At 38.2% G+C, this 127,704-nt stretch overlaps 10 protein-coding genes and 1 long non-coding RNA gene across 13 annotated transcripts; 7 read left to right on the forward strand and 4 right to left on the reverse strand.

The window, feature by feature from the left end:
• Window positions 1-804: 804 nt before the first annotated feature.
• LOC108090603 (embryonic polarity protein dorsal) lies at window positions 805-13,615 on the forward strand. Its single transcript, XM_017189371.2, is given in 6 exon segments — window positions 805-1,305; window positions 8,766-8,813; window positions 9,828-10,412; window positions 10,707-11,095; window positions 11,623-12,630; window positions 12,632-13,615. Coding segments are annotated over 5 exon segments (2,982 nt in total). The 5' UTR covers window positions 805-1,305; window positions 8,766-8,785; the 3' UTR covers window positions 13,604-13,615.
• A 368-nt stretch (window positions 13,616-13,983) lies between these two features.
• Window positions 13,984-23,093, forward strand: LOC108090606 (dorsal-related immunity factor Dif-like). The gene is made up of 2 exons (XM_043209416.1): window positions 13,984-14,057; window positions 22,109-23,093. Exons 1-2 carry the CDS (start codon window positions 14,015-14,017, stop codon window positions 22,789-22,791), a joined length of 726 nt encoding a protein of 241 aa, XP_043065351.1. The 5' UTR covers window positions 13,984-14,014; the 3' UTR covers window positions 22,792-23,093.
• On the reverse strand, window positions 15,055-22,173 carry LOC122320865. The gene is made up of 2 exons (XM_043209415.1): window positions 21,471-22,173; window positions 15,055-16,118 (listed from the first exon to the last, which is right to left on the reverse strand). The coding sequence occupies exon 2, from the start codon at window positions 16,085-16,087 to the stop codon at window positions 15,308-15,310; it is 780 nt and encodes a 259-aa protein (XP_043065350.1). The 5' UTR covers window positions 16,088-16,118; window positions 21,471-22,173; the 3' UTR covers window positions 15,055-15,307.
• On the reverse strand, window positions 23,049-26,053 carry LOC108090604 (putative E3 ubiquitin-protein ligase UBR7). The gene is made up of 2 exons (XM_017189375.2): window positions 25,073-26,053; window positions 23,049-23,543 (listed from the first exon to the last, which is right to left on the reverse strand). The coding sequence occupies exons 1-2, from the start codon at window positions 25,911-25,913 to the stop codon at window positions 23,167-23,169; spliced, it is 1,218 nt and encodes a 405-aa protein (XP_017044864.2). The 5' UTR covers window positions 25,914-26,053; the 3' UTR covers window positions 23,049-23,166.
• Window positions 23,788-24,839, forward strand: LOC108090605 (radial spoke head protein 9 homolog). Its single transcript, XM_017189376.2, has 2 exons — window positions 23,788-24,240; window positions 24,299-24,839. Exons 1-2 carry the CDS (start codon window positions 23,893-23,895, stop codon window positions 24,794-24,796), a joined length of 846 nt encoding a protein of 281 aa, XP_017044865.1. The 5' UTR covers window positions 23,788-23,892; the 3' UTR covers window positions 24,797-24,839.
• Window positions 26,054-26,287: 234 nt separating the features above from the next.
• LOC108090609 (DNA-directed RNA polymerase II subunit RPB11) lies at window positions 26,288-27,009 on the forward strand. The gene is made up of 4 exons (XM_017189379.2): window positions 26,288-26,438; window positions 26,503-26,592; window positions 26,650-26,824; window positions 26,908-27,009. The coding sequence occupies exons 1-4, from the start codon at window positions 26,386-26,388 to the stop codon at window positions 26,941-26,943; spliced, it is 354 nt and encodes a 117-aa protein (XP_017044868.1). The 5' UTR covers window positions 26,288-26,385; the 3' UTR covers window positions 26,944-27,009.
• LOC108090601 (restin homolog) lies at window positions 26,992-52,718 on the reverse strand. Its single transcript, XM_043209414.1, is given in 19 exon segments — window positions 26,992-27,346; window positions 27,413-27,621; window positions 27,790-27,920; window positions 27,980-28,167; window positions 28,170-29,976; window positions 30,037-31,493; window positions 31,560-31,626; window positions 32,318-32,428; window positions 34,690-34,800; window positions 35,690-35,755; window positions 35,982-36,159; window positions 36,357-36,522; window positions 36,598-36,813; window positions 36,877-37,032; window positions 38,539-38,580; window positions 38,715-38,837; window positions 42,914-42,976; window positions 51,578-51,913; window positions 51,981-52,718. Coding segments are annotated over 18 exon segments (5,403 nt in total). The 5' UTR covers window positions 51,843-51,913; window positions 51,981-52,718; the 3' UTR covers window positions 26,992-27,299.
• Window positions 52,719-53,262: 544 nt separating this feature from the next.
• LOC108090613 (leucine-rich repeat and calponin homology domain-containing protein) lies at window positions 53,263-68,685 on the forward strand. Of its 3 annotated transcripts, XM_017189387.2 has the most exons (8): window positions 53,263-53,863; window positions 61,750-62,267; window positions 62,330-62,907; window positions 62,971-63,577; window positions 63,662-63,799; window positions 63,864-63,941; window positions 64,371-65,402; window positions 67,819-68,685. In XM_017189387.2, exons 1-8 carry the CDS (start codon window positions 53,557-53,559, stop codon window positions 68,008-68,010), a joined length of 3,450 nt encoding a protein of 1,149 aa, XP_017044876.1. In that variant the 5' UTR covers window positions 53,263-53,556; the 3' UTR covers window positions 68,011-68,685. The 3 variants fall into 3 exon arrangements, with proteins under 3 accessions (XP_017044876.1, XP_017044874.1, XP_017044875.1); XM_017189385.2 differs by lacking the exon at window positions 67,819-68,685 and having other exon boundaries at window positions 64,371-67,807; XM_017189386.2 differs by lacking the exon at window positions 64,371-65,402 and having other exon boundaries at window positions 53,264-53,863.
• Window positions 68,686-71,760: 3,075 nt separating this feature from the next.
• On the reverse strand, window positions 71,761-72,763 carry LOC122320871. The gene is made up of 2 exons (XM_043209451.1): window positions 72,107-72,763; window positions 71,761-72,021 (listed from the first exon to the last, which is right to left on the reverse strand). Exons 1-2 carry the CDS (start codon window positions 72,677-72,679, stop codon window positions 71,806-71,808), a joined length of 789 nt encoding a protein of 262 aa, XP_043065386.1. The 5' UTR covers window positions 72,680-72,763; the 3' UTR covers window positions 71,761-71,805.
• A 22,989-nt stretch (window positions 72,764-95,752) lies between these two features.
• Window positions 95,753-97,099, forward strand: LOC108090598. Its single transcript, XR_001771354.1, has 2 exons — window positions 95,753-96,002; window positions 96,610-97,099. It is a non-coding gene; the product is annotated as an uncharacterized LOC108090598 (long non-coding RNA).
• A 25,200-nt stretch (window positions 97,100-122,299) lies between these two features.
• LOC108090600 lies at window positions 122,300-122,645 on the forward strand. Its single transcript, XM_017189351.2, has one exon. It carries the CDS (start codon window positions 122,389-122,391, stop codon window positions 122,575-122,577), a length of 189 nt encoding a protein of 62 aa, XP_017044840.1. The 5' UTR covers window positions 122,300-122,388; the 3' UTR covers window positions 122,578-122,645.
• Window positions 122,646-127,704: the final 5,059 nt, after the last annotated feature.

Here is a 127,704-nt window from a genome sequence, read left to right on the forward strand (position 1 = left end):
TTTCTAATTTACATTTGTCGAAGGTCGCGCAAGTTTAAGGTCTGTCAATTCCGGGGAAAATCAATAAAAATATTCAGCTGTCTTACCTATGTTTAATAAATAGATCTTTTGTTATGCATTTTTCGAAAATCAGATGTGTAGTTTTCATACTTTTCGGCTTAGCAACATGAATGAATCATTTAGGAACAACAACGCTTCTTATTTTCACAATAAAATATATATATTGATTTAGAATATCTTTGAACTTGACTTGCCTAAAAACGTGTCCACTTCTTATATATATTTTTAACACCTTTTTAATGAGAATAGAGTTCATGTGAAATAACATTTCAGGATTCGGAATTTTTATGGTATTTCCGAACATTCATATCAATAAACTTTCATTCCCTGCAAATATACACATTTTTTAAAGGAATCAATGTTTATTTATAACCAAAAATTGAAAAAGGAACACCTGCCGGGCGTTTTAAAAATCTCATCACTTTTCCATACCCACTTAAAAATCTATAACTGTTTTTTGCGCACAATTACGTCATAAGAACGCAATCGAAAAAAAATAACATATAAATGAAAACAAAACATGGAATACGCACAACGGAAACAATAACAAACAAAGAAGAAGTGAAGCAGGGATGAAAACGAAATCGAAAACTCGAAGCAGCCCAAAGCACCGATCGATAGTTTATCAAGTATACGTATCAAGTATACGAACACAGTGCAGGCGATCGCAAAGAGCGGCGAGCCGAGATCGAAGCTCTCTTTCGACCGCGAATGTGCCGTACCGCTCAGTCCCAATCTGAACTTTCCCGCCGACGGACGTGAGTGAACCGCCGATTTGAACATCTACATATATGTAACGAATATTGTGCAAGGCGCACGCGACTATATATGTAAAGGCCTTTGTATTGGTTAATTATACGCAACACGACAACTACTAAGTGAAATACAGATGTGTGTATAAATCAATGTCCGCTCTAAACAGGCGGCTGCAGTGCCAATAAAAAAATAAAAATAAAATACAACCCAAAGCAACTACGGAGTTTGCTGGGGCAACTTTTGTTTTTGTTTTTAATTAATCTTCACATTTTTTTGGCGCGCCTTTTGCGAACAAACTGCGCGCGATAAGTGAGACAAACAACAATAAAAAAAAACGACGGATTCATAAAAAACGAATTTTAATCAATTACACGTGTCGGCAAACAAAGAGATAATCCCATTATTGTCTCGCCAAGTGCATTCGGATCAAAAAACAGAATTCAATCGGAGAGTAATAAAATTGTTTTGCAGAATACTATTCCATAGAAGGTTCGCTATAATAAATTAACTATAATAAACAAAGTCAGATAGTCTAAGTCGCAGTTTGTAAAAAGTCCCCTGTCCACTAGTCGTCTTAGGTACAGGCAGCTTCCCATATCAAGTAAGATTGCAATGACACTGCTAGAAATCAACAATAACGAGCTTAGCAGAGTTCATAATAAATAATTCGAGATATACATATTTCAATTTTTGTATGCGGGCAATTAATTCACAAAAAAATAAAAAATGGCGAATATATTATCAGTTCATTAGTTTTTATTAATTCTTCTTCCACTTTGTATACTTTTTTTAAATGAAATAAAATTTAAAAGAATTAAAGCTTTCTGGGTTTTGTGCACTTTTCTTTTAAGGAATAAATGCTTATTTCGAGTGTAATCAGCTCAACAGGCGTATAATATATGCAAATAAATCTGAAAACAAAAGGCGCTTGACTGCGATTTATTGAAAAGTATAATTCTTAGCAAGTATTTAGTAAACCATATCTTGCTTTCCTGTTTGATTTGTCGATTGCAAATAATTATTTACATACTGGTTCAGATTTAAAAGTTATATGTGCATAATATGCCGGAACTGCTCCCTAGAGTAGACATTTCCTCTTAAATGTCGCATTTGTAGCATGTATATACATATGCAGTTTTGAACTTCATGTGGCTTATCGCAAAAAATTTTTGCTAATTGCCTTCATATGTGTATAATATATATTTACAAGTGAATATATTATATTAAGCACTTGTGAGTGATCTGACGCTAGCAAACCAAATTGAGTTAAACGTTTAGCTCATTTATCTTTTAATTTGTATCACATTGGGTTTTTATGCTAAAGAATGAAATTTTTAAGGAGACAGGAAACGCAATGACCAAAATTTCAATTAGCGAAAAGAACTCAACCAAATCCAAATATTTATATTAACGAAATGTAAATATTTTTACAAGTGAAATCGGAACGGAAAAAAGTTTATAAAAACTTGCGGTGGCATCTGGAAGATTTCGTTTATTTCATTTGTAATCAAAGGCATATACAACCTGAACGGCCAACTGAAAATGCAATCGAAAGACCAGAAATGCCATAAAGTCCTAAAGACTTTTGCCTTATCCACACAGTCGGAAAGACGGAACCAATAAAAATAGAATGAAATGGAACAGTCATGGTCAAAACTTACTTAAATATCGATTTATTTGCGCGTAGCCAGAAGCTATCTTACTTGTATCCATGCCAATTGGCATGAACTGGGCGATGAACCGATGGCCGAAAGGCAGCGGAATTGTTTTCGGTAATTGTTGAAAGCAAAACACAAACAAAATCCACACTTTTCACACCTTTTGGTCCATGTGTGTGCGTTTGCTTACATACATTATATAGTCGCAGCCATGCATATAGCAATAACTTTGCCATTTGTATTAAGCAGACATGTTTCCAATTGAAAGTTATTGTAAATTAAATGCCAGCAGCAAGAGGAAGGTCACAGGTAGTATCATGTGTTTCTAGCAAGGAAGTGTAAACAAATGTGGATTAGAAATGGGACTGGTCTCTACATTAAATGTTTAGCAAGGAGCATTTTAAAGAAGTTTTACCTATTTTCAAAACACTTTGGATGTAATATAGAAGGAAAACTATACATTTTTTGTTATTAAATAAATAAATAATAAAATGTAAAGTTTAAAATCAATATCAAAGTAGAACTAATATTTTTATTAAGGCTATTAAATATTGTCTAATATTGAAATATTGACACCTCACCTATAATGCAGCTTGATTTGTACTTTCAACTGATAAAGCTACTTTTGTAATCAGCAAGTGAAAATTCCCAATCGTTTTTATATTTTACGAGACTTTTTGATAACCCAACCCAGGAATACATACTCGGTTTTCATTTTTATTTTTTTAATTTTTCCCTTTTTCCGCATGAACAACAATCAACTAAACTTTGCAACGATCTGTCATTCACATTTACACCCCCTCCATCAGAACAAGTTCTACAAACAATTCACACCACCCCGATTTTCACAAACAATGGAAAAGCAGAATCCCATTACGCATACGCCATGTTGTACCGAATCTAAATTGATTGAATCGTGAAAAGTTTTATAGCAAAATAATTAAATGCCGCGGTTTCTTCCAATTTTCGGTCTTCGCGTGTCGGCCGTTTTTCTTGGCTAAAAGCGAATGTGTGTGAGTGTGTGTGTGTGTGTGTGAGCGTTTTGTCTTGGCCATTAGAATGGAAATAGTTCTAACGCTTGGCTAAATGAGTTCTGGTGCGGTTTTCTGTGGTGTGGTGTGGTCTGGTCTGGTTTTCGGCATTTTGGGAATGCTTTGGGTTACCCAAGCATTATTTACTTGACTGCAAAAATGCTTCCTTTGATTTGCTTGAAAGGCAATGAAAATCGATTGGCTGTAGAAGTTAACTTTTGACTGTTGTAATGGCCGATGAGCGAAGCCAAGCCAAATGTAAACGAAATTAATTGCTTTTTAATTAGTTGGGCAAATTAACAGTGTTGAGGTGGCATGGTACACCATACAAAAACCCAAACAGTAATTGAGAAAATAGCCAACAATGCAAACGGCGTTTTACGATTGCCATGATAAAAATAAAAACACAGTCGAAAATTATATTTCGTGTTTATGGCTGCACTCATAACACTGACTCACAATTGAGGCCAAATATAGCAAAGGTTAACTAGAAGTGTCACAAAATGTTGCTTCTTGTCGCATCTACAGTGAAGTAATCTCTTCCTTTTTTTGCTTTTGCTTACCCTAATTTGTTTCATAATTAGCTGGGAAATCTTGGCGGGCTTACCCACTGATACGCGTGTGGAAAACCTTATCAAAAGCAGCTTAGCCAGCCTGGCACGTGCCCTCAGCACACATTATATAACATTTTTCTTCAGGAAAGGGTTCCGGCAATCAGCACAAAAATAATTTTATATTACTTGAGTTGCAGAGCCCATAGAACAAAAATAAATTCAAGTGGCAACAAAGGCTAAACATAAGAATCGGAAATTTGTACAAGTTTTTTAGGAAATAAGATACTCGGTTTCAGGAGCTCCCTTTTATTTTGCTATAAATAAGAAAAAACGAAGCACATAATGTACTTCCCTTATCATTTATTTACATGCATTATACCTATTTTAACACCTGAATAAGTATAGTAAAATGAGCAAACCCCACTAAGATTTCGTTTGTGCTAACAACAAATTCAATCGATTGTGACCTCAGCAAACTTGGGATCGAGGAGTAAACAAACATTAGTTATTTATATATGCAGTGCATATAGAAAGCCAAATGGATTTCCTGCAAATGACAGCGGGGGCATGGCCCGTTGAAGGACACTGTCAAAGAACTAGAGAAAATCATAATTTCCAACGCTTATTGATTTTCCCGTAACGGAACCAAGTTTTTCACATTGCCTGAGACGATTCCGATTTTTATTTTTTTTTTTCGGTCGACAGCGGGGCGATATTTGTTGTGGGAAACTTTTTATTTGAATTTAATTTTTTGTGCACATACCGAATATAATGCAAGGCACTCAGGATACTGAGGATACAGGACCAGGCACGCACACATGTTGGATGGAGCACTTGAGGTGCCAAATGGCGAGATGTGGGGATGGATTGGGGCCAGTTGTCTGTGTTTGATGTACAATTTTGTGTGTGCGACTGGGTGTGATTAGGCCATCAGTGGGTGAGTGAAATGTGTGTGTAAGAGAGTGTGTGTGTGTGTGTGTTTGAGTTTCGGGCTTCTAGCCATTCCATCTCATCATATTCCACCACCACTGCCCCATCGCATCCCTCTCCATTATTATTTTCTTCTATTTAGCTGTGTGTTTATTTTCGGTTCAGAACGCGATTTTCCAATCGATTGGGCACGTGACAAGGTTCTAGCTACTGAAATACGAGTATATGTATGTGAGTCACATGGCCAGGATTACTTACTCTCCAATATCGTAACGATTCCAGAGGCCCAGTGTAATTTAAAACCCACATCTTAATTCCCAATTCCGTCTATTTTTGACAATATTTAATTAACATTTTTCTTTTGCCTACCTAACTCGCTTTTTTATTCCGCCATCAACCTTCTTTTTGTTTGCTTTATTTATGCATCAATTTGTAGCGCTGATTTATGTCGCCAGAATTTTGGCTCCACCCAGCTAACTTAAGCCTAAATGCGAATTAAATTTGTGCGTGGTGTTTTTTTTTTGCCCTCCTGTTTGAGAGTTGGTAGCCGGGCCTGTCTTAAAGTATTACTCAGCTTAAGTTATGCCCGAATTGAGAGGCTCCGGCAAAGGAAGTAACTTGGGGCTATAAACGAAAAATGGTAGGAGTTGAATTTGATGAAGAGGAGGGGCAATGTAGATGAACCAAGCAATTACGCGCTCTAGAAAGCTCTTTGCGTTTGGGGAACCTAATGAAATCGAAAAAAATAAGCCGAAGAGCAATGCAAAACGCGTATAGAATATTGAAATTTGAAACGAATTATTTCAATTTCCGGAAATTAAATTGAGAATATATTAAATCATTAAGATTTTAATTCAGTAAATCGCTTGCATTTATTTCGCATTACAAATTCTAAGCGAAAGGGTTTGCAAAAGTTTCTATTGGATTAAATCTAAATTTATCCTCATTTTTGTGACAACAAACCGCTTTTCACAAAAATTTCGCTCAAAGGGCTAATAGACATACTTAGCGTTCTATATTTAAGCCAATTAGCTTCGCCATTAGTCTGGTTTGCTATTTTCAGAACGTTAGACCCTCAGGGCAATAAGGACTGTCAGGATGAAAAAAAGGGTAAGGGCTTAAATAAATGTGTGTGTTCCTTATGATTGTGACTTAAATAAAGCTGTTTGTGTTCAAAATATTTAAATGCATACTGTAGCCTGGCAACCGACTTAGTTAAGCAGTTTTTCGTTGATATTATGTGTGTGTGTGTTACACTTGAGTTGCTTTATTATTTATGCCCATGAGCAGGACAATCGATTGGGTTCAACTTTTTGCTACCCCTTTGCATAAAAATTTAAGCGGTGCCGCAGTAATGACCCTTTTATCCCCCCCCCGACAGGATATCCTTAATACCCGTCCTGTTGCCCAGTCTGTGTGTGTGTGTGTATGTGTGGGTGTGTGTTATTCTGTGTGTAAGAGAGATTAGCGAGTTAAGGGAAAGCGATGCGATGCTGCTGTCAAAGGCAGTTAAGTCGCAGCTAGCGCCACCTACTTAAAAGTTTCCTGATGTCATTGGGCCCCTGTTGCCTCCTACACTGAGAAAAACTATTTATTGAAAATATAAAAAATATATATTTGAGGAAATTAAGTGTATATATCCTAAACATTGTTTTAAAGACGATTAAAATGTTTATAGTAGTTTTGAGATCTTCAAAAAACAAAACCTTTTAAATTACATAAGACATTAGATCTAGAATTTTAGCTTTGTTATTCTGCCTGAATTTTACTATGAACGAATTAATATACTGATTAATGTACCACTATTTTTTCAATAAAAGTAAGTTTCTGAGAATATTTTATGCTGCCAACACAACGACCCACATTTGCTTATGGTGTTCGACATCGGTTTGGCGGGGTTCGGTCGCTTGGGGGGTAGGAAATGTGGGTTGCAAGGAGTTGGGGAGGTGGACACGTAAAGCGTCATGCGGTTCGTAAACATAACCGTAGGATCTGGCCAAGAAAGTGTGAGTGTAAGCGAGTGGTGTGAATTGCAAAAGAACCAACACGAGCAACAAAAAAAAAAAGAACACAATGAGAGCAACAAGAGCAGAAAATCCAGTGGCGGACAAATTGTTTTTGCAAGGCTATAAATGTAAACAAAATTAACATATGCAAATTTTACAAGCCCCAACGTGTGTGTGAACGTCTCTGAACAAGCGATTGTGTTGGTGTCTGCACAGAAAAAAAAAAAAAAAAAAAATATATATATATGACTTCGCATAGCAATGACTAACATACAGATATTCGTTTTAAATGCTCTTGTTTAACCTCTGATTATCATTAAACTTTTTTTTGAGTAAATAAGAAGCATAATATGACTATATATATACTTTAAAAGTATATATAAAACTTTAAGTATCTTTCCTCAAACTTATTTTATGAACATATTTTGGAGATATTTTTCACTGTTTTTTTTTGTACGTGTTGAAATGCTTGACGCCAACGTTTGGTATTTGGACAAATAGGCTGTCTGAGGCGAAAACTTCTTGCCAGATTTTATCTTTCAGTGCTCCGAAGTGTGTGTGCTCTCCTTTTGTTGAAAAGTTGAGTTATGTGCAGAAAATGCAAAATACTTTCGGCATGGCATATGTTGACTGCAGTTGCGGAAAAGAGAGGAAAATCGGAAAACCTTGGCTCGGGGAGTGACTTGTATGGCCTTTTTATGGCTGTGACTATTAAATACACATTATACAGACATTGTTATTATCTTTCACAAGCGACTAGCAATGATAACCTTGATCGATGTGGCAGTAACCGGGATTTGAGTACTGGTATAACGAGGGGAGGAAAAAGGAAATCGTTAGGAGCAAAGCAGTATGTTTGCCTTTATGTGGAAAGTGAGTTACGCAAGGACTTGAGCTTACAAGGATTGAACAAATATTTACGGGTGCTCATCAATTTAAAATAACACAAAACAAGATAAATAAACAGTACAATATTATAAAAGAAAAAGAAAAGGAAAAGATTTGCTGATAGTCAATACATTTCTATATAAATTATGCATATCATATTTGTCAATTAAATTGGAGACAAATCGGCTGTCTAAAACCAGACACAATATTCTACTAACATTGGTGGCTATTGATAACCTAATACCCTATATGGCTTTCAATCTCGTGCTAAGAGATTCCCCCTGGTAATACTTTTCGTAGTAATCAACAACCGGCTACTGATTTTGTTATCAGCTAAATTTTGGGAAAGAACAAACCACACAGATAGTGGAACACCGTAGTCGGGGATTTTTCGCCCAATAAAAATCAGATCACGATTTGGTTACGAATTTTCTTATGTACTTTAAGCTCTTATGAAATTTTTGGGAGTTTACCAATCGCAATAAACCTCAAGTGCATATTTGTTGAAGTGGACAAAACGGAACTTAGATTTCTGACCAAATCATGATAGCACCACTAGGGATTTTTCCCCTATTAAGGTGTTCGAATTAATTCAAGTGATTATAAAGATAATTTATTGATTTAATTGGCTTATTTAGCAGTGAGTAGGTAAATTTTTTCAATAATCAGTGTGGAATTTATGGAAAAGGAAACCTTTTAAGAAATAGAATCCATTTTAAAAACCAATAGATGATTGAAGACGTAAATGTTGCAAAATCCATCAAATTTGTTTTATCGAGAATTTCAAATTAAAAGGATACAGACAAATAGAATAATCCATCATTGCCTATATCAGCTCAACACGGAAAGTTAATGACAATCTATCATTGCTTTAATTTCCAGGCAATCAACAGTGTAATCCAATGACTGAGGAGGAGTTTGGCGATATACGTATGTATAAACAGCCATAAATTTATAGCACATACTAACCCCAATTAATATTACCATAGCCCCTAGAGCAAAAACACCTTAATATCCATGGCAGGGGGAAAAAAGAGCTCTAGAGCTCTGGTTAATGAATAATCTGTGGGCATAAGTCAATCGACAATGCGCCTAATTAGGCCAGGCAGAAGGCATCAGATTTGTGGGGAATTTTTAGTGGCTAATTGAACATTGTTATTGCTCTTGCCACGGCTATAGGCGTTGGTGTTTTGTAGTTGCCATCCGAACAAAACGCCGGGGGCAACAACAACAACAACAAAAACAAATACAGGAGCAAAGTGGCATAATAAGACTGGCAAATTGGTGCGCAACTTTTGACGTCAGAGCTCGTCATCGCATAGTCGACATCTGGCAATAACAAAGTTCAAACGGAACAGAAGGAGGAAGCCTTCCAGCCATCACCCTTTCGCAAAAAAACAATGGCAGCCTAATGCCCTCCATATATGCATGATAGTCAGTGCGTATCTGATGGATACAAAATTATCCGCACACACGCACTTTTCCATTTCCATTCGGCTGGGTAATTCGTATGGCATTGGATATGAATAGTTGCCAATCATTAGCTTCATAGTTCATGTTTTGGGAAACAAATCTGTGGTATTTCAGCTGTCTTATAAATTCTTAATGGTTATTTCAGATAATCTCAATTACTAAGTTAGAAATTCATAAAACAATCTGTAATAAATCTATAGCTTTGTTTGCCTTGTAAATCTCTTAGTGCCATTCTCTATTTCTTTTTGAACTATATACGTTTTCTATTTACTTCATAAACTTAACTTTCTTAAGGTGATGAGGGTGGATATACTCCCATAGCTGTCAGGGGAAATGGGTTCGCATGGGTACTCCATTTAATCTTGAAGGTATTTCGTGCTTTCTTTCCTAGTTGCCTTCCCTCTTTACCTAAGCCAAATTGTTTCTGACACTCTAACTTATTGATTTTTGTGTAATACGTATTTTCTCCAGAGGAAATTATCAATGCCAGCATGGAGTTGAACGGTGGCGCCACCGGAGGAGCCCCAGTGGGCGTGGTTGGAGGCAGAAGCGTGCAGCACATATTATCGCAGTCGGCTTCCTTGCCGGTCATGTCGTCCCACCTGCCGCTCCACCTGCTGAACCAGAACCAGAACGAGAATCGAACCCCGAAGCAGGGTGCCAAAGGTAGACCCTATCTGCGTATAGTGGAGGAGCCGACGAACAATATAATCCGCTTTCGCTACAAGTGCGAGGGTCGCACCGCCGGTTCGATTCCGGGCATGAACTCCACCACGGAGCACAAGACCTTCCCCACCGTCGAGGTGTGCAACTTCGACGGCCAGGTCACCATGGTGGTGTCCTGCGTGACCAGCGAGGAGCCCCACCGCCAGCATCCCCACTGGCTGGTCAGCAAGGAGGAGGCCGATGCCTGCAAATCGGGCATCTACCAAAAGCGACTGCCGCCCGGCGAGCGAAAGCTGGTCCTCCAGAAGGTGGGCATCCAGTGCGCCAAGAAGACCGAGATGCGGGACTCCCTGGTGGCCAGGGAAAAAATGGATGTCGATCCCTTCAACAGTGAGTTCTCCTTAGCAAAACAAACAAAAGAAAGAATCTCAAAAAAAAAAGAATTTATAGGGTGTATCCATTTAAATTTAGTTAAATTAAATTGTCAATAAAATAATTTATATAATCAATCTGATAAGTTGATTAAATCATGCTTTACCCTTCTCAAATGTCGAAATTATTTAATTTCTCTTTTCCTTTATGAAATTCCTTTCTCCTTTTTAAATTCCCAGTTTTTTAATATAAGGAGTACTCGAAATGAATTTTCCGAATTAAGCAATACATTTTCCGTCTTATTTTTTCCAGCAAAATTCGATCACAAAGACCAGGTCGATAAGATCAACCGATATGAGCTGCGGCTCTGCTACCAGGCGTTTATCAGAATCAAAGAAGGTGACCCCGTCGTGGCCCTGAAACCCATCGTATCTGCACCGATTTTCGGCAAGAGCAACGAGCTAACCATCTGCAAAATATGCAGCTGCTCGGCCCAAGTGACCGGTGGCAATACGATCATGATGCTGTGCGAGAAGATCCTCAAGGACGACATCGAGGTGCGATTCTACGAGACGGACAAGGATGGACAGGAGACGTGGTTCGCCAACGCGGAGTTTCAACCCACCGACGTATTCAAACAGACGGCCATCACCTTCAAGACGCCGCGCTACAAAAATACCGAGATCACTCATAGTGTTAATGTGAGTAAGGTTTTAATATTGAATTTAATTTTGTTGGTATTAAAAAAAAGGACCTAAAAACAAATTGAATACTTTTAAAGAGGGCATCTCATTTACCTACTTCAATCTTGACTTCGTAATGATTTAAAGAGCATTTATATTTTATCTACTTCAAGCTTGGCTAAGCAAGCATGTAAAGTGGCAAATTGTATTTGTGTTTATTTTTTTTATGGTAACTCATCAATCAATTATTCTATTAATCCATTAAGCCTACCACTTCAATAAGGCGTTTTTAAATAATTGATAGGTTTGCAATTTGTTTGCCTTAAGAACTTTTAGGGTTTCCATACAGTTATAAAACCTTTTACGAATTTATTGTCAAAGCGATGGATGCTTTAATTTTTTCAGATATTAATCTTAAAAGATATAGTAATATCTATATGTGGATATACTAATATCTATATCTTATCTTATTATATAAGTAATATTATTATATATTAGAATCTAAAATTTGTTATAATATTATTAACGTTTTTTTTAATCTTTAGGTGGAGCTGAAGCTGGTGCGACCTTCGGATGGAGCGACGAGTGCCCCGATCCCGTTCGAGTTCTACCCGAATCCAGGTACGGTAACCTTTGTCCGGCTGCAGCGAAAGCTGAAGCGCCGCCAGGAGCTGGATGTGTTCCAGCAGATCCTTTCCCTCGACAGCGAAACCACGGCCACCAAGTACTCGTGTCCACCGATGGACCTCGAGGAGGATAACAATACGGTTTCATCCGACGAACAGCAGAGTTCGGGAACTCTCAATGAATTCGAAATAGCGGTTAAGAAAATGCAGATGCGCCAACGGGGCGAATCACACGAATTGGACGGTGGCACGATCACCGAGTACACGGATAACGATAACGAACCCGACATGGAAATCGAACTGGAGGTGCCGCAACTGCTGCCCCAACTGGCCGACGACTGCACTCAGACATCCACGCCCATGGAGGAGATCCTCCAGCATCCCCAACTGCAATCGCGTCCTCTCACCAATGTGGATAAAATTACCGAGTGGATGAAGAGCAGCGAATTCGAGCGAACGGACAGTTTGACGGTGGAGAACGGGGATACCCAATCCCTGTCGAATAGCACGGCCCAAACGGCATTTACCAATGTCAGCAGCTTGACCGCCAATACGACCATAACGAACCAGTTGGAGGAGGAGGCCCAAGCGCTTTTGGCCAACGGTTCACGCAGGGATACCCTCGAGAATCCAGCAGTGAAAGAGCTGCCGGAAAACGAAAAGGAACAGGAACCGGAAATGGTTTCGGCCAGTGCCCAGGCCTCCGTCGATTTGGATGAGAATTTCGATGAGACCGCAACTTACACGAGTCTGCAGATAGCTTTTAACAATCCCATAGAAATAGGTGTTCCCAAAGAGAAAAAGCAGGGAGTTCAGGGCTATCTGCCCACCAATCCATTTGGTCAACTAGACGATGACGAGCTGGTGGTTCTAACCAATCCTCCAGCGCCCAGGATAAAAGTGAACGCTGCTCAGACCCCGGCCACGCCCCCCCGAATCCCCGCCCCTGCCGCTGCCACCTCGAACTCCTTCTCCGGTTTCGGATCAGAGATTACCTCCATTGCCACCGAAACCGCAGAGAAACTCGCAGGACTTGAGCATTGTTAGTGATTCTATCTCTGTGAGCCGCTCGAGAAACGGCAGTCTCAGTTCCAATAGGACTACTCCATCGCCCATTATTATAATGCGGACACCCGATCAAAGTCCCACCAAAAGGCAGCCAACGCCGAGTGCTTCGCCCAAGAAGCGTCAGGGATTCTTCTCGAGATTCTTCTCCCGCCGAAAGAGTCGTGCGGACGACGAGGAATCCCTGACAACTGGCGGCAGTCCCAATAAACAGATGCCTGGTGGTTCCAAGGCCACCACACCCACCGGAAGTAGAGAGCCAAGTGTGGCGCACTTTTCCTTGGGCGATCCCAATCGCAGCTCCACGCGATCCATGCAACCGCTGGGCAAAAGCGAGGGTAGAAACGGAAAACCCGTGGGTCGAAGTTCAAGTAGTGTTTCGGGAAAGAGACCCGCCCACCTGGATGCGGATGTGATCCACATACCACTCAAGGGAGGCGATAGCGAGAACAGTTTACTCCGTCCGGAGAGCTACTCGAATGCCAGTACCTTGAGTTACGGGCGACCGCTGGACAGGAAGACCCTGAGCACTCTGCAACTGGCGGATATTCCCATCAGCGATGGCAACATGGAGTTGATAGCCATTGCCGACAGGCAGAGCATCAAGAACCTGTGCGAGGGAGCCTACGGTGTTGTTTTGGATCCCAGTGTGGATCTCTCCGAGGCAGAGCATTTTGCCCTGTACACCACCAAAAGTCCGGAGCCACCGTTTGGCGGGGAGTTCGGCGAAGGTGGAGCAGCAGGCGATGGGGCGGCGGGCGGAGCGGATACCTCGGATTTTCTCAGTGCAGATGAAATAGCCAGAAGATTGGCGGAGGCCAATGGATTGGAGTAGAAATGAGGAGAAGAACAAGGGTTCAAGATAACTGATTTGAGGGAAAATCAAGGTTGTTCTTAAAATAATGTTTAGACAAAAAAGAAGTACTCATTTTTGTAATATCCATGTTTTTTACAATGTTTTCCCGTAGTGAAATCAAATCAGCTATCCAATACCCCTTCACTAGTTAGTCCAAAACAACAAAACACAACTGCATCAAAACGTTTTCTAGTCGTCTTCTCTTTCAGTATTAATTACAAATATATTATAATTTTGAACACCCTTTTTAGATAAGAGATATCTGACATTAGTCACCGAATTTCGAATACTTTCTAACCGACCAAACATAAAAATATCTTTGTAGAAACCCTTACCAAGCACACTCGACTGGTGGCCCAAAGAGCAGTTGAAAGCCTTAAGCGCGGTCCCATGAGTACCGAATTCTATCCATCCAAGCAGGTCAAAACGTCCAGTAAGTTCTCGAGTATATTCCGCATTCATTACTGGTGCTGGGAATGGGTTCCATCGTACAAACATTACATATATGTAGTTCCTAGAAAAATATTATACATCTATCACACACAAAAAACTCACGAGCTCATTTCTCGATTTTCATATCGAATAGAGGAAATATAGTGCAGGATTTAATACCTAGCGGACCAATGGATAAAGCTGTTGTCCTACCCGGAATTGTTGGAAAATGTTAAATTGTAGTAACAAATATTTCATTTACTTAGGTCGTTTATTTGGGAAAACCGTTGTTTTATCCATCCATAATGTATTACTATTTGATGAATAAAGGTTTTTGCTAAAAGTCGTTGGATTTAAATATTTGTCAAAAAGAATTTTATTTTTTTTTGTACACCCTTGCCTTTTAAGAAAAAAATGTTTGTAAAAATATTTGCATTAAAAATAATTTTTGTTTAGTTTTGTCCGATAGCTATTGAGTTAAACATAAACATTTTTTATAATTTATTTCTATGCATCATTTCAAAATAATATTATACAATTTTAAAGATTTAAGAAATTACGGCAAGGGTGTAGAATCTTTGGACCCCCAAGGATGTGTCTCCTCTTTCCATTGTTTTGTCTAGTTTTCCCCAAGCTTCATATTAACCACAAAAGTTGGACATCAAATAATGTAAGTTGATACTGGCTGCCCAGAGCAAATTTGATGTTGTGGCTTGCTGTTGTCCTTTTGAGTTTTTGCAAATTGCTTTAGTTTCACCTCAGTTTCGCCTCAATTATGTAAATGCTTTTTTTGTGGTTTCCTGTTGCTTTCATTAAACGCTTCGTTCGTTGTTAGTGTAAACACAAAGGCTAACAATCTTCTATTGTTTTTCTAGATCCCTTCTGTGAATCCGGGAGAGTTTTCCCGGAAAAAATTACGTTTAAATAATTAAACAAAAGAGACTGGCGACTAGCTGCTGGGGAATTTTTAAGAAGGCGAAAAACAAGACGAGAACGAATTTGGTTCCAATACGTTTATTGCTGCTGCCAGCTGCTTCGAGGTTCGATCGGTTTATATTCTCCCGAGAGCAGCATATCATTTCGCATAGCCACGAACAGAAAAGCTTATCAGCTAGATCGGCTATGCTCAAGCTTGAGTGCAACTGATAAGCTTTTGTACATTGGTTTAAGGTGATTTGTTTACATTCTGGCTGCATATATTCAATTCATTCTTTCTTTCAACTATCCTTAAAACTAACAATAAAACTAAATCTACTGCTCCAACATTCCGGCCCCGTTGAAGGCCTCCGGCGCTTTAACCTCCTCGTTAGGAGCGTTGCTTACTGGCAGCAATGCCAGCTTGTGGATGGCGCGCTTGATGACGCCTCCTGACGTCCGTACCTCCGCCACACGCACTCTTCCGTCCTCACCGCCTGTTGTTGCCACCACCCGGCCTGTGAGCCATCTTTGCGGGGGCATGTTGTCCTCGTGCACGAGCACCAGGCACCCGACCTCCAGATCGCGGCCCTCGACGCACCACTTGTTGCGATGCTGCAGGCTGGCGATGTAGTCCCTGGACCAGCTGGCCCAAAACTGCTGCTTGAGATCGGACAGCATTCGCCACCGCCTCAAATATCCGCAACTGGCCTTGCTGGAGATTCCGTCTGTGCCGGACTCTTGCGGCAGCGTGATCAGAGGCTGTCCGATAAGCAGATGTCCTGGAGTCAGGGCCTCTCCATCGTTGGGATCGTTGCCTGGCGACGCGATTGGTCGAGAATTGAGCAGCGCCTCTACCTCGACCAGATGGGTGCTGAGCTCGTCCGCTGTCAGCTTGGCGTTGCCGACTCCTCGCAGCAGCCGGTGTTTGGCGGCCTTGACTGCTGCCTCCCACAGTCCTCCGAAGTGTGGTGACCTCGGCGGTATGAAACACCACTCGACGCCTCTCTGAGCCGCGTATCCTCTCAACTGTTCCTGACTGCGGTGGAACGCTGCGCTCAGATCCTTGAGCACGTTGCTCGCTCCCACGAAGTTCGTGGCGTTGTCGCTGTACATCTTCTGAGGCAGCCCTCTCCTCCCGACGAACCTTTTAAAAACGGATAAGAAGCTGTCAGTTGATAAATCTACAACGAGCTCAAGGTGAACAGCCTTTGACGAAAAACACACGAAAACGGCAACATAAGTCTTGATAGGAGGTTTACCGCGGATCTTTAGTGACACATAAAATGGTCCGCAAAAGTCTACCCCGCAAACCAAAAAGGGGCGTGCTATCTTGACCCTATCGGCTGGCAAATTGCCCATTATCTGACCCATTAGCACTGGTTTGTATTTGAAACAGTGGACACAGCTACGGACAACTTTTGTGCACGCTTCTCGCGCATTGATAAGCCATATCTGCTGCCTCGAAAGTGATACCATCACTTTGACACCAGCATGGTAATGAGTACGATGCAGGTCTCGAAGAAACAGCGAAACAAATTCTGATTTTGAGGACAGTAACAGTGGAAATTTGGCATCATACGGTATTGGTGCATTTAACAACCTTCCCCCAACTCGGATTAATTGAAGTGTTACGCCTTCTAGTTCGCTTGTGTGTAAGAACGGATTTAGACGTTGGAGATGTGGGCTTAAAGTTTCAGATTTCTCTAACTTGACATATTCTAAACCAAAATCAGCTCTTTGATATATTTGGACCATTCTTAGAAACGATAACTTCAGTTCGTTGGCCGAAATAACAATATCGCGATTATTTTTCTTCCCTTGAACAAATCGATTCACATATGCCATAATCCGCAGGAGTTTATTGAATGACGAACATCTTCCAACAAGCTCAATGAAGACATTCGGTTGATTTGTTGTGACGGAACATACTGTCACGCTTTTCTTGTTCTCGGACAACTGTAACTCCGGTGAAACTTCAGTTTGATGAGAACGAGGCCACTCGTTAGGATGTCGGAGTAAAAATTCTGGTCCATTTTCCCATAGCGTACATTTTAAACCCTCTATATCTGTCCCTCGTGATACTAAATCGGCTGGATTATCTTCCGTGGGCACATGACGCCAGACAACATTCTCTGAGAGCTCTTGAACTTCAGAAACTCTATTCGCGACAAATGTACCTAGAGTGGACGGATCCCTCTTTAGCCAGTATAAAGTCACTTGGGAATCCGACCAGAAGTTGATGCTTTCAAACTCTAATTTGTTAAGCAAGGGAAATACTTGAGCCCATAATTTGGCAAGCAGATGCGCTGCACACAGCTCGAGCCTTGGAATCGATTTGGTTTTGAGGGGGAGACACTCTCGACTTGGCGGTCAGCAGTCTCGACAAACTTTTTGTCCCAGCCACGGTACGAATATAAATGCAACAGCCATAGGCGTGGCTTGATGCATCAGCAAATCCGTGGATTTGAACACTGTCATAGGAAGACAAACAAATGTATCGAGGAATGGATATCCGGTCAATTTCTAATAAATTTTGTTTGAATTCATTCCAACTGGTATGTAAATTCATAGGAACCGATTCGTCCCAATCCAGTTTTTGTCGCCACAGTTCCTGAAGCAAGATTTTAGCTCTCGTGATCAGCGGGCACAACAATCCCAAGGGATCAAACAAACGGGCTGTGACGGATAAAATGTTGCGTTTAGTTGGTGGTAGGGACTGAAACGAATCCTCCAAACTATAATGAAAGGCATCACTCTGAGGGTTCCATCTCATCCCAAGCGTTTTCACAGACTCGGAAGTGTTGAACATAAGCGATTTTTCCGATCCCTGGTTAGTCATCAAACTTGGGTGATTTGTTGCCCATTTGGCCAGCTGGAAGCCACCTAACTCTAACACCTTGATCACTTCTTTGCGAATGACTTCCAACTCTTCTAAACTGTTTGCTCCTGTGAGCATATCGTCTACATAGAAGTCGCTTGAAATTACCTCTGATGCGACAGGATGTGACTCAGAGTAAATTTTTGCCAATTCAAAGAGGCAACGAATGGCCAAAAACGGAGCAGAGGCTGTTCCATAAGTGACAGTGTTGAGGCGATAAGTTTGTAGAGCTTGCGTCGACTTTTCCCTCCACACGATAAGTTGGAAACTTCTGTCTTCATTGGCAATGTTAACTTGCCTATACATCTTCGAGATGTCAGCAGTCAAGGCATACTTGTGTAATCGAAATCTTGCCAAAATAGCGTAAAGCTCCCTCTGAATCGTTGCACCCACCATTAAAGTCTCATTTAATGAGATCGAGGTTGACGTTTTACTTGAAGCGTCAAAAACAACTCGCAACTTTGTGGTGCTACTATCAGGTCTCAGGACACATTGATGTGGAATGTAATAGTGTTGTCCTGGAGGAGGTGTTGGAAGCAGCGACATATGCCCAAGGTTAAGATACTCTTTCATAAACTCTTGATACATGTCATGTAACTCGCAATTATTTGCAAGCTTGCGCTCCAACGCAAGAAATCTGCGCCTTGCCGTTTCGAAGGATAAGCCTAAAACACTTGGATTTGTCTTAAATGGCAACTTTACCTCGAAACGACCTGACGAAAGCCTGTGTACTGTTTTCTCAAAGTGCTGCTCGCAAGCTGCTTGTTCAGCTGTATACACAGCCTTCGATCTCTCCGGGACGTGTTCCAATTCCCAAAAACGTTCTACAAGAGAGTCGAGAGAACTTATATTTTCACTACCAGTGACGCTGCATACTTGGGCATTATTCGATACGCGTTGAGTGTACTTTCCCGAAACAATCCATCCTAAGAGAGTTTTCTGGATTGAAGGATATTCTGAACCCAATTTTATTTGGCCTACGCTGAGAAGTTCGAAAAAGGATTCTGCCCCAATTAGTAAGTCTACTTTTGCGGGCTTGTGAAAACGAGGGTCCGCTAATTCAATATTTGCTGGAATTTTCCACTGTGCACAATTGACTTCATTATCTGGTTGATATGATGAAATGGAGCTTAATACCCAAAAATCAGTAGCGAAACTATGAGCATTGACGCGAGAATGAATCGACGTGTGGACTTTGTGCCGTACTACCGAGTCGTTCTTCCCTACAGTGGTGACATTCAAATAGGATTCTTTCCTGCGTAACCGCAAACGCTGTGCTAAGTCCTCGGCCATAAAGTTTATTTGAGACCCTGAGTCTAACAGAGCTCGTGCTAATTGAAACTGTCCAAATCTATCCCGTACCTTAACGACAGCCGTAGCAAGAATAACTTGGTCACTACTTGCAACATGACAAGAATGGGCTTGATTGGGATGATCAAATGCTACTGAAGATGCTTGGGCTTGCACTTGAGGAAGTGATCCCGAAGAAGTTGGTTGCTGCTCTACTCCGTATCTGTGAAGAAGTGTGTTATGAGGTTTGGAGCAAACGCGACACTTTACTGCTTTGCACTTCTTGACTGGATGACCTGGATTCAGACAATTAATACACAACCGATTGTGTTTTGTAAAATCGAACCGTTGGATCACTGACAAAGCCATGAAAGGTTGACAACTGCCTAAACTATGGTTTGTCGCTGAGCAATATCGACATTTTGATTCAGGTCTGCGATCTGTTTGTGTGCATGAGAAGGACGATTTGGAATATCCTCTATTGGAACCTTGGTTAGGCTTCCCTTTACTTTTGGTTGACTCTTCAGCAGCCAAATGTTGGTATCGCCGATTCAACAGAGTCGCACAATCAGACCACGTCGGCAACGTATTATAATCTAGCTGTTCCTCAAATCTGGATTTTGTTGTGTGATCTACTTTGGACATTGCTATGTGAATAAAAATTGCGTTGTTTATTTCTTTTTCACTACCCAGAGACTGTAACGATGCATAGAGGGCCGATATTTCATCTATAAGAGACCTCAAGCCTGATGCAGAGGGTTTTGATACTTGCGGGAGGTCAAACAGCTGAGAAATCGTGTCAAAAAAGATCAAACATTTATTGTCGTACACGTTTTTTAGACTAGCCAATGCCTTCTCATAATTTAGATCCGAAATTTGAAAAGCTTTCACAGTACCTAATGCATCATCTGTTAAACATGTTAGCAGATGGTTAAATTTCTCTATGTTTGTTAGAGATGGGTCGTTGTGAACTAAACTCTCAAAAAGACTTATAAAATTTTTGTAGTCGGAATGTTTTCCACTAAATTTCGGTAGATTCATTTTTGGTAACTGAGACGAATGACGATAACCACCTATATCACTTTGACTAAGTCTCTGAGGCTCGAATTCTCTCATTGCGGACCGATATAACGCTTTCGTAATTATGCACATCTCCTCAACAGACGCTCTTAAATCATTCACTGGATTTAGCACATCGATATCTCCTTGGATATCCATCAATTTCTCGCAATATGTTTCGAGAAGTTGCATTCGGTATTCCATTTGAAACCTATCGAATGAAATGGTTTTTTCCTCGAATGACGTTCTCATACGTTGAATATCACTCATCACCCTGCCGTGTTTTTGCATAGCCACTATTAATTTAGCACTAGGCTTTGACGATGCTTCCTTTTCTTTTTCAGACATTTTAGGTTAATTTAAATGAATAAAATATTCCAAGTAAAAACAGTCGGACACAAGGGTTAAATAAATTTATTTCCAAATGCTCGAAATGCTTCCTTAATAAATTTCCACCAATATCTAAATTTTAAATTTTAAAAATTAAAAAATTTAATTCCTCCAAAAAATTTTATTGGGTTGAATAAGGGTTAAATGTGCGCAGAAGCACCACCAAAATGCACAAAATATGTTTGTATGTGTGTTTGCCGTTTAACCAAAGCCGAAAAAAATGCACAAATGTTGAATTTTATTTGACAAATAAATTGTCCAAACTATTTAAGTGGATCCCGTACGGGTTAAAGATGCCCACAAACACCGACAAAAAAAACCAACAAATGTATTAAAGATTTTTCTCCAGGCCGAATCTCTGAGTATACACCGAATTAATATCCAGGCAAATATGTACATACATATAAACATAAACTGTAGGCAGGGCTTAAATTCACTGCCGAGTTTTGTAGGAACTGTTGGCTGTATACAGTTTGAAAGCCACTGCCGCTGAAACTGGCGCTAAAAATTAACTGATGCGTTGTTTTACATACATATGTACAGCATAGAAGCCACTGACACTTATATATAGCAGACAAATAACTGCTCTGCAACTGCACAAAAGGGAATCGAAAATTGGCGGCGAAACGCTGGTATGTTTGTACATATGTATGTAGATATAGCTGCACTTTTGCGGTTGCACCGTATGTATATAACGCACATAGAATTTTCAAATTTTCGTAGAATTTAAAACACCATAAGTTTTGTCAAAGGCAGTTCACTTTTTTATTAATCATTTGGAAGTTTGGGTATATTTGGGGGTTTAATAATATTTCCAATATAAGTAGGTGCCAAGAATTAATACCATGCTCACAAATTTTAATTTTTGGCACTGAATACCTGGTTGTTGTTAGGCATAATTTTCCAAGCACTTTCCTTTCAAGTCCAAACTGCGATCGCCAACAATTAAACCGAATTCCACCAGCTAGAATTTCCGCCAACAATTTACAAAAAACTAAACAAGTGCCGAGACGACGAGAGTGCACTGTTTTTTTGTTTAATTTTTCCGACGCGAAAATTAATGCAAAACTAGCCGTTGTCCCTGCTCGGGCGCCAATGTGAATCCGGGAGAGTTTTCCCGGAAAAAATTACGTTTAAATAATTAAACAAAAGAGACTGGCGACTAGCTGCTGGGGAATTTTTAAGAAGGCGAAAAACAAGACGAGAACGAATTTGGTTCCAATACGTTTATTGCTGCTGCCAGCTGCTTCGAGGTTCGATCGGTTTATATTCTCCCGAGAGCAGCATATCATTTCGCATAGCCACGAACAGAAAAGCTTATCAGCTAGATCGGCTATGCTCAAGCTTGAGTGCAACTGATAAGCTTTTGTACATTGGTTTAAGGTGATTTGTTTACATTCTGGCTGCATATATTCAATTCATTCTTTCTTTCAACTATCCTTAAAACTAACAATAAAACTAAATCTACTGCTCCAACACCTTCCACGAGGTTCAAGCTCCTCAAATTTTTGCACCAGCACGGCAGGCTCAGGTGTCGCCCGGAATGACAACAATGTATCCTGGTGGAAGCCCGAAATATGTCCAAAATATCAAACTGGAGAACGGATTCATGGATATGGACAGCCAAAGTAGCCACTGTCCATCCGTGGACTACAATTACCCTTCGCCTCGGTCAAACAGTACGGTGGACAGCATTCCCCCAATGCAATTTGGGCAAAATCATTTATATCCGCCAGAGACAACAAACATTCCAATTACTAGCTGCAGTCCAACGCATTTCAATGGTGGCTCCATGATTCCAATTAACAATAACAACAACAACAACAACATTATGGCGACTAATTACAATGATTATTTGAGTTCAAAAATGAGTTCCATAAGTTTACCGCAACAAGGGAACACGGACATCAAGCAGGGACTCCAGCAAACTCAACCGCAGCTTCCATATTTTCTGCAAACCCAACAAAAACAATCGCAGTTCCCGCTGCTAAATCAGCAATATCAACAGCAGCAACAACTGCAGCAACAACAGCAACCGCAACTGCAGCAACAACATCCGCAACAACAGCAACCACAGGTAGATGAACCGCTACCATCGTTAAGTGATCTAATCTCCAGCACATTGGAACTGCCGCACATCGACACCGCCGAACTTATCAAGGACATTAATGCAGAACTTGGATTGCAGAATTTCGAATAAAGAACAAACTTTGTAATTACTTATGTATATATATTCATAAAATATACCAGAAATTAACCGATTCAAGCTATGCAAAAAAGGTCTCAGGATAGGTTGTTACCATTTCGAAATTATCTTCAGCTGAAAACCTGTCTTACATAACTCTAGTTTACCACATTGTACATAAATATTTTGGCTAGATAGCATTAATAGAGGGAAATCTGAATCTTATTGCCCGATGCCTAGTTATGATTTTTTGTTAATTGAAAAGAAATGAATCCAAAATGAATATTTTTTATCATTAAAGATAACTTAAGAATTTACATGGTGTATGTATGATATTTTCTTCATGGGGGGAATGTGGGTAATACTATAATAATTTAGTGAGCTTAGCGTTTAGCGACAGAAATAGGGCTGACCCAGGTTAGCATTATTCTCATTGCGCATGCCGGCAAAGAACCGATTGATGTCCTCCTCGGTAACAACCTTCTTGCTGGCGGCGAATGCCTGCAGGTATTCCTTCAGCTTGTCCTTCATGCGATTGTACTCGGTAATCGCATCGATTTGCTGAGTCCGGTCAATGGAGGCCAATGCCCGGATTCCTTGCTCATAGCTGGAATTCTCCTCAGCCCGTTTCATGCCGCGCTCCTCGTACGTTTTTGCCGAGTCCTCGGCGTCCAGCAGAAACTCCACGGCGAGTTCCTTGTAGAGTGACAGGCATTCGGAGCACTGGCACAGCGATTTGCGCCAGTCATTAGTCCAGAAGGCAGCACCTTGAAAGAGGAGGAAAAGAAATAAATAAATAGGTGCTCAGTGTGGAATTGCGAAAGTTCGTTTCACTCAATTAACTTATTCTGTTTTACCAAAAACAAAGGTAAATGAATGCTAATGCATAAAATTCCATACATTTTAAATAGGTATTTAAAATTAAGAATGACTACATCTGCAAATAAAAATTAAATTTTGGAATACATTTAATTGATGTACTTCAGTTATTTATAAATAAATCAAAAATAAATCTTAGAGACCCAATCTACATTGTTTTCAGTTCTCTTTCAAAAAAACCAAACCATAAAAACGTAACCTTATTCACACTTCACATTTAAATTGCTCAAATCCGCCATGAATCTAGAGTACTTCACCGAGGGACTCGACTGCCTGATGTACTGCGGCATGAAGCTATCGCCAGAGCAGCGCATCCTAATCGAGAACTCGCTTATCGCTTTGCAGAACGACAACCGCTTCTCGGGAATGTATCTTTGGGGTCGCATTACTGCCACCAAGAATGACTACTACATCGCTTTTGGCTACACTAACGATTGCCTAAAGGATCGAAAGTATTTCTACAGTCTGGATCAGTTTCAGTGGCAGTTGTTGCCGTTTGTCCAGAGTCCCAAGATTTTTCAGGCCACCATACTGGCAAGAGAGCCATTTATTGGAGATCCCAGCTTGATGACCTACGTTAAGTTGGTGAGTTTGTAATAGGAAATACTTGAGTGAGTTATAAAGATCTCGGTTCTGCCATTAGGATCCCACTTTTGATATTGTGGGCAACCAGGTGGCTGGCATCAGTCCTCCCGAAACAGTCAAACTGAAGGAGGAGGAGAGACTTGCAGCCATTGTGTTCATTATTACCGAGGAGTGCGCCATTTGTCCCCGCGGAGCATTCTACAAGATGACCGATGGCCGGGTGATTCCCAACCAGATGTTTCGTGGTCTGAACGATCTGCAGATTGACAACCAATCCTATTATCAACTTTATCGTCTGCCTCGCAACGATCTTAAAGTGAACTTGGCCAAGAGGAGCGACTACAACTATGCTATTGACTTCCTGGACACCATTGACTGTGTAATACCGCTGGGTCAGTCTTTTGCCTTAAATATGCAACGAAATGAGCGTTTGGTCGTAATCAAGTCTTGCCTTTGGATGGGCATGACCTTCTTCCACAAAATCAACTCGCATAAACACGGTTTTCTCTACTTGGGCGATGGCAAGAAGAACTTTGACTTGCTTTTCATGTATTGAGTTTTTGTTTAAATAATAATTGTGGTTGTTCATGAAGCATATACTTAGTAATGGATTTTCTTTAGCTTTGAAATTGGTAAACATGTCTAAAGATTTAACATCAGTCTACCCTAAAGAACCTTATGTTCACGTGGGTTCAACGGAATGCCTAAATAAATAAACATTTTCTCAGGGTTTCCGTAAAAAAATAAAATGGAAATCAGCTACCTATCAAGGATTCTCTTGAAACGATATTCTCTTCTTAAAGATTTTTTTGTACTATTAAAAATTTCTTACCCTGGTGCTCCTTTTTTGGTGTTGGACGACGACAGTCCTCCAGCTTGGCACGCTTTTGGCTGGGCTCGCCCTCATCTTCCGCTGAAGTTTCGCCCTCTGCAACCTTCATAATATCGCAGATGCTGCGGTCCAACTCGTTCTTTAGCTGGCTATCCTCTACCTCCGGCTTGCCATCCTTGGAACCCTCCACCACCGGCTGCATGGCCAGACCAGTGTAGTCCTTTAGAAAAGGTTTGGCATCCATGCAGCCATCGCAGATCATTTCGCTGCAGGAATCCAGCCACTTCTCGCTGGAACCGGGCGCCTTCATGTGCGGCAAGTGGTACCAGTCCTCGCAGATGGCGCACTGCAGCATCACCTCTTCGACGGTGCGATCGGGATCGGGATACGGTCGCTTGCACTTGCAATACAGCCCCTGGAAGTTCTGGTTGTAGAGATTACCCTCGTTCTTCGGCTGGACGCCATCGAGCTGTGGGTTGAGACAGCACTTGCCCAACCTTTGGGTGGGGCAATCGCAGCGGAAGTTCCGCTTGGTGTAGAGCTCCACCAGTTCGTGGTGCTCGTGGCAACGATAAGAGCAGGCCAAACAGACTCCTGCGGCCTCTGAGAGATCCTCGCGAGCCTCGGGGCAGCAAGTGAGGCAGGAGTAGAGGGCCTGCCGGCCAATCGGCCCCTTTACATACGTGCAGGACTTCTCATCGGAGGCGCCCAGCACCGCGGCATACTCGTCCTCCAGTTCCTTTTCCTGCTCCAGGACATCCAGCATCGTAATCGTCGACTGCTCGAGAGGATTGCCCTCCTCGCCTTCTCCGCCGCCATTTGTAGCGTTTAACTCACTCATTTTAACAATTCAACTCAGTTGATTTGACTTCGCTTCGTGTCAATATCTCAAAAGTGGTGGAATGCGCAGCGTTTGGCGCGATTAGGGGAAAACTGCAAATAATTCAACCACCTAAAATTAGGGATGAGACGGAACAACTTGGCTCCGCGATATCTATCGGTTGCAGTGTTGCGAAGCCTTTGTTTGGGGTTACCAGCTGTTTACTTAGATTACAAAAATAGCTAGACGTACTCAAAATACAAATGGTGGAGTCTGGAAGTAAAGAACAATGAATGATGGGCAACAAAAATTTTTACTCACAAAATTCTCATTTCTTTATCCTAACTATATTTAGGGTAAAATAGCAACACTATCAACACTCCAACGTTTTTAGCCGTTTCCCAACACTACTCGAGCCAATTTTCTGAGCGTGCTGCTGATTTTAATAAACAATTTCCATTTTAGCTGAAATTTGCGCAAATACCCATACAAAATGAATGCGCCACCAACCTTTGAGTCATTTTTGCTGTACGAAGGCGAGAAAAAGTGAGTAAACTAATTAAAGTCTTGTAAATAACCACCTGTAACCTGTATTTTGGCGCGGTGGCAGAATCATTAAAGAATTGGACACAAAAGTTACAAATGCGGCTATATTCACGATAAATAAAGAGGATCACACTCTGGGTAACATGATCCGCAAGTATGATGCTTAAAATTAGTTGATAATAGCAAACTAAACCTATATTTAACTTCAAAGCCAATTGCTGAAGGACCCCAATGTTTTGTTTGCCGGCTACAAGGTTCCCCATCCCCTGGAACACAAGTTCGTCATCCGAATCCAAACTACGGCGGATTATTCACCTCAAGAAGCATTCATGAATGCAATTACTGATTTGTTGGCGGAATTGTCCCTCTTTGAAGAGAGATTTAAAGTAAGACATGAATCCTATTTCACATAACCAAATAAGGAGAAATCTCTTTATTACCGATTTTAATTTCCTTCCCTTTTTTCCAGGATGCAATTAAGGAGAAGAAGGAGGGCGGCGATTAGTTTTAACCTTCCCATTCTAGCAGTAGTCTTAAAGAAAAAACAAATAAATTCTGGACACTCTTTCCACATTCTTATCTTTTATTTTTACACTATGTTTACAATCAAAAATTACGAAAACAACCGATTGTGATTTGCCACGAATCGCATTAAATAAATAAAAACAATTTAAAATAGACTATTATCCATGAATGTGTGCATAACGCCAGATCACAATTTTAAGTAGAGAATGTTTTATGTGTGATTGAGTGAAGCTCTGCTGAGGTAAAAGTTATCTCATCTGATAGATCTCGCAATACGGTTATGCTTAAGACTCAAAACAAAGAAAAATTTATAAAAATAATTTAGAATTAATCTAGCTAATAGGTTTCATCATCGGCGCATTCGCTTGTATCGTGGCCAAAAGCTGAAATGGGAAAATAGTTTACTCATTTAGTTATATTTGTATATATATATGAATTCTTTTATTTACCTTCGCAAGAATCGCAGTATTTTCTTGGCGGAGGCAGCTTGCGCTCCTTTTCGTTGTTGTTGGCCTCGGATGGTGGAGGGGAATAATCCCGATCCTCACTAGCTTGGATGGGACAGTCCTCAGTTTCGTGCTGGTCAAACTCATCGCAAATGTCGCAGAAAAGTCTGGGAGCTGGTTTCCGCTTGGTCAGCACATCGAAGGCATGAGGCCTAGATAATTTTAAGCAAGATAAAAAATATTTAGTTCCTCAAAATTTTTTTTAATTTTATCCATTTTTTTTGAACTGAACAAAAAAGAAAGTAGAATTTTGGCACAAGGTTCGAACAAAGTAAAACAAAAATAAACTTCAGTTTCAGTCTTCAGGTAATCCAACTCACTTGGTAAAGTCCATTGGCAAGGTTTCTAGAGTTTGCACTTTGGCCTTCAGTGCATCGTTCTTTTGTTGCATATCTGCAATGATTGAGTTCAAGAAGTTGATCTTGGCTAGGCTGGTTTCGCTGTCCAATGACTATATAAATAAATAAATTAATCAATTATGTATTAGCTATTAAGGCAAGGGAAACCCACCTCAAGTTCGTCTCCTCTTCCTGACCGATTGGCCGCACCATTCATCTGAGTTTTGAGAGTTAAAATTTCTCTGGACTTCTCCAATTCTAGGGAATCCAACTGACGCCTTAGTTCCTTCGTCTCCAGATACGCAGTCTTTTGGGCTTCGTTGGCTTGATGGAGTGCGGCCTCCAGTTCCGCAACTCTTTTTGAAGCTGTTCCAGCAGCTTGGATTTGGCGGAGGATGAATCATCCATTTCATCAATGACTTTCTGGTATTCCGCAAGCTTTGTGTCGAATTCGTTGCCCTTTTCCAAAAGGGATTGCTTTTGCTGCAGGGACTTTTGAAGCTCCTCGTTAGCCGACTTTAGTTGGTTGAGTTGCTCAGCTATCTTGGAGGTTTCATCCTGCAGATCTCTCTCCTTTTGCTGGGCCTTTTCCAGCTTATTCTCAAGTTCACTGTGGCTCTTCTTTTGAACTTCGAGCAGGGAATTACTTTCCTCAATTTTCTCTTCATGACTTTTAAGGATTTCGTCTTTTTTAGAGAGTGTCTCCAGCAGTTCCTGATTGGCCTGCTCCAGTTGACGCAGTTTCTCGGTGGCTGCCAAAGATTCTCCTTGCAAATTACCCTCCAATTCTTGAGACTTTGCAAGCAACTCTTGCAGTTCTTTATTTGTGGCCTGTTGGCTTTCCAACTGAGCGGTTGCCGCTTGGAGTTTTTCCTCAAAAACTTTCACTAGTTCTTCTACTTTCACGAGGGAATCATTCACTTCGGTATTAGCCTGCTGCACTTGCTGAAGTTCACCGGATAATTTTTCAGCCTCTTCCTGCAGGACCTTTTCCCTTTGCTCAGCCTCCTCCAATTTAACTTGGATTTCCTTTGACGAAACGTTTTGAGTTTCTAATAGAGTATTGCTTTCCTTTAATTTATCTTCTAAGTTCTGTACAATTTCATCTTTTTTCTTGAGGGATTCGGAAAGTTCCAACTGGGTCTTTTGCAGCTCTTGTAGTTGTTCATTTAATTTTGCACCTTCTTCTTGTAAAGTCTTTTCATTTCTTTGAGCTTCTTCTAGTTTGACTTGAATTTCTTGGGAAGAAGATGTTTGACCCTCTAATACGGAACTAGTTTCCTTGAGTTTACCCTCCAAACTTTGAACAATTTCCTCTTTTTGCTTCAGAGAGTCTTTAAGTTCTACCAACGATTGTTGTAACTCTTGAAGTTGTTCCTTGCAAGTCAAAGATTCCTGTTGCAAACTCTGCTCACTTTGCTGGGATTGCTCCAATTTAATTTCCAGGTTCTGGGACTTTTTCTGCTGCTCATCCAGTTGAGAATGAGTTTCCTTGAGTTCCTCCTTCATTCCAGTCAGTTTTTCGATCAACCGCTCCGAGTTCATATCCGCTTCCATTTCGAAGAGCTCAAATATGTGATTGGTTTCACTTTTCTCCGCCTGAAGGACTTCCAAAACGGTGGAGAGCTCTGCATTGGTGGCCGATATGTTGGCATTAGCCACTTGAATGGCTTCAACAAGCGTCTTAAGATCAGCTATTTTTTGTGCATCTTCGGTGGCTAGTTTCTCCTTGTGCTGGATCTCGGCATTGGTTATTTCCAGCCGCTCTTGCAGATCCTTGATGGTCTCCTGGCTGCCAGAAGTGAGCTCCTGATTTTCCTCCTTAGCTTTACTGACTTGCTCCTGGAGATCCTTAATAGTTTCTTCCAGAGATTTCTCCTTCCTTTCGACTTCGGCCTTTAGTTTTGTTTGTGAGTCTTGACTATCTTGCAGCTGCTGTCTTAGCTCCTGTAGTTCCTTCTCCTTTTGTAGCATCTCTTGGCTCCATTCATCGGCTTTGCTTGTCAGCTCCTTTTGGCCCGTGGCTAATTCCTCAGAGAACTTGGAGAGTTTGGTGTGAAGATCGCTGGCAGAAGATCTTTCGGCAAGAAGCTCAGCATGTAAGGTATCGGTGATTTCCTTCACCTGATCTTGCAAACGGGAAGCTTCCGCTCGGGATTCTGCGTAGTCCTGTAAAGAAGTAAATATTTTAGTATAATTATATTAACTAAATTTTCTCATTTGACTTACTTTGTTCACCTTCTCCAAAGCCGCATTGGCTGCCTCAAGCTGCTTTGTTTTGGATTCCACATCAGTATTACTTGAGCTAAGAGCTGACTGCGTCTCATCCAATTGGGATTTAAGTTTGGTAATCTGTTCCTGCAGATTGACCAACTTTTTGCCTTCTTCATCCAGATTTGCATTGGCTGTCTCGAGTTGTTTGGACTTGGCTTCTACTTCCGATTGGCTGGATTTTAGTTCCGACTGAGTTTTTTCAGCCTGGGATTTCAGTTGACTAATCTCCTCTTGCAATTTAGCCAAGTTTTTGGCTCCCTCTTCTCCCGAAGCGTTTGCTTGCTTTTGGAGCTCTTCTAACTGGTTTTGGGTCGCTTTTAAAGATTCTTCGGTTTTGGATGACTTTGCTTCCAATTGCTTCAGTTCCTTATCCTTTTGGCTTATAATCGCTTCCTGGCTTTTCCTTAGCTCTTCCAATTCAGTTAAAAGTTTTTCATGAGCTTGAGTTTTCTCTTGCATTTCCTGTTTCAGTTTTTGAAGGGATTCATTGGACTCAACAAGTTGTTTATCTTTTTGGGTATTCAGATCCTTATTTTCTTGAAGATTAGTCTCCGTTTCGGACTGTTTCTTTTGGAAGTCATCAAGTTCGGCTTGCTTAGACTCTAAATGCTGTTCTAAGGATACTTTTTCTAATTTTATTTGACTGATTTCGTTTTCAGCCTTTTCCCTGACTAGTTTTTCTTGATCCGCTAATTGCTTAATTTCTGCTAATTGCTTTTCAAGTTGTTCCTTTTCCTGCTGTTTTTTCAAAGCCTCTTCTTTCAGTTGATTAAGTTCCTTGTCGGTTTTCTCCAAAAGATTCGACTTTTCTTCACTTCCCTCTTTTTGCACACGAAGCATATCATCCAAAGCTGAATTATCCGCTCTTTGTACGTTTAATTGAGTGGTAAGTTCATCGAGTTGTTGACTTAGCTCCTTGATTTGTTCATCACGCATTCGGACTTCGGTTTGAAGAATCTCGCATTCATCGGATTTGTTTACCCTTTCGCTTTCCAGGGAATCTGAAGCCGCTTTAAGACTTTGCAATTCCGAGGTGACTTTTTCCAGCGCTTCGGATTTTTCGGCCAGCTTACGAGAGAAATCAGCTTGCGTCTCTTCAGCTTGCTTTTCGTTTTCCTCCTTGAGAAGCGCCAGTTCGCGACGAAGATTTTCGATTCCACACTCCGACAGGGAGAATTTCTCCAGGGATTCATCCTTGGACACAAGTTCTGCCTGAAGAGTGGCGTTCTGTTCCTGCAGGTACTTAACATTCTCCCTCAACCGCTGCTCTTCCTCCAGCTGCTCGGCAATCTTTGCTTCGGTTTCCTTTTGCTGCGTGTCCAGCTTTTCCTGGAGCTTAGCAATCTCCTCCTTAAGGGCGCTGTCATCTGGCGGAGGAGCAGGTGGCGGTATGCTCTGCAAACTGGGCGTAGCTGAGGAGAATTCATAGATATTCAAATAAAGTATTTCACATATTTCAGTTCGAATTTGATCTTTACCCGAAACCAGTTGTGTAATCTTTGATTCCAGGTCGTGGATCTTTTCCTTGTAGACCTGGGACTGAGCCTATTGGGTAAAAATTCGAAATTAACAAACAAAATTCCCGTATTTAAATCTACATTGACTTGTTGTAATTCTATGGTGAAAAAATTCATTAGTTAAACGGCTATAAAGCCCAGCTTTCGTAAAACATATACATCTTGGGTTTAATTTTTTTAAATTTTTGTATACCAAAAATTAGTTTACAAAATTTGGTTTATATAATCGCACTGTACCGGAAGTTTTCATTCATACTGTTGAAATGCCTTTAAGAGCTAGTAAAACTATATTTTTAAGAAAACCATTATTAAATTACATTTAATAGTTAAGATCTTTTTTAAAGCGTGGAGATATATATGTATAAGAGGTACCTAGTGGACCCCAGTTTTCATTTATGGGTATTAATTTCCACTTAGATTAGCCAAGATTTCTATTGCATACTTTTGAGTTCTTGCAACCGCAAAAAAAATATTATATTGATGCAGCTCTGAAGAAGGGAATTTATTCTTCAAAAAAACAAGTTTAAAGAAAAACATTAGAATAAAATATTTTTAGAAATCGGCTAATGGGTAAAATAAATATTTGATCCAAGATCGTATAAAATGTAAATACAAAAACAAAAATCATCTAACTACTGATATTCAAATGAATTTTAAGCCTCAAATGTTCTTCAACAAGTCAATGCACATTGCCAACTACAATTTCAACTACTTCTTACATTCATTTCATCGCCACAAAATTGGGCCTCGTCTACGGAGAACTGCAACTCTTCTGTTTTCTTTCGCTCATCTCCCAACGCTGTCTCCAATTCAACTATTCTTGCCTTCAGCTGAGGATCAAGGAATCAGAGAGATGGGAAAACTGGATTAGAACTCAAATCAAAACCATAAATAAAACAACATTTGGAGATTGAAACATATTTCGCATATTGTTAATGTATTTATCTTCATATAGGGTATATCGTATGTATCGTATCAACTAAACCAACAGCAAGAAAAATTCGCTTTCGTACAAAATAATCAAAAATTGATAGACAACTTTTCCATTTTCCATATTTTTTTCTCTTTTAAATTTCGTTTTCAATTTTTTAAGCCTTTTAAACCATTTTAGTTAGCTTTATTCGTTTTGGTTTTTACGTTGGCTTTCGATATTTTTTTTATGGTTATCTCTTTTCATTATTTTTAAAGATCTTTAATGCTTTATTTGGTTGTATCAGCTTAAAACGCTGTGCAGACTTTAACATTGTCTTCAGTGTGGTTACTTTCTCGTAGCGAAGAAAGTTTATTCAAAAATCCTCCAATCGAATTGTTTTGAGCACTGTGGTCGCCCATCATCCATCATCATCTGTTCCAGATTTCTACTTGATGCGCAGCGGTGTAAGGACACTGTGCAGGATGCAGTGCCTCTCGTGTTTGCCCGACCAGCCGCGGAACTCGCGTCGCAGATCGGAAACCTTTATGCTGTGTCTCGCTATCAGGCGTCTCCAGCGATCCGCTTCGATCAGTATTTGCTATAAGAATCATACAAAAATAGTTTTGTGCAAACAGGATTTCTTTTCTAAGGCCAGCATAATTTTGTTCAAATTGGTTGTCTAATTATTCTTTTTTTGGTTTTGCGTTAAAAAGGATGGAAAGTTCAGTGGATGATAGAGATAGGAAATGAGGAGGTTGGGATTGGGGCTTTCGGGTGATAATTTTGTTGCTAATTTAACACTCAAACTCAAAGTGCGCTTGACAAATAGAAAAGTCTAACACGTATCCGCATATAATTAAAAACACAAACAATTTATTCAAAACGAAACCAAACAGAAAGCACAAAACTCAATCATCCCAAACAGTCATCGTCTAGAAAAGCCCCAAAAAGCAGAAAACATTTAAAAGTGTACAGTGCGTTTAAAAATTATATAGCTTTATATACCTCTAAAACGCACTGTAAAAAGTAAGCCAGCAGTGCAAAAGTGCTAACATTTAATGCAAATAATTTTGTTTATTTATAGTAGTGTTTTTAGCATTTTTCTTGCTGTAATTTCTAGATAGTGTACACAATAGCTGAAGCGAACAAATTTTTGTGTATTCTGAAGTGAGATGAACCCATGGAATTACTTTTGGGATGCAAAATAAAACAATATGTTAACAAAAACCCCTTTTAATCTAGGCATTTGCACGTTAGGTGTACATAACAATTTTGTGCCAGCACAAAATAAAAAAATACTAATATAGTCAATGTATGCAAGTTGATTTGAAATCAATTTGGTATTGTATACATTTCCATCGAAAACCTTAACCCATTGTTAGCAAAATTTTGACCGAGTTAAATGCTGTTGAACCCCCAAAACCTTTCATGCCTAGTTAAACTTATGAAATTTGTACTCTTCTCAGCGTTCAAAGTTAATTAGATGAATCATTTCGAGAAAATGACTGACAATTGGGAGATGACTTGTGGCTTAACTGTGGTTAAGGAACAAAACATTAAATAAAAATGTGTCAAAGTAAAGTAAAGTGAGTATGAGTTAAATCAACAACAGTAAACACAAGACAATGAGGAAAATAAAAACAGACATAACGGTGAGAAATAAAGAAATAATTGAACGAACAGAAATAATAATGGTGCAGTGTCTGCTGAATGTTGAATGTTTTTGTAAACAGCCAGCGCGGGTGCAATGCAAAAACAAAAACAAAAACAAAATCATAACAAAACACAATTAATCGAAACCGAAACTGCACAAATGACTGAGCAACCATTGACTTGGGCCCATGAAGTCCGTCAGCCAACTGGAAAGAGTTTCTTTTTATCGCAAAACCAAACTTTCTTCGGCTTGGCCTGCTGATGATGTTGCTGCTGTGTCTGCAATATCTGTTGCTGCTGTTGCTGCTGCTGCTGCAGCGGCTGTCTGTTGCATGTTGCTGCTGCTGCAGTGATTGTTGGTCTGCTGGTTGTGGTTATGCTGCTGCTCAGGGTGGTTGGAACCCAGATAGTTCGTTGTGGCTGTATTGTTGGACTCTTAACCCTCGACTTCTTGATGGGTCGATAGGGTCGCGATCTATCCGCGTAGGGCAGCGGTGCGTACATGGTATCGGTGAAGATAATTACCTCGTTGATGCTCTTCTGCAGCTGCAGCGCCTGATTCTGGGCATCCTCGCGGTCCAGGTCGCGCTCCACCATCAGCTGCTCCACATGTTGTTGCTTCTCGCGCAGCAGATCCTACAATATCGATCGACATCGACCAAAAATAAAAAGAGCACAGAGAGCACAAAGCAAGCTTTGATGAATTGCCTGAACACACACAGAGATCGATTACAATACAGGAGAGACAGGAGGATATATAGATACAGATTCGGATACATATAGTGTGGTGGGTGTATGTACAGAAACAGGGTGCAGCTGGTAGCAAAAGGAACACTCATTACTTTATTGTAGCTTTACCTTTTACCGGCGACAGCGAACACACATGCAAATAAATATATTATATATATATATAGCAATTAAACGAAAAACATCGAACAATAAACATTTAAACAGCGAAAGCGTGCAGGAAATATTTAAATACATTTTATTGTACATTGTGAAATAAACGTACCAACTCAAACACACGCAAAAAATGCATAAACACTTGGAGGGCATACATTTATTATTAATTTACATAGTTTGTTTTGGTGGGGTTTTCTTTTGTTTGAGGGGTGGGTGTTGGTGTGTCTTATGTGTTGTGTGGGTTAGTTTCTTATGTTAGTTGTACACTTAAAATCAAGGGGTTAAACCACAAATTTACAGAAGGATCCAAGTCCATTAACGTCGAAAACTTTGATAGATTTCGTTTGAAAAAAGATTTTACAAGCTGCTTTTCATTGCTTAATAGATCTTAAAGATGAAGAAATAATTGTTAAATTTTACCAAACGAATACATCTAATTTATTCTAGTTTTAGAAAGGTAGAAATATCTGTATTTTCAAAGTTAATGGATTGGGTAAACTAACAGCGATTATCGCCTAAACGCATACAGCTCTAAAAACTAATAGAGCTCTTAAAGCCGAAAAGGAAAACCAACAGCGAATACCATACAATTTATTTGTTGATCTTGTTGATGTTAGCATACCTGCATAGAAAATTGGCTTTTCGGCGTCGCTAAAATTGGCTTTACGGGCGTGATGGACTTGCGCTGCTAGGAACGGAACGGGATTGCGATTAGAATTGGTAACGCGTTAGTATCGGGGCTCAAAGTAAACTAACAAGTAGGTTAATAAGTAAAATAAAAATTAACAAAGAACAGAACCAGAACTTTGAATAGTAATTGTGTTTTTTTTTCTTTTTCTTGTTTTAGGGACTGTGGGTGTTCTGTGGGAGAACTGGGTGGTGAGGGGTGCTCTTCGCGAGGTCACCGCTTATACCTGAGCATTCATGCGCATACGCGACGTGGCCGTGGTGGCGATGCTGTTCATGGTGCCGATCGAGGTGAGGGACTCCCGCGATCCAGTCCTCGAGAGACGAGTCTTCTTCGACGAAGGCGACAGCGAAACCTTTGCAATAGGCACAAACACCCCGTATTTGGGCTTGCACTCGAAGTATCTGCAAAGGAAGTTGGTTAAGTATATGGGATTCTACTATTTATAAAAACCCTCAGATTTATTACAAATATAGGAAATATTAAATTACTAATTTGACCAAAAAAAGGTACTGCTTTCCATTTGATACTTCCCCATTCATTTACATTTGTATTATATCTCACCCCCTAGAATTTTTTGAACTTGATTTTTATTGTATACCTTATATCATCCACAGCACCATCATTTTTGCCGCTAGGCTCATCCAATTCCACGCCGCACCAATTGCCAGGAGCGAATTGTGTCTCGCCCAAATAGCGTAAAATACCCGGACGACTGCCAAATCCAGAGGAGACAATCACACGATCGCCCACAGCCATTCCATTTTCTGGATGAGGATTATTCGAAAATACAATTTAATACTTTTGAATATCTCTTCCCATTTGGGAAAGCCAAAACTTACTGCCTCCGATTCCGGGACTGCGTAGCATAGAGCTGCGAATGCTCGCAGTTGGGGAGACTGTGCGCGATCTGTCCGGTGAGTTTTTGGCCAACGGAGAAGTTGGCGTCTGGGCTCCGGACATCGGATATGTGGTAAGACGTGTGAGGCGTGAGAAAATGCCGCGCTTCGGCTCGCACTGGAAGTATCTTTTGCCTGACACACAGCCATCATTTTTGCCTAAAAAAAATGTTTAATTTAAATGGGGGTACTTAAAAAATAGAAAATAAAATGTATTCTTACCATTAGGTTCATCCAGGACAACACCGGCCCATTCGCCGGGTGCAAAGTGTGTTTCGCCAATATAGGCAATTTGTCCGGGTCGAAGGCCACCAAGCCAAACCCGCTGGCCAATGATGAACTGCTCTGTGTTTGCTGTCAGCACGGCGCTGTTGTGATCTGTTTGAAGGGGAAATCAATATCAAGTTGGGGGGTCCCATTAGTATCACCCGTTAAGTCATCAATCATAATACAACACACACAGTGCTAAAATTGGCTAGACTGCGTTTTCATTTATCTCTCCAATACAGTTCGTTTTTAATGTATTCCACTTTGGGTATGATGTCATTTGGAATATTTGCATATCCCCTGCTCAATGGAAAACCATTGAGAACGATCCTCCGCATAATGAATATATAGTCTATAAACGGATTTTAGCTGTGTAAACTTGACATTTGCAAGCTGTTCAATGTGTATTCCACTTTTAAGTTAAAAGTGGCAATGAATACTCTTCGATTTCACTTTTAGCTTCCCATTTATCTTCTCTAAGCCTGGGGGGAAAAACCATTAAGTGGAAAATTACAGGAAACAGGCAGATTAAAAAGCTGAATAAAAATTGCATGCAGCTCAATGAAGTCATAACAACATTTTGCCAAGTTTGGCTGTCGTGTCAGTTAATTTAATTTTGTTGTTGACTGCATCCACCCACAACTATTAGATATGGCAACTCGTTCATAATTTTCACGTTGCCGTTTGTTGAAAATGAAAAGCTTTCAAACTTGCAGTTAAGCGGCATTTCGAGCGGATTTTATAAGATATATAAAATATTTTTTCACAACGTTCAAAATTGGTAAGTTCCCTTCACTTAAATTAACATATTCCAAGAAAGTTTTAGCTACACAATCAGTCCTTTACCTCGTTCACCTATTACTTAATTCTATTTAATACTTATTCAGTTTTTCAGAGGTTTGCACCTCAATTTATTTACCATTAAACCCGTAACGATTTTGCCCCAAATTCATTAATCTACAGACTTGGCCAATTTAATTTGATTAAAAATGTACATAAAATGTGCATAGTTAACCCTAGAAAGACCTTGACTTGCCGCTACATTGTGTCAGCGCAAATATTGTCACAGCAATAGCTCATTAGAGACGCAATTACACCCACAGAGAGAGACAGGTAAATTTGAACACGTTTCCAGTGGCTCATTAGGCATTGTTAATTTGACAATCATTGGAGCTACCGAAGATGCAGAGATATATATTTATGTAGGTATGGTATGCCTTCTGCATGGAAAAATGCTTGACAGTTTGGCCATAAATTTGCGCTCTTAAAGTTTCTGCGGAATGACCATTTAAGGAGCGAGCAACTGGCCTAGATGCATAGATACATAAACGCCAACCACCTGCGCAAATGGTTAGAATCAGACAAGCTCCGCAAATAAAAGATACAGCGGGCAAAGGTATTTCTCTTGTGCACACAAAACAAATGCTAAAAATGAAGAATGTTTCCTGCTATAAAATACCCATTTACGTCAGGGCTTAAATTCAAGCTCTTTCCTTAGTATTATGTCAATAAATTGCAAACAATATTGGCTTCTGGCGTTATTTTATCGCTGATCATTTAAGATAATTTTCTTTTCTGTGTACCAGCCTCCTCCCACAATCGCTGCGAATTGCTTACCTGAGCTGCGACGTCGCCCAGTGGCCTCTAGATAATAATCATCTTTGGCGTTGGAAAACAAAAAACAGAAACGAAAACGAAAACAAAACAAACAGAAAAGATACAGATACAGGTACGAGACCAGATAAAGATACATGCGACTGGCATTATGGCGATGGCGGGCAAAAAGAACTTACAAGATGTGCGACTTCCAGCCTCCGATGATTTTAGCGAGCGTCGAGCGGGCGAAAAGCGGTCCCAATCGGATGTGGGTGAGAGCGAAGATCGCGTAAAGCGCCTGACAGTCTCTTGATAGAGATCTATAGACGAACAGTACGAGTACGGGTTTTATATATATACATGAACTCAAACTCAAGCCGATTTTCCATAAAATGCATTTGCAATTGTTTAACATTTTGGTTTCGTGGGTGTTAACTGGGCAAAAAGCTGTGCGGCAAGTTTTCCTGACATTTACCCCTTTTTTTGTTTTTATTTTAGTTATATAGTATATGCCTTATATACATATTGGTGTTGGTTAAAAATTAGCGCAGTCGTGTTAAGCCCAATTTGCTCTTTTGGGTTGTGAAAGTTTTTTGGCAGCTTGTGTGCTGCGTTTCTTGTCTTTAATAAGATCTTGGCCGCAAGCAGTTGTGGTAAAGGTTAGATGGCAACAAACCAGAAAAAAATTACGAACGGTAATCTGAGATGTTATTAAGACCGAAATATGCATGGCTTAAAAAAAGAGAGATTGGCGTGTGCTTGTTGTAATATGATTTCGATGAAATGCTTTATACAAATTCGCTTAATATAAAAAACCTCAAAATTAAAAAACTTCAATTACCACAAAAAAAACTACAATAACACCTGCAAATCAGATTAGAGAATTTTGTCTTTGTATCTTTCACTAAATTATGTGTGTTAAATTGTTTGTTGTCATTTCGAATTGCAACTTTCAAATTCAATTTACACTTTTGCGAAAACTTCACGAGAAAGATCAATAAAACCATAATTCAATTAAATTGTCGACAGTTTGGTAACGTTTTCAAAGCCATTGAATGGCAGACATGCGGAGATTTAAAAACACAATTGCAATGGACAAAAGAGATGCTGCCGAGAAGGAAGGAGATCGAGAAAAGATTTCAATTTTTCAATTGCACGATTTCGTCTTCCGTTAACTTTTCAGTACACAGAAAGAAATAATGGCTTAAAAATAATTACAAATTCAATAGTTGAATGAAGAGTTATTTCATTTTAAATCAATTGGAAATGGCAATTGTGAAAATAAAAGGAATTTACAATTTCTTTATTTATTTATTCCACATTTCAATAGGTGCTATCTTTTTTTTCTGTGTACTAGCTTCATCTTTAGTTGTGCGCTGTGAAAACCTCAGCGTGTATACGTCATGTAGTTAATTGTGTTTTTGTCAGTTGAAATTGCTTTTATTTTCCTCGTTTTTTTTTTTTTTAATTTTTGTTCATTTGTAATTTACGCCAGACATGCGCTCTGCTTGAGTGCGAGTGTGTTGAAGATGCTTTCGACCGGCTTTATGATGTCTTGTGGGCTACTGTTTTTGGCTAATCAACCGATTGCGTTGGCCCAGCCATGACATGACTCGAGTTGGCCAGCAGCTGGAGCCAGCTTCAAGGTTCAATTGTATCTAGCAAGTAGTAACTGGCATTCGCTACCGTTGCCGATCGTGCAAGACAATTTGTTATTATTTGCCATTATACATCATGACGGTAGCAATTTATATTGTGTATCTCATGTGGTCGTAAGTGTTTCTTTTTTTTAATTATCACAATTGGGCGTTGTAACAGTTTGTTTGTGTATCGCTGTGGGGTGTTCCCTTTTATTTTTTTGCGAACTTTCACTAATTGTAAAAAAGGGGAAACAGTTTCTCCGTCCTTTTCGTTCTGTTTTTCGTATCGGTGACGGGCTTTATGTAATGGCTAAAAAGCAGCCAATGTCAGGCAATAAATCAGACTAGACCTTCGCTTATTTAACCCGCTTTATGTCCCCCGGCTAACTTACAACATTTAACTGTGAAACGTCGTCATTCTAAAAATACGCACGCAGCTAGATGACAAACAATTTCCTTGCAGTTGACATTCATTGTCAGCGCTGCTAATGAACTCATGTATCTGACAGATACGCAGCGCACAGCTCTCGCCGGGTGAATCATCAAAGAGCACCGCTCACCCGGCCGAGCCAAGTGGAGTGTGGCGCCGCCAATAGTTGACTTGACTTGGCCAAAAGGCGGCCCGGCTGCGACCCACTTTGCTCACGATTCTGGCCAAAATGAAGCGGCCAGAGGAGATACGTCTAACGAAAACAAATATTTCGCCAGCCATTTATGGCGGCTCGATCGCGCGCTGCCCGGCGATAAATCAGCCAACAGTGTCGGCCATGTCGATAGCACATTATCTTCTGAGATGATTAACCAACATTTAATTAAACTAAACTGTGTGCAAGTCGCTAGTCCGCCTTCCCGATCTACTCCCTCTTTTGTCTTGTGTAGGCTGCAATTGCAGTTGCTATTCGTATGTGGCTGTAATGTGGGTTTCACACTGAGCGAAATGCTAAGGGTTTGTAAAAAATAAAAACATCTAAATATGGTTTGTCTATCAGCTTTGTAAGGAAGGTGGAAAAATGTATCCATAAATGTCCCTTTAAAACAAATAATTACCATTTGCATTTTAGTTTGATTGTAGTAGTTTGAATTCTCAGCTTTTCTTCGTATGTATTTTCCTACCTCGTAAAGCAATTTCTGTCCAGTTTTTACCACATCTTTGGCAACCCACATAGCGAGTAGTTTTTCACAACCCCAGACTCGGACTTACATGACTTTTCGGCATGTTAAATGCAAATCCATGTGCGAGTCTCTCAGGAAAATGCCGACAAAAACAGATTATTAGCTGCTGATTGCCGATCTGTAATTCCTGATCATTGTGGGCTGCTCCAACATTTCCACTGAAATGCACGAGTTGTTACAGTGAAGATTGTAATGAGGTGGCAGTCCAGGTAAATATATACCCAGGTTATAAATACAGCATTTACTTGGGGTGTGGCCAAAAGTAATTTAGTTACAAGCGGCGATATTATTTTTGTATCTCCTGACTTCATGTTGGAATTTCCCAACTGCTACAGTGCTCCCAGCTTAAATACTACCCACTGTACTCGTTCTGGCTAGCCATTTTTTTTATCTCAATTGATTTAATTTCTGCTCATTGTTCTGGGCGCACAATAATTGCATCGACAATGCATTCATATAAATATTTATTCGCCATTATTTTAAATGCTAAATGTTTTCAACAGGAATCTTTGTGCGGCAAACTAGAATTTTACCAAATAGAAAACTGGTTTCCCAGATGAAGATGCTTACGTGATAGCCGCTGATCGCTTAAAGGCGTGTCCCATATATTATTAATTATAGATGTATACTATACAGAGAATACCCAAAAAATCCGGTTGGGGCTTTGTTTGTGTCGTGATTTCGCATTACAATTAAAATTTGTTTAGAACGTGTTCCGAATGCTAAAACACTGCGGAACACATGTGCCAGAAGGGCAAACAGTTGAATGAACATGCCAATGAACACTCCGTCTATTAAGACGATTTTAGCCTAATGAAGTTGCCCTACGGCTAAGGTAAAAAGCGATTAAAGTTATGACTGATTACGAGTGAATTTGATAGGCCTTTGATTGGAATACATGAATGGGATATAGATACAATCTGTACGCAGTCGTAGATCGTGAGATTGTTTTGACATTTTGCCTATCCGAGGGAAGATGTTGCATACACAAGTAGATAAGGCAATGAAGTGTCTGTTTTTTTGTGTGAAGATCACTGAACTCAAAATTGAGGAACAGTGTCTTGTCCCAGGGTTAATTCAAATTGCATTGAGGTGTACATATGAAATGGAAATGATTACCAGGTCAATAAAAGTAAACAGCACAGATAAGGAACAGTTACTGTAGAATTTTATTTAATTCCTTGTATTTAAGTAACAATCCCGTGCTGTTAATAACTAACAATTTTTTGACCCCTCTCTTAGTAAACTCTGACTCATCGAGAAATAAACCTAGCTCAATTATATTAGTCAGTGAATTTATTATGGTGTAATAGACTGTTTTTTCATTAGCAGCATATTTATGACGCTTAAATATCTTGCAAATTGTTTCCTTTGAATCCCAGTTCAATTAATGTTAATCCCAAAATGATTTTCACACAAAAGTGTTAATTTCGCCCACATTAACAAGCAATTAATTGAAACTAAATTATAAATTAATATTGTCATGGGAAGAGATTAAATGAAACGCATTTAGCAGAAGCCAATTAAGAAATAAGTGTAAATGCAATAAATAAAGTATAAGTGAAACGTAAAAATATAATTACCTGTATAAGCCGAATTGATCGAACTTAAGTTGTCATCGCTTTCACGACTCATGCTGGCGGTGTCTAAAAATAAAAATTCAAACAAAAAAAGGGAACAAGCGCAAGAAAACGCAAAGTGAGCATAGCAAAATTAACAACGCATAAATATTAACTTCAAATTAAAATATAATTACAGCTAAGGGCTAGAGGCTAAGCCAAGCCAATTCAGGCCATGGTAACGGGCCAAGAAAGCTCAGGCAAGAAAATGTGGGTAAAATAAAAGGCAGAAAAGGTAAAGTGCAAAACTGGCAATTAGTTATGGGTCGCTCTGGCAGATCAACCTCCCCACCCCAAAAGAGTATTATTTCAGTTCAAAAAGATTAGATAACTGGGAAAGTGTTCGGTGAAGGTTTCTTCGAAATGCTTCGACGAAATTAAGATATACGTAGCTTAGCAAAATGTTTCCGCAGACTCACATGTCTGAAATAAAATGCAAAAAAAAAAAAATTCTGGAAAAAATGTCACAGACATTGCAGAAACAGAATAAAGCTTATTTTATTCCCTTGGGTAACAAAACCTAAAGACGCTAGACCAACATAAATTAGCATTATTGACTTAAGCAATCCATCAATATTATGCAAAAACCAAACAAACAAGTTCCACTCATAGAACGAAACTAGACACCATTTACTGACCTATAAAAAAAGAAATAAAAAAACACCGGCTTTAAATCAAGAAATCTAAATTGACATTTGACTTTTCCACCTGCAAATAATAATTATTTACCTTCCCCATAATTAACAACCGAAAAGAGGAGTTAAGCAAATAAGCAACTTGAGTGTTTTTATTATTTATTTGTGAATAATTAATATTCCGGCAGACGCGTGTGTTTTGATCTTGCGATAAACAGAAAAACAACTTAATTATTGTTTGTGTGCTGTCAAATTTGAAAAAGACTCTTCAGATACTTTTGGCTAAAAAGCGAAGAATGCTGAAAGTAATTTGGTTTATATTTGGTCAGTTGCCATTAAAGTTTCGGTTGTGCAACCCACTCACATTTGGAATCGGAATTTATTTCGATGGATCGGTTGATCGCAGACTTAAATGTGTGGGCGTGTCGCAACTTATAACTGTATTTAACGGTCAGAAATGGACATTAATGTCATTATTAAAGGAAAGCCCATCATCCATCATGTCAAGTGGAAGTCATTTAAGTTTTGTTTAAAGTTTTGACAAGTAAGCTAAAACTGATATTTAACAATTAAATTATTATTTTGTTTACTTTTAAAATTAATTATTTGGCAATTATTTTTTAAAAGCGATAAATTCTTTTTGGTTTGTTTAAAAGCACTGATAGTTTTTTTTTAACAAATATATTTAAGTACGCATTTCTGTTGAAGACTTAAACTTAGCACTCGAGGCTTTTTCAAGCGCGACTTAAGTGCTTTGGTCGGAGAATTGTGTAAGTGACGTGTTAATTTATTTGACTTTTGCTTTTGCTGTTCTTGCTTAGAGCTTTATTGCATGCGAAATAATTAAAGGCACTGAAGTGTAAGCCAAACAATGACCAAACAAAAGAGAACACAAAATGACCAAAAAGTGATTAAATTTGTATTTTAATTGTTAAGTGCTAAGCATTCGGACTGAACTTGGTTGGTTTTGGTTGCTGTATGAAACTGCAAAAAAAAAAAAAAACCAGAGGGAGAGGCTTTTAAAATACCCGGAACCCCTATCAATAAAGTAAGAGGAAGTATTGAATAAAATTCTTGAAAAACGATGTCACGAAAAATATATCGAAACGAAACACTATATATTTCATAAAATAATTATTCAACATTATATTTTGGTAACATTATTTAAGAAGTTTCCAGGAATCTTAAAATCTTTCTGTTTTGAGGGCCACCGACATTTCTTAATGAACTCCTCCATTAAGCTTATAAAAAACTTCAGAGGCCGATAATTCATTAGAAGCAGAAAAGTATATTAGTTAAGAAAACAAACAACAAATGCTGGCCAAAAGTCAGCAAACAGCAACAAAAAAAGAGCGGAAAAAATGAAGGCAGTAATGGGTTTGTTTACACGAAAAGCTAGAGAAAGACTCTGGTTCACTCAGTTGTGACAATAAATCATTTGAAAAGATTTTTGAGCAAAACAGGTGCAAACGAAAACATCATTTCATAATCGAAAAAGTAAGAAAACCAGGTGCGGACCATAAAAATTAATTAACCAAAGGTGGTTACACCTTTTTCAATTTTTCTCTTTTCATTACTGATTTGTGTCTAGTCAAAGAAACTGTAATTAAATTGCCGGGGAAGTCAGTGAAAAAAGTTAAAGGTGCCGCCGGCGGAAAAGCAAAGAAAAAAGGCGAACAATAAATACAAAATAAAAATCATTTTCGAGGCGTGTGAAACGCAATTAGGCAAAAGAAAAGCGCATTTACCGCAATTAAATGCCCATAACTGAGTGGCAAACAAAGCGCAACGTAAATTATTCGGTTGCAAAGGTGCGTATACGTGATCGTACAGCATCGCACATTACTCATACGCCACCGCCACCACCCACGATAAGCTGAACTGTCGATGTCAACAATTCTAGAACAAATACCAAGCTGAGCTCATTGGGGAGCTTCAAAAATATATAAATATAAATCAAATATAACGAACGCCAAAGGCAACAATAAAATTGTGTAAACAAACCGACTAAATTGAGTGGAATGACGACAGATCATTATTGCCGGTGGCGGGATCCACAGCAAATATATAAAAGTATATAGAATGTGCTCGGAAGTTAGTGTGAAATATATGGGTATATATCCCAGTTGGACAGATGGGATGAGCACTCTGTCAAGGTGATGCCTTCAAAAGGCTTTATGACAACGCTCCCACACGCCCACAAGTTTGAACAGGTGGATTGTGTAATCTTTATATATCTAGTTCTATATAAAATGTTTCCATATTTCAATTCCAGTTGTGTAAGCAGCCAAAGCCTTGAAACTTTTGTAATATTTTTTGCGATTCAAAATTAATGTTTTTTTCGCTTTATATTGAGCCAATAAATGAATAAGAAATTTGTTACATTTTTTTTCCTTATTATTTTTACGTTAATATTATTATTAGAGTGACAGATTAAATTTTTAAAAATATTTTTAGACTGTCAAAAATTTTAAAGTTCCTAGCTAAATCTGCTTGGTATCAAATCCAATTAAAATTTTTTTTTGGCATTCTTTCAGTAAAATAATCAGCATCCATGATAAGTACGAATTTCACTACCTAGCGAAAAAATGTGTGTAGATCTCACGCTCATTTCTAATTGAAAGATAACACGGCAACAGCAAAACTTTTACAGATTTTGTGTTGGCAATGTTGCTGCCTAAGAGAGAATCAGACCAAAACTAAAAATGTGTTTGCCTTATCAAAAAAACTGTTGTTGCGCCGGCTTCAAAAGCACGAAAATAATAAAAAAAAACAAAAATGTCGAGCTGATAAAATACCAGTTAACAATAACAATGCCAAGGCGAATAAAAAGACTTGGCCTGGTCCAAAATGTTTAGACAATTGACAGACAAAATGTGCGTTATGCGAACGGAACGTGGCAGTGAAAAGAAAGCCGCAAAACGGAAAGAAAGTTAGCCGCAGACAACTAAATACAAAATTGAAATTTGCATACTGTGTTAGCGGCCGGTGGAAGCCAACTTGATTTGGCAATAAGACGTCAACGCCGAGCCCCACAAAATATCACAAACAAATAAAAACAAAAAGCGAATTGCACTAAAAATCAAAGTCTTAGGCAATATGCAAATATTGCCACTGTGAAAGTCATTCCGTTTCGCATATATATGTACGTATTTTTAGACTGATCAGCATTTGTGTCTCTTTCAGTCAAAATACAAATCAGCAATAGCAAATTTGTATATCTAATTAGCGGTTAACCGCAAATTTTCAATACAATCCGCAACCGAACTTTGTTATTGCTGTTTCGGCAAATAAACTTTTGTTGTTGCCCAAAGTTTATTGTAGATATAGAATGCCTTAAGGTTATCGCAGCGAATTAGCCGATATTTCAATGAGCTAGAGGTTGGGGACACGTGCTTAGCCAATTACAATGTATTTTGTGCGTCAATTTACTTATGTAAGTACCTGCAAACAGGAAAACAGCGGATTTCAAACGGAAAATCCCTAATTAGCTACGTTCTCTGAGCATCGGTATTGGTTAATGGAAAGGGCCATAAGTATATACAAGCTAAAATGTCAAGAGCTAAACCCCGCCTTAAAAACGGCTTTATTTTTTATTAGTTTACATTTCTCGAAACTTCATTGGAAAATGTTTCAATGGGAAAATAAACTTGGTTTTGTTTTATTTTATTAACCAATAATGACATTGTTTGCATTGAATACGATTTACCTACAAAAACACATTTTTACTGCCATAAATCTAGTCCAAGTTCGATACAATATTAGTCACACGATAATAAAAGCTAGGGAAGTTCGGGAATTTTATTTATTGACCTTTTTCCGTTTGCCAAATTATCGAAACCATTGAATTGGGCAGACATAAACAAGCCAAGCCCTGATAAAAGCAACTTTAAATGTTATAATTTAAAGGAGAGATAGCAACTAAAGTATCTTATCGCTGAGAGCAATAAAACCAAATTAAACAAAAGAACTTGGAAAAACTTCAGGATTGGCAAAGACAAAAACTTTAATAAATATTTATGAGGCCTGGGTGTTGAAAACGAAATCACAATTTCACAGAGCAACAAAAGAATAAATTTGATTACCAAATGGTAATCAACCAGACGAATCAAGGTCAAAGGTTCTCACTTGAAATATGAAAAACAAAAGTTTCCAAAAATATCTCGCACCGAAATAAACACTCCTTTTAAGGAATCGCCAAGGATGGAAAAAAGGGTCGCCAAAACTTTTGCCTTAACAGTTCTTTTTCTAAGCCCGATATTTTTGATTTTTCGGGTTTATAAATAATTTTTGTAATTTTCCTGTCACTGGAAATCACCTTTTGTGAGTTTTATAACAATGATTTAGTCTCTGTTATAGCTAGCTTTTATTTTTGGATTTGTTCAATTTCGTTTGCGTGTTCACTATAAGCTATAGTATAGAGCCGATCAAGTTCAATTGGTTGCCATCTGAGCTGCAATTCCGCGTCCAACACGTCCGCTTCGCGAAAAGTCGTTCAAGTAACTGAACGGCGAGCGCCAATCGCGAAGCGAAGCAAAGCCAGCGCAAAACTTTGAGTTACTTGGGAGCGGGAGAGCGTCGAGCGATTGCCAATCCGGAACCGCAGCTTTGTTGGCCAGTGTTCAACAGCAGACACTGTGGCAATGCCTGCGCGCTTTCTGTGTTTTTATTGAATAAACGTCTACTCGCCTAAAATAAGAGCCGTAAAAAATTGTTTTTATTTTCGACTTTTGCACGGACGCGTAAAGTTAAGTAAATCTGGCAAACAAAGTTTTGCCACATGGCTTCGTTTATATTTTCCCTTTTTCGATTGAATATTGATCGATCGTCCAATGGCTTTAAGCACTTTATCCGTAAGTGCAGCGAAATCATAAAAAAATAATTGAGACGATAAGTCTACATTACTACATTTTGGTGTTTCGAAGAAGTATTGTTAAGATTTTTGAAATTATATTTACGACAACAAAAAAATATTTGTACTTATATTTCCACAAAAAAATATGAAATATTATTTGTTAAATAAATTATGACGATATTTTATTTTCCGTATGATTCTTAGAATTCAAAATTTTTGAGATTCTTGCTTAAGTGTCGTTTTAATGCGTTAAGTCCAATTTTATAAAACACAGCGTGACTAATTACTTTTAAAGTTTCCGCGAAGCAAAACAAATTAGCAAAAGTTGGAGAAATTAAACAACTAAATTCCGTTAGACTCTCCGCGCTTATCAGAAACAATTATATTTAGATTATTCTGTGAATCAGCTAAAAAGAAATGTGTTGCGAAGTGCACAAAAGGTGCATGTGAAATGCTTAATAGATTAAAATGCCGATAAAGGTGTTTCAATATGAAGTTTTAAAGAAAGAGAAAGAGTAAAAGTAACTACTGTAGAAACCAGATTATAATTTTTTATAAAGCTCGATTTCTTTTTGGATACTTTTCTTTTTTGGTTGAAATCTGAGCCTTTTGCTGTTTTAATATTCAACACGTGTCTTCAATTATAAAGATTTCAACGACTTAATGACGTGAAGTCAAATAAGTAAGACAAAAGTTGTTAATCATAACATCAATATTGACTCTCCCACACAGTCGGTGATGTAAACAAAATTGAGCTTAATCTAGAATCTAATGGAGTAATCCCCTGCCAGACGCTGCTCATCCATTAGACGTCAATCCCGGACCCGATTTCGATCCTATCTTAATGCGAAGACAAATGAGCTTTCTGTTTTATGGATGGGGAAAGAGGCTGGCTCCACTTTTTGTTTCCGATCACAGGCAATAAAAGTGACATAAGCTCATCCACGAGCGCCGACCACGGGGCGACCGCAATGATCATATCAGATCGGCTGAGAACGGAACCGGGCATCGAAATGCGCAGCGCAAAAACACCTCAAAATATCTGAACACATAGACACATACCAGAAGATACATTTCGTGTATGTTTTTCTGTGTCATCGCCAGAACAAATTCAATTAGGGAGCGAGAGAGAAAGATTGCCGGCCGGTCGGTCGCCAGGTTTTCTAGGTTCTGAGTTGGGGAGATTTCTCAGATGTGTGACATTGAGTGTTCTGAGGTAAATGACAGGTCTTGGCAGCGAGTCAAACAGTCCGTTTCAGAATGTTAGGAGAGATTTTAGAAAGTTGATCTAGCCAGCGGATCAAAGCGTTAAGCTTGGAACTGATTTAAGTAATTGCTTAGAGTAAACCGAAGTAGTTCAACGATGCTGATGGAATACACATTGTTTACTGATTAGCATTAAAACATTTCATACTTTTTTGCATGCTCAGAAAACAGATTATCAGACAAACAACTTAGTATTCATTCATTTATGAGTGGGCAAACATAATTAATGAGCAATGAACAATATTATTTATAGTAACTGGTAATGGAGAGTTGATTTGTGCCATAAACGCCCATGTTTTATAATCAATCTACCTACTAATTTGGTATAAGAGTTAACGCAATTTTTGTATGGGATTGCTTCATTTGCAGAGCTTGCCGTCCCGTGTGAATGATTCCCATAGAAACTATTATTTTCACACCTTGTGTACGCACATGCACCATGTGACTCAGTTTAATCTGTAACAATATTGCAACCCATTATTTGTGTTTATTTTGGGTAAATGTGCCTGAGGCTTTCTACGATTTTGCGGTTACCCTACGACTGTCAATCGGATATGGGACGTGTGTCTGCGAAATAGAAAACCCCTCGATCGATTGATGGATCGTCTGGCAGATCGTTTGCTATATAGGCTAGTGGGTCGACGGTTGTTGACGGCTGCGGTTAGGTTACGTGCCTGAAATGAGCCACAATGGGCGGATCAATTAAATGGTAGCACCACTTGCCTAATTGGCCATAATTCTCCTTCCCAAAAAACACTTTTCGGGGCAGCTCTATAATTATGATCGAGAGTTGAGAGTAGGCGGCAATTTGTTTTGTTTATTTTTGACTTGCGCGTTGGTGTTCCAAAACCATTAAATAATTGAGAGAAGTGAAGCATTTGTTTGCAAAACAAAACGGTTGGCGTTGGGAATTACATGTTGATATAATTAATTAAACATGAATAATGGGTTTCCCTCTTTACAAAGAATTTGAATTTTTTTTGAGTTGTCTAAAAAATTCTTAGAGTTCAATGTAGTGCACAAAGTGCACTTTTAAGTGGGTGGGGTCAGTATATATATATTTTCAGCAAGTGAGTGGGTTTGTCATCGTTTCTATTAGATCATTGCATTCGCGTGTGTACAAAAATGTATATATTGTGGGTGCCGATGTAGGTGGTGCCATTCGGTTCGGACCAGAATTACAGACGACTTGTTTGAGCCAAAGATGTTAACGCAATATAAAGTGCACTTTCAAAATTAACTCCGATCGATGCGGATAAATGGTAAATATAATTTAGGACAAATGGTAAAAAGCAGACTTAGTTTTTTAGATTAAAATTTAACCAGAAATAAACTTTTATATTTTTATGAACTGTTCATATGTAAGTTTTGTGCACTTACCCTTTTTTGTGGATATCTTTTTTCTTTGAATAACAGTTTTTGGATAGGAAAATAACATCATTAACAACTTCTTTGAATTTTTAATTACTTAAACATATTAAACTGTAATATTTTCTTGATTTAAACTCTTTACAACGATATAATCTCAATAATTGAGAGAAACCGCATTTATAAAATTGGATGAAAAACACTAGAGATTATAATGAAATGTGATGTTAATTAATTTTTGACATTTGAAAAATGTGACAATGTTTGCAAGGCGTATATTTTTTGTTGATTTACGGAAATTAATCTAACATTTTATCTCACAAGTCTTATTAAAAAACATTAAAAAATTCTCAAGGTGTATATATGTTTTTAACCATTTGCCCTTTTATATATACATATTTTCATCAAATATTACCCATAAATACATCCCCGAATATATGTATAACCCCGAAATACTTTAATTGGTTACCTGGTTTAGCGTTCTTAAATATGACTCAAACTCACCTCTTGGTGGTGGCCCCGATTTAGGGGTTGTGTGGTTGCAGCAGGGTCTTCCGATTTTCGAAACGGATCCCGTCGAGCCGAAACTCGATGGTGCCTTCATTTTGCTGGGCTGTGGGATTCCGGTACTTGAAGCAGCGGGCGTGGGTATATTGGATTTGGTCGGACCCGGTATTTTGGAGGCAGTTGCTCCTGGTTCCGGATCCGCAGCCACTGGGGATGGAAGGGGGGCAGTTGTCCCGCCCGAATCGCTCTTTTCATCACTCATTTTGCACTACTTTTTATAAATTTGCACTATTTTTTGGACACACGCGTATTAAATGTAAACGATTTAAAAAACTTGAGAAAATAAATTGTAACTATTATACAAATGTTTGTTAATAACTATTGAATGCTGATTACTTACCTTAACAAAGCTAACTATAAATTTTTGAATTTCCTTTTATTTCAACTGGAAATAATTTGATTTATACATATAAAATTTCACTAGGCTTTGCACCAATGTGCCACTTTTTTGTTGTTTTATTTTGGCGCGCAGGCAGGCTTTCTCGCTCGCACCTAGGCGGTCGTTTGAAACAGCTGATTGGTAGCGGATTTCTTTTCTTCTTTTTTTCGTTGAGCTTGAAAAACAAACAAAAACCGCTTTTTGTTGCTGCTTTCGATAGGAGACTTCGTTATAATTTAAAAAAATGCGGAACCAAAAATGTGTTGAATTAATTAAGCGTACACAAAACCATTCAAGGGTATTCTATTTATATGGATTAGTAATAAAGTATTTATAATTTATTTTCGGCCACTGCTTGCACTGATTTTTAGCTCATTTAAACAAGATTAAATTGATAAATTGAGTCCAATTGCTTATCAATTTGTGCATTAAACACACTGACACACACTGCTCTATATTTGGTTGTTGTTGTTGATTTGACACAGTTATAGAAGAGAAGGAAATGAGGGAGGAAATCGGACTCATAAAAGCGAACTTATGTTGTTTAAATTTTTATTGAAACGGGCACACGTATTGGCCACACCGATGCGCGAAAAACGATTTAATGACAACGCGTTTTCGAGTTTTACACTTTTACCCTAATTTTAGAACTTTTGCACAATATTTTTTAGCGATGCGTTGGAATTTTGTTGTTGCACTGGGTTAGATATGGGAGTACGGATAAGATGCAGCTATCGATAGGCTGCTGTCGATACATATCGATGGTTCGGCTCAAACTGTTTTCTTCAATGGGGTTTTACAAAAGCTCTTTAAAAAAGCCTAAGCTATTGAAGTTTTTGATGGTTAATATTTTTACATACAGTATATTAACTATTGGCAAACTTAACAGAACAATTTCATGACGGATCACTCATTGATATTGAACACAATTTTTTGTGAATTTTCCCATTACTGATTATGCCACAAGCTCTAAATTTTAAGTTACCAAAATATTTCGTTGTATTCGCTGCTTTAAATAAAGTTTAAATTAAATTTTCACAAAGAACTATACGATTTTCTAGATGATTTTCCGTTAGAAAAGTCCCATTCTAGTCAAGTTTCTAACCGATTCGTTATGTGTTAAGAAAAAAGGGTTGGCTTCCAAAGAGTCTACATTATGTGGGCAGATAACAATTTTTCAAGGGCTGGCGAAAAAAATCGATGAAATGAATCGATGCTTCTATCGAGGTTCCTTCACCTCTATGACCGCTGTTGTTTTTTTTTTCGATTCGCGCTCGGTTCGTCCGCTCCTGTGTGTGTGAGTGTGGCAAGAAGAGGAAGCAGAAGGAAGCCGCAGAGGGAAAACCCAATTCCGGGAAATTTTATCAATGAGCCAGAAGACCAAGTGTAAAGTGATCGAAATGCGTGCGTTTCAATAGAAAAAATTTAATTTCGAGTTTTATTTCGGCACCTCTGTCCGTTCTTTAATCGTGTGTTTGGTGGTGTGAGTACTGCGGCGGTGTGTGTGTGCGTCAGTGTCACCACGCCTACTCGGGAAATGGCCGCAACGGTCTACCAACGCCTACATAGCGTCGCCGTTGGCGTCGGCAGCGCCGCGGGCAGCGCAGTCGGAAGCGGGTCGGCATCCTGTCCAGGATCTGGATCGGGATCGGCATCTGGAACGGGATCAGGGAGTGGAAACCCCTCCTCCTCCGCCCTGCTAAGCCATTCTCAGCTGACTCGCTCGCTGGAACGAATCCTGGAGGAGGCGCACTTCAGCGGCGAACTGATCCTGACCAATCGAAAGCTGAAGGACTTTCCCAGGACTGGAGCAAAGTACTCGCTCACGGACACCGTCATCGCAGGTGCGTACTTTCCTATTACCTCCGGGGATTAAAAAGTTTTTTTTTTTAATTGTGAAAAAGTTATTTGCATGATTTTAAATTATTTTTTTTGGTTCTCCTCAAATAGGAGAAAACGTTTTTTCATAAATTTTATAGTCAAAAAAGTAAAAGTGGAACAGAAATTTCGCGAAATTCTAAACCTTTAATCTAGTTTTCAGTATCTAATTTAAGTTAGGTATTAGGAAAATTTATCGGTATATACCTTTGGGGTGCGGCTCCTTAAAAAAGGTGTGTTTGGTGTGTGCTCACCAAGTTTTCTTATCTCCGTTGCATTAGAAAATTTTCCTTTTGTTGCTTGAAAATCAATAATCTGCAGCAGCCGCTGAGGTTCTCCTTTTCTGCCCTCCCATCAGCTGCTCTCTTTCTCGCTCTCCCATTCTCTCCTTTCTTCGCCTGCGCTCAAGGACAATAATTACCGCCGTTTTCGCTCTTTGACACTTTGCACTATTCGCGTTATCCTTGTTTTATTTCGATTTCTACTGCAGCCGGCACGAAAATTTTGTCGAAGTTCAACCAACTTTCATTTTTGTTAGGGCCAAAATATGTGCACCAGCAGGGAAATGGTAAATGGAATCACCCACCCAAAAACCCACCGACCACCGCCGCCCTCTCCCACTGCCCCGCCTCCTCTTACAGCTGCTGCTACCCTCGAACAGATGTTCTCACAACGGGACATGTCTCTCATCGATTTTCACTTGTGTTTGTTATATACACATACAGTATTCGCCCTGAATAGTGAAAAAATGGTCCTGGACATTAAGATCAGGATGAAAGGGAATTAAACAATTTTTCTGTCAACATTTCATAATATCAAAATTATTTTTAAAGGAAAAATCGGATAGTCTTTACTGTATTCCATCTTTTGTGTATTTCTATGGAAATGTATAAAATAGAAGGGAACTTTTTATTTTTGGACTGGGAAGATTAATTGCCGTGGCAGGGAGATAAAAATAAATTGTGTCATAAATTGAAAACTAATTTGGTAAAAGAATGGGCAAAGAGTTTTATAAAAATGCTTTGGTGTGTGTGCCTTTATCAATCATCCAACAACAGAAATTAACAAAAATAAACAAACAGAAATTCCCAAAAACTTATCTTCAATTGCGAGCCATTTCAATTGAAATTCAATTTGTACAGAAAAGATAAAATTTAATGAATGAAAGAATCAAATAAATTGCAAGCAGAATTTTGTTATAGAGGGGTTTGCAAAAACAATTAAAGATGTTTGAATTTAAATGTTACTACATTTTTTTTTAAGTTAACTTTAGATTTGCAGTAAGCGAAAACAATATATCTAAAGATTCTAAAAAAATTTTTTTTGATCAGTTTTTCATTTTCCTTCTCCTAACCTAGGAAATTTATTTTCAATTTCCTTTAATTTTGGTTCCATCGAGTACGTGACTCGAGTTGTGAATTAAGCTGTGACAATCCGTGACGTATGGTCACGCGCTATCAGTTTGAAATGGGGAAACGATCCCTTCTTCTTTGGAAAACCCTTCCCCATATGGAGACCCAAAGTGCTTCCGCTTTTTCGTTTATTTTTCGATTAAGTTTCTTGCGTTTTCTCACTAACAATTGAGTCATCATCTGGGAAGGCGTGACTAATTACTAATTAAAATGCTGGATTTGGTGTGAATGAACATCGGAAAAATAGGGGGACATCTAGATAGGTTTGAACCTCACGTTAAGGGTTAATCGGTAGGGAAAATATTTGTAAATACACCCCAGCGAAAGAACCTCTAGAAATTGCCTTTTCGAGAACAAAGAAGCCACCCTCTGCGAAAGGTTTTCGCTTGTGGGGTCGGTGGACCTTAAGAGGTGGCAACAGCTCTTAGCCTTAATGGCTGCAACCACAAGGGTTTCGAGTTTCCAAGAAATCAATGAGTGTCTGAAGGAAAGGAAAGTCGAAGAAAAAGAATATAACATACAACAATTTTTCTTTCCTTTATTTGCACGCATGCTTTGCAACCCCCAAAATGGCAAGAAATTAATGGAATGGGCAGGCGCCTGTCAGCATTTCCTAAAATCATTTGTTGTTGCGGCTGCCTCCCCCACTTTTTTTCGCAGTGCATTCCTTTGGGGCGTTTAATTAACACGCGTGTCACGTAAATCAAACAGAACCATAAACAAAAACCTAGACAAAGGCTGCAACTAAAGAGTCAATCGAGAAGAGCGAAAAATCAACATGACAACGATCTGGCAGGAAATTGTTTAAAATAATTGCAGCGAAGAGGAAAAAGCGAAAAACGGGTAAAACTGCAGCTGGCTTCAGCGGAAATTGTGAGAAGAGAAGCCCAAGTAAATGTAAGAAGGTAGCAACAGCAGAAGCAGCAGCAGCAGCAACATGCAGCAGCAACTTCAACGCACAGCGGCAACAGCAGCTGCGCAGACCGCAAAGTTGGCGCCGGCTGAGGAAACAGCAGCTGATGAAAAGTGTTGGCTATTTGGACATTTTTAAGCCATAAATAAGGAAATTTATGAATATTCTAACGAAGGACATTATCCTACAGGCAATAAAACTGAATAATAATTTTTACAGGGGTTTTGGTTTAGTATTTTGAAACAAACATATCTTAGTTTTGAAAGTGTTATTGCCTAGTTGCTACTATCTTCTTGCTAACAATACTTTTCACCACTCTGCGACTAAGCCCATTATTTATTCAGACTGAGTGAAATGTCTGCCAAGTGACCGAGAACAAGAAATCTTTTCTGTTTTGGGGAAGTCAAAGTCCCGGCAAACAAAACAACAACAAACTTATAGAGCGAGGGGAAATGCCTTTTTGTCGTGTGGATTCGACGCCAGTATTTGTTGTTTGCATTGTAAATATGATGGGGCATAAAAAGACAGCTAGTCTGGTTTTTTGTACTTTTATTACTATTTATTCTCTGTCTGCAGCAGACAAAAGAGGAAATGCGACCGACGCAGCACGTCGCTTATCTCCAGTTGCTGTCAAACTGCACGGTTCATGGCTTGCATGCACAATGTGGGGAAAACATAAAAAATGCATTGGGATCGGAGATGGTATCATGATAAAGAAGTTCCCGGTAATGTCGATTGTGCTGTAAATACTTAAGAAATTGATACATCAAAAGGGTCTAAAAGGTATATTTTCTAGGAACAAAGTGTAAATCCAAACTAATAACAATATTTATTTTGTTTTGAACTAATAATATTTCACAAATCCCAAAATTCAACAGCCGAATTTGGGTTTAAATTTTCCCACAGTAATCTAATTCCTTACTGAAAGCTTCTTAGTAAACAAATTATTCAATGAGGAGATACGATATACACAGCCACAACCATAGCATATAGTTCACGTACCCCTTATATTATATCCATTTCTAAATGCACCCTCATTGTACCCATTGCGGGTTAAAAATAACATTATTATTTCAGCGATAAATGCATTTTGCTTGCCTTCTGGCTTGCTTATCTACAGTTGAACGACTTATGTATGTAAGTTATTTATGTACATATATGTATGTATATATCTTGGCAATATTGAGGGCAATGTAAACTTGACACAGATAAAGACAAATTAAGCATTGAGTCACTTCCATTAATTCATAAGTTTTAGCATTATTTAACAGGCGGCTGAACAATTCTTCTAGTTGCTTAATTGCTGTGCACAGCACGCGCTCAAGAAACGAAACGAGGTAGAAAGAACAAAAAGATAGATCAGATTACAAACACTTGAAGTACAGTGGACACTCAAAATATGAAATTTACTTTACCCTTCTTTTTTTCTCCTCAAAAACCTTAAAAAACTTAATTGTGAAGCCAGTGTTTTTACATTACATTAAATATATTTATGCAAAACAAGACATTCACAACCACTTACTACTGTAAGAAAATCCCGACTCTGTTCTTTGTTTTGATCTTTCTTTATTCCTTTGTTTGTATTTGCATTGAAAATATGTGACTTAGAAACACACAGCTGTTACACTCTAAATTGGGAAGAAAAACATTAATCAGCAGCGGCAACAAAAACAACGAATTCACATTGCTTCTTCCAAATATTTTCAAATATTTGTTTTCGTAGATGTTTACACTTGGCCAACACAGATTTCTGGTGTTTGGCTTGTGATTAAATGAGCATGAAGAACCGGCTGGCGATGAAGAAAAAATTCTACGCGAAATTGCAGCGTCTAAAATAAACAAAGTGGAACAGAATTTCCGAGAGAACAGTGGGTGTGTGTTTGTATTCGAAATGAAAATCAGACAGATAACCCAAGTCTGTATGGGTGTGATAGTGTTTTGATTGCTTCCAGCTTTCAATATCAAAAAGTAATCAATCGATGGAGCAAGAACCAATCGCAATTTTCCATACTGTTTATTTTTGTTAGTTCAAAGTGCGCATATGTGGATGGGACATTGCCCTATATATAAAGAGGGGTCCCAAGTGGTTTTTAATGTTATTTTCGGTAGTGGAATAAACATAAACAAAACTTTATTGTTTGGTTAATTCGGTTCCGAAAGAATTTATTTCATGGCATTGTATATTTTTTATTTCCAGGAAAATATTATTGCATAAGTTATGACAACTGGACTTAAGGGTACATTGGTACCCATTCATTTTCTCCTGCCCAAGCATAGTGATTCATAATTTCATCGCCCCACTTTAGGCCCACCAATTCAGCAATAACACTCAAACAAATTAATTTCAATAAATCCATCAATAGAATCAACTGTAGCTTTCTGTGCCCCTTTGCTAGCCTAATGGTCAGTCAATATTAATGGACAGACATGTAGTGGCAGCCACATCGTCCACATTCGTATTCGGCAAAGTAAAAAAAATTAAAGACCACGAGCCAAATAAAGTCGAGTTGGTTTGGGGAACGTGCTGGAGAAGCCGTCGCCCACATGGCTAGACCAAACATTTACAAATGTAAGGGAACTGAGGGGGAGAAGACATAAAGCTCCATTTGCCGATATCGTTGGAGCGCGTTCAATTTAATTTTTTGCGTCTTCCGGTTTGAGCCCACGCCCTTCAAAGCCAAAATGCCACTCAATGTCTGCCACATGCGACTCTTTTTTGCGAAACAAATCGTTTAACATGAAGGGTATGCGAGGTTGTAAAGGATTACTATAGAGTTTTTAAAATCGCGGTTTTAAAGACATTTAACTTTGTATTTTTTTTTAAAGATGAACTACGCTTTAATACAATAAACATCCCATCTGTATTGTTTTTATAAAACATTGTTCATTTATCTTATCTATCAATCTGTATCAATCTTATCTTCATATCTATCAATTTATGTCATAATCTTTTCAATTTATATCTTTTAATATATGTAGTATGCAATAAGCTATTAATATTTTCTCTTTAGCAAGTGCATTTGTTATTCAGTTGTATTGTTGGAAAGCTTTTATTTTTTGTGCAACTTCATCTATAAGGAGGGCTATAAGTAAGTCGTTACCTGCTCCACTTACATCACCATTTTGCTCCATTGTTCTGCGTGTTCGCTAACAAAGTTGACTTTGGGCGTTGCTCGAATCCATGTTTGTTCCAAATCCCGAGCCGCACCCTTTTTTGGCTGGATAAATGCCTGCGTGGTCTGAGGACAATTTCTGCAATATTTATGACATTAAGGCTGAGCCTTATAGGTGGGCAAATAAAAATGAAAATTAAAAAATAACACGAACAATAAAAATCCGAATAAAAACATCGATGGCACTTTGCATTTTTTTTTTTTTGGCGCGTCAAAAAATTTGATTTATTTCGCGAGACATAAAAAACACATTTTCGCCTGTCGCATTGCGTTGAAGTTGGCCAAAAGCCAGCTGTGGGCCAAAAAAAAAAAAAAAAAAACAAAATCGGGAGTGAGCGGGGAAATAGAGTGGAAACTCTTGGAAAACTGCCAGTAAGAGCACAGTTGAGCAGGTGTCGCTCGAGATAAAAAATATCTTTTTGTCACGGGTCTGAAGGTTCAAAGTACAAAGTCGCTGCTGGTCCCATTTTGTCCTAAATTGATGCCTCCGCATCAGGAAAATCCAATTTCCGCATCCGCATCCTGGAGCAACTTTTCAACTCTAAGCCAACTCATCCCGACGTCATTGGCCGGCAAAGGTTTATTCAACTTGACAGGATGCAAAAAAAAAAGGATTATGCACTACAAAAATGTTTTAAAATATTATTCGTACAGAAACCTCAAACAAATTATAAGTCGTATATACACCTACAACTTCAGAAACAAATTGTTTAAACCCCAAAATATATTATATTACAATTTAAGTTCATAAAAATTTAATTTTGCGAGGTGAGTTTTATGTTGAGCTTTTCTTTCAGTGAAGAGCTGTTGCCGCCTTTCTGCGTTGCATCATTGTAAGCTCATATAGTATGCAGCAGCAGTAGGAGGAGCTCTCCATGTGGCAGGTTAATGTCTAGAAGCTACCGAAGTCAAGTTCCCATTCATTCATCGCCTTTGTTTGCTGAAATGTACTAGTATATGGTATACAATGTCTGGTCTCCTTGGCTCCCCTCAGTGCGTAAATCACTTTGCCGCTGTCGCCAGTTTGCAGTCAGTTGCTCAGTCAGTCAATCAGTCAGTTATTCAGGTTAGCCAGTTTTTCTTGGCTCGCAATTGCTCATTTCTGGTTTTTACTGTGTTTTGGCAAGTTGCGTAAAATACCCGAGAAGTGGAAGGTAAAGTGGCAAGACCAGACTGGTCTGCGGTTCGTTAATTTTAACGTTGCGGCTATTAAAATTTACCAATTTCATATGTACTGTTTGCCAAGTGCTTGAAATACTTAAAGTCCAAGTGAAGTACCTTCTTGCTATTAAAAATCTTACTTCGATTTTTGGAAACTTGCGTTACACTATTTGAACCTTATTTGTCTTAATTTAGAAGAAAAGTTGTGAAATTTAACATTACCTCAGTCTTTTCGTACCGAAATATTTTATGCCTAAACAACCCACACAAATTCTTTCAACAATTTGATTTTTTGACTCTTATCCGCAGCTCGATCTGCCCAATTTTATAAAAATGCCTTCATGTTGAATATTCCTTGTGTTTTCCCCGAACTCTGCGCACAATTTAGCGCTGATTATGTTCTGCTTGATACACAGAAAAAATATTAAGAGTATCTTGTTTTTTTTATTTGAATACTTATAAGTTATTTAGTTATAAAAACATAAAAAATTCAAGTTTTCTGTACCATTTCACTATTGTGCTATGGAAGATTCATTTAGTGGTTTTTGTGTCGCCAAAAAATTTTCTTTGAATGTATATCTTCCTGTCGGTCCGTCTCAGTATTTTTCTCTTCCTTTTTTTTTTTCTGTTGATTTATTCATAACCTCTTCCCCATAAAGTCGCAGTTTTCGTTCTGTTTGTGCTCATTTAGCATGCAAATTCATTTAGTAAATTAATTGCTCACTCCAAACGCACTTGCCCACTTTTTTTAATTCGCTTGGGGACTATAAAAGGGTATATTCGGCTTATCTAGAATATTTGTGATACTTCGATACATAGAAGAACCACATTATTTATGCAAACTTCGTTACGATTTTTAATGGAGTGGCACATACAAAATATTTAGATTTTGTTTACTGATAATTAAATAGGAAAACAGCAAAACTTGAACATAATAATAATTAATGATATCCTTTTGAGGGCATCCGAAAGTCGAGTCATCCGCTCTAGCTTGAATTATTTTTCCTGTTGGCTGGAATGGGGCGAATCAAATTGCCGGCAGATTGAGGTCAGGCGCTCCACTGTGGCGTGGAGTAAAGTATGTTTGCGGAATGGGAATAAAAGTGCGTGTCAAATGAAACAGGGGCTCGGGTTCTCGCAACATCCCCCAGCTGGATACCAAATTAACAAATGCCCTCTGCTTCCATTTACAGATCTGTCCCGGAATAGATTCGCCGAGCTGCCCGAGGAAGTCACGACGTTCGCCTTCTTGGAGACCTTGCTACTGTATCACAATGCGATTCGCAGCATACCGGAATCGGTGAAGCAGCTATCCTCGCTCACCTACTTGGATCTGCGCAGCAATCAGTTATCCTCGCTGCCCCGAGAGATCTGTTTTCTGCCCCTTCAGGTTCTTCTGGTGTCGAACAATCGCTTGGCTTCGTTGCCAGATGAACTGGGTCGATTGGATCAGACATTGACCGATTTGGATGCTTCGTATAATCAGTTGACCAACTTACCAGCTCGTTTGGGCGAGCTGAGATCTTTGCGTTCACTTTCGCTGAGGAGCAACAACTTGATGTATCTGCCCAGGGAGCTAACCTGTTTGAGTTTAATTACCCTGGACGTGAGCAACAACAAGATTGCTAGTCTGCCACTGGAGATTCGACACATGGGCACTTTGGTGGAGCTTCAGCTGGAAAATAATCCACTTACCTCGCCTCCAGCTAGTGTGAGTTTATAAGACATATATCTTAATACATTTATTTAAGCTAATTCGTTGTTAATTTACAGCTCTGCATGCGTGGTTTGGTGCACGTGTTCAAGTTTCTGGAGACGCAGGCCACCAAAGACGAGAAGGGTTCCCGTTCAGGCGGCAACTACGATGGTTACACCACACTGCGAAGAGCTCCTCGACACAATTCCAGCGGCAATGTCCTCGAAGCCAGCACCACTGGCAGCAGTAACAACCAGCGAAGGCATCAGGTCGACTCGGGTTATAGCACTAGCGATGGTCTGGACAAGCGCTGGTCGCACGATGTCCCAGCCAAGTCGAAAACGGATTCACCGCTGCACTGCGTCTCTAATTCGGCAGCCGCCACTTTGCCCAGAACGCTGCCAAGTGCGGTTCATTCGCACGCGGATCTGATGGATGCATCCCTCACCTCCAGCACGAGTACGATTGTGGATGAGAGTCTCACCCTGAGTCCCACGGCATCGCCATGCAAGTTGAGCTATGCGCACTCGAATAGCTCCAGTAATGGTTCGTCGCCGGATCAGGATGAGGACATCATGCTGGATCACCAGGAGCGCACTGTCCACCACTCCAATGGGAAGTCAGGCAAGAGCCTCAGTAATATTCAGACATATAAGTGAGTGGATTTATAAAAAGTTTCTTTAAATAACTTACTAATGAAACATCTATACTTTACAAGGGAGTACAAGGAGGCCCTGAAACAGCAGCGCAATCAGGAGATCAGCGTATACAAGCAGAAGCATCCGAATGCCAATCACAGTCCCAACGACGACGAGGATCTATCACCATCGCCACCTGGACTCCCAAACGGATCTTCCTCGAACACACTGCCAAAGTCTATTATGAAACAGAACAACAACCAAAACGGTCACAACGGTAACGGAAATGGAAACGGAAATGGAGTCGATGATGTTGTCATACCAAAGAAACCCATCCAGAAGGTGATACCCTCTAGGAATACGGAAATCAAACCGGCATCCTCGTCTGGCATTCCCTCAGCCATTCCATCGGATTGTTTGGGCTATGTGAAGCCGCAGAGTCCCATGAAGAATGGCACAAACAAATTCAATACGTCCAATGGCGGAGGAGTGCCATCAAATGCGGGAATTGCCAGCAGCACCACCATCAAATCGCCAGTCAGCTCAACCACAAAGCTTGGCACAGTAAAGACACACCGTTCGGTGACCTGGAACCACGACATTCCCGCCGAGAAGCTGAGCTTCACCATGCGGCGGGAGTTCGATCGTCAGAGGGAGGAAACTGAGTTGATGTCGCAGTTGAGGAGTGTGAGTTTACTTTACTACAGTTCTTGTTATTAATATTTCTTCGAATTCAAATTGAGCTGTTAAATAATAAACATATTTTTACAGATCATTGAAACGCGTTTGAAAATGACGTTGCCAGTGGATATTGCCTCTGCTCTGACGGACGGTGTTATTCTGTGTCATTTGGCCAATTATGTTCGTCCACGTTCAGTGGCAAGCATTCATGTGCCATCTCCCGGTGTGGTAAGTGTGTTGGCAATTCAGTTTCATTTTCAATTATAATAATCTACAATTGTTTGTATTTCAGAATAAGTTAACAATGGCCAGGTGTAGACGCAATGTGGATAACTTTTTGGAGGCATGTCGTCGCATTGGCGTAGATGAGGTGCGTAGATTAAACAAGTCTTAATTAAAAGAGTAAAGTGCGTTTAAAGGAGTAACATTTTAAAAAAAAAAAATAGGAACTCAGTTGTTGATTAACACGGATAAAAGCCTATCCCAATTGAAGTGTTTAGTATTTATCAGATGATCAACGATCTTACGTTATCGAAACGCACTTTATTCCCTAATTTGGTTTATTCTGTAGTGTCAGTTATTGTGTAGTTTCAAGGTGAAAGGTGGCTTTGGTTGAATGCTTTACTATGCTGAGTGCTTTCCATTTGCTTTTTGTTCTGAATAAATGTAGTTTAGTTTTAAGCGTTAAACCCCCAAAAACCCCACACAAAAACACACTCCACACAAACACATACACCCACAAAAATACCCAAAAATACAAACAAGAAACTGATGCATCTGTTATTGGTGTTGGTTGCAGGAGTTGATTTGCTCCTGTGAAGATGTTGTGCCACAAATTGAACCGCAACAACCACAATTGCCACGCGCTGACGATGACTATGATGCTGATGTTTATGTCCAAGATGGCAACATCAGTGGCAGCCATGACAGCCATGACAGCAACAGCAATGACAATGACAGCAACATGATGCAGTGCCACATCGATGGCAACACCGGCAGCAGCCACCTCATTGATAGAGTGCCCAATGCATTGGCCCTACTGCGCACAGTGTCCGCTCTGATTGCCCTGGATGAAAATCCGTATCATCAGCAGCTTCATCATCACCTTCAGCTGCAGCAGCAAGCGGTTGTTGTTGGCCAACAGCAACAGCAGCAACAACACTTCGATCATGAGCAACTCAGTGAGCCAACTACCTGCAGCCAACAGCAAGAACAGATGTTGCTGTTGCAGCAGCAACAGCAGCAGCTAGAGCATGTTTTGTATGAGAATGGCCAGCCAAGGGCTGAAAATGATGATGGGGTTGAGGATCGTGATGATGATCTAGGCAAGCGGCAGCAGCAACTGGCGGCAGTGGGTCACATGCTGCTTAAGGCCAAGCAAAAGACCTATGAGAAAATCAAGCACAATCTGTTGAGTGCCCATGGTCAGCATAGTTTCCAGAGTAACAATAATAATAGAATGTTGCACACGATTGTCGAGAATGAGCACGATGTGGCCGCCGCGGGACCGGCGGGTCATTATCAAGTTATAGACGAGAAGCAACAGCAGCAACCGCAGCAGCAGCAACAGTCGGAGGATTCGAAGGATGGCGGATCACTTGTCAACGCAACAAAGGAAGCCATCAGCAAGCGCATCGAGTTCTTCGAGCAGCAGAAGAATGGCAAACAGAAACTGGAGGTGTTCAGCATCTATTTGCCCAAGGAGAACAAGCAGCTGGAGCAGAAAATAAAAGCCAAGTCCAACGAAGCTGGAACTTCAATATTAAAGCACGATTCGCACACTTTGACAGTGATACTGTCGTGCGTTTTCATCGCCACTTTCCTCTGGCTGGTCTTCTTCCCGCTGCCCGGCTAGTCTACATAGCATAGCTTCTTTATTTTGCCTTGGTTTGCCAGTAGAGTTAAGATAAAAGAGAAGGCAGCTTTATTGCTTTTTCCACGTGGTAGTGAGTTTTTGAGGCTGCTTTTTGTTTACCGCTTTTATAGGCTTATCCCTTATATTTATGATAAACTCTATACCCCAAATTTTAATCTAAGAAACGAAGATTTCCCATAAGGAAAACAAAACAAACAGGCAACTTTTGAGGCATTTAATTGAGAGACAACCCAAAGACTTTGTAATATATTTAGGCTCGATTTAATGGATTGGGGGTATGCACAATTTAGGATACTATATCTATACTATTTAAATAGTAAAAATTTATGTTCCAAAAGAAGATACAAATGCTCTTTTTGAGTTTCGACCTAAAGTTCCTTTGAAAAATACTTTCTTCACTTTTTATTGTTATTCTTATTCTTTGGTTATTATTATATAATATTTAGGTATGACTCATGATTATTATTTATTTAAATCATTATTTATTAGTGCACATCAACAATATTTATCACCACTTATCACCTACATTAAACTATAACTTGATTATAAACAAAGTTAACTCTAGCCGACTTCGATTGTGCATACCCCTAAAAAAGAATTCAAATAAGCCAATTCAACCCATAATAATCACATATTCCTAGTTCATGTACAATCTATTGAACTCTAAATTGAATTATGTACAATCTTACAAGAGTATTCAAAAATTTTATTTAAATAACCACGATTGTGGTTAAATATTAAATAACATACGCTTGAATTTATTGAATTTACATTAACCATTATAAAACTTGATTCAACTAAGTTACAACGAAACTATATCGATTTAAGTTCCATTCTGGCAAAAAAAAACCATTATAAATATAATTTTACATAGGTAGATGATACAACATAAACCAGTTAGATGGTTTAGATGAGATGAAAAGGAAAGAGACTTGTTACAGTTTGATGGACAGATAATTCGGGCAGAGTATTGTAAAAAATAACTGCAGATGAAGGTAGGAGTTGTATGGTTTTACTTGAAGCAGGGACACTCAAAATAGTTGTAGAAAGCGTGAAAATTAATAGAGTAATATATAGCCAACCAATGTACCAATTTAGAAGTATTCTTCTACGTAAAGTATATCAAATCAGTTAAAAAATAATATATATTTTGTCAACAATATGATATCAATTCATCATTATTTTATTAATTTGACACAAGTTACGAGATGCAAGAGTAAAAGTATATCATTTTTCCCATACGTACTTCAAACGTGAAGACATATTTAGAAATATTTTAACAAGCTTGTTGAAGAAGGTTCATTACCAAGCATTACTCACTTTCTTGAATCAATTTAACTGCGCACAATTCACTAATGAAAAGACCATTTAAATACAAATTGTAATCACAAAATAGTGCCTTTGACTGGAGATCGGCGGCAGTCTTGTTTGCCTACAATCTTATACTATATCGTATCTATCCTTCTCAAAAGCAATATTTTTCCATTAAAAATGTTTAAAAACGGGACACTTTCCTTTATTAATTTAATTTACAACCGAGTTTACTTGACTAAACATCCAATGTGCTAACAACATTCCTAACATTATTTATTTACTTTAAGCATAATTGTACTTAAAAGATGGAAAACAAAATGAAATCGAATCAAATTTCTAGAAGAAGCACAATCTTTAACCCTCATAAAACATTTAAGATAAACGTATATATTTATCTAGCGTCTAAAACCAGAAATATATATTTTGTCTAACAAAATTATTAAAAAAAAGACAAGGCATTGAGGCAGCTGTAATCAGTCATAATTTTTATAAAAAACGCGTATTTAACATGCATATATACTGAAAAACATATACGACATCTCCAAAATGAAAAATTTAAGCCAAAACATTTTCTCAGCATTTGTCAGGAATATTCCGTATTTCTACTTCCAAACCAAATGAAAATAAAATAAAACCGTTGCATTTAAATTTAAGCACAAATTGTCAACTAAGCGCTATGTATACAAATGAAATCAAAGAGCAAAATATATGACAAATATATGTACCCAAAAAAAGTTAAATGCATTAAATTAACATCTTACAGTTTGAGAGCAACCGTGACATAGCTAAGACCCAAACCATAACGTGTGGACCGTGTTTTTCTTAGCAAATAATTGCTCCAGTGGCATTTTAACTGTGTCAAGCCGGAAAACTTAAATTCTTAAACTGAGATTCTTTCAATATAAGTAAAAAAGCAATTATAAAACTAAAAAAATAATATTGTATATCTTAACCTTTTGTTTAATCGTTTGATGTTGGAAGACAACGAACGTTAATCAAATTTTTGCCCAAGCTGACAATGAAATTTCTACTTATTTGTGCAAATCTTATTTTCTAGAATCTAATTTGCTGTGCTGCCGACGTGCTAGAGGGAAAAGGTGCCGTCCAGGTGGCCATTACGGTGGGTGAACTTTTTCGGCTTCATGGAAATGGTGGCTGCGGCAGTGGCAACAGCAGTGGCGCCGCCACACCCACAAAATCGCCAACCAGAACGACACGTGCCACAATGTCACCAACGCCATTGGCTTAGGATAAGTGAAACAGGACATGGATGTGGAATCGGAACTCTCGGACATCCCACTAATCTCGGGATGCGTTTGAAATGGGTTTCCAAATGGCCGCCATATACACACTTACATAAATACATGCCAAATGTATGATTTGTTGATATTCTTAACTCACTAATTTTTCTAGGTTTGTAGTTCATTTATGTAAATACACAACACTCACAAGGAACACACAAAGAAACCAAAATACCAAGTACACAAAACAATCGAACAAATATCGAATCAAATCACACGAGTCACAAATTATTTATGCGTGCTTTTTGTTTTGTGCAATTGTTTATAGTCTATATACTGTATGTGCTACAATCGCCAGTTTTGTTTTTTGTTACATTAACCTTATCACACCCACATGAGCGAATAATTGGGCCAAAATTACGACTAGCGGTTAATTGCATATTAAATACTGTTTTAAGTATGAATCACATATGAACATCCAAATATTTAGATATTTATCGAATTATTATTATGGCATATTTATTATGTAGCTTAGCTGTAGATCTACGATTAACTGTGGTTAAACTTTTCTACCGGCGCTGCATCATTTCTACGAATCGAATTATACTAGACCCATAAGTCTTCGATTATACAAATATTATCTATATCAAATAAAAGCGAAGAAAACTTGTCATACGTAGAAACTATTTGTGTTTTAATTTGCGGATACACTTTTGTTTGCCTTCTCAACAAAAATTGGCAGTTAATGTCAACAGCTGTGGCCCAACAAAAAACGGCGTAAAAATCCGCTGAAAGTTTTCTTTTGTAGTTCCATAATTTGCATAATGCGCCAAACAAACAATTGACTTTTTGGGGGTTGGGAGGGGTAAGAGGAACAAAATCTGCTCAAGTGAAAATTAAAAACACTCGACACATCCGCCAGTTCTTTTTAACAGCTGCTTCGCTGGCAGTAATTTTTGGTAAGTAAAATGTGCTGAAAGTTCACTAACGAAAAACAGAGGACACTTTGTGACAAAAATGTTAAAAAAAACACCATTATCTGAGAAATAGTCAGGAGACATACAAGCCACTAAGTTCACAGAACTTTCTCTCATCTTCAAAAAAGTTTCTGGAGTCTACCTCATCAATTAGTCAGGACATATCCTAAGCCACATATTACTAATTCACGCCTACGGCCAGAAACAAGGACAATACGGGGACAATGACAAACGGAAGAAAAAGGAGGCTAAATAAATAGAGAGGCTCCAAGTCATTTATCACTGTGAAATTTATTAAAATGATTATCTCGTATCTACATTTCGCACGGAATGCCTAATTTTTTCCCAGGATAAAACAACACCAACCTTCTACTGACTTTCAGTTTCTATTTTTTTTGTTTGTGGTCTGCTATTAGAGGTTCTGCGCCAGTTTTTGCCATTTTGAGTCACTGATAAGGGAAACGAACCACTTCGCCGAAAAGTGCGTAAATACACAAAGGGAAAGTTTTTGTAACTTAATTGTATTTAGAAAAAATCATTTTAATAAATTGATACACTGATTATTCTTTATATACGAGTGTTTTCTATTCTTTAAATTTCTATATTTGTTTGTTCTATTGAAAAATGCTTTAATTAAAATGCTTTGACTTAGTAGTGATGCTCTACAATTTTTTAATATTCGCTTAAACATTTTTATGCTTGTTTAAGTGTTTTTTAATTAAGGTATATTTTGTCTCAGTGCTGTGGGTAAACTTTTTGGAGCTCTTTGGCCGGGCCATAGTTTAATTGTGACATCCGAACAACACCCTAGTCCCTTCACCAGAACACCGCCTCCAGGGAGAGCAATTAGTTGAACTGCGCCCTGGGGAATTGCGATAATTAAAATGCTTCTGCTGCTACATGCGGAAATATTTTTTAGCCAACTAATCTGATTGCTCCTATATCAACTCTGTCAGCTCGGTGCGTTCTTGTGCGTTTGCTCATCGTCCTTTTGTGTAAGTGAAACAGAATCAACATTTGCATTCAATTCGATGGCAAAAAGCACTTTAATTTATTTACCCCATTGAAAGTCATTTCATTCCTAATCCTATTAATTCAAATTCAAACACTTTTACCGCACCAAATAGAATTGCTTTTTGTGATGGGTGGGGGAAGGAAATGTTTGGCTGTGCTTTTTGTTGGCGTAAAAAAATGGAAATGCATTGTTTTTAGTACTCAGAAAATATTTAAGCTTGGCAAAGGGATTGTGAATGGACTTTTGTGTTCGCCAAAGCGATTTCCTTGGACCAGAACGCCATTTCTACCACGAACACGGTCATCAAGCATCTGATGCAATCAAATTGACAAACTAGTAAACCCAATCACGGCGACAGCTTTTTCCGAATGGCGCCTGTGAGTGTTTGATTTCGATTAATACTCTTACACTCAGAAATAAATTAAGAATAGTTTAATATAACAACAACCATTGATTTATTGATACATTTATTTCGCACAAAATAAAAGAAAAAAATTAAAAATTACCCTTTATTATCCTTTAATATTTTATCTTATATGTATCATATAACAATTCTCTTTATTTTTGCACTCAATCCCGCCAAATTCTCTACTGGCCAGGCCTCATTTAAATGCATTTCCTCCCACTCCAAGCTCGCCAGCATTATAATGAAGATGAATTTTTGTAGATTGTGTATTTTTCCAGTTCGTGTAGCAATTTCTTGCTAAAATTTGTTTGGCCAAAGTTCCAACTCTGTTGGTTTTCCGGCTTTCCTTACGCCTTAGGCACAGTGTAGCCGAGAATTTAAATAATGAAAAATAATATATATGGATGTGCGTATGAACGGGTCTTTAAGGAGCCCCCTTTTTTTCGGGAGGCATTAAATATGCAGCAGACGATCCTAAAACACGTATCATCCTCTGGTGCCGTCGCAGTTTCGCACTTTCGTTGCGCTAAATGAGTTTCAGCTGCAAAATTAAAAACTTTATCAGAAGCAGAAGCAGCAGCGGCAGCAGCAAAAGTATGTGTGTGTGTGTGTGTGTGGAAAAAAAAACTTGAAACTTTTTCATGAAGTTAAAGCAAAGTAAAATCAAATTATTGTGGTTGCTCGCAGGCTGGCAAAAGGATTACGCGATGGTGGTTCTCCTCCTCGCCTTGCGCGGCACCTCTACCCATTTTCCGCCCTATTTTCCACCCCATATCTGTGCCCATTTTCCCGCCCACATCCACCTGTAATACAACATGCCGGCATTGCATTTTCGGTGAGCAGACAGACAGAGGGACGCCGACTCCATAGCCAGACAGTTAGACTCGCCTGGCTGCCTGTTCACATGAAGTTGGCGCATTCTAATTGAATTTTCACTTTTTTCTCGGCACCCGCAGCCCGCTTTTTACCCCACTCTCCCCGCATTTCCCCACCACTTTTCCCGCCCTCCAGCCAACCTGTGCGACTACGTGACGATGGCCTGGCACAGAAATTGAAATAATTATTTTTAATCTTAAGTACGACTTGCGCGTAATGAGATTTGGATTATCTCGGCACCCCTTTTTTCCAACTCCCCTAGACACATGAAAAAAAGGAACTGATTATTTTGAGACGCATTAAAAGTATCTGTGCGTTTGGACATAAAAGAATAAAGTGTGTCATAACTTCTTTTATGTGTCTTAAATCCTATTATGTTTAAATCGTTACCGTCAGATTTTTTTATGATTTGAAACGCTCAAACGTTAAAATATAGTCGCAAATATGAATATTTAATATGTAAAAATCATTTGTTAAAAAAATTTGATTTGCTTTAAGCTTAATTCCATTTTATTAGTTTATAAATAACTTATTTCTTATTTTTCGAGAAAGCCATGGCTGAAGCACGTCTTCCACAACTTCTGCATCGCATTCGACAATCCCGGCAATATCCAAAAGAATCTATAAGTGACGAACCTCGCTTTTTTCTATTGCCTGATCGAACTAAATTTGCAGATGATGATTTTACTGAACCCATCGACCAGGGGCGGACGCAGAAAAAATTTTGGGGGGTCCGGTCGAAAAATTTTTTCGTTTGGGGGGGTCCGGTCAAAAAAATTTTTAGTTTATATGGTTGAAAGGCCGTGTGCTGTAAGGAAATTTGAAAAAGTCTGCGATTTTGGGGGGGTCCGGACCCCCCAAACACCCCCTGCGTCCGCCCCTGCCATCGACCAATCGCTATCACTTTCACTGGCTTTTCCCTCGACGTAATCAAGCAACTTTAAGGCAGTTCGCATACGACGGTGATATCTTTTATCAATAGTTATGGTAAAGAGTTCGGAGTTCCCATTTCCATATGGTCTAGACAGCATTTCCTTTTCAGATTCGCCATCGGAAGGTTCCTCTAGCTCGAAACTAACATGGCATGGCTTTAGTTTGTGATTTTTCCTGACATTTTGAATACTTTTTTGGGGTTCTTTCTCGGATTTTGAATCCTTTCTTACAATACTTGGGAGTTTCTTCTGTGTTTCCTTTTCGATTTGCTGCTTCTTTCTGCTGGACTCACCCAATTTGGCAGCTGATTCGAGAGCCGAATACACTTGATCTCTTTCTTTCGGGCTAAGATTTTCAAAACTTTTCGGTAGTACGAATTTTGGTTTTTGGATAATAGGCTTTCGCCTTAGCTTTTCGCAAAGTGCGCTGCCTTTATTAGACTTATGGGTCGAAATATGTTGCTTCGACATAATCAGAAGTATTTTACTTTCCTTTCGTTTTGGTAAAATTTTATTTCACTACCGATTTTGATTTTGTATGGAATAAATGAGGGACTGAAACTCGATTCGTCTTTGATTTCCTTGACTTGGCCTACGTTGCATAAATTGCCAGCAGGCTGGAAAAACTTTTTCCACCCACAACCCACGCAAATATTGCATTTTCATTAAGTTAAAGTTTGGTTTTTAGTTAAATTTTTTTGTACCCTTTGCGGTTTTCCCCTCTCCGTTTACTTAAAAACTTTTTGAGGCAAGTTTTTTGGCCCAAAGTTTGCATGTGTCTGTCTGTCAGTGTGCTTGTGTATGTGTGTGGGTAAGAGTGTGAGTGTGTGTGTGTGGGCGCGTGTAATAATCATGTGCTCAGTCAAAGCAAAATGGCGATAGCATTGACGCTCCGACTAAAAACTTTCGACAGACCAACTTGCTTTTGGGCCAAGTTTCAAGCTGCCAACTACAGCATCGCTTCTCAGGCAATTTCCCAGCAATCTCAGCCTGCCAATGAACTTAATTTAGTATGACTGATTAGGACAAGCCCTTAATCTTAGAGGAACTTGGAGGAACTTTATAAAAAACAACCAAGAAGTAGTAAATGTAATTTTTGTTAATCGTAATTTTACTTTATAACAATTTTGATTTTACAATCAATTCTTCAGCTTCAGTTGATTTTGTTATTATCTTTTCTGTACCCCCCAACAAAATCTTCAATTTCAATTACTTCATAGTTCCATCACAAAAATATGAGAGGGGCAGAAAAATTTAATAAAAGTCAAAGTCAAACTGAAAACCATTTTCACACTTGGCCGATCGTTTACAATAACTAAAAATTGAACTGTTCTTTTCTATTACCGCACTTTTCACACTTTTTTGTAGGGCTTTTTTGCTTTGGAGCTTTGCGTCAAAACGAAATGAATAAAATATTGGCCGGCTAACTGGTGACACTCAGAAAGGGAGGAATGGAGTCATCATCATTTTTTTAATAAACTTCAGCCAGTTCATGGAAAATCTTTTGGTTATCAATGTGGGTCAGACCATAGTTTCCATAAAAGAGGAATTGATTTATTTGTGCGTTTATTATTAGTTGCTGCATTGCAGATTCCGCTAAAATATTCTTTTGTGCATTTTTAAACTTTGATTTCAAAAAAGTCTGGTTCTATGGGGTTTTCCCTTTCCGATTTTGATATATGTGCGAAAAATACATGTTTATGAATCAAAGGGTTGCTTTTGAATATTTTTATCAGCCGAATAAAGGGAACGTTTATTTTTTCTTTTTCCTACATTAAAGAGATAAAAGAAGCTTATGAAGTTGCATTTTATTAAATTTTGTAGTACATAAAATTGACTTATGATGTGAAAATATATATCAATTTACAGGTATGCGTATATTCCGGTTTTGCCTCACTATAAATTGCTATATAAAATATTTCTCCTGCAGTCACTTTGGCAGTGTGTTTTAACTTGTTGACCCAAATATTGGCACAGGTCCTTGAGCACTCAACAACTTGTTGGGTCATCTCTTCTGCCCAATGAACAAGAGTGTTTCTGGTCCAACATTTTACTTGGCAATGGACACGGAACTCGCAACCGGGCAGCTGCGCTCGAGTTGTGCTAAGCACATCATTATGTTGGCTCAACTTTCCGATCATTTTTAATTACCCGCCCACACTTCGGCCATTTCCCTTGGCCGATTTCCTCGTCTGCTTCTGCTTTCACCACCCTCATTTTTTTTTTTTTTTGTTCGCCATTAATTCCTTTAATGGAACGCTGCATTAATAAACAAGAAAGGAAGCTAGCTTCGGCAAACCGAAGCTTATATACCCTTGCAGTCATCAAATATGTCGATCAAAATGCATAAGGGCTAAGCAACATTGAAACTATGACGATTTTTCTTTTACTTTTCCATATTTTCGACTATTGTTCGTATGGCAGCTATATGATATAGTTGTCCGATTTTGATGAAATTTTATATGCAATTCAAGAGCAGTTAGAAAACTCTATATTCCAAAAACTATGCTTGTCTGTTGAAAAACAGCGATTTTATAGTTTTATTTCCCGTATTTCTATATAGATTTTTCGATCTTTCCTAAGGCCGCTATATGATAACGTTGTCGGATTTTAATGAAATTTTTTTCTCGATTCAAGGCTTATTAAAAACCTCCATGTTTTGAAAATCACGCTCGTGGGATTAAAAACAACGATGTTATAATTTTTTTCATTATTTATATATATATATTTTGATCTTTTGTATGGCAGCTATATGGTGGAGTTAACCGATTTTGATAAAATTTTATACAAAATTCAATAGTGGCTAGAAAACGCCATCTAGAAGGAATCAAGTCGATCTGATCAAAAACAACGGCGTTATAATTTTATATTTCAATCTCTTGTATGGGAGCTATCCTATATAGTGGCCCAATCCGGCCCCTTCCGACATATATACTGCGTGCAATAACTACACACCTTTTGGGAAAGTTTCAGCAAGATAGCTTAAAAACTGAGAGACTAGATTGGGCAGAAACGGACAGGAGGACAGACGGACAGACAGACAGACGGACAGACGGACAGACGGACAGACGGACAGACGGACAGACGTACAGGCCTATTTCGATTCAGATCGTGATGCTGATCAAGAATATATATACTTTATGGGGTCTCAGGTGTCTCCTTCACTGCGTTGCAAACTTCTGGCCAAAATTATAATACCCTTTGCTCTGCAAGGGTATAAAAATACGTTATGAGCGCATAATAGAAATAAAAGCTAATGTAATTACATGCCGCACTTGTTTCGCCTTGTTGCAGTGCAAAGTACGAGAATCACCCACCCTCCAGTCTAAAAACGAAAATACTGAAAATTTAATTCAACATTTAGAACCAGTTGAGCATTAAAAAGTTGAAAGGAAACGGGGGTATGGCTTTTTTGATGAGGTGTAAAAAATATGCAATGCTTAACAATGTAACAAATGAAGATGAAATTTCAGGATTAAATAACAAGTATCGGAACTTTGTGGGGGGAAACTGACTCGGAAATACGAAATTAAATGCATTTCCAATTTAAAAATATTAATATTAAATATCTTATATATTATTAAAACAGGGTATCACAAACTTTGAGTTTCCCTGCACAAACTAAGCATTTCTTGTACTCGTCCACCTTTTTTCTTTATTTATTTTGTATTTTTTAGCGACTTGCAGTTGTTGTTGACTGCTGTTGGGTGCTTAAAAGCTTTGCATTAACTATTAAACGCAACTTGAATCGCATAACGGCACTTGGCACACAAAGAGGGCGAATTTAACGGGTGACGGGAAAATAGAAATAGAAATTGGTGTCAGGAAAAGTCGCCGTCGGGCATAAAGGGGGAAATTGTGGGGAAGGGGGGGGTGCAGTCTAACAATTCCATCCAAATTATGGCTAAAGGCGGAAAATAGGAAACAGCGCTTATTGTTAACTGATTTGCGCCAATAAATTTGAAGCCAACCAAAGTCGAGTCAACAAATATAATTTTGAATGGGTGCACAGGTAGAAAAGTTTGAATTATATTTTAATTACTATATAATTCAGTTATCTTTTTTGTTACAATACACAAACGTTATTTTTTTTAATTTTGGGCTTAACATTTTCTTAAAATTTAAATATTTTTATAATTAATCTTTACTACAAATTATTTTTATTCATATCAATCGTATTGGGGATTGTCAAAAGTATTTTAATATGTTTAACCAGGAATCTTCATTTGTTTCTGCTTACCCCGGATGCTCTGACATTCAAACTCACATGCTCAGTCTTTAAAAATGTTTTTATTACTCTGCTTTTTTATAAATAATTTTATTTTTAATTTGAGTTCAGTGTACCAAAACTGTAGGTTTTCCGCTAAATAAATTTTTATTTATTCTCTTGCTTGCTCTTTGTCCCTGGCTCCCTTGCTCTTTCATCTCGAGCGCAGCACGCGAGGTGTGCTAAAAAATTCATAGACCATGGGTGGATGCTGGGGGGCAAAAAAAGAAACCCGAGAGGGGTTCTGCCAACGCTGTGCAGCTGAAAATTCCTGGGCCAAAGGAGTTGAGAGTTTGAAGCTGTTAGCCTGACAGGTTGCAATGCTATAAAATGCAATCAGCTGCAAAGAAAATAGGTTTTGCTTCACCAAACAGACACTCAGCAAGAGGAAAAAGGATGGAAAACAGTAGAGTGCATCCACAGGAGCTCTTTCCACTGCTGCTGGATGGCATAAATTAAAGCGCAACAAGACCAAACAGACGCAGGGCATATTTACCAACACACACACAAATATACACATATACCCACTGCAGTTGGGGGAAAATGTACTCGGGGAAAAAGGGCAGGAAAAGTGGAGTATCATCAGGTTTCTGCAGACAAACAGATTGTGGGCTGACTGCGGACATTCAATGGAATTGCCATACGAAAAGACAAGACACGATGAGAATGCTTCAAAGCGCTGACAACTTTCTCGCTGAGAATTCCCCTACCTTATCCTTGGTAAATTTTCCCCCTTTTCTTTCATGCTCGCGGCGCAGCCAAGTTTAATTGCCGGCTGTCGCTTAGCTAGACAAATGCAAATTGGCCAAGCGAAACGTTAGACAACCAGTTAAATGCCAACACATAATTACATCGTCAACAGCAGCTGGTAGCAATTTCTGTCTAAATTCAATTTTGTAACTATAAAAAGGTTTCGATAAACTCGTTAAAGGGGCGGTTGAATGTGTAGTTTTAAAGATATAAATATAAATGCCAAAAATGTAAATCTTTTAGATATATCATAATTATTAATTTCCATTACAAGTAATTTTTGTAAAATTTTAAAGGAATACTAAGTTTGTAAATCTGTTAGCGTAACTAACGTAAATTTGTCAAATTTTATAAGATTTTACTTGCTCTAAGTCCACAACATTTATAATTTTAATCCGATTTTGAAGTGGTAGACCTCTTGTATTTTATTTCTCTAACCAACTGCATCATTAGTAAATTTTTTATTTTTTGGCCAAGTGTTCCCCACACAAAATTCTTTTAAGTTTCTCCATCTCTCACGTTAATTCGCCTTGAAACTTCTTCCAAGTTCTTCTCCTTTGCACATTTCGTAATTAACTTCTCTCACTTAAACTCAATCAATCAATAAAGTAATTTATTAGTAATCTATGGTACACTTGAATCCAAACTGCGTTCTAAAGACCTCGTGCTGCTATTCAATTTCAACTCCGACAGTGGCTTTGATGGACCAAAAATTGAGGGGGAAGTTGGAAAGCCAAAGCCCAGCCACGCCTACTCTCCCCGCCCAATTACATCCCGTTCGTCGCCATTCGAAAATTCCGCTGCAATGTGAATTTGAATTGCAATTGCGAATGGCCGCGTGCTGGAAATTAAATAAAACACTCGCAACGAAAGGATGTTAGGATGAGAGTATCCGCAGATACAAACTTTGTCATAGGGAAAAGTTTTTCGCTGCACACTGAACCAAAATGAAAACGTAGCCGAGCGTGATGAGCCATGGCAGGATGCAAAAGGGAATGGGAGGGATCTCGGGATGGAAAAAGGGACATCGGGATGTCCTGACATCTGCACCCAGAACAATCAACAAAAAAACATCAAATAAACTAGAGCCGGCGACTCTAACGCTGCATCAAGCTCAATTTAATTGCGTCTGACCAAAAGTAATCTACGTCAAAATGTAAACAGCGATCCAGTGCTTCAAGCACGATAAATCATGCGGCCCACTCATTTGGGCACTGCACTTTCATATTTGATTTATCCCCGGGCCGCAAAAACCATCGCCAACTGTCGAATCAATTGCATTTTTCGGTTAGCAGCTGTATGCGATTTTTGATGGAACACCGTCGAGCAACCACTTAGACCTGTTATTAGCCATCATAATTCTTGTGTAGACAACGAGCAGCTGCCACTTTTGGGTCCTCGAATCGGACGGGCAGCACATCTATCAATTTGCTACTTGCCGACCCACACATATTCCCAAAAAAAACCCTCCTTTCTATCCGCTGCCATTCCATCTCTCACTTTTTGTACGAGGGCCTGCATAAGAAATTTAAATAATTTGCTGAGAAAAATGGAGGAAGTTAGGTTGAAAACAAACTTATGATACCCTGGAATATAAGAAAAAATCAACTTATAATGTTAAAAGTATCCATATTTACCTAATTAATGAGTAGATCCATATTTAAATAAAAAACCACAAAATGTGTAAATAACATATAGAAACCAGAACGAAACGTTTGTCGAATTGTTAAATAAAATTTTGATAAAATAGCATACAATATCATGGTGTACTCCCAACTACCCATCGTGAAACAAACTTCAAGGGGTAACCAGTGGTGAAAAGAAATCACATCAACACGTTGATAGGTGGGCAGGACGAAGTATGAAGTTGCGGCCATTTATCAGAGTCATGGGCCCATAAATAAAACAAATAATACGAAAATATGCAAAACAAAGAATATAAAAAATATTGAAGAACAGCAAGAGCAACAGAAACACCGAAAAAAAAAAAACCAAAAGGGAAAATGGGTCCAGGATACATTTGGTCTAATAGATGGACTGAATGAAATGGGCCCGAGCCCCTGGGCAATGGCTATACGATGGCATACCCACTTAAACACCCGAACACCCTTCCTATGCATGTGGATAGCGTTAAACAAATGGCCGATGACCCATAATAAAAATTATTATGAATGGAACAAGAACAAGAAAAACCCATTGGGCCACTGCCAACCCCCTTGGCATTCCGACGCTCTCCTCGTTCCACCCAATAAATTGGTATGCGTACACGGGCAAAAGGACATGGAAGGCAACGGAGAAAGTATCCTGTACCCTTTGGGAACAGGACGATGTCCTGGATGCGATGCCATCGCAAAGTCCTCCTCGGAATTATATTTTTGGGCTCTGTGCCAGGGCACGTGCATCAAGATTCAATTGAGAGTTCTAAACACAAAAGTGGAAGCTCCTCTACAATGTTGGCTCGGACTCTTACTTTCGGTTAACTCTTTTTCTCTCTCCCACAATCTTTTTCTTTGACTGTGTGCGTGCGCTGGGCATTTCCGTTTTCGTTGCATACTTTGTTGGGTCTAAAACGGAAAGATTCTAAACTTTGAAGTGGTTTTTATTTATTAAGATAAGCCAAAGATGCTATTGTAAAGTATTACAAAAAAATTTATTTGACTATTGTAGTGGTGGGGTACCAAAATTCTGAAAAATGTCTTAATTAAAAATAATTCAAATAAATTATTAAAGTGAAAACCAATACATTAGGTTGGTTTTTTGAAAACCAATTTTTGTAAAATCGTATTTCTCTACTCATGTTTAAATGCCTCATTGAACTTTTTATAGCGCACTGAGTGGAACCAAAAGGGACACAACTTGATCCTGTCTCTGGACTCTGGCTAAGTGTAAAATATGAAAAATATACAAAAGAGAAAAATCACAAAAATAAAGGAAACTCCCTCTAAACACATTCCGCACGCTTCATTGTGCCTTCGCCCCTCCCTCCGATTTTCAGTGAGTGGGACATACGAATGCAAATAGGGAGTGGGAGTAAATAAATAATAGAAATATTTCCCTCTCAGCTATTTTGCATATTTCCATGACCAGTTCACACAGTTAAGGAGGCGATGAGGTGTTGTTAGGGGGAAGCCGTTGAACCGCTTTTTGGATATGTGAAGTGAAACGTTGTTCGGCATTGTTTACTTTGCTGTTCGAGTACTTCGACTGTAAGTGAAAATAAATACATAAATATAACAAAAAAAAAAAAAAAAAAAAAATAATACATAAATACAATATATCTTTACATCTGGGGGGAGATGAAATCCATTAGCCGCCAAGTCTCAAGAGCAATGATAAAGGGCGCAGCAGCGGCGCAGAAAGCGCCAGCGAACCTAATAGCCTCGACTCGACGTGTTGTCCCTTTCAATTATATGAGAGGCGTGCCCCCTCCATCGACGAGCTCCCTACCGCCCACCAAAACCCCCACCCACCAACCTCCTCAAGGACTCTGCGGTTGTTTCTTTCTTTTTTTCCTGTTGCTGGCTACTCGAGAGGATTTTTCAATTTTACACGTCGCCCAAAAGGAAAAGGCGTTTCCACAACAGCAACTAAGAATCGAATAGAGCTCATTGTTATTGTTCGTGGGACTTTGCAAAGAGTCGGAAAGATATTTACAGTGAAAAAAATTCAAAAGAAAGCACTATTCGTTAATAGAATTTTCAAGGGGTTTCAACGCTTAACGTTTTGAATGGCCCCACCAAACATAAAAAAATCTCATCTAAATCTATAAAATCCTCCAATAATATTTTTAACAGTGCACCACGTTGAGTTCCCGTGGGTGGAAACGACTCCCCAAAAGTAGTAGCCAACCTGGGGGGGTTGGTATCCAATCCTCATCTATTTGCCTCGTGAAATTTATTGGCAACAGAATAATGCGAGGCACGTTCATTTGATTACATTAAAACGAAAGTGGCTAAAAAGGTTGGACCACAAAGAGGTCGTACAATAGAGCGCGGAGTCTAGGCGGAAATTTTTTAAATAAATAACTAATAAGCGTTGAATGAAATGGAGTGGGTGTGGCGATTTTACTGCTTATTATGCTGCAGATAATGTTGATGCCTTCACAATGAGAACTTCCCCATTGTCTTTGTGCATATATGTGACCATGGCACTTAGAGAATTAAAAATGTTACTTGGTTTACTGCAGGTTTTTTTTTTTTAAGGAATATGTTAAAGATCTAAGCTGCTGGTAAAAAAGGACAGTGTTTTCAGAAAAGGTCTACCATATTCTTATTAAATTAATATGCTTTAAGTTGAACGAATCGTGTTAGAAACAACTCACATTGATTTAATGTAAGGAGAACTTCCCCATTGACTTTGGGCTTATATGTGACCATGGCACTTAGAGAATTAAAAATGTTACTTGGTTTACTGCAGGTTTTTTTTTTTTAAGGAATATGTTAAAGATCTAAGCTGCTGGTAAAAAAGAACAGTGTTTTCAGAAAAGGTCTACCATATTCTTATTAAATTAATATGCTTTAAGTTGAACGAATCGTGTTAGAAACAACTCACATTGATTTAATGTAAGGTATATAGAGACTTCAATTTAGTATAGAACATCTTGTAGTAAGCTGAGTGTCTTGTTTAATACTTGGAAAAATGAATATAGTTCAGCGACTCTCTCCTTTTTACTGGATGATAGTGATTATTTCAATTATTGTAGTTCCAGCTGGTTGTCCTAAAGACTGTCAATACATCTGGTCGAGTTGCTGTGCTACGCGAACTGAGGACAAGAAGCCTTAAGGCACTGCCTTATGTAATTTGTAGACCAATTAAAGACAAATGTTAAAATAAAAAGGTCCACATTTACTTTGTTTAATTTTTATTCCTTTTGATGGCCTTGGTCATAGGAAACTATCTCAAACGGAAATCTTAAATTTGTGTTTAGATGAAATTATTACTGTTAATAAATTAACAATTCCTGCACAAATTGAACAATATATACGCTGTTCAGGGTTTAGAAATTGCTGCCCATCAAATAAACCAATCAAGTTAAAAAATCATATCGGTTTCAGCTTTGTACAAACAAATGCATCAGTTGACAGCAGAATAAATGGGCACAAACATCACATTATAGTTCACTGCACCAATTAAATCAACTTTTAAACAGCAATTTGAGGACAGAAAATAAATGCACATCATACCGTTAATTACTGTGTTTTGTACTAAGCCTAATAAAACCGTAATTTGAATGGATATATATTATAGTTATAAAATAATTTGAAATATGTATATTTACAAAAAAGGAAGTTTATAAAAAATGCAGTTGGTATCAAATCAAGCACTCGAGTTAATTGCATTTAAATTTAATTAGCATTAAATGTTTACAAATTTTGCGGCATAATAGAGGGCAATCGCTGTTGGGGTAGTTAAATGAATGGGATTAAAAGTTAAAAATGGGCAGAAAAGAAACATACACGACTAAACCCATATAAAATTCAACTAATTTGTATTTCATTTAATCCTTTGTTTACGTTTAATTTTATTTATGTAATGAAGGGAACGGTGACCGCAAATGGGAACTTAATTTATTCAAATGGGCAATGAAAATAGATCAGCAAGGTTATAATATTTTTAAAGCCTAAAAATATATTTTGACAAACTGAATGCATTTTTGGTTGTTTTTCTTTAAACAAAAAAAAAAAACTTTTGTACAACATTATTATTACGTTTTATTAAATCGTAACATTGACAATTTGGACTTGTGCCTGGTTTTGTTTTGACTTTTAATTTGCCTTTTTTGTTTCATACACAGTGGTTAGTTCATTCAGCCAAATGCTGATTTATTATAGCACATATACTTTTTCTCTTCTCTTATTAAAGGCGTTAAATAAAGTGCATAAATTAACAGCAATAAAGGATTGACTAAATGTGAAGCAATATTCGGATAAATTTACATGGCTCGTCTCTGCATAAATAATAAATAAATAATTTTGCTGGCTCATTACAATAGTAACAAAGCCACATAAAAAAAGAAAACAGCACATGAAGAGTTAATTTATCTATCGACTGGACTATAAAATGCAAACGAGCAGTAAATTTAATAAATTCATTATCAGCTCATTAACAGAGGACGCAATGCGGAATTCGCAATTAAAGTATTTGGCATACGAAAAATATACCGAGAAAACGCTGACTGCGAAATGAGTAATATCGGCCAACAGTCTGCCAAAAAGACTTAAAGCCAATAAATTGCCGCTTCCTGTTGGTTATCCTTCCTCTTTTTTTTCTTGTTAAGCCAAAAGTGTATGGGCGTTGCTTTAGGGCCCAGATTCTTAATTGCAAAATAATACAGACACAAAGCCGGAGCCAGAATTTTGGCCAGGCCTTTCATCAATGCCACCCATACATGTGCACACTCCAGGACACGCACTAACACTTGGCCATGTGTGTGTGGGGAACAAAAGGAAGTGGCAAAGTAAGGCGTAACTACATGGAGCGCATGTTTCGGTTAATTAGTAAACATCTAAAATAAAAGTATTGCCAAGCAGATGCGAGGAATAAAGTAGTAGTGAAAACGAACAAGCATAAAATAGTTAAAGGGGGTAACAGGAAATAAAATTGATTGTGGAAAAGGGCAGACGCTTTAATGATCATTGAACTATATAATAAAATATTTTACATTAGTTCCAAATGCAATCAACACGTTGCAAGTCCCGTAACAATTCAAATTTTAAAATTTAACATGTTTATTTTTCACACTTCATGCATCTAAATATCTTAAAAAATGTCCATAGCCAATTTCGATCTACTGGGTATTACAGAAAAATACAAATACTGTTGGCGAAGTAAAATGTAACATTGGCAGGTGGTTAAGGGTCGGAAAGAAGAATTTGGGGCAAGAGGGTGTTAAGCCTGAACTGTGCTTAAAGTGCTACGGCATGTGCCGCTGGCCGTGCTCCAATTTGCTGTCCCTTTCTGTGTTCTATCCAATGTATCCGTCTCTTTCACAGGACACTATAGTCAATGCTTAATTTGTTGGCGTAGCCAGGGGATCTCCACTCGCCTGCTGGCAATTGAATAACATGTGTGCGAGTGTGTAAGCCCATGAGGCATTTTATTAAAGCATTAAGCTTTGTATTTTATGCCAGCCATTTGTGTCTTTATGTGTGTGGCAGGGGCAAGTTGGTTGAACAGCTTCATCTACAATAGCATCGAAATAGTTGTTAGCCCAAATGTTAATTTGTGTTGAGCAATTGTTTGAGGAAATGTTTCCGTAGATGGAAAATCACTAGCTTTTGAACCGGTAAGCAAGGTAATATTACGTCTAAGAACACAAAAATGTAGAGTGAAGCGATATTGTATAAATTACATTGGAAAGGAAAAACAATTATTTTTGTTATGTCTGCACTGTAGATCGACCCATCAAATTTCTGACCCTATAAAACAGTTCAGAGTTCGCATCTCAGCCAGTCATCAGTTTGCGAAGGACTGGCCAATGCACTTAGGGCAAAACTTTCTTCCGGCGAGTATTAAGCAAATATACGAGCATGTTTAGATGTGTGTGCGTTTGTGTGTCGGTGTAAAAAAAGTGTGTGAGTATATGTGTGTTTATGTGGTTATGTGTAAGTGAATGTCTGAATAAATTGCGAGCAACGTGGCGTATACACAACGCGCACCGCAAACTCACACAGGCACACACGTATTTCTCGCCTTATGAATTCGTATTTCATATGAAATTTTTTCATTCTGTTAGGACGAAGGGTTGGATGTTGTTGCCGTTTTGCAAAATGCAACACACCAATGCATAAAAATGCCATATTTCAGAATGCAAATATATTCTTTTAGCTTTTTTGATAAATGACAACGCGGTGTGTGAGCGCTGCTCTGATGAAAATGCTGCATGGGAGGTGGAAAAGTAAAGCTCGTCCTTCGTCCTCTTCTCCAATAGAAGCCAAGCGAAGCGCGTGAGCAATATGGAGCGTGCCGAGGCTACTATTGCCACTCTTACTACGATTTTCACTCTGGTTACTCTTTTTTACCATCTGCTGGCCAAACCAGTAACCACACATATACACATATACACGTACACACATATCAAATAACAACAGCAAAAAACTAGCAAGAAAATACATTTCTTTTGCAGCATTTTGTGCGCTGGCATTTTAATTTAATTTGCACACAGAAATTCCTCATTGATGGAACGTTTGGTCTGGCCATACTTCCTTTTCATCTCTATCTCAATTTATTATTTTTTTTGGCGATTATAGTGTAACAGTTTAATTTATTTAACCCGAGCTCAAATGCAAAAATGTCAACTGCAGTGTTTTGCTTTGCGAAAAACCGAATTATTGCCGAATTAAATTGTGTTTTTCATGAGGGCTTATTTGGTATTTTGAGAGTGATGGCATTTGTGTTTCAAATATTTCCCAAAGTAACAAAATTATTTATAATTTAAGCTGTTTAGGTTTGGATATTTGAATTTTTAGTAACATGTAATACAAATTTATTGTTGCTTTGATTTATTTTTTTCTGGTATGTTATAATTTTTTGTAGTAGGTTATAACTCCCTCTTCGGAAATCATAACAAATTAACAACATATTCATCTGATATCATTTCATTTTATTCCCCTTTTAAGCCCTCGGGCTTAAAGTTTCAACAGCATTTCTTGACGCTCCATGAAAGTGTTTAAATGCCCGATGAAATATAAATATATTTTTTTCTGCTTGCGTCTGCATGGTGCTTTATAATATTTAATTTTTCATTCTGGTCCCTGCTCATTTTTTTTTAAATTTCAGCATTTACTGTTGACATTTGAGTGCTGACTTCAGCCCCCCGCGGCGCAACGTATGCGTAACATTTATGAAAAAACATTAAAACAAGAGAGATTGGCTCACGTGACATATGAGCAATTTTTTAATTACCAACCGCAACGGCAGCAGCAGAACAAAAGCGTTAATAATATTTCATGACGCGTGTGTGCGTATTTAACGGGCTTCATTAAACGAACATTTCGAGGGTGTGAAAAAATTGTTGAGCAATCTCCGTGCTCTCGGCATTCCGTTCAATGGTTTTGCATGCCAAAGTCACACAAAGTTTTGCTTTGACATTCCTGCAATTGCAGCACGTAACCGTGACGCAAAATTGGCTGTCTTTAAATCGGGCAAAGGATTTTTCACTCACTGTCATCTCAGTGTCTTCTCCGGCCAAATGATGCAGATGATGATTCATGGCCAGCTATTTCCTTGCTAAGGCCAACCGCAAGCCACAAATGCAAAGCAGCCACAGCGTAAAAGCTAACAAAACAGAAGACGAGCTGCGGAAAACAAGAGCACAAATACAAATTCATGCAAAATGACATAAGTCACCGCAAAAGTAATTTTTCACTAATGAGCTTGCCAGCCAGGTAGAGGTAGAAAATGTGGAAAGAAAAAGTAGGAAAAACAGGAACCTTGCCGCTGGTACAGTGGATATACTTTATGTGGGAATTAATTTGATATAAATTGTATATAATTAAAACTATATATATAAAAACTCAAAGTAAAATCTTGGCAAATTGCAAACATTTTATATATTTTTTGAGAAATTTTTAAAATTTATTTATTATATAGGTACATATGTATACACTTTTTATACTTTGCCTTACTGTTCGGTTGAGCTAATCTCCAACCTTTCTCTGTCCTTCTTATCCCATCCCCCTTTTCCCTTTGTCTTTATTGTGGGATATCTTTTGTGTTTAATCTAATGATGTATCTCAGGTGTTGGTTTGTGAAATTTATCGTAAAAACTTTTATGCTTTTATTCTTTGGCTTAAGGCAGTTCGCTCGACCAGATTTATAACCCGCTATTAGTATGGATATAAATATATACATATTACCAAAAAAAAAAAAACAGCCTTGAAGCTATGGGAAGGATTGAGCGGTGGGAGGATGTGGGCTTTAATCAGATGAGTTTCGGCGGTTTACTCGTATTTGTGTTTGCTGTGCCTATAATTAGCTTGCAATCTGACGCATGCAATTACATGCACTAAACATCCTTCCCTCTCTTTTCGTAATGCTATCTCGCTTGCTCGCTCTGGCTAGCATTATGAACTAATTACCACAGCAGCAATAGCAATAACAAAAACACCTGGAGCAAGGACTAATGCACAAATTACAGAATGAATATTCATATTTCGAGTGGAAGGGGTTGGTTTTGGTCCAAACTCCGAAAAACTTTGGGAGTATGCGGAGTGGGACAGCTTATTCCAAATGAAAACCTGAAGTCTTTCGTTATTTTCCCGGTGCTTTGATATTAGTTGGTTGCTTGGCACAAACAGGAAACCGAGTAAGTCTTTTTAAATCTGCAGATTCAGATTGTAATTACTACAAATAATTACTATTGTAATTATTGCAATTACACTATTGTAAATGAAAAATAGTGAGATATATCGATAAAAGACCAGGAGAAATACAACTTTTTTAAAACTGGGAATACATTACATTCCATTTGTTTTCAATATTTATTTTTATTGAAAATATTGTGTTTTCCCTTTTTTTCTTATCCAATTTTTTTGAACTGTATTTTTTTGGTGTTGTTGCCGTCAGTTCTTTTAGCCATTTGTTTATCCTGTTGGCGAACACCTGCACTCGGCTGAGCTGCTGCTGTTGCCCTTTGGATGGCTTTGGCTTCGGCGCTTAACAATGAAATTTGCGCATAACCACATGCAAATTGCCAACCCACAACGGCAATAACAACAACCAAAACAACAACAACTGCAGCGCATGCAAATAACCTGCACACACATCCACACACGATGCATTGGTAAATGTACAAATAATAATCTACGAGTTTTGCTTCAAAAAAAAAATGTTACCAAAGGTGGAGAGCGAAAGAGATGTCAAAACGAAAATTGCTGCAGAAACCGCAGAAAATAAACAGAACAGCAAAAGAATGTTTATAGTTTAGTGGCCGAATTTAACTTACCCTTTTCATTAAATAATATCAGAATAATCCGTTATTTTGCTAAAAGATCTTTATAAAAAGTAAATTACAAATTTGTATTTTTATTTAAATATGTTTTTTTTTTTGCGCACATTTTAATAGAAATTTAAGGGGCTTAAAAACAGGTAAAGGAAATTGACGATAATATTCGAACCGATATTGAAGACAATTGACGATAATATTCAAACCCATATTGAAAACAAAATATTAAACTTTGTAAAGCTATTGAATATCTCTACCAGATTTCCAACTCAACAAACAAAAAAAGGAAAATAATTATATGTTGTTAATTTCCAATCTTATCAATAATCTAAAGTGATCCTTTTCCCATAATCGAGTTGGTTGCCAATTAAAAAAAAAATATTGTTGGTCAAACATAAATTTGCCACGAAAACCGCTTTTGGTTCAGATGAGGGAAAAATGGAGTGTGGGAGGTGAGCATATTGAAAATTATTACATGACTATGCTATTTCCGATTGTGGGAGGCAGTAGGAAAACTGCAAAACGATGGTTGTTGGTTACGCCTTGTTATACACATTAATCGATGAACTTTATTATAATTTGTTATGGTTGCAATCGGTTTGGCCGCTCTGCAGTGGAATGTGTTTGTTGCATATTGCACATACGCCACGTTGTCCGACCTTTTTTCACCGTCTGACCCGGCCTGTCTGGTGCAGCGTTTTTGGCAATTTTCACAATGTCAATGGATATGAATAGTTTTCCATTTCCCCCGGGGGCAAAAGTTCAGGTCCCAAAGATTGGCGGGTGGGCCACAGACAACTTTTTGTTTATAAGTTAATTAGAATTTTCGGCGTATTGAAGTTTTCGCCAATTGAAGTATGAGCGGAAAACGGTTGAAAGTTATTGCCACATTTTTTCACCAACATCCGTTTCGATTTAACTTTTCGGGGCCAGCGAAAATGTTGGACATGCAAACATTGGATACACTGCGTTTTTCTTTTCTTTTTTTTTTTATTATGTTTTTTTTGGTTGCTGTTAAAAGTCCACACAAGCTCATAAATTTAAAAAATGTAATATCCCTCTTACGGAAATGACAATTTATTGGTGGTTTTTACTATTCGCAATTTATTTTAACTCCGCAAGGAAATGCATTGCGGATGTAACACCCCGCCAGCACCCTCAGCCCATCTCTCCACCCAACCGTAGTAAAAGTTGCCAGTAAACAGAGAAAGCGACAGACGAGCGGACAAACAAACAAACAAGCGCTTGTCCAGTGTAAATACAACGAAAAAGGGTGGATTGGGATTGGGAGGGGGGTGCAAGGGAAAAAAGAAAATAAAATAAATATAAATATCGGCTGCAAAGTGGCCAGCAGCCGTAACCGTTACTGTAACGGTGGCAGATTGAGATTTATTTCACGTTTGAACATTGGCATACCCTGCGAAACAAGGAGTTTGAAATTCAAAAGTATAACAATAAATGTAATAATTTTTTTTCAGACGATTAAAGAGATTGTAAAATTGTTATTTCACACATATCATACAAATCATTGATTTATGTAAAGATTTCTAAGGGCCTAAACATGTTTTACTAAATTAATTTTAAACAAAACTCATAAAACAAGGCGTTTAAGCAATTTATTATATTTGAAACATTTTTTAGAACTAATTACTTATACTTTTAGAAATGCAACCAATCCTGCATTGACCCCAAACACTCTTTGGAACCAGTTGGCCAAGCTCAGCTGCGGCTGAGTCCTGCAAAGACGAGGAAGAATCATGCCGGGGGAAAATGGGAAATGGGGGAGCAGCGACTGAGATTGAAAATCCGTTAAGTCATCGCCACTGCTAACCGCTGTGGCCATGGCTGGATATCGAGTTTTTCCGACCCACCACGCTCTTGCCGCCGAGCGAGTCACCTTTTTTCGCGTTGTTTCTTTCGGTGCGGCTGTCAATGCGCTTGTGTTTGTATGGTTGCTTTGCTGGCGCTTTGCCTTTCCCGCCTTTCAGCCATCCTGCCACTCTGCTTTCGGCCACTGCTTGGCTGGCTGGCCAAATCCTATGACAAATAAACGCTTCTCCTGCAATTTGTACTCGCAGTCGAGACTGACTTTGCTTTTAATTTAAGCAAAGCCGGGCCGAAAGCTCGGGGAATTGAATTGCACGATGAGATTTGGCCCGACTCATCTGCGATCCCCCTTTTCCTCTATCCATTTTCGTCTGTGGTGGAAACCAGCCAATGACAGGCAAAATTTTAATTCCAACCGCCGATGAACTGGGAGTGTATTTCTTAAAGGCCATAAATAGTTATGAGGCTCCAAGGAAATTGCATGTTGATATAATCAAGGCAACTTGAACAGAAAATGAATTTTTAAACTTAGGCGATCGAGGTATATAAATATTTTTTAACAATCTACAAACCTTCTGTTTATAATGTATTTGTATTTTTATTTAAATGTTTCTTTGGAGATAAAACTTCTTCGTTTTCGTGTTTTTATAAATTTAAAATGGTTGGGAACAAAAGAAAAGTTACTTGTTTTTAATTAAAGATCTCCTTAATTTTCTTTTACTTCTAATGTTTTCCCCAATGCATTATTCTTTGAACAAACATCCGGCAATCGTCTGAATCTACACATGCATCCTCTCCATCATGCAATTCCATATTTACTCAACTAAATTGCATTTTCCATTTGACTAGAACACGAGGAAGAGACAGAGGAACTGCAGGATGGCAACTCTAACGAATACGATTAATTAGACGATGAACTAATTGAATTAGAATAACTTAAATTAGGTAAACAGACAGAGTGGTGGAGTTGATCTGAGTGCAAGGAATGCTAATGTTGTTGACAAACTCCAGCAAGAGCAAAAGAAATATTTTTCAAATCCAATTTGAACTGGCAAATGTTGGCATCTCTTTTGCACTCTGTTTTTTCTCTCTCTCTCTCGAGCGCAGAGGGAATTAATTAAGTGCATTAAAACTTATTGAACTGCATGATGGGTGGGTGTTACTGGCATTGGGGACCGGAGCAGGATGCAAATGATTTAACTGGAGCATGGGGAAATATCTCCTCCTGAAGCTCCATTTGCACCCCCTTTTACCCTCTTTTTCCACCACCTCTGCACGCTTGACTGGCTGCAGTCAAATGCTAAATGCCGCCACAGAACGGAGAAAAGGAACACAATCTCGTTTTCCATGGGCGTAGTCAAAATAATGACGTAATATATTACAAAAATGTAGTATAAAAAAAACAAAAAAATATAATTAATGAATAGAAAGGCTCCTCTCCAAATTACCTTAAGTCTTTATTTTAATTTTTGATATATAACTGTTCCATGGATAAAATGTGTAGTAATAATAATAATTTGTTGTCAAGTAAATAAGGCAAGCAAATCATCTTTAAGGCGTACAATGAAATCTTTAAATATGAGACACTGGATTCTTGTGGTATCCTTTTTGGTTATGACCATGACTGGCGATCGTCCTCACGTATCCGGCGAAAAACGGGACGTGCATGTGGCCACCAGGGAGCCACACTCGCACACATTTGCATTATGTATATGTGTGTAAATGGTGGATTGGTGTGTGTATGTTTGTGGAATGCGTGATGGAAAAGTTGCTGCTGGCGCGTGATTCCAATCGAGTTATTACAGAAATTAATCATGTTGAACATGCATGGGAATTGCACTCGTTCTCACACACACTTTTGCATTCGAAGCATATTTGCATCAGCATGTGCACACACAGGGAGACAACCGGGATTCCGAAAGGGATTCCAAGGACCAGCCGGGGCCACCGAAAAGATTATATCAATGTAAGCATTCTTTGAGTGAGTGATTAAAATGCAAAATAGTACGAGTTGTGTTGAAAAATTATCATAGCAGAAGGGCAGGAGACCAAAAGGCGAGGGTGGATCAATGGGTTTTTAATAATTTATTATGTTGTAATATACCTATAATTACCACTACAATTATTGGTTTTGGGCGTACAAAATCCTAAAGGGTTTTCTTAGTTAAAACGGGCTACATAACGTTTATTCCTTGTTTTTAGTGCAATATCATTGTATTTATTTCGATAAATGGCTTTTTATTGTTTATAAGTTCCTTGTATGACACCTTCATTACTGCTCAGGATCATCTCGTAAAACCGCCAACTCCCCAAAGAAGCATGTGTTAAGCTCCCAGCAAAGCTGGTGAGGAGAAAATGCAAGGGGGTGAGAGGAGCATTGGCAAGTGTAATTTGCATTGATTTATGACCGGCAGAAGGAGCAGCGGGCACGGCAGCAACATGCAGCAGGCATAGCGACAACCTGCAGCCAGAAACCTGCAGCCAGCAACCTGCAACCTGCACTGCAGCAACAATAAAACGATGTTAAGGTGGGTCAGACACACTGCCACTGTTAATGTGTCTACGGCGGCGTTCCGTTCGAAGCCGATCCATTCAGGGTTCGTGCCGTGTCACGTACATTCAATTAAACGCCCTTGAGTGCCGCTATCCAGCCACGCCCCCTTCTACCGCCCGTCCGCCCACCTCCGTTGGAATTCCGTTTCGGACAGCATTGCCTCGGACTCTTTGGGTCCTGTTTATTGGCATCGCAGTGCCGTGGATAGCAGCGACGGCCCCAAGAGCAATGAGCTGCAGATAAATAACAAGCCATATAACGCATACGCACTGTGTGTTGCAGGACCCGGCATGCAGCAGCAGAGCTAAAAGCAAGACCAAAAGCGACGGCAGTCATCCGACTTTGCCTGCTCCCGAAAAGGAAGGGCATGTGGGCGGGTAAAGGCCCCCAAATGAGCAATATACAGGCTTAGCTAAGTTTTAGGGATGAAAGCAAAAACATTCATATCAACGATAAACTTAGAAAAAATCCAGAGAATATAAATGGTTACCATTACTTTTATATATTTGTTTTAGTAAATGTTATCTTTTGTTATATTTTAATTAATTTTAAGAAAACTATTTTTTAACTCTTTACAAGTTACTTTGTTTTATTTTCATTTTGGGACCTCTTTTTTTCTTTTTGAAAACTCCTCCTGTTACGCCGTCTCACCCTGTTTTTACCATCATGCTGGCAAACGAGCAGGAATCGCTGCTCGCTGAAAACGATAACGGAGGACCTTCCCCCCTCGCCAACCGCATCTTTTTTGGAGCCCCAGGGGGTCGAAAAACCACCATATTTCCCTCAGTGTATGGCAAGCTCTCGGGCGTTGATTTCCACAGCTGCCAAACGCTTGTCTTTTGATCTCCAGCGAACCCCAGAAACCCAAAGCCCACCTGACCCCCTCGATAGTTTACAACAAACACAATTTCAATTAAATTTTAAATATTTATGCAAAAGCAACATCAGCAACAGAGTGAGAGAGAGAGAGAGAGAGCGAGGGCAGACAGAGACAAAAGCCGATGCAGACCAAAACAATTACAACATGGCTTAATCCTTTTTTACTGTTGTTTCCGTTTTTCGCCCCTTTCAATTGCATTTTCCGCTTTACAATACGCACATGTGCATATGTGTTGCGATGGTTTAGTGGCTGTGTTGGGCATTTGCACTTGATCAACACATTTTTTTTGTGGGATTTTCATCTGGGATGTTCCTTTGTCGGGGCTGCATAAATTTCAAGAGAATTATTTGCATAGATGTAAGTGGAAGTCAAGGAATTACAGTCCTTTTTGGCCTTAAAATTTAAAGTTGGAATATTTGCTTTACCGAGAATATATTTCTAGAAAAATGTTGAAAAGTAGAAACTTTACCTAATTTAAATTAAGTAAATTAACCAAAAAGTCACTCTATAAACCCTATAGATTTTGTTTTAATTTAAAAGCGAATATATTAAATTTGATAACTATGGCTGCACTATATTTTTTTTTACAAAAAACTTAATACGTTTACGATCCCGAGGAAAAACCTTTAAATAAATAAATTCGACTATGGTTAATGCCCATTCTCTTTTGTTTACCATTCCCATTCTCCACCGCCCACCTACCACGCCCCCAAACGAATGTCACCGCCACCGGCAGTCATAATTCACTGTCTCATAAGCGTTGTTGGTCGCAGTCGGAGCGCGTAAATCATTTCCCGGCTCTCCAATAGCCAGCAAACACCCGCCGTCCCATTCGCACCCTGACACCCGTCTCTTTCGCACACCGAGCCTGTTATCTTTTGTCTCATTCTCGTATTACCCCAACACTATACCTATATCCCTGTGGGAGTTACTTAAAACAGAGAAAAGCGGGAAAAAGCCAGTGCTCGCACACACATATTCCTGAATGCCACAAATAAATCTAATAAGGCCGCATAATTTGCATAATTTTCGTATTTAATAGAGAGGCAGAAAGGGAGGGAAATGTAGAGCGGAGCATAAAGGGAGAGGGAGATAGCACGACAGGGAGATAAGCTCAGGTAGCAATTGAAGCCAGCAAGCTCTGTTGCAACATAAAACACTCAAAGGATATGCTGACAATGAGGCTTAACTCTCGCATACAAATACAAAACAAACACTCGCATACTGAAACACAGACAACCAACACATAAAGATGGTGCGAGAGAAAGAGAAAGCGAGAAGGGGAAGAAAGAGGCAGAGAGCTTAAAAGCGCCTTGCCTGCTGATGCGCCTAAAAGCGCGCTTAAATAAATTCAATTTAACGTGACTAATACCATTTTATCGCATTGTTTAAAGCATGAAAGCCTGCACACAGGATCTTCATACTTCCTTCTCGCCCCAACCCCTCTCCTGCGCTCCTTTATTCGCCCTCGAAATCCCCTTTTCCGACGCCTCTGTCATATGGCTGCGCCTGTCTTCCTACCTGCTCGGATGTTGCCTTTTGTATGCCAACAATATTGTCAAAATGTATAAAAACAGTTTAGGCTAAAAAGATGGTAGAGTATGTATTCTTTAAAAAAAAATAGTTATTCCGGCAGTAAAAAGAATTTTTACAAACATTTTTATAAAATTTTTAAAAACTTTTTCATGGCAAATATTTCAAGCTTAAATTTGGTTTTTCCTGTTTCCTGATGATGCAAATATAAATAGTGTGACTTTATGTTTTTAATTTTGATTTGTGGCTGTATAATTTGGTGCTATTGTTTTGACTATAATTGTATGTGTGTATGCCGCTCCTGTTGCCTTATTCCTCCCGTTTCCACCACTCGGTTGTTTAACTGTTCCGATTTACGGACTAACTCCGGCGTCGACGTCATCGCCAAATGCAATGAGGAAATAATAAATACAACATTTTGAGGAAATTGAATTGTATGTGCTCATAGCTATCTGTGTGTGTGTTGTGTGTGGATGTCTGAATATGTGCAAGTATCTGATTGTCGTCCATGCGTTGGAAAATATGACATCCGACAAAAGTTTTCAATGTGACATCTAATGTACTCCACGACTTTATTTTCAAATCAAGAATTCTTATTTTTAAATGTCAAAGCATTTTTTTTAATATCTAGAGCAAATTGATTTGTTTTATTTAATCTGGTTAACCATGGATATTATCTAATATTTTTTATCTTCACAAATCTTCTGGGAGAAGTCAGCACATTGCTGCCCTTTAAGTTGAACTTGAAACATTTGTCACCTGAACGAATTGCCGTTTCAGTGTTTGCTTCTGTTGGCTGATGTGCTTATAGGCCACTTTGTTTCCTGCCGTTTGTTGTATTGCCGGAGGCTCTCCGTCCGCCTGAGTTCCTCCCCCGATTTTCCGCCCACTCAAAACTCCAACTACGTTTGCGTTCAGATGGGAAGTTAATAAAACAGCCTTTTATGGGTGCTGCTGCTGCCTTTGTTGCTGCTGCTCAATATGTTTTCATGGGCATTTGAGCGTCTGAGCGTATGCAGCAATCAAATTAAATGTTATGTAAGCTTTAAACAAAAGCTGGGCGATTATCGAATGTACTTACAATTCGCTGCAGGCAAAATCAAAAATTCCACTCACTTCGCTGCTACCAAAAAAAAGGAATGATAATGAAAACGATAATCCAATCGCTATCTACTCTCGATTTTTCTTCTTTCGCTTTGAGGTTCTCCTTTCGAGCGATTTACATTTCAACTAATTGAGGTGCCTTAAGCTAATCGCGATATAGAATACATAATTTGCTAAAATATTTCGTACCACAATTTGCATAACAATTTTTTTCCCCAGCAAAAGCAAACTTAATTTAGCGAATTTCGCACGAAGTGCGGTTGGCAATCCAGGAAATATTACCAACCTAAAAACCAGAAAAAAACCCAAACCACATTTGTCAATTTTATTTATGGTCACGTAGCGCTTGCTTTGGATTTTGTACTGCACCGAAAATATTTCCTAATCCTGTTTTTTTAACATTTATAATAAGAAAACATTTTTTTTATTCTTCGATTATTTTGGTATACGTTTTAGAAAAACTTGAACAAAATATTTAAATATTCCAATAAGAAATAGTAAATGCAAATGTAATTGTGCCACATTTCTTCTAACTTTTCAGTGTGCCACTAATGGCTGCAACAAACAGGACAGAGAATACAGAGGACATGACACAAGCAACAACTGCAACAATGTTGCACCTGCAACAAGCAGCATCAGCAGGTGTTAAAGGCCACTTAAGTGCTGAAAAATGTAAGAGTGGGTGTGGAATGGTAGTGGGCGGTGCCTCCCGGCGTCCGTTTGCCGTAATTACGTCGCCTCCTCTATACAAACTCACACACACACAAAGGGGGAAAAAAGGTAGAAACTTCCAAGGTGTCCAAAGGAGTCTGCTAAGTCCAAGGGTTAATGCACAAACAAGGACGAAAGTGGAAAGATGAGAGAGAGTGGAGAATGCCGAGCTTAAGTTTGAAGGATAGTCTAGACTACCGCATTATTTAGCTGCATTTATCATACTAAAATGATAAAGCATTTAAAGACTGTTATATGCAGAAAAAATGGAAATTAATCAATTATTGGATTGTTATTAAATTAAAAGGACTCTGATTTTACATCACCAAGAGAGTAATTTAAAATGTATGAAGTTTTAAATAATCGCATTTGGCTTCTGTTTGACAAAAATATGATACAGAAATCTTAAATTAATCCTGGCAATCAAAATAGTTCTTAACACATTTCATTTTTAAAGAAATAACTTAAAATATTTCGTAGACAGAGATGCAACCATTAATAATAATTTTCCCTGCCAACAAAAAAAATGTCTGGCATTCCAAGAGTCGGAATTTTATTTGCATTTTTTTAACACTTTAAGGCTGCAAAACTGTCCTTTGACATCGACCAATGCAACAATCAACTGTATTTTGAGTATCGTACAAACCACTTTTACGTCTGTGTGTGTGGGCCAGAGTTATGCCTGGTTAAAAATTCCCAAAGAGTGGATTTGGGGAGTTGGGAAAGGCCGACAAGTGCAAAATGCCTGGGCGTGGCTCGGCATCATCATCATCATCATTTTCATCATCGGCCAAATCATCAGCATCGCCATCGTGTTAACAAAAGAGCATACTCAAGTTACATATGAAATGCAATTCCACTTTGGCGCACTTTATGCCAACATTTTGTACGTAAATCTTTGTGTAAGACTACGCCAAACGTTGGGTTCCTGGGATCAGAGGTGTTCCCAGTACTTTTCCTCTTTTCCTGTATTTGTTCACAAGCGGAGGAGCTTCCAGAACAAATAAAAAAAAATTATTTTAATTTTTAAGACCCAGTTAAAAAAAAATTTAAAATTTCTTAAACCAAACTAACCAATATCTAGTTTTATATTGAATGTTGTTTTTTTTACAAATCCTATAAGTAAGTATGAAAATCTCAAAATAAATTGAATATGGGAAAAAGGTAAGGATTTATTCTTTCTGTGTACGCAAAAGTGTCAAAAGTGCTTGAAATTTCAGCAGGCTTTTTTTGCAGCCCGGAAAAGTGTTCAAGGGAAAAAGGGCGAAGAAAAGGGGGGATTCCAAACTGGACAGTCAAGCCTTGGGCATCCTTTGAATCCCCTCGCCTCGCTTTCGTTGATGCCCAGCAAAGCTCAAATGCAGAAATCACGCTCATATGCTCAGTTGCACGCAAAGTCAAAAGTCCTTTGAGTGCGGCACACACACATTTAAATACAACTCTTGTGTGGGTGTGAGTGTCACCCATTTTTTTTTTTTTGGCATGTCCTGGATTCACACACTTTCTCTCTCGATTCGGCTCTCGGCTTTTCTCAGACTTCTGTTTGCTCTGGCAAGAAATTTGATATGCGTATTTGTGTTGCGCTTTTCTTTTGGCTGCCAACCAAAAAATCTTGCATCCTCCGTTTCTCTAGTTTTTCCTGTTTGCTATCCTTGGTGAGAACTGTTTAGGCGATGCAAACAAACAAAACTACACTACAAGAAATTTACTTTTGACAGACTGTAACTATCAGAACCTGTTTTTAACTGTTTGGTTTTTTTTACTATTAGTCTTTTGTAAATTTATTTATCTTACTTCTTGACCTTTATGTGTTGTAAACATTTTCTATGTTTGTTAATTTCCTTTTCAGCTAGTTTATAAAATATAAAAATTTTATGTTGAGCAGACATTTGTAATTCCCTTTAGTGTTTTCACTGCAACGGTGTAAGTCCACCCAAGATCCAAACACTTCTTCTCTTCGTGGGTGTTCGTTGGTGCCTGCAGTTTTACCGTGAAATATTTGGCGCCTGTAGCGTTTTTCACTTTGTGGCTGACAAGCGGCAGTCGTTTGGGAAAAGGGCTGGACGTGAAAAATAGAAGAAGGCGGGAAACCCTACAGAAGGTCCTACGGTAACCAAACCTGCAGCTGTGGATCCACTGTTTTTCTCACTTTTTACGATGTCCTTTTTAAGATTCTGTTGACTGTCAACTTGACATTGTCAATCGAAGTAGATGATTACGATATACCCATTCTTAGCTGGCTGCATTGATTACACCTGCAATGTATTTTTGAATACACTAAACACAAAAATTTTAACGAAGGGTACGCATTACATTATTTATAACTTTCCTGTCGGATTAACTGAACAATTAGACAACAAATCTGTTCATCACCAGAGTAAATTCCCCGAGCTCATTAAGACCGTGATCTATTATGAATACTAGTACAGATTATTTTCACTACGGATACCAACTAGCAGCAGAAAATCCTGAATTGGAACTCCTGGGAAAACATCGATGCATCGATTGGAAACCTTACTGGCTTTAAAACATAGGTGTGTGGGGAGGACGCCGGTGAGAAGTCTGGTAATATACTGGTAACTGTTATTGACACGGCATCATATTGAAAATATGAACATGCTTTTTTTTTTACCATATTGCTTGCTACTTTTTAAAGGGGAGTTGGGTTGGAATGTTTTTCAACTCCGTTGAGAGTTCGGTTTGGGTAAATAAACGCGACACACACTCGAAACGATATTTCAAAAGTGCAACGGCAGCGTTGGTTGCATATTTTATGCTCCTGTCCGCACTCGCTAAGTGTGTGTGTGTGTGCGTTTGTGTGTGGGCCACACCCACGTCAAAAATGGGAAATGGCAAAAAGCGATATCATCATGTTACACAGATAAACGCCTTAGGCAGCCGCTTGTCACATGCAGAGCACCGGAAAATGCGTTTAAAATAATATTGTGGGCGGCTCAGCACTGCGAAAATGTGGAAAGGCTGACAATTTTACACTATAAGTACGCATCATATAATTTAGAGATAACTTGGAAAAGTTTTGACGTACTATAATTATTTAAAAGCCAATTTGACGTGTTAAAATTCTTAAAAAGATTTATTTGTTGTTAAAAGTTGTTTTTGTAATTTTAATTTATATTAAATGTTATATTAAAACTAAAATTAAAATTTGTATTGCTTTAATTGGATCGAGAGTTATACTCCTTATATGTATATATGTATATGTACAGACATGTTTTTATACTACAGCAGTGTATAAATGGCGGAATAAATTATAGATAATGGATAATGGGATGGAAAAGAACTCAATAAGAATTGAAGACATTTGCCACCTTAAACCACAAGTTGGAATCCAAATGAACGGTAATGGTCGGCATTAAATACCATTTATTTGGCTTTATGATGATAGAGCACTGGTCAATCAATCAATCACGCAGCTGGGTAAATTTATGGTCAGGAATGCCAAAGATTCCAGCTGGCTATTTGCTCATTTTCTAATTAAAATCCATTAATCTTTCCAAATGCGCTCGTAATTATGCAGCATATTTGTAAAGCACTCACACACTAACGATTTCACTCTCATGGGGATAAGTAACTGTAAACTGAAGACATCCTGTTACTGCAAGGGTGTGTATGTTTGCACGTCTGTCAACTTCATTTCAATATTACATTGATTAGGTGTAAATTTATTCACAGTGATGTGGGAGGATATAGGTATATGTTATATATGTATGGGCATAAGTGCCATTGTTTCCTTTCGTCGATGTAAGCATAATTAGTGATAATGCCTAAATTGACATTCAACTTGAGGCTAAGAACTTGTCAATTGGGTTGATGATTATATTATTATTTTATGTCAAATGGTTTCAACAGGAATTTTGGTGTAAGCTTTGGGAAAGGCCAAAATATGTGCAACATTAATATAAGTCAAAAAAATTATAGTTGATTAAAGTTACTATTGGTTACAAACAGTCAACAATCTGTTTTTGTATGAGAGTTAAAATATTATTCATTTATGCCTGAAATAAATTTCAAGTTAAGCCAAACAATTTATTTAGTTATAATTTCCTTTTACAAAATGGGTAACCAACGAATTTGAAACTGCATATTTCTGTCCTTGGTGGCCGGAGACCTGGCCCAGAGCTCCATTTTGATTCATTCCGACTAGCAGCCGTTCCTGGGCTAACAATTAATCCTCTACACTGACCCACACCCAAAAAAAAAGGGGAAAATCGTTGTGTTGTTAACCCCTTTTTTTGCAGTTCTGCCCGGGGACATGCTGACTGCATAATTTGCCTTGACGTCGTCGTTGTCTCGGTTCTGAAAAATTTTCGTTTTAATTTTCATGTCTCTGGACGCACAAAAGGGAAAAGCGGGGGCTGTCAAATAAATTATTACAATGTCGTGTAAGAGCCGCAGAGATTAAGCAATTATGTGCCACTTAATGTTGCACTCGGCCTGAATATACTTGCTCTCTTCCCTCTTTAGTCCTTCCCCAAATGAAAGTCATTTTCATTTTCTGATTTGGCCTGCATACATTTTCGTTCGCCTGGGCAGGCTTTAACCACCAATTGGATTGGGAGAGCCTGCGGTTCACGGTAGCCCATCTCGAAAAGTTTGGTTAGAAGTTTGCTGTTTCAGAATAATGGAGAAAGCCTCAAATTCAATTGCTGCCGGTAATGTTGCTAGTGTGCAAAGTGCTGCAATTATCAGGTGCAAAAAATGATGACGACGAAATAAAAACCTACAACTAGAGTTTCAAAGAAAAATATTGACCTTACTCAAACTGGTAAAATAGATTTAAATACTGGTTTGTCAATAAAACGAATATTTGGAAAAAATAAAAATTAGTTATATTACACAGATTATTTACAATTTTATTTAAAGGGTATAAAATGCGTGAGCCCCCATTATCAACCATTACATAATAAACATTTTCTAGTAACTAAGCTGCCAACTTTGCAAGAGAGAAAGTTGTAGATGTTGTTTTTGATTTTGTTGGCTATTTTTTACTGCCCTTGTTGTAGTTACTGTTGGTCTTATTGGTTGTTTGCTGTTGGTGCTGCCTGTTCTCGCAAAAGTTCTGTGCGTGCGCGAAACCATAAAAACCAACGATGTGGCAAGAGCCCTATTTGCAATCCCGCCCCCTGCAGCTTTTGCCGCAAAATCGTTTTTTCATAATTTTCCCGGCTGATAGTGAGAAGGAAAATGGGTTGAGGCATCTATTGAATTTACTGGCTAAACTGCAAACAATTTAATCAATTTTATTTCAATTTTTTCTCCCATGTCTTGTCCAACTTAAATTCCATTGAAATTGCTTGGTAAATGCAAATTTCGCTTTTCTTTTTCGGTTTTCCTTGCTTCTTGTTGCTTAAAATAACTTGAGTGAAAAATGAATAAAATGAAACGAAAACATTTTCAGGCGGCAATGGAAAATATGTGAATTTAAATTTTCTAATTTCTATGTTGGCTAAGGGATGCGGAGTGTGCTAAAAATAACATTAAGCGAAATTTAGCAAAAACAGAGTCATAACAAAAAGCACAACGCAATTAGGGCCAAACAGTTTATGATGTTATAAAATTTAATTTAAGGTGCTATAGTATAGTACTACGTTTTAACTAATTTCTCAAATTTAAATTAAATGATTAAAAAATAATTTATTTTCAAGGAGAAATAACAACAAAAATAAAATTTCCAAATATATTTGTTTAGTTTGCAGCCAATAAGATTTTACTTTAGTATTTTTTTTTTTTTGTTAGTGTAATATATTGAAATAAACAAATGTTTCCATCAGTGTAACAACATTAGCAATTGCAACAGAACAACAACACAACGTCATGCAGAACATCAACATTAGCAGCAACAACAATCAGAACAACAACATCAGCAAGCAGCAACTGTCGCCTGCAAATCAATCTCAGCTGTCTTCCTCTAGACAATTTATGCATACTGCCACAGGACCACACACACACTCTCGCACATTTTCAGGATGCAGGACAAGACATCCTCAAAACTTGCTCTTGTTGTTGTATCTTATGTTTCATTACATTTTTTTTGTGGGTTGAAAGAAGGTTATTCATCTATGCATATGGAAGCAGGAAAAGAGCAGTGCAAGCAGTGACGAAGAGAAAGATGAGAGGCCATAAGGAGAAGCTTCTGCACTGAGAAAAATTGAAGCAAGCACAACGTTAAATAGGATGTAAGAGAAAATTTGCCAAGCAAAAACTATCAATTTATAAAAATGCTATAAGTGAATTGATAATAGTTTTTTTTTTAAACTTAACTATATGATGTTTAAATTTATAAATTCATAACGTTAATCTATATATTAATAAAAGCATAAAATCAGTTTTAAAATATTTTTTACCGTGTAATCAATATTAGAATCGTTTCGAGAAGCAGAAAGCGTCCGAAGCCCATGTCATTTGTCATTAAAAACTTGGACAGAAGGAGACAGAGAGATAAAGGAGCACACAGAGACTGACAGAGAAGGATAGTGTGGAGAAGAAGAGGAGAGAAGAGGATCAGGGGAGCCATGACCAGGACTAAGACAGCAAACAGCTGTTGACAATGGAGCCAAGCTTTTGGTTAACATGGCATATGCACAATATGTTTGCTCACCGCCCTTTCGCACATTTTGCTCCCCCTCTATAACGATTTCCGTCCCCGCCCTGCTGAGATTTTTACTGTCTCCTTCCATGTCTGTATGTTTGCCTTGGGAAACCATAAGTAAAGATTTTAAGCGCATTTTCCCTGCAAAATTCAACATCAACAAAGCTGGTGCAGCCAGCAAAGGCAACAAAAGCCGTCTGGCCAACTGGGAAAAGGAAGCACAAATGTTATTACAACAAACACTTTTTAGCAACATCTTTGTTGTCGGATTTTTCTAGTTCTTTCAATTGTAACCCAACATAGTTCAAGGATGAAAGTTAACAGTTTAAAATGCAAACACAAAGCGGAAGAACATTTTTCAACTATTTTATTTCGGTTGTGTAAATACGAAAATGGCCGAAGCAATTTTAATTCACTTAACCGCAACAATTATTTACTCTACAGCAAAAGGAATAGCACAGATTACAGGGCAAACAGTCTAAAAATTCAAGCAGAAATAAATTCTAAAAGAAAATCAGAGAGACTAAATAATATTATCTTTGAGTGTATTTACTTTTAATAAACAATAAGGACTTCAAGCTAAGGAAAAAAATATTTAAATATCTCCTTCGAGCATGTTGTACTCAAATAAAATAGCATCTTAGTTATTTTTACGATTTTGAGCAACTATGCACGTACTTTTATGAGCCCCAAGAAGATCACGTAGCAATTAATAAAAGCGTGCATGGTTACATTGTAGCATACAAAATGTCAACAACTGAGTTAGGTCAAACCATAAAGTACGAACTTGATGTTGTTTTTATTGTTGCAGCTGTTGAACCCTTTCAACCAAAATATTTTGCTGTTGCTGCAGGTCATTGAGTGGGTCAATATTAGCAAAATACTAGATCCAGGAATTCAATAATTCAAAGTGTGGTGTTAAACTGAATTTCGAGTTACTAAAAATAGCCCGCAGACTCCCTATTTTAATTTTGTAGTTAGTTAGTTTATATTTTTTAAAAATATTATATAAATTGTCTACTTAAGAATTCAAGTGCAAATTACGACTCTTATCCTTAATGCATGTAATAATCATAAATATGCTGTCGCAAAAAAGAAGAAATTGTCGCCAAAGAAAATATGTTTAGTACTTAACATTTGTTCCAATACACTTTGGCGTATTGAATTTGTGATTAGGCAAATAAACTCAAAGGAATTACACGTGTTGTACAAGTGGCATGTTTATTTGGGTGGGCGGGTGTGTAAACACAAATCTGCATATAAAAAGCATTGTATGAGATGCTTAAAGTAAATATTCATTGGCCCTACTTCGGCTTGAATGGAGCCAAGAGCTGCGACAAAGGAGAAATCATCAAATTTCAAGTTTGCTTTGTGCAAGTGTCAAAGGGAGGAGTTCTCGACCTTACTGGAGGGTAGAAATAATATTGTAAATTTTCACTGCACCAAATTAGAGCTGCCTGGCAATGGCAGAGGATGAGGACGCTGACGAGGAAGCGTTGCCAATGCCACTGTGTCGCCCGTTTATGTTTTCATAATAAATTCATCAATTCAATTTATTTTTCAATCAAAATAAATATGCCTTCGCCTTCATTGTTCGCCGAACAGGGAAACTTGACTGTGAAATGAACTTGACACAGTATAAAACCGAATAAATAAAATAGGCAAACAAATTTATAAGAAGATATTGCTTGGTAGCTGATTTTCTACAAATTATTAAATAACAGTATTCTACAATATTCTTAAGCTTAATTGACTTTTATTTTTGTAATCATTTTGTAACCAATAAACGAATAATCAATTTGTTTTAATTTTTATTTTTTTTATTTTCTTTAGTTTAGTTAGTCAAATCCGTCAAGTTAATTAGCACACAAGCCGTTGCACCTAACTAATGGATTCTAAATCATAGGAACAGCACTTTAAGCGCGTTCTTAGCGTAAGCCGCAAAAATCTCGCAGCTGAAAAGTGTTGGACTAATTAAAATAAGTGAAATCATTGCACGAGAAAGGATTCCAACACGCCCGCAGAATGAAACCGCCCACAGAGCAGGTGGAAAAATGCGCAACTTCATCCTCAGACGTCCTGCAGAGGGACTTTCAACATAAATTATGCACAAAAATAGCGGGCACAGTGTTTTATCTTGTCTATCAAGAGTGTTTAGCAAGTTTTTGAAACAGCGCAGCCATTATGCAAATATGCATACGCCAGCGGGCGGTCCGCCCTTAGTAGGAAAACCCCACATGCCACCCTACAACATTTTCCTGATCCTTCAGGGGTGTCTGTGCGCAACGCACACATACTTTCATTTGTTTGTCGGGTTTTCGCATAATTTTTAAATGCATTTCCGCAAGCGTCAAGAGTCGTCGGCCGCAACTGAAATTGGCTTATAAAGTTTTATTACTACAGTCTGTGTATACGTTAACGCATTTATATATATTTTTGTTTGGGCATTGCTTTGTAGTATTGCAAAAGGAAAAGTTTAACATTCGTTTTTTAGGTAAATGGGTTTGGACAACTTATATTATTAAACACCTCGAAAAACAACATTTTGGAGTAAATGTTTTAAAAGCTTATATGTTTACATATTAGTTCATTTGATAAAATTTATTTATAAAAAGAAAACATCACATATTAAATTGATAACAACGATTTAAAAAACATCATATATATAAAGCTGTATTATTACTAAAAGTAGCGTACATTTTTTTATGAAAATATTTTTTTTCTTAAATCTTAGTCAAGCTAAATAAAACAGCACGCAGAATATCTCACATACAGCCTTTCTACTAACAGTTCCAACTCGACAACAGATAACAGAAGGATGTTTAACAGCAGCTTAATGGTGGAAAGGAGAAGCCGTTAGAACATGATTCTGTTAAATTGGATCCTGCTTAACCTGAGTTAACATTAGCAGCCAACATTGAACAACCTCTGTTACTTCCACAGAATGAACTTTGCTGAGGGGTACGAATTTCCAGTCGCTGTTACCGCATTTTCACCTTAATGTTAAACGACTGCTAGAGGACTAATGTTAAATTCCTTACTGATAAACAAAATAACAGAAACAGCTTTCAGCTACCAATGAACTGCTGTAAGCTCTCCCGCGTATAATTTAAAATAGGGATGATAGGGAGAAAAAAGAACCCGGGATCGTATAATGCAAAATAAAATCAACAATTTTGCTTCACTTTGCGCACGGGTAATTATGGGGAAAATGTCAACAAGATTTTGCTTGTTATTGTAGGTTAAGCGGGCACTGAGACTTTCCACTTTCCACTGGGCCTTGGCCACTGTTGGTTTTTAATTTCAAGCTAAGGTGAGGCAGGATGGCTTAGGGGCTGTCGGCATGGTGGCAGTGGGCGTGGCTGGTTTTCGCAGGAAGCAGCTCAAAGGATATACGAGTGTGCACTCAAAGCTGCGATTTTCACGGCTCTCGTTGCTGTTACTTTACACAAAACGAAAATGAGCTAATATTGATTAAAAAATTACACTTTTTAAGAGAAGAAAAAATTAAAAATGAGAATCAGAGATTTATCAATACAAAAAATATTCAATTTTTTATTGAAAAAAAATGATAAAATGTATATTAGTATATAATTACTATAAATACTTTGTTTAAATCATACATTTCTTAAAAAATTGTATAATTCTCCCTTAAAAATACAAGATGAAATTAAGTGACTTTTGTTTTTTTTTGTGTGATTTTGTTGCTTTGCTAGTAGTTGTTGTTGCCGCTGTGACACCAGTAATTAACATAACACAAAAGCCAGTCCGTTCTTTGAAGTGTTTTGCTCACTTCGCCACCCGCTGTTTGCCCCCCTTTTCCCGCTCCTTTGCACTTAACAGTGATTAAAGTAAATTTACCTGAAACTCTTGAGCCTCCTGTGTGCGCAAGTGTGAGTGTTTTGTGTTTGCAGGTGTGAGTGTTGTCCCTGTCTCAGGTTAGCCAAAGAAGAGAAGATTCTGCGGTTCCGCGAGGGGGTGTCCTTGGCGAATGGGGGTGGTGGCGCCAAAGGGCAGCGGCAGAGTTACCCCTTTGCAGTTGTCTCGGGGTCAAATTTCGTAGCTTAAACTAAAGTTCACTATGCGAAAAATTAGATAATTGGCACTAAAAATGTATTTTAGAATCTTCATTTAAACAAAAAATGCGGTAGATTACTTTTCAATTGAAATTATAACACAAATTTATCAAATTATTATTTTTTTAATATTATTAAAAAAATCTCCCTTTCTTGATTGCACAATATTTTTTACAGTGTCCTTTAATATATGCAGGGTTATAGGGTCCTTTTGGCATGCACTTGCACTGGTGTCCTTCTCCACTGCACTGTTTGTCATTTCCGCTTGCGTCGCTCATCTTTCCCATCCCCCCGAAGCCACCAACCCCTCGAGCTCACCAAGTGCAACAGTTTAGCGACATCTTCAGCGGTATTTGGCAATGCATCAGCATCAATATTGACTGAGGGATGGAGGCTATATATCTGGCAGGTGCTTCGATTGCGCCGAAATGAGATTGGGTATTAGGGAGTGATGCCAAAGTGGAATGTTTGCCAAAGTTAAGAGAGGCGGAAGATACAAGTTGAACAGGAATCACATTTCAAGCTTTCGTACTCCACTCAAAAATCTTGAACAACTAAAAGGGCTTTTGAAAAAGTTAAACAAACCTGATATCAATTTTGTATCGCTCAGAATTTTTGGCCATTATTTACACGAAAAATACAAAATATATTTATTGATACACTAGTCAATAAGTTGAAAATGAGTCTTAAACTAAATTCTCTACAAGATATAAAACTTTTTCTGTCCCTTTTTCAATAAATGGCAGCTTAAAACTTTTATGTTTGCCTTTTTCCAGTATTCTTATCCTGGGAAAAACAATTTCATATTTCAAACGTAGGGGACCAAATGCATATGACATTTTAAGGTTTTTAAAGTTTTTTATTGGTTTTATGTGTGTTTCATTGATTTAAGTCCCTTTCCTAACAAAAGCGATTCCGGTAAAATGGCCAACAAAAAGGACACTTCTGGGTGCTTACGGCAGCTTCAAAGTGAATGACTCGACCTTTGTTTTTGATCCTTGAATCTGGGCGAATCGTTTTTCGTGTGGCTTGGGGAGGTGTGCAATTGAATGCCTCTGAAACCTGCTCGAAAATATTGAAATGGTGCTTATAAAAAATGGTGGTATTGCCTTTCAAGCACTTAGGCATAAATCCACTCAGAGTTTTACCGAGTTTCCTGTTTGTTTTATGATTCCTTGGCTAGAAATTCTTTACAGAGGAAGGAAGGTATTTTGTGTTTCGACTTCTTGAAAATTTAGGAAGATGTAAAAAGATTTTTGCGTGGTTACTGCTTTGTTTTTAGGCTGCGACTTTGGGGTCTTTGAAATTGCTTTTGATTTTTGCAGTTTGGATACTCAAAAAACCCACTCGTAAATCCGATTTTTTGCTTCCTTGATCTATTTTTTTTTACGATTCGCGTGCTTTCGCCTTGAACCTGTTCAACCACTTGGCTTATTTGGCCTGCTATTTTCGGTTGATGGCTGGCAAATGGCCCGCTGCAAGGCAAAAAACCACCAGCGCACAACTCAAGTCAGGCAGAAGCACATTACGCATACGTCACGTTGAACACGTGCGCGACTCGAAGAGAATGCAGTGGAGAAACGGAGAAGCGGAGAAACGGAGAAGCGATAGAGAGGCGGACCCACGAAAGTGAGATAATTTCTGGCGATGCCACAACAATGTGGGACTTTTTAATGGATTTTCATTAAGTTTAAAGCCAGATAGGGGCAAAAGACAATGGCAGGAAGAAGTAGAATGGAAAAGCTCTTAAGAAGTTCATTACAGCGATAGCAGTGCCAAAAAGTTTATTTGACCATTTAGTGGCAAATGCCAAACCGAAAGATGTTTTACTCAAGAATCTGGCGAGGACCAAGTCCTGGCAAAATGAAGTGAAAAGGGGGAAAACGGAGGGGAAACACTGAGTAGACCGAGACTGTGGCCAGTCAGCATTTATCTATCATGTTTGTAATCACTTTTCATTAGGTTTCTGTGGCGGACTTTTCTACGCCATCTCCCTCTCTCTCTCTTCCACTGACTGTTGGCCTTTGGCGAATGCAATTCGCATAAAAGATTTTCGCACATGCTCGAAAATTTTCAAGTGTAGGAAAAAGTTTTTTAATTGGAAAAACACATTTAAGTGGATTTCACTGAGAGGGAGAGCGACTGACTGAGCGAGAATGGAAAGTTTTTAATACTGTTTATTTAGCCACCCCTTTTCACAGCGTCTATTGAAAGTATCGCAATATCCATTGGGGTTAAGGGAAACTTTCCTGTTGTTTGCCAATTTCCATTGCCTTTGAACTGAGCAATTATGAAAAATGCCGGAAAATGCACAATCCCCGAGCATAACTAACTCATTTCATTAGTTCCGACTACCCTCAGTGTTTGCCCCCCCAAAAAAAAAGTGAAAAACATTTTAATGTTTCTGCATATTTTATAACTCTGTAGTGCAGCGTTTTCCGCCCGAGTGGCTCATATTGGGCGGATTAAAAGTTGGCCAGGTCAAATCTCGGTCCTGAGCTCATTAAAACTTGGCTACCAAACCTCAGCAGGGGGACTTTCTCTCGGTCTCAAATGGACTATTTCCACATTAGGCAAAAAGTATTGTTCATTTCTTCATTTATTTAGTCTGTGTTGGATAGCTGAAAACATTAGTTACTTTGGAAATATTAAACATTTATATAAATATTTTGGTAAACAATCGGTTTGGCTTAAGTTTTAAGTATAACAAATCATCTTTAGATTCCTAAATCCGAAAACAATAAACTGATACCATCCGAATTTATTCATTTTGTTAGAGAATTATTATTCTTGCTGCAATTAAGCTTATCCTATCTATTTGAGGAACAAAATTCCACTCAAAACTGATATAATACGCTGCACTGCATGTGTATTTATGGTGGCTCTACAGAGATTCTTGTGCACACACCTATTGAGTTTCAAACAGGATTGTGTGTTATTGCCTATGTGTGATGGCCGGTTGTTTGTGTTGAAGGAAGCATGAGGGCTTTAACTACATGTGCAACCTGTTTCCAGCTCGGCAATGTCCAAAGCTGATGTGTAAAATATTTTTCAAACTTTATTCACATTCGTGGCATGTGCTTCTGAGCGGTTGAAAGGGGGGCGGAGTGGCAAGGTTCAGTTCATTGTAGCCACATATCATGGCAACGATCATAAGTCACGTTGTCTGGGTCTGAACTTTTTTACCACGCATCAACGAGTACGGGAGAACTTAACTGAGCTAGTAAAATAAAAAGGGGAGAGAGTTGCTCATGCCTTAAATATTTATGTAGTATAACAAATGTATGTGGAAATGATTTAAGTTGATTTTGTAATAAAGTCAAAGTTCGGAAGTGGATGTGCAATACCATATGCATTCTGAAAGTTCTCATTTGACAATTTTTCTCTAAAAGTCAAATTGTATAATTTCAGTAAAGAAAAAAAGAATCAACAAATGGGCTTAAAAAATGGTAAATCCTCGTGACTTGAGAGCAGACAACAAAAGAAGCTGCAAAAAAGTAGCACCAGACAAAGGAAAATGCGGATAAACTTAACACACACTCTGACAGAAGGATAAATATTTCAGCCCCTCATTTTCCACCCCTTCTTCAAGGGTCTCGCTTTCAGTCAAGTCATTTGTCTGCGAGGCAGCTCCCAAAAAAAGGGATAAGAGGGATAACACATATAGTTATTTATCAAGTTATAAGTTATGATGTCAGCATGCCGGCATTATGTGACTGATAAACCCAAACACAAACACAAGTTAGCACACACACACACACACTTGTCTCCGTCTTACGGCTTCTAAATGAGATGAAAAATCGAGGTGAGAAAATTTTGACATTGCCGCCATTTGTTTTGGCGCTCACTTACGCGCCAGCTTTATATACTCTTCAAAAAGGTGTTGTGTTTTTGAAGAAAATTAAAATGTAAAAAAAAAATATTTATTAATGTATGCATTAAAATATGTTTTAATAAGATTTATATAATTTTGTTGCTATTAAAATTTTATAACTTTTTGAATACATTTTTAGTTTGGAGTAGAGCTTGAAAATATTTCTTTGCAGACTACTTTTAAGTCGGTTATTGAATTCCTTTTTTTCTCATTTCTTTCGGTAGCTCTCTCTTAAATAATGATGATTTGAGAAAAAGGCAACCGAGAGCAAGACTCGCAGACTCGCTTGCACAAACATTTGCATAATAAATTAAATCAAGGGAGAAAAATAGAGGGAACACAAGAGAGAGAGAGAGAGAAAGACGCAGTTGTAAATTAAAAGTTCATGTGACGACAAGGACATGCCCCAGCTCGACTCAACTCGTCCTCTCATCTCAGCCGAATCCCATGCCTCAATGACACACTTAACCAGGATCCCCTCCCCAGAAAAAACAAAAACGCCCCACCCAAAAGGTTCTCCAGTTGCGAGGCCGACTTCTTCGCTAAGTTTAAGTGGAAGTGAGGCCCAGAAGCCGTCGTCAAGTCACCGCAGTCAAGTCCAAGTCATCGTCATCATCCTCATTAAAAGGACACTGCAAGGACGTTTTGCATCGGATAAAATTTAAGACAACATCTCGACGCGGAGAGTAGTAAGGTAAATTAAATAACGAATCATTTGATACAATATTAATTTTTATAAAATATATAGTATTTCCTACTATCCTAATTTTCAATGATAATTTTAATGTGTTGGTTGAAGTAAACAAATTATTGACTTTTCTAAACCTTGTGTATTTACTTCAACTTGGCTTCCCACTTTTCGGTTACAAGGATTCCCCTTATTGAATTGCTCTTGGTAATGCTAATTTATTTCCAGCTAGGGAACTATTCCACTTGTAAAAGTTGCAATTTATTTTGCAGTTACACAACTCCCTTTTCATATTTGTTTTGCGCTTTTCCCAGGTTCAGTCGGGCTTAATCTAACGCACTCGCAAACACGTCAAGCCACAAAAGTTGACTCTAGACTGTGCTTACAATTGGCAATGGGGTAAACAGGGAAAATGAAGAAGCCTGCAGGAAGTCAGAACCATAACAATGTCTGTTGGAAAATGGTGTTTTTCATGCTGATGACGCATGCTGTAAGCCGAGCATTAATTAAGCGTTAGATGCAATTTCCCCGGCTCCATAATGAGCTTTAAGGCAATAAAATCCATCAGGAGTCAAGTGCTGCAACCACAATCTGCTAACTGGAAAGTGTGTGCGTGAGCTGCATCTTGTGGTCAGCTTGGTGTTGCATAAAAATCCCATTTTACCCTGGGACAAACCTCTCCATTGCGGTTTTCCCTCACACATTTCTCACATTTCCCAAGTGCAAATTAGTTTTTTTCGTGGTTGCTAAGCTGAACATAAATTTACATTAACACAAACACACACACACGTGTGTATTTTGGGTTCCGCAAATAATTGCAAGTAAATTGGGGAATTTTCCCTTGAATTTAATGGTTGGCATTTCGGTTCAGTTTCGTTGTGGGTTTCGCATTTCAATTAGGAGCAATTATGGCAGGCTGAGAAGTGCAACATGTGACGCCAACTTTGGCGACGACTTTCGAATGTCTCTGGTTCTCTTGGTTTTCCCTGAGTATTTCTGGGGTGTATTCGTGTTTGGTTCGAAACAACCATTTTTATTTAATTAAGTGAAGACGTTTTGTACAAAATTTCCATGGTAGTCCCTATTTAAGAAGACTTTAAATGGAAATAGAAGCCCAAATAATATAATGTACAATATTTTTTACTAAGTACATAATAGTTGCATTTCTGCTGCAATTGTATTTTTTTTCATTTTCCCTCTACTACAATTGTTGCCAATTTGTAGACAATTAAAAAACTTTACATGTCTCTGAATTGAGCGAGAAAATTGTTTTAAAATTTCCTTTGTAAGAGGGGAAACATCCCGCAGAAAAAGAGACTCTGAAAATGTGGTAAATGTAACTGGAAAAGCTGTGATGAAAGGAGGAGGTTAAAACCAAAAGACAGCGACTGCCAAAACTGATTTCAATCGCACACATGTGTCGGCTTTTCCTGCGTGGAGATTCCACTTTATGGCAGCCCCCATTCACCACTTCCCTTCTCCTTCGAGGCAAACAAACTTTTGTTTGAAAATGTTGTACATAAATTCAATTAGTAAGCAATGCCACAAAAGTAAATACTGAAAATGCTTAGAAGAAAAGGGGAGGCGGGCTGTGGGCCTACAAATTTTGAGACACGTGAGGCATCGGCTGCTCCCGTGGCAACCGAAACCGTTTGAAATTCTCACGCATTGCGCCAAAAGCGTTTAAGCTTTGAAACCGTATTTGATTGCACCTGACACATGTCATGTGTAACTAAGGAGTCGCCAACAACCAACAGAAGCAGCAGCAGCAATAGCAACAGCAACAGCAACAGCAGCAACAACAACAAAAGTCGTACCTGTCGCACAAACAACAACAATGGTTGGAGACCGGAAAGGCGGGGGAAATCACCTGGAGAGCAACAAGCGGAAACTGCGGTCTGATGAATATCCCGCAGTGAAATGCACTGAAATTGTCTCGCGAACGGCGGGAAATTAAATGCAGCCGGGGAGAGAATTTCGCAGTGAGCGTGTCATTTATTCAATTAATTGTGGGCTATAAACGTTTAATTAAACTGCAAATTGAACAATAAGATTACAAATTATTACCTTCGATATTTGCCGATTCTCTAAATCGTTTTTGTACACAAGCTGTTAAATATTAAACTATATGTTACTTACATAAATTATTATTTGTTAGAAATATTCATAAAGAATAAAGTATAAATTGTTTGTTTAAACTACTTACCAATTGAACGACTTTATTATTAAGATTAATCACAAAACAAATTTCTATATGCATATATAAATCGTTTGATTCTGGCATCCTCAATAAATTTAAGAGAATAGCATAAAAGCAGCTTTTATTTAAAATCCCCCAAGCCATTCAAGCAATTTAGAAAACATTTATGTTTCCAGTTGAGTTTACAGTCCTTTCTCAACTTAACGCACACCTAGACAAATCAAATTGGTGCACACAATTTCGCCTTCCATGTAATACGCAATTGTTAACTGAATTTTAGGGCAAATGGCTTACAGAGCCTGAAACAGAAACTAACACAGCTCGAAGTGTCCTTCGTTGCGAGAACAATGTCCTGGTGGAAAGACCATGCAAATGGAATTGTTGCTGTTTCAGCAACGAAATAAGACCAGAAACAGAAACGAAGCTGGATTCTGGACTCAAGTTTACTCTATCGAGTCAACAATGAATTGAATGCCGGTCTAGGAGCTTCGAAATGAGCATCAGTCGGAATGGCAGGACAATGTTGATACAAGTGTCCAGGCAAATGTAATTTAAAAGAAAATTAATTAAGTGTTCTTCTGCAGCATAAAAAAATAGAAGGAGAAGTTGGTGAATAAGTAAGGCGGCTTCCGTTTGCCACTGGCCAATTTTTATTCCTTCGGTGCATTTCTAATTACTATGCTGCAGGGAGGAAAGTGCTCATTTTGTGGCAACCTTTCGGTCATTTGCATGATTATAGCCGGAGCACAAAAGGCAGCACTTATAGTGCTTCCCAAAGTCCCTCCTCGTTTGTCTCAATAAGGCAGCGCGTCAACTTTCATTTGTCATTGTGGGTGCGTTACTGCAGCCGAGCAAACAAAATGCATTACCGCAGACACGAGGACACCGAAGACAGGAGCGAAAGGACAAGGACTCGTCGCAGTTCCTTAGCAGCTGACCCGAAAAAACTCAACCCTCAAAGGTGCAGACGAACGGGCACTGCTACTGATGCTACCACACCCACAAACTCCACTGTGAGAAATTTACAACTTGAATTAGTCAAAAAAAATTTTATTTATTCCAATAAAAAAATATATTTAATTATATTCTTACAACAATGTTCTGTGGAAAATCTTAGTATAACTAAATATTTTATTAGAATTTTATTCATATTTCGTATTTTATAAAAGTTAAGCAACCCAAAAGTCATCCTTGATATTTAATTCCTTAACTTTATATAATGGATTCTTAGAACTTTCTTTCGGTGTGCTACTACTACTGCAGCCTGACTGCCTTCTATGCGAAATCCATTAGCAACTAAAGTGAAATTCATTGTTGCAAAAGTACATGTTGAAATAAATTGAGTTGTGGCAGCATCAACAGCAAAAGAAGCAGCAGTCGAGACGGCACAGAACTGAGCTTCTTCTATCTTTGCTCCATCTTTTTCTGCTCGCACTGCACCTGTTACGCACACACAGAGAAAGGCAGGACGAAGGATGCCAGGATGCTAGGAGATGGCCGTAGAGCTAACTTGTTTGTCTTTGGCTTGTGCCACGTTGCGTATGCGCAACATTTCAATGCAATTTATTAGCAATTTTCCATCTACTACCCAACAAGTGAAGTAACTCCGAAATATTTTCAATTTAGGCCAAAAATTGTTTTATATTTAATACAATGTTAGAGTCATGTGCAATTTATTGGCATTATTCTGGTGCCTTTTTCCAAACTAAAAGAGAAAGTATGCAAATTGTGCCAAAAATAAATACTAATATAATATTAAATTTAAGATAGACTTTTACCTTTATAATACAATTTGTATTAATCTCCTATTGGGTCAAACAGAACTGTCGATTTCCACTAAATCCGCTCAAATTTAGCAACTCGAAAATGGAGCTTTCCCGCTTTCCCTCGCCGTTAGAGTTGTGCTGTGCATTACAAGTTGGACAAGTCCCCGGAAAATGTTATGTAATTGCGTATACGACACGTGCGCCATGCAGCATGGCGCATGCAACGTGCAACGTCATTAGCCATAAAAGTTCAATTCATTTTGCGGCGACAAGTTGCAAGTCCCAAACACACACGCAAAAATTATTTTGTTGGTCAGGCTAAGCCCGACTGAGCCGACCAAATAAAAATGGCAAAGAAATTTTATTTTAATTTGTGTGGACATGGGTAGCCTACTTAATTGTGTTGGTAAAAGTGGGTTAAAAACAGGGGTGGGGATAAATAGAGTCCGGGTAAAGGGCTTAACTTGCATTTCAGTGATGACGGCGGGATTAAATTTTCATGTTTCATAATTAACAGAATTTTATTCACGCTGGTCAGTTCTTTCATCTGATATTTACGCATGATTCCCTTAATGTATTTAATGTATATTTAAAATAACATATCGTGTCACGAAAATTAAGTTGCTTGTTCATCTCTATTTCACACAAATACATTTTCAGGCCTAGGCACTTTAGTGCAACCCAAAATTGTGTCATCTTTTGGTTTTGCGCACACAAATTTCGGTTTCCGCTCGACTCGTGTCACTCCCTGTTTCCCTTTGTCCCCTCATTTCCTGTCTCTTTCTATATCCCCTTCCCATTTGCACCCGGCAAATGTGTCCTGTTCAACTAGGCCTAAACAATTTGTGGCTAATTACACGGCATGGCCATCAATTGCGACCAGATACAGAGATACGGAGTGCAGCAACAATGCAACTTGTTATTCCTGTCCAGCGTGCTGGCCAAAAAAAAAAAAGCAATGTCCCAAAGTTATTTTATAATTAAAAAGAGTGCGCTTCTTTTCAGCATACAATTTGCTGAACCTTGGAAAGTTTAAATGCTGAAAAAATTAAGAAATATTCCACTTCAAAGTTGCAGAATGGAATACATTTTCACTCTCACTGTTTCTGCTGCAAAAAAGTTGACGACTCTTGCAACAGGGATTCAAGTAGCCCACCGGCATAAATTTATGTCTGCAATTAAGTCAACCGCTTGCAGTTTTTCTACCATCTTGTCTTGCACTTAAGTGAAGTGCAGTAGCAAAGTTTAATCAGCCGGCTGAGGAGGAACTTTTCGAGAAACCATAAAAACGGTGCAGAAAATGAGAAGTCACATGAAAGGATTTCCTGAAAGAGATAAAATTAATTTGTGAATACTGTTCATATGCTGTTGTGTCTTAATAAATGAAAAAGATAAAAGCCTTATTTAAAACAGAATTAAATCTTAGTTTCTAAGTAAAATTTGCACTATATTTTTTGTGATACAAAATTATAAAAAAGGAAATAGAAAAGTAGTATGAATCTAGCCATAAAAACAACAATTGATGGAATATGATGAGTGTGAAAATCATTCTAACAATTTAAAAAAAATACGTTTTTAAACATTTGAAGTATATTTCTTATAATGTTAATTTTGTTTGCCATGCATTTAAAATATTGCTCATACGACATGCATGACTGCGTACGTTTTTAATCAAACCTTATCGACATGCCCAGTCGCAAGAATTTTCATTCGTGGCTGGCTGTTATTTTTTAGGTACCTTTTAATGTCTGCCCTTTTGTGGCTTGTAATAAAATCAGCACGGAATTGCCAAATTATTTAGATTTGGCATCAAAAGAGGCGAAGCTTGGGTGCAGCCATATTGTCAAATGAGCAATAAAAAGTGTCTTTTATGACCCATATGACAGACGCTCTTTTCGCTTACTCCATAGATATTTGCATAACTCAGGTAGACAAGTGGTGGGGAGAGGGGGGAATTTCGGTATCAGATCAGGTAAACCTGGTTTTATAAATTGCTTTTTTATTGAAATAAACAAAACCCCGAAGACAACTTTAAGCTGAGAAGTTAACCTTCAATTTTCGTGGAGAAGGGAGCAGACTTTTTCAGAGATTACATGAAGATTTCTTCCCATTTGGTTGTGTGCGCAGTACGTATCTAAGCTGACATAAATTTCGGGAGCATGGAATTATTTTGTTACGCCGTTTTGCGAAGACGCCAAAGAAGTTTGCCGCATTCTGTTGATAAATAAATATGACAGCAAAATGTTCGCACAAGATAAATGTGTATGGAGGATGACAAAAAGCCAAGGTATGGAGGGCTTATACAGTGCTTATAATATGTGTAAAGACAGGTAGGGTATTACTTTTTCAACAAGTTTATTAAACGTAATTTTGATAAGAAATATCGAAAGAAATCTTGGTTGGCTTGTTTTTTCTATCCTTCTCTGATCAGTGATCGGAAACAGTTTTATAGTCATGTCCCACACTATACACTAGCCAAGATGGCAGAACACTCGAAATCGCATTCTAAACTTGGCATATTTGCATATAAAACCGAATGCACTTTGCTCCCTGACACCAAAACATAAACAACAAGCTCACCGTGGGACAGGTAAAAACTGAATCACCCCATATATGATATTTTTATTTTACATGTACATTTAACACACATACATATATACATAATTATAATGCAACCACAATACGAGATGTCTAAGTACGTGCAAAGTCCTTTATATCTCGCATGATTCAGGGCAATTGTTCAAAGGGGAATGTTAAACATTAATACTATTGTATTAATATACGGTGAAACCGACATTATATTTCAGTTAAGATAGAAAGCTGAAGCTCAGTGCATTACTTTATATTTCGACTTAAAAAACATTTTTAGTCATCTAATAAATAGCAGTATCTCCTAATTTCTACCGATTTATTAGCTTTCTAAGTGAAGACACTTAAAGTGGAATTCCGCGAAAAAATCGAATATACCCCTTGCTCAATGGCAGCCACAATCACGAGGGTATTCTGTTCGCTACAACAATCAACTGCAATCAAAATAGAAAAGCCGCACAATTTTCCTGGCATGCGGCACATGATGCAATATTTCCATAATTTTCTTCCTCTGACACAACAGCACGTTTTTCATCTCGTTTAGCATTGTTGTTGTAAATGTTTTACATGCCAAATTATGCAAAAATACAATAAACCATACATATTCAAATATTTTCTCCGAGTTCCACACAAAATACACACGGACACTGATCCCCATGACCGCCCCCCAATCGCATCGATTTGGAATATTTGAATTTTGGAATTTGCCTGTCAAAGCCCCAATAATGACATGTCACGCTGTGTTTCTTGTTTTTTTTTTATTTTTTTATTTTGCCCTATCTTTCGATTTATTCGTACTGTTATTGTGTGGAATTTTCACTGGTTTTCCGTTGACGCTGCTCTGCATGGGGCACAAGGTCAACGATGTTGCACGCAGTTGATGCGGATTTCATGGGAATTAAGTTTGATTTGATAAAGGTCATGTTTTCTGTGAGCGCGTCTGTTTATTCGTTATGATCTGATAACGGAATTTGCAATTATGACAAAACGTAAATGGTTTAAAGTGTTTTTTGAGTGATGGAAATGCGAACGAGGTGGCGGGAAAATCCGATAAATTGATTGGTTTGCTTTGGCACTGACAGATTTGCCGACATGTGTTTTGGTTTTCCATTAAAATTGAGCTGCAATGTTGGTTGAATGGCTAATGCATATATTTTGGACTGAATTAAGCTTGTGATTACAAAATGAAAACGAATTTTGTAGTTTATAGTATTGAAGCAAAATCTATAATTATATGTACACCCCCCTTTTCATATTAATAGGATTCAAGCTTATGTGCCATATTGCGTTTACTTTTTAAAATAAATATAAACTTATCTTCATACAGGCGATTGGTATGTTAAAATACACAAATGTTAGCTATAAATTGCCTTTTCGATAAAATCATCTTCGATTACCTAATTTAGTAACAATATCTAAGCTTTTCAGGTAAAGACACTTAGCTTAATTGCAATGACTCAGGCGAAAGAGGCATCTGTTTAAACCCCAACTTTGTACCCTTGTTTTCATTACAAACTGCAAGCTTTCAGTTCGATTCCTGATTATTATTCCGCAAATAAGTAGGCTGTGGAACAGTTGGCATATGTGGAATAGTTTTCGGCGCCCAACCACAGGATAACACCTGTCGTCCCATCGATTCGACCGACAATTCATTCAACTGTCGACCATTCTGATGGGCCTTCGGTTTCTGGTCTTTTGTCCCGGATCCCGTTCGCTTTGGCTGGCCAAAAGACCATTAAAAATATTTTTTCTGCCCATTCAGCATTCAATAGAAATTTACATCACGTCGGAAATTTTTACATACGCATGTGTGTATGTCCTCTGCTAAAAGGACATTTTGTGATGGCCAAAAAAGGGCGGTGAGGGGGTGGCTATATGGTGGCGAGTGTCGCGTTGAGCATACTAACACTTTTTTGTATGTTTGCTTAGCTTAGGTTTTCACCTGGCAAAAAAGCAGCAGGGGTTGGACATTGGATTGTGGCTGCCTCAAAGTAACAATAATAAAACCCAGTCGGGTTAGGGTGCACAGAAAAAAGATGCTGTCCTGCTGCAGGAGCTGTGGCAGGAAACTATATTGCCACATAGGCAATTTCATTGTGCGATATACATATATTCCGACAGATATGCCCGGGACCCTTGGCAAATTGGTTTACCCAGTTTACCCTTTTCACAAGACTTTAGTTGGCTTCCCCCTCTTGCATGCAAAAAATAAATTGTAGTTTAAGAAGCTGGTTTACTTGTAACATTCAAAGTTTAGGGGTAGTATCTTTAAATATATAATTTTTTAAGTCTTCCAAATAAAAGAGGAAAGTAAAAACATTTCCTCTCAATTAATGTGTATTTGCGGTTGCCTTGCAGGTAAAACGCAAAGAAGAGCGTTCCTCTTGAGGGAGTTGCACAATTTGCTAATTACCGCAATCAAAGTTTGCTTGTTGGGCAGCCAAAAACAGCATCAAAAGCACAAAACTGATAAATTATAAATTAAAGAGAATCTTAGGGAAAGTTGGCTCCTTCTCTATCTTTAGTTTACACAGCGAACTGTAGAAGGAATTCCTTCGCTTTTTTCCTTGGTTTCCGGTGCATAATTTACGAGTTGAGCTCACTGCCAATATTTCAATTACTCTACGGCATTCCCGGCGTTTCTCTTTTTTTTTTTTTTGCCTTTTCCCCATCCCAAAAGCAATTTCAATTGAGCTTAGTGCTTGCGGAGTACTCTTTTCGGTAGGCGGTTTTGTCTCAAGGCGAAATTAGTGGCCAAAACTGCCGCAGATTACAGGCCAGGCCAAGAGCGAACTTCAAACAATTATTTGGCCAGCTGAGGCGGGTAAGCTAGCTTTTAATTTGCTTAGCCCCAACCCATGAATAATGCAATACGAAAAAGAAACGAGAACGAGATGAATTTTTGTATAATTGCAGGGAGTACAAAATTTCGCTTAGAATCTCCCCGAGGCACATAATTGCCGGAGGGAAAGGGCACAACGAAAAGTTAAATGTAAATTAAATATTTCCCCTCTTTCTTCTTCGGTGAAGCGTAAGTTTTATCTGCCTCTTAAGTCAAATATTCACCTGCTACATGGAAGAAAGTGAATCAACATGAAAAGGAATGTAGAAGAAGTGAAATCCTTATTTTTAAAGAAGTTGGTAAGCTGCGTTTGCAGAATCAATTAAAATATTTATGTCAAGGAGCTAACGGAATGCTTTACCAGGCTAACATAATATACTCTGATTAAACGAAATATTTATGTGTTTTTTCAATCATGGCTACTTACAACACATATCCATTAGGTTAATATTATTCCACTTCATCATTAAGCTTCATTTCGAGGATATACAAACGACATTGGAGGCACGGTTGCATCGATTAATTATGGCTGTCAGCATGTAAATTGTGCTAAATTATTATCAATGTTGTTACCCGATGACAAACATTCAATATCGCGAATGTGTCAGGCTCGACTGACAACCAGGATATAAATACACAGGACGACGCGTTGACGCGAACCGCTGAAGCGGAGCGACCAAATTGCAATTGTGATATTGACAATAATGCAATCAAATAATCAATCAATTAATGTCTGCTTGAATTAATGTGGAATATTATGTGCTATCGTCAATGCCATCATTAGCACTAAATTCAATTATGGCGCAGGCATCCTGTTACCTGTTATGATGATTCATCATTGTTAGGCGACTTTTTCGGTCGCCGAACGTCCCAATCCCAGGAGCCCTTGGCCCACACATCACTCTCGGCCTTCTGGAATGTTTCAAAATTTGTGGCTCGAACTTGGCCTCCCCGAAAATATTCGATGGCTGGAGCACCTGGCGTAAGGGACAAGCTAAATCTAATTGTCGGCGGCGATGTCTGCGAAGTATATCATGATGAGTTCAACTCCGGATCCTTTGGCTTCTGGTGCGGACTTATCGGGTTGGCTGTCTTCGCGCTCTTTCTGGCCTACTTTCATATGAACAGGGAGCGAATAAGCCCGACCGACTAAGCCCACTTTACTGACTTTTAAAATATAAGGATAATGTAATAAATAAAGAGTCGTTTTAAGCCGTTTTACTTTTGCCGTTCAATTCAGTTTAGACATTTAAATTTTTTTGTAATTTAGTAAACATTATATTCTGAAAAAATGAAAGTATTATAAGAGATCGTTCTTTGAATTTCTTATTAATTTTTTTTTTTTTGTAATATGCTTTAAAGAAAGAAAATTCCAATGATTTTTATATAAATAAGAGTTGTATTAGAAATGTTATAATATTCTTTTAGGTAACATTTTGAGAATCAATGACTTAACTGTCAAATGAAGCCTCTGAATTCTGTTAATACCATTTTTAACATTTTCGCTTTATTGAAATTAATTTTTAACCTGCCTTTAATATGCATGTGTATATTTTTTTATTTCTCGTTTTTTTCATTCGCCTACATACTTTTCATTGCTCGATGGATCCAAAAAGTATGCTGTGAAATTTTAAACTCGGTCGATACAATTGGCAGACTCATACATATATATACTCGTATATAATTCTCCTCAACTTTATTTGATTTATGCATCATTCACGCGCAATTTATCGTTGAAATTACGCAAAAGGTCAGTGAGAGAAATTCGTTTTTTTCGAACTGCGGGGTCAAAAAGGGAGGGTCTTTATTGGGTAGTTTATAATGCAGTAAAACATAACTGATTTTCAATGTTGTTTACTCAACTTACAAACATTTTGATTTACGTGTGTGCAGTACAAATATATACGCAAACATATACACTTTCACGTATATCAATAACAACACCAGCAAAAACGCAGAACAACCAACAATAATAAAGAGGCTGACAGGCAGGCAAGCGTAAGCTGATGCGTGTTTATATATTTACTTAACTTTTATGGTCTTGCTTTTGCCACTGTGAACAGTCGTGGTCAAAATTATATACACGATTAAATTAAAATATATAATAATAATTATAACAAGTTAAATGACATAAATGGATTTATTTAAATTGTTATGCCTTGCATATATATGTATATTTTCTTTTGTTTTTTAATTATATTTTTTTTGCCCCAATTGTGGATGCAAGGAATTTACATAATTTTATGCACAACTGTACAAAGGGAGTGTGAGTGATGCGGAAAGGGAGAAGCGAAGCCAAAGGAATGATGTATAAATATTTGCGTATGTCACACGCACAAAGTCAAAAAGTGGGCAGCGGATGGTGATTCGAGGGGAGATTGAGTGATGTCCAACAGAAACGTCATTTTCCATACTTTTTCTGATGTTGTCTTTGCCAGCGATGCGTGAAGATTCAAAAACGCGATTCGCTTTTTGATTGATCAACAAATTACAACATTTAAATGAGTTTCGTTATCAATGCGGTAAGTTAAGTAAACAGGTTAAATATTAATTGGTTAACCGCTAACGTTTGTTAGCTTCTTGCCATTATAGCCAAGTATTCTCTTTAACGGTTCCAGCTTTTCACAGAGCTTAAGTGAGCTTCACCAGCTCTCCATTCATCTGCTTTCGTTTTCTTTGGTTATTTACCTTGCACTTTCCGTGCACCTCCGACCATTCATCGATTGGCCATATTTCTTGTTATTTTATTGCTCCTTTTTCGCCTTGTGCTTTTCATCTTTCATACGCACTCGATATGCAGGCAATTCACTGAAAGTGCCATCGTCATTCGTTCCATATGCAAAAGCCAAATAACATTCTCGCAATTTCGCCCACTTCCCCTATTATTTCTGCCTCAGTTTCGCCTTTGGTCTTTACTAGCTTTTGTTAAAGGCTTGTGGTCGCCTCCTGCTGTTGCAGCTTCGGCTGAGGCTGCCGCTGTCAAGTTGCCAGGACTTGAGACTTGGGAAGCCGCAGGATATGGTTCAGCTATCTGAAGTCACCTACACTTAGAAATTAATTCATAATTAATATAATTTCATATTAAGTAATGATATTGATGTGAATGATAATTAAATATATTGTTTACGTACATTTTACAAATTAGAAAATATCAAATATTTTACAGAAATAATTAATTTGTATACACATATACGAATATAAAGTTATCTGTTCGAAAATCATATTCTTAAATCATAACTTAATATAATCTTTGTTCAATTGTGTAATTATTTTTTTAAGTGAATCCCTTTTGCTGTCCTTGCTAATGAAACAAAAACAGACAAGTTAATGTACAGTTGATGTACCATCTAATGGTTCTCATTGCCACGCCCCCATTACGATTTTCCCGCCCACCGAGATTTGCATAAAAAGCTCGAGAACTGACCGTGCTAATTGAGTGAGTAAGCGGTTGCCGGGCTAAAACTTTTCGACATTCTAATGCCATTGTCAAGCAGCTTCGCTTTTGCTCAAACTAGTTAACATTTCCGTTTCCCGACTCCCATTTCCGACCCTTCCCCCATTTGCATCCCCATCCCCAAGGATTTACACTAGTCACCCACTCACCTTGCTGGTGAGTGAGCCAGTGCTCATGAATATGCCTTTTATAAATAATTCAAGCGCATTTAGTGATAGCTCGGCCTAAGCCCTTGCGCAGAGTCCCAGTTTCATTTGTGGAGCAAAATTAACAGAGCGCATTGAGTGGCCATTTCAACCGATTTCGGAGACAAAGGACCAGCCCCGAAAGGCAGCCAAATGTCACTAGAGGAGAAAGTCGGAGATTGGAAAGGGGAAAGCACAAGAAATTGACGGAAGTCAAGACCTCTATTTCTAAATGCAAAACTACCATGGGTGGATCAAAAGGTATTTTTAGATTTTGACTCTTTAATACTCTATATATAAACATACCTTTAATGAAAAAATGATTTTAAGTACATGGATTTTTTAAGTGCAATATGTATATTTCTTTTATATAATATTTATATATTTTTTATTCGTTGTTTTCTAAATTCTTTTTGTAAATCTCGAAGTAACGTTTTGGTGATCATGAAACTAAAGGAATACAAAACATTAACTATTTTGTTATAAATCACCTTACATATTGTTCAGTTTGAACCATAAATATCACGGTTAACTTATGTAGCCAACCTCTGTTCCTTCGCTTGAATCATATTTTGCGAGCCATTCAAAATCAGCTTGTCCATGTTTCTTGTAATTATTCAAGCATTATTTATCCCAATGGCAGCTGCTGGTCACCTTCCTTTCCTTCAAGCCAGCTGAATTCTCGCATTTATAACAGGCCAGGACTTTTGTATAGACTTCCTTTTTAGCTGGGCTCACAAAAGTGTTGCCTACTTTTTGGGGCGTTCGCAAATTACCAGCTCAAAGAGCATTAACAACAACTACAGCAACAAGAACGACAAATCCACTCACTGGCTAAACAAAATAACACAATTTACAGTTAATCTAAATTGTTTTGGCTTTTTATTAGCCACACCAGCAGAAGGAAATAAGTTTTTTGTGGCTGCTGCAACTGAACTTGATAAAACTTGAGCAGAGACAGATGGAGATAGTAGGATGGGCGGGAAAATCTGGAGCGGGCCGAGCTGTGGTCCATGATATAGGAACAGCAAAAGTGACTTTATTATAATTTTCAACTTTTGATTTACTGCAGGGCCACCCCCCGCATTTCCACAAAATGGCAGGCGGAGCACAAAAGCCAAACAAAATGAGGCTAATTTTTATACTTGCACACACAGACACAACAATGGAGACGCAGATAGCAAGTCGCACACAATTGCAAAAGTTTTTCACCATAAGAAAACAGGAGCAGGGAAAAAACGCAAAACAGGAGAAGATTTCACAAAATTACAACAATAAAAGCGAGCAATAAAATTAACCATTGTAATATGGCGACAAAAAGACACCAAAAGCAAAGCGAAATGCCAGAATTTAATTCCAGCTTTAGGGAGGGAACTCAACAGATTAAAAAAATAATAATAAGACAAAAATATATTATTTAATATTAAAAAATATATTTTTTTAATAAAATTATTTATTGAAACACTAGTTTTTTTATAATGACGAATAATCTTATATTTAAAGCACAACCTAAGCCATAAACAACATGTTAAATTACGGCTGATAAGTCGCCAAAGTAAGTTAATTCGATTACTGACCAATTTAATCGTTTTATTGCTGAATAAATCGCATGTCGGCTTTAAATTTAATCTTAAGGGGTGATGGAGCAGTTGAAAAACCCTTCCCATTGAAAGGGTTGGGGTGATATTGGCACCGCCTCACCAAATGTAGCACGTCCCATAATTGCAAATCAATGAGCTGCTGTCGAGGCATATACAATGGCATCGCTGATTATGACGATGGCATAACGATGATTACGCCAATTGTCCCTCTAAGCTCCGCCGCCCCTCCCTAACGACCATGCCCCCTCCACACATATGTGTATAGCATTTTAATAAATTACGTGACAAACTGCAATATTCTCTCCCGCTAATCTGTCTTTGACTGATACACAGAAATGTGTATTATTTATATTGAAAAGTTAAGAACAATTTTAAATATAGAGGTAACAAATTAATACTTTTTAGGCTTTGAATAATTAAACATTTGTTTCATATGACTTTAAAGGAATTACTTTTGAAAATATTGGCGCAATAAAATAGAAAGTTTTATATAAAGTAATAGAATAAGTCTGACTGAATAAAATTATTTATTTATTCAGTAACTTACATTTAACTAATAACAACTCATAATTTGCTTTCCCAGTGTACAAGCAGCAGGTGGCGCCTCCGAAATTGCTGCGTTCTCGAATTTCCTTAATGTAGGCTCATTAGTTGGAGGGCATTAAAGGAGCATTATGAGGGGGTATTCTGTGCCGAAAGGGGGGAAATGCACGGGGAATTGCATTAGTTGGTGGTGGCTGTTGTTGCAATTTGCATTTGGCAAACGTCTCAAACATTTGCATACTCGTATCTTGTTGCTTGTTCTCAGCACACCTTTTCCACTGAATATTGCAAAGCGAAATGAGAAAGTTTTGCACACAGTTAACAATATAAAATCGGATTTCAAAAGGTGGCATCGCCTTTCTGTTCCCTTTCCCAGCTCAAAATGTAATTACATTTTGCCTGTTTTGAGTGTTAACAAACCGTATAATTGGTCCAAAAGTGCGACTTGCCAATGCAGCAAGTCCCCAACTGAGTTTCAGCAACAGTTGGCCGCACTT

Source organism: Drosophila ficusphila, unplaced genomic scaffold (genome assembly GCF_018152265.1).
Source record: "Drosophila ficusphila isolate 14025-0441.05 unplaced genomic scaffold, ASM1815226v1 contig_127, whole genome shotgun sequence".
Taxonomy (NCBI): domain Eukaryota; kingdom Metazoa; phylum Arthropoda; class Insecta; order Diptera; family Drosophilidae; genus Drosophila; species Drosophila ficusphila.

What these genes read in the sequence shown, in the direction of transcription:
- LOC108090606 (XM_043209416.1), top strand. Translation starts at nt 14,015, where the DNA reads ATGAGTACCGAATTCTATCCATCCAAGCAGGTCAAAACGTCCA. An exon ending in CAAGCAGGTCAAAACGTCCA is followed by an intron (nt 14,058 to 22,108) that starts GTAAGTTCTCGA and finishes TTTTTGCACCAG; the next exon opens with CACGGCAGGCTCAGGTGTCG.
- LOC122320865 (XM_043209415.1), bottom strand. Translation starts at nt 16,087, where the DNA reads ATGTACAGCGACAACGCCACGAACTTCGTGGGAGCGAGCAACGTGCTC.
- LOC108090605 (XM_017189376.2), top strand. Translation starts at nt 23,893, where the DNA reads ATGAATCTAGAGTACTTCACCGAGGGACTCGACTGCCTGATGTACTGC. An exon ending in TGATGACCTACGTTAAGTTG is followed by an intron (nt 24,241 to 24,298) that starts GTGAGTTTGTAA and finishes TTCTGCCATTAG; the next exon opens with GATCCCACTTTTGATATTGT.
- LOC108090604 (XM_017189375.2), bottom strand. Translation starts at nt 25,913, where the DNA reads ATGAGTGAGTTAAACGCTACAAATGGCGGCGGAGAAGGCGAGGAGGGC. An exon ending in ACCAAAAAAGGAGCACCAGG is followed by an intron (nt 23,544 to 25,072) that starts GTAAGAAATTTT and finishes TCCTCTTTCAAG; the next exon opens with GTGCTGCCTTCTGGACTAAT.
- LOC108090609 (XM_017189379.2), top strand. Translation starts at nt 26,386, where the DNA reads ATGAATGCGCCACCAACCTTTGAGTCATTTTTGCTGTACGAAGGCGAG. An exon ending in CTGTACGAAGGCGAGAAAAA is followed by an intron (nt 26,439 to 26,502) that starts GTGAGTAAACTA and finishes GCGCGGTGGCAG; the next exon opens with AATCATTAAAGAATTGGACA. An exon ending in CTGGGTAACATGATCCGCAA is followed by an intron (nt 26,593 to 26,649) that starts GTATGATGCTTA and finishes TTAACTTCAAAG; the next exon opens with CCAATTGCTGAAGGACCCCA.
- LOC108090613 (XM_017189387.2), top strand. Translation starts at nt 53,557, where the DNA reads ATGGCCGCAACGGTCTACCAACGCCTACATAGCGTCGCCGTTGGCGTC. An exon ending in CACGGACACCGTCATCGCAG is followed by an intron (nt 53,864 to 61,749) that starts GTGCGTACTTTC and finishes TTCCATTTACAG; the next exon opens with ATCTGTCCCGGAATAGATTC. An exon ending in ATGTGCCATCTCCCGGTGTG is followed by an intron (nt 63,800 to 63,863) that starts GTAAGTGTGTTG and finishes TTTGTATTTCAG; the next exon opens with AATAAGTTAACAATGGCCAG.
- LOC122320871 (XM_043209451.1), bottom strand. Translation starts at nt 72,679, where the DNA reads ATGTCGAAGCAACATATTTCGACCCATAAGTCTAATAAAGGCAGCGCA. An exon ending in GGACCCCCCCAAAATCGCAG is followed by an intron (nt 72,022 to 72,106) that starts ACTTTTTCAAAT and finishes CAAACGAAAAAA; the next exon opens with TTTTTCGACCGGACCCCCCA.
- LOC108090600 (XM_017189351.2), top strand. Translation starts at nt 122,389, where the DNA reads ATGGCTGGAGCACCTGGCGTAAGGGACAAGCTAAATCTAATTGTCGGC.